The 144,179-nt window shown below is 44.6% G+C and overlaps 2 protein-coding genes across 2 annotated transcripts; both read left to right on the top strand.

The window, feature by feature from the left end:
- Window positions 1-30,033: 30,033 nt before the first annotated feature.
- On the top strand, window positions 30,034-42,383 carry LOC309557646 (uncharacterized protein; the record flags this gene model as incomplete). Its single annotated transcript, XM_082260437.1, has 4 exons — window positions 30,034-30,058; window positions 30,175-30,282; window positions 39,108-39,421; window positions 42,285-42,383. The coding sequence occupies 4 exons, from the start codon at window positions 30,034-30,036 to the stop codon at window positions 42,327-42,329; spliced, it is 492 nt and encodes a 163-aa protein (XP_082116563.1). The 3' UTR covers window positions 42,330-42,383.
- A 14,874-nt stretch (window positions 42,384-57,257) lies between these two features.
- Window positions 57,258-126,239, top strand: LOC309557645 (uncharacterized protein; the record flags this gene model as incomplete). Its single annotated transcript, XM_082260436.1, has 9 exons — window positions 57,258-57,279; window positions 84,237-84,379; window positions 106,518-106,815; window positions 109,857-110,072; window positions 110,436-110,498; window positions 114,013-114,087; window positions 117,523-117,717; window positions 119,815-119,977; window positions 125,912-126,239. The coding sequence occupies 9 exons, from the start codon at window positions 57,258-57,260 to the stop codon at window positions 126,237-126,239; spliced, it is 1,503 nt and encodes a 500-aa protein (XP_082116562.1).
- Between the last annotated feature and the right edge of the window lie 17,940 nt (window positions 126,240-144,179).

Below are 144,179 nucleotides of genomic sequence, written 5' to 3'. Positions count from 1 at the left end.
CATCTAGCCTTTTAGGGGTACAAACAATAGTAATTGGGGCCCAGTGTGGTTGTGTACGTGTGATATACATACACTTTTTTTGGATCATATTTTCTATTCCGCTATTTAATCAAAAACCTTTGGGGATCAGTTAAATTGGGGGATAGTCTGTGTTGGTACGTGTGAGAGAGATCCACCTTTCCAAGTTGTTGGGGTTCATCTCATACTTCTGAAGGTTTGAGGGTGCTGCCTGTTCCATACCCCCCCTACTCCTCATCTAGCCTTTTAGGGGTACAAACAATAGTAATTGGGGCCTAGTGTGGTTGTGTACGTGTGATATACATACACTTTTTTTGGATCATATTTTCTATTCCGCTATTTAATCAAAAACCTTTGGGGATCAGTTAAATTGGGGGATAGTCTGTGTTGGTACGTGTGAGAGAGATCCACCTTTCCAAGTTGTTGGGGTTCATCTCATACTTCTGAAGGTTTGAGGGTGCTGCCTGTTCCATACTCCCCCTACTCCTAGCCTTTTAGGGGTACAAACAATAGTAATTGGGGCCTAGTGTGGTTGTGTACGTGTGATATACATACACTTTTTTTGGATCATATTTTCTATTCCGCTATTTAATCAAAAACCTTTGGGGATCAGTTAAATTGGGGGATAGTCTGTGTTGGTACGTGTGAGAGAGATCCACCTTTCCAAGTTGTTGGGGTTCATCTCATACTTCTGAAGGTTTGAGGGTGCTGCCTGTTCCATACTCCCCCTACTCCTCATCTAGCCTTTTAGGGGTACAAACAATAGTAATTGGGGCCCAGTGTGGTTGTGTACGTGTGATATACATACACTTTTTTTGGATCATATTTTCTATTCCGCTATTTAATCAAAAACCTTTGGGGATCAGTTAAATTGGGGGATAGTCTGTGTTGGTACGTGTGAGAGAGATCCACCTTTCCAAGTTGTTGGGGTTCATCTCATACTTCTGAAGGTTTGAGGGTGCTGCCTGTTCCATACTCCCCCTACTCCTAGCCTTTTACGGGTACAAACAATAGTAATTGGGGCCTAGTGTGGTTGTGTACGTGTGATATACATACACTTTTTTTGGATCATATTTTCTATTCCGCTATTTAATCAAAAACCTTTGGGGATCAGTTAAATTGGGGGATAGTCTGTGTTGGTACGTGTGAGAGAGATCCACCTTTCCAAGTTGTTGGGGTTCATCTCATACTTCTGAAGGTCTGAGGGTGCTGCCTGTTCCATACTCCCCCTACTCCTAGCCTTTTAGGGGTACAAACAATAGTAATTGGGGCCTAGTGTGGTTGTGTACGTGTGATATACATACACTTTTTTTGGATCATATTTTCTATTCCGCTATTTAATCAAAAACCTTTGGGGATCAGTTAAATTGGGGGATAGTCTGTGTTGGTACGTGTGAGAGAGATCCACCTTTCCAAGTTGTTGGGGTTCATCTCATACTTCTGAAGGTTTGAGGGTGCTGCCTGTTCCATACTCCCCCTACTCCTAGCCTTTTAGGGGTACAAACAATAGTAATTGGGGCCTAGTGTGGTTGTGTACGTGTGATATACATACACTTTTTTTGGATCATATTTTCTATTCCGCTATTTAATCAAAAACCTTTGGGGATCAGTTAAATTGGGGGATAGTCTGTGTTGGTACGTGTGAGAGAGATCCACCTTTCCAAGTTGTTGGGGTTCATCTCATACTTCTGAAGGTTTGAGGGTGCTGCCTGTTCCATACTCCCCCTACTCCTCATCTAGCCTTTTAGGGGTACAAACAATAGTAATTGGGGCCCAGTGTGGTTGTGTACGTGTGATATACATACACTTTTTTTGGATCATATTTTCTATTCCGCTATTTAATCAAAAACCTTTGGGGATCAGTTAAATTGGGGGATAGTCTGTGTTGGTACGTGTGAGAGAGATCCACCTTTCCAAGTTGTTGGGGTTCATCTCATACTTCTGAAGGTTTGAGGGTGCTGCCTGTTCCATACCCCCCCTACTCCTCATCTAGCCTTTTAGGGGTACAAACAATAGTAATTGGGGCCTAGTGTGGTTGTGTACGTGTGATATACATACACTTTTTTTGGATCATATTTTCTATTCCGCTATTTAATCAAAAACCTTTGGGGATCAGTTAAATTGGGGGATAGTCTGTGTTGGTACGTGTGAGAGAGATCCACCTTTCCAAGTTGTTGGGGTTCATCTCATACTTCTGAAGGTTTGAGGGTGCTGCCTGTTCCATACCCCCCCTACTCCTCATCTAGCCTTTTAGGGGTACAAACAATAGTAATTGGGGCCTAGTGTGGTTGTGTACGTGTGATATACATACACTTTTTTTGGATCATATTTTCTATTCCGCTATTTAATCAAAAACCTTTGGGGATCAGTTAAATTGGGGGATAGTCTGTGTTGGTACGTGTGAGAGAGATCCACCTTTCCAAGTTGTTGGGGTTCATCTCATACTTCTGAAGGTTTGAGGGTGCTGCCTGTTCCATACTCCCCCTACTCCTAGCCTTTTACGGGTACAAACAATAGTAATTGGGGCCTAGTGTGGTTGTGTACGTGTGATATACATACACTTTTTTTGGATCATATTTTCTATTCCGCTATTTAATCAAAAACCTTTGGGGATCAGTTAAATTGGGGGATAGTCTGTGTTGGTACGTGTGAGAGAGATCCACCTTTCCAAGTTGTTGGGGTTCATCTCATACTTCTGAAGGTTTGAGGGTGCTGCCTGTTCCATACTCCCCCTACTCCTCATCTAGCCTTTTAGGGGTACAAACAATAGTAATTGGGGCCCAGTGTGGTTGTGTACGTGTGATATACATACACTTTTTTTGGATCATATTTTCTATTCCGCTATTTAATCAAAAACCTTTGGGGATCAGTTAAATTGGGGGATAGTCTGTGTTGGTACGTGTGAGAGAGATCCACCTTTCCAAGTTTTTGGGGTTCATCTCATACTACTGAAGATTTGAGGGTGCTGCCTGTTCCATACTCCTCCTCCTACTGCTCAACCATCCTTTTAGGGGTACAAACAATAGTAGTTGGGGCCTAGTGTGGTGGTGTACGTGCGAGATACATACACTTTCTTTTTGATCATATTTTCTATTCCGCTATTCAATTAAAACCTTTGGGGATCAATTCAATTGCGAGATAGTCTGTGTCGGTACGTGTGAGATCCACCTTTCCAAGTTGTTGGGGTTCATCTCATACTTCTGAAGATTTGAGGGTGCTGCCTGTTCCATACTCCTGCTCCTACTGCTCAACCATCCTTTTAGGGGTACAAACAATAGTAATTGGGGCCTAGTGTGGTTGTGTACGTGCGAGATACATACACTTTTTTTGATCATATTTCCTATTCCGCTATTCAATAAAAACCTTTGAGGATCAATTGAATTGCGGGATAGTCTGTGTCGGTACGTGTGAGATCCACCTTTCCAAGTTTTTGGGGTTCATCTCATACTTCTGAAGATTTGAGGGTGCTGCCTGTTCCATACTCCTCCTCCTACTCCTCATCCATCCTTTTAGGGGTACAAACAATAGTAATTGGGGCCTAGTGTGGTTGTGTACGTGCGAGATACATACACTTTTTTTGATCATATTTCCTATTCCGCTATTCAATAAAAACCTTTGAGGATCAATTGAATTGCGGGATAGTCTGTGTCGGTACGTGTGAGATCCACCTTTCCAAGTTTTTGGGGTTCATCTCATACTTCTGAAGATTTGAGGGTGCTGCCTGTTCCATACTCCTCCTACTCCTCATCCATCCTTTTAGGGGTACAAACAAGAGTAATTGGGGCCTAGTGTGGTTGTGTACGTGCGAGATACATACACTTTTTTTGATCATATTTCCTATTCCGCTATTCAATAAAAACCTTTGAGGATCAATTGAATTGCGGGATAGTCTGTGTCGGTACGTGTGAGATCCACCTTTCCAAGTTTTTGGGGTTCATCTCATACTTCTGAAGATTTGAGGGTGCTGTCTGTTCCATACTCCTCCTACTCCTCATCCATCCTTTTAGGGGTAGAAACAATAGTAATTGGGGCCTAGTGTGGTTTTGTACGTGCGAGATACATACACTTTTTTGGATCATATTTCCTATTCCGCTATTCAATAAAAACCTTTCTAGGGCAAGATCTTAAATTACAGAAATATGAGGAGACCGTCAAATAAGGGCCGTGGCCTGGGTCGTGGTGCTGCTGGTAGAGCTCCTGTTGCAAGGAGAGGACGTGGTCGATCTGTGCCAGCTACACGCACAAGTGAAACACCTTCCTCAAGTGTGAGTAGGCGACAGAACCTGCATCAGTATTTGGTAGGGCATCAAACGCCCCTAGAAGTGATGAGGCCAGAACAAGTTGAGGCGATAGTAGATTGGTTTGCTGCTGACAGTGCCTCCAGTTCCTTCACATTGTCTCCCACCCAGTCTACTGCAGAAAGGTCATAGTTGGCACCTGCAGCCAATGTCCAACCGTCTTTCACCTCACCCCCTTGCAAATCAGGCCAGCAGTCTGAGCCCCAAGCCATACAGCAGTCTCTTATTCTTTTTGAGGACTCTGTCAGCAGGGTTTCCCAGGGCCATCCACCTAGCCCTGCCCCAGAAGTGGAAGAGATTGAGTGCAGCGATGCCCAACCACTTATTTCTCAAGATGAGTACATGCAAGGATCATCGCAGCACGTCTCCGATGATGACGAAACGCAGGTGCCAACTGCTGCGGCGTTCAGCATTGTGGAGACCAACAAGGAGGGCAGGGGTGAAGACTGGGTGGAAGATGATGTGGAGGACGATGAGGTCCTCGACCCCACATGGAATGAACGTCATGCAGGTGACCTGAGTAGTTTGGAGGAAGAGGCGGTGGTCGCACAGAGCCACCAGCACAGCAGAAGAGGGAGCAGGGTGCAGAAGCGGAGCGGCCGTGCCCTAGACACTACGCCCGCTACTGCCCAACGCAGCAAGGGAACGAGCGCACCAAAGTCAGCTCAAAGGAGTTCTCTAGCGTGGAAGTTCTTTAGAAAATGTGCTGATGACAGGACACGAGTGGTTTGCACCCTGTGCAATCAGAGCTTGAAGCGAGGCATAAACCTTCTCAACCTGAGCACAACCTGCATGATCAGGCATCTAAGTGCAAAGCACGAGCTGCAGTGGAGTACACACCTTTAAAACCAAGAAACGTCTCTGGCTCATCCTGCTTCCTCTTCTGCTGCAGTCTCGGCCGCTCCAGCCACATCTGTAGTGATACCGGCACCTGCCACCCCGCAAACAGACGATCTGTCAGCAACACCACCACCTGGGTCACCAACAACCATCTCCACAATGTCCCGTGGAAGCGTTCAGCTTTCCATCTCCCAAACACTTGAGAGGAAGAGGAAGTACCCCCCTACCCACCCGCGATCCCTGGCCCTGAATGCCAGCATTTCAAAATTATTGGCCTTTGAAATGCTGTCATTCCGTCTGGTGGAGACGCACAGTTTTAAAAACCTTATGTCGGTGGCTGTCCCACGGTACGTCGTGCCCAGCCGCCACTACTTTTCCAGGCAAGCCATCCCTTCCCTGCACAACCAAGTGGGGGAAAATATCAGGTGTGCACTGCGCAACGCCATCTGTGCCAAGGTCCACCTAACTACGGATACGTGGACCAGTAAGCACGGTCAGGGGCGTTATATCTCCCTAACGGCACACTGGGTAAATGCAGTGGCGGATGGGCCTGAGGCGGATAGCAATTTGGCGCATGTCCTTCCACCACCGAGGATTGCAGGGCGCTTCAGTTTGCCTCCTGTTCCTAACTCCTCCTACTCCGCTTCCTCATCCTCTACCGCCTCCTCATCCGGACAGCGTAACACCTTCACCACCAACTTCAGCACGGCCAGGGGTAAACGACAGCAGGCAGTTTTACAACTTGCCTGTTTGGGGGACAAACCACACACCGCGCAGGAGTTGTGGAGGAGCATGGAACAGCAGACAAATGAGTGGTTGCTGCCAGCGAGCCTCAAGCCCGGCCTGGTGGTGTGCGATAACGGGCGAAATCTCATAGCAGCTCTGGGCCTAGCCGGTTTGACGCACATCCCTTGCCTGGCGCATGTGCTGAATTTGGTGGTGCAGAGGTTCCTTAAAAACTACCCCGATATGTCAGAGCTGCTGCAGAAAGTGCGGGCCGTTTGTGCGCACTTTCGGCGTTCTCACCCTGCTGCTGCTCGCCTGGCAGCGCTGCAGCGTAACTTCGGCCTTCCCGCTCACCGCCTCATATGTGACGTGCCCACAAGGTGGAACTCCACCTTGCACATGCTGGAAAGACTGTGCGAGCAGCAGCAGGCCATAGTGGAGTTTCAGCTGCAGCACGCACGCGTGAGTCGCTCTGCGGAACAGCACCACTTCACCACCAATAACTGGGCCTCCATGCGAGACCTGTGTGCCTTGTTGCGCTGTTTTGAGTACTCCACCAACATGGCCAGTGGCAATGACGCCGTTCTCAGCTTAACTATCCCACTTCTATGCCTCCTTGAAAAAACAATTCGGGCGATGATGGAAGAGGATGTGGCACAGGATAAGGAGGAGGAGGAGGATGAAGAGGTAACATTTCCAAGGCTTTCAGGGCAGTCATTCGCAAGGGGCTCCGAGGGTGGGTTCCTGCACACGCAAACGCCAGGGACGCAATTGTCCAGCAGGGGCACAGTTCTGGAGGATGAGGAGGATGAGGAGGAGGAGGAGCTGGAGGAGGAGATGGAACCATGTTCACAGCAGGGTGGCACCCAGGCCAGCTCATGGCCATCACTGGTGCGTGGCTGGGGGGATACAGAGGACACGGACGATACACCTCCCACAGAGGACAGCCTTTCGTTGCCTCTGGGCAGCCTGGCACACATGAGCGATTACATGCTGCAGTGTCTCCACAACGACCGCCGAGTTGCCCACATTCTAACTTGTGCTGATTACTGGGTGGCCACGCTGCTGGATCCCCGTTACAAGGACAACGTACCGTCCTTAATTCACTCACTGGAGCGCGATCGCAAGATGCGCGAGTACAAGCGCACGCTGGTAGACGCCATGCTGCTGGCATTCCCATCTGACAGCGGGGCCACAGTGGAAGCACAAGGCAGAGGAGGAGGAGGAGGAGGTCGCCAACGCAACCAGGGCACCACCAGCACCTCAGAAGGCAGGGTTAGCATGGCCGAAATGTGGAAAAGCTTTGTCAGCACGCCACAACAAACAGCAGCACCAGCAGCTCAGATGGAACGTCTTAGCAGGAGGCAGCATTTTACCAACATGGTGGAGCAGTATGTGTGCACACGCCTACATGTAGTGAATGACGGGTCTGCCCCCTTCAACTTCTGGGTCTCCAAATTGGGCACATGGCCTGAGCTTGCCCTTTACGCCTTGGAGGTGCTGGCGTGCCCTGCAGCCAGTGTATTATCTGAACGGGTATTTAGCACGGCTGGGGGCGTTATAACAGACAAGCGCAGCCGCCTGTCCAGAGACAATGTGGACAAGCTCACGTTCATTAAAATGAACCAGGCATGGATCCCACGGGACTTTTCCGTACCTTATGCAGAATAGCAATGGATACCGACCTTACCCACCCATTGTTCCATTTTTGCTCTTTCTCACTCTTTTGGGGTGTACCCTCATTTAAAATTTTTGAAAAGAAGCAGTGTTGGCTACCTCGTCCTCCTCCTCAGGGCCAGATTAATGTAGGGGCTATTGGAGCTGCAGCTCCAGGCCCCTACCTTTTATATAGGCCCCGGGTTGGCCATATTCACTGTTACCGCTCTTCTGTCACTTGTAAACACAGAAGTCTGGCTTCTATGCTCGCTTCCCCAGGCAGCACCCTCAGAACCTCCCCACACAGCGTGAAGGCCGGACAAGGAGGGACAGTTGGCGATGCATGGATGTGTTTATGGGCTTCAGAGACAGCATCCCATGTTGAATTAGGCATGCATGGCTGCACCCTTCCTCCTCTGGGTGCATGGCAAGGCACGGCCCTTAAGGCCCTTCAAAATCCTCAGCACCAAGCCCATGATGCTGTTAATCCGGCCCTGGTCCTCCTCCACCGCCGCTTCCACCTACACCGCCCATAGGTGTGCGCAGCCTATTGCATTAAGGTGTGCACCCCAAAGTTGAAATACACATGCATGTGTTTGCCAGCAGGGAGAGTAATGTATCGGGGCCATGTACCTGTAGGCAAGGAGAAATAGAGCAGAGCAGGTCCCAGGGAGATCTTTCCCATCTCCTCACTGGCAATGCTATGTGCCCTAGGTGATTAGGGTGTGCCCAGGCACACCCAGCACACCCTGTGCGCACGCCTATGTCACCGCCACATCCACCACCACCTCAACCTCCCTCCTACTCCATATGGGCCTCGTCCTTCAGAGATGAAGAAGAACATTGTTTTATTTTTCTGTTTTTTTTTGTTGTTTTAAGTTATTTCCCTATCCACATTTGTTTGCAGAGCACTTGCCATGCTCTTAATTACGTTTTGCTGCCATTTGCAGCACTCTAGCCCTTTCCTTTGGTGTTTTAGAGCCATTTTAGTGCCTTAAAGTTCGGGTCCCCATTGACTTCAATGGGGTTCGGTGTCCGGGAAAAGTTCGGTAAAAGTCCGGGACACGGACCCGGACTTTTTTTTAAAGTTCGGCCGAACCCGTCGAACACGGACATCTAGGTGTCCGCTCAACCCTACCTGTAATAGGGGTATAAAAAAATTCTAGTGAGCGGGCTGTGTGCTTGTATGTTGGTGAGGAGGAAACACTCAGGGTCACATTCGGTGTGGAACTGCTGTGGTGTTTTTTGGATTCGCTTGGGATTTTTAAAGGACACTCATAACTAAATTGGTCGTGTTAAATACCTTAAACACATTTCACTGGAGTATGAGCACTTTATGAGTTTGTTTACAATTTTGTGGAAGCGAGAGCTCGGTAAATAACTATATTGTGATTTACAATGTTTCAGGCTGTTTATTAGCTTTTTTAACAAGCTGCTCTCTATGCTATTTTTAAGGTTGTATTTTGTTTGCTTTTGCTTTGTATTTTTGTTTGTTTTTTACTTGGCAATATCACAATTCTTAAGTGCCGGTTCACATTTTTGCGATGCGGGAGCGCTGCAAATATACAGCGTGTTCCCGCATCACACTGCCATATGCGATATGCTGGGGGTGTCAATAGAAGGTTAACGACACCCCCAGATCAGATCGCATATCGCAGTGCGATCCGATTCTGCTGTGGACCAAAAAAAGGGTCCTGTGCGAGTTGGGTGCGATTGCGGTGCGAATTCAGCCATACAAACTGTATGGCTGAATTTGCACCGCACAGACATCGCATGTAATTTTAAGAGCAGTGCGCTTCGAATTACATGCGATCTCTGTGATCGCACAAATGTGAACCGGCACTTACTGTTGCACAGGTTTGTGCGGGTGTTGGATTGCATAAACCTGTTAATTACTTACAAGTAAGAATTGGGCATTAATAATGACTTGATGAGTTGAATTGAAGAATTGCATAGGGGTTGATTTACTAAAACTGGAGAAAGCAAACTTTGGTGCAGCTCTGCATGACAGCCAATCGGCTTCTAACATCAGCTTGTTCAATTAAGCTTTGACAAAAAAAACAAACCTGCAACCTGATTGGTTTCTGGGCAGAGCAGTGCCAGATTTTTCACTCTCTAGTTTTAGTAAATCACCCCATAGTGTTCTTAGCATTAGTAGTTATAGTAATAGCGGTAATAGTAAATTGTTAGATTAATTAAAGTAGAATTCTGGGATATCACTAACTAATCTCAAAACTGCACCCCCACCCCCTTCTAACACCTATACTAACTAACCAGTTGAAGAAAGATTCATATACGTACCTATTCTCAGGACATCATCTGAAGTGGAAGTCACTAGTGTTGAGCGAACACGGACTGTATTATTCGTGTTCGTACCGAATAATTGGATTTTTTTTACCCGAACACGGACACGGACACTTTACTGTATGTTCGGGTAAAAATCCGTGTTCGGTCGTTTTATTTCCGGGTTTTGCATGCTTTGGCGCTCTTTTCATGGCGGGCTTTCAACAGCCAATCAACAATCGTTTAACTGGTGTGCCTTAAGCCATCCCAGCCATGCCTGCAAATGTCTTAGTAGCTGTGATTGGCCGTCTGAAGCATGTGACCAAGTCTTTATAAGTTCGAGGCAGCCGCCGCAGCAGCGTCATTCTGCTGCTTAGCTAAGGGACAGAGCACACATCAATGTGCTGGCTGCTGATTAGGGAAAGATAGGCAGGAAAAAAACATTTGTGTCCGGATAGAATTGAGGGACAGGTCGGAGTGTTTAGGCAGGGCGAGTTGTAGGCATTTTAGGGATAGAGTCTGCTGAATTATAGGGTCAGTGTCTTCTACAAACTACAATCGATATTGCTGTGTGGGGGGTGGGGTGAATCTGCACTCAATCCTGATCTACGATCTCTTCTCAATCCTGTTAGGGACAGAGTCTGCTGAATTTTAGGGAAACTGTGTTCTACAAACTACAATCGATATTGCTGTGTGGTGTGGGATTGGAGATAGGCAGGTGTCAGTGATCCACATCCATTTTTCTTTGTGTGAGCTGCAGTGAACACAATCTTTTTGGGCTGCAGTGAACACAATCTTTTTGGGCTGCAGTGAACACAATCTTTTTGGGGTGCAGTGAACAAAATCTTTTTGGGGTGCAGTGAACACAATCCTTTTTGGTGTGCAGTGAACACAATCTTTGTGGGGTGCAGTGAACAAAATCCTTTGTGGGGTGCAGTGAACACAATCTTTTTGGGGTGCAGTGAACAAAATCCTTTTTGGGGTGCAGTGAACAACATCCTTTTTGGGGTGCAGTGAACACAATCTTTTTGGGGTGCAGTGAACAAAATCCTTTGTGGGGTGCAGTGAACACAATCTTTTTGGGGTGCAGTGAACACAATCTTTTTGGGGTGGAGTGAACAACATCCTTTTTGGGGTGCAGTGAACAAAATCCTTTTTGGGGTGCAGTGAACAAAATCATTTTTGGGGTGCAGTGAACACAATCTTTTTGGGGTGCAGTGAACACAATCTTTGTGGGGTGCAGTGAACACAATCTTTTTGGGGTGGAGTGAACAACATCCTTTTTGGGGTGCAGTGAACAACATCCTTTTTGGGGTGCAGTGAACACAATCTTTTTGGGGTGCAGTGAACACAATCTTTGTGGGGTACAGTGAACAGAATCTTTGTGGGGTGCAGTGAACACAATCTTTGGGGGGTACAGTGAACACAATCTTTTTGGGGTGCAGTGAACACAATCTTTGTGGGGTGCAGTGAACACAATCTTTTTGGGGTGGAGTGAACAAAATCATTTTTGGGGTGCAGTGAACAACATCCTTTTTGGGGTGCAGTGATCAAAATCCTTTTTGGGGTGCAGTGAACACAATCTTTTTGGGGTGCAGTGAACAAAATCCTTTGTGGGGTGCAGTGAACAGAATCTTTGTGGGGTGCAGTGAACACAATCTTTGGGGGGGTACAGTGAACACAATCTTTTTGGGGTGCAGTGAACACAATCTTTGTGGGGTACAGTGAACAGAATCTTTGTGGGGTGCAGTGAACACAATCTTTGGGGGGTACAGTGAACACAATCTTTTTGGGGTGCAGTGAACACAATCTTTGGGGGGTACAGTGAACACAATCTTTTTGGGGTGCAGTGAACACAATCTTTGTGGGGTGCAGTGAACACAATCTTTGGGGGGGTACAGTGAACACAATCTTTTTGGGGTGCAGTGAACAACATCCTTTTAGGGTGCAGTGAACACAATCTTTGTGGGGTGCAGTGAACAACATCCTTTTAGGGTGCAGTGAACACAATCTTTGTGGGGTACAGTGAACAGAATCTTTGTGGGGTGCAGTGAACACAATCTTTGGGGGGTACAGTGAACACAATCTTTGTGAGGTGCAGTGAACACAATCTTTGTGGGGTGCAGTGAACACAATCATTGTGGGGTGCAGTGAACTCAATCTTTGTGGGGTACAGTGAACACAATCTCATACTTCTGAAGATTTGAGGGTGCTGCCTGTTCCATACTCCCCCTACTCCTCATCTAGCCTTTTAGGGGTACAAACAATAGTAATTGGGGCCTAGTGTGGTTGTGTACGTGTGATATACATACACTTTTTTTGGATCATATTTTCTATTCCGCTATTTAATCAAAAACCTTTGGGGATCAGTTAAATTGGGGGATAGTCTGTGTTGGTACGTGTGAGAGAGATCCACCTTTCCAAGTTGTTGGGGTTCATCTCATACTTCTGAAGGTTTGAGGGTGCTGCCTGTTCCATACTCCCCCTACTCCTAGCCTTTTAGGGGTACAAACAATAGTAATTGGGGCCTAGTGTGGTTGTGTACGTGTGATATACATACACTTTTTTTGGATCATATTTTCTATTCCGCTATTTAATCAAAAACCTTTGGGGATCAGTTAAATTGGGGGATAGTCTGTGTTGGTACGTGTGAGAGAGATCCACCTTTCCAAGTTGTTGGGGTTCATCTCATACTTCTGAAGGTTTGAGGGTGCTGCCTGTTCCATACCCCCCCTACTCCTCATCTAGCCTTTTAGGGGTACAAACAATAGTAATTGGGGCCTAGTGTGGTTGTGTACGTGTGATATACATACACTTTTTTTGGATCATATTTTCTATTCCGCTATTTAATCAAAAACCTTTGGGGATCAGTTAAATTGGGGGATAGTCTGTGTTGGTACGTGTGAGAGAGATCCACCTTTCCAAGTTGTTGGGGTTCATCTCATACTTCTGAAGGTTTGAGGGTGCTGCCTGTTCCATACTCCCCCTACTCCTAGCCTTTTAGGGGTACAAACAATAGTAATTGGGGCCTAGTGTGGTTGTGTACGTGTGATATACATACACTTTTTTTGGATCATATTTTCTATTCCGCTATTTAATCAAAAACCTTTGGGGATCAGTTAAATTGGGGGATAGTCTGTGTTGGTACGTGTGAGAGAGATCCACCTTTCCAAGTTGTTGGGGTTCATCTCATACTTCTGAAGGTTTGAGGGTGCTGCCTGTTCCATACTCCCCCTACTCCTCATCTAGCCTTTTAGGGGTACAAACAATAGTAATTGGGGCCTAGTGTGGTTGTGTACGTGTGATATACATACACTTTTTTTGGATCATATTTTCTATTCCGCTATTTAATCAAAAACCTTTGGGGATCAGTTAAATTGGGGGATAGTCTGTGTTGGTACGTGTGAGAGAGATCCACCTTTCCAAGTTGTTGGGGTTCATCTCATACTTCTGAAGGTTTGAGGGTGCTGCCTGTTCCATACTCCCCCTACTCCTAGCCTTTTAGGGGTACAAACAATAGTAATTGGGGCCTAGTGTGGTTGTGTACGTGTGATATACATACACTTTTTTTGGATCATATTTTCTATTCCGCTATTTAATCAAAAACCTTTGGGGATCAGTTATATTGGGGGATAGTCTGTGTTGGTACGTGTGAGAGAGATCCACCTTTCCAAGTTGTTGGGGTTCATCTCATACTTCTGAAGGTTTGAGGGTGCTGCCTGTTCCATACCCCCCCTACTCCTCATCTAGCCTTTTAGGGGTACAAACAATAGTAATTGGGGCCTAGTGTGGTTGTGTACGTGTGATATACATACACTTTTTTTGGATCATATTTTCTATTCCGCTATTTAATCAAAAACCTTTGGGGATCAGTTAAATTGGGGGATAGTCTGTGTTGGTAAGTGTGAGAGAGATCCACCTTTCCAAGTTGTTGGGGTTCATCTCATACTTCTGAAGGTTTGAGGGTGCTGCCTGTTCCATACTCCCCCTACTCCTAGCCTTTTAGGGGTACAAACAATAGTAATTGGGGCCTAGTGTGGTTGTGTACGTGTGATATACATACACTTTTTTTGGATCATATTTTCTATTCCGCTATTTAATCAAAAACCTTTGGGGATCAGTTAAATTGGGGGATAGTCTGTGTTGGTACGTGTGAGAGAGATCCACCTTTCCAAGTTGTTGGGGTTCATCTCATACTTCTGAAGGTTTGAGGGTGCTGCCTGTTCCATACTCCCCCTACTCCTAGCCTTTTAGGGGTACAAACAATAGTAATTGGGGCCTAGTGTGGTTGTGTACGTGTGATATACATACACTTTTTTTGGATCATATTTTCTATTCCGCTATTTAATCAAAAACCTTTGGGGATCAGTTAAATTGGGGGATAGTCTGTGTTGGTACGTGTGAGAGAGATCCACCTTTCCAAGTTGTTGGGGTTCATCTCATACTTCTGAAGGTTTGAGGGTGCTGCCTGTTCCATACTCCCCCTACTCCTCATCTAGCCTTTTAGGGGTACAAACAATAGTAATTGGGGCCCAGTGTGGTTGTGTACGTGTGATATACATACACTTTTTTTGGATCATATTTTCTATTCCGCTATTTAATCAAAAACCTTTGGGGATCAGTTAAATTGGGGGATAGTCTGTGTTGGTACGTGTGAGAGAGATCCACCTTTCCAAGTTGTTGGGGTTCATCTCATACTTCTGAAGGTTTGAGGGTGCTGCCTGTTCCATACTCCCCCTACTCCTAGCCTTTTAGGGGTACAAACAATAGTAATTGGGGCCTAGTGTGGTTGTGTACGTGTGATATACATACACTTTTTTTGGATCATATTTTCTATTCCGCTATTTAATCAAAAACCTTTAGGGATCAGTTAAATTGGGGGATAGTCTGTGTTGGTACGTGTGAGAGAGATCCACCTTTCCAAGTTGTTGGGGTTCATCTCATACTTCTGAAGGTCTGAGGGTGCTGCCTGTTCCATACTCCCCCTACTCCTAGCCTTTTAGGGGTACAAACAATAGTAATTGGGGCCTAGTGTGGTTGTGTACGTGTGATATACATACACTTTTTTTGGATCATATTTTCTATTCCGCTATTTAATCAAAAACCTTTGGGGATCAGTTAAATTGGGGGATAGTCTGTGTTGGTACGTGTGAGAGAGATCCACCTTTCCAAGTTGTTGGGGTTCATCTCATACTTCTGAAGGTTTGAGGGTGCTGCCTGTTCCATACTCCCCCTACTCCTAGCCTTTTAGGGGTACAAACAATAGTAATTGGGGCCTAGTGTGGTTGTGTACGTGTGATATACATACACTTTTTTTGGATCATATTTTCTATTCCGCTATTTAATCAAAAACCTTTGGGGATCAGTTAAATTGGGGGATAGTCTGTGTTGGTACGTGTGAGAGAGATCCACCTTTCCAAGTTGTTGGGGTTCATCTCATACTTCTGAAGGTTTGAGGGTGCTGCCTGTTCCATACTCCCCCTACTCCTCATCTAGCCTTTTAGGGGTACAAACAATAGTAATTGGGGCCCAGTGTGGTTGTGTACGTGTGATATACATACACTTTTTTTGGATCATATTTTCTATTCCGCTATTTAATCAAAAACCTTTGGGGATCAGTTAAATTGGGGGATAGTCTGTGTTGGTACGTGTGAGAGAGATCCACCTTTCCAAGTTGTTGGGGTTCATCTCATACTTCTGAAGGTTTGAGGGTGCTGCCTGTTCCATACTCCCCCTACTCCTAGCCTTTTAGGGGTACAAACAATAGTAATTGGGGCCTAGTGTGGTTGTGTACGTGTGATATACATACACTTTTTTTGGATCATATTTTCTATTCCGCTATTTAATCAAAAACCTTTGGGGATCAGTTAAATTGGGGGATAGTCTGTGTTGGTACGTGTGAGAGAGATCCACCTTTCCAAGTTGTTGGGGTTCATCTCATACTTCTGAAGGTTTGAGGGTGCTGCCTGTTCCATACTCCCCCTACTCCTAGCCTTTTAGGGGTACAAACAATAGTAATTGGGGCCTAGTGTGGTTGTGTACGTGTGATATACATACACTTTTTTTGGATCATATTTTCTATTCCGCTATTTAATCAAAAACCTTTGGGGATCAGTTAAATTGGGGGATAGTCTGTGTTGGTACGTGTGAGAGAGATCCACCTTTCCAAGTTGTTGGGGTTCATCTCATACTTCTGAAGGTTTGAGGGTGCTGCCTGTTCCATACTCCCCCTACTCCTCATCTAGCCTTTTAGGGGTACAAACAATAGTAATTGGGGCCTAGTGTGGTTGTGTACGTGTGATATACATACACTTTTTTTGGATCATATTTTCTATTCCGCTATTTAATCAAAAACCTTTGGGGATCAGTTAAATTGGGGGATAGTCTGTGTTGGTACGTGTGAGAGAGATCCACCTTTCCAAGTTGTTGGGGTTCATCTCATACTTCTGAAGGTTTGAGGGTGCTGCCTGTTCCATACTCCCCCTACTCCTAGCCTTTTAGGGGTACAAACAATAGTAATTGGGGCCTAGTGTGGTTGTGTACGTGTGATATACATACACTTTTTTTGGATCATATTTTCTATTCCGCTATTTAATCAAAAACCTTTGGGGATCAGTTAAATTGGGGGATAGTCTGTGTTGGTACGTGTGAGAGAGATCCACCTTTCCAAGTTGTTGGGGTTCATCTCATACTTCTGAAGGTTTGAGGGTGCTGCCTGTTCCATACTCCCCCTACTCCTCATCTAGCCTTTTAGGGGTACAAACAATAGTAATTGGGGCCCAGTGTGGTTGTGTACGTGTGATATACATACACTTTTTTTGGATCATATTTTCTATTCCGCTATTTAATCAAAAACCTTTGGGGATCAGTTAAATTGGGGGATAGTCTGTGTTGGTACGTGTGAGAGAGATCCACCTTTCCAAGTTGTTGGGGTTCATCTCATACTTCTGAAGGTTTGAGGGTGCTGCCTGTTCCATACTCCCCCTACTCCTCATCTAGCCTTTTAGGGGTACAAACAATAGTAATTGGGGCCCAGTGTGGTTGTGTACGTGTGATATACATACACTTTTTTTGGATCATATTTTCTATTCCGCTATTTAATCAAAAACCTTTGGGGATCAGTTAAATTGGGGGATAGTCTGTGTTGGTACGTGTGAGAGAGATCCACCTTTCCAAGTTTTTGGGGTTCATCTCATACTACTGAAGATTTGAGGGTGCTGCCTGTTCCATACTCCTCCTCCTACTGCTCAACCATCCTTTTAGGGGTACAAACAATAGTAGTTGGGGCCTAGTGTGGTGGTGTACGTGCGAGATACATACACTTTCTTTTTGATCATATTTTCTATTCCGCTATTCAATTAAAACCTTTGGGGATCAATTCAATTGCGAGATAGTCTGTGTCGGTACGTGTGAGATCCACCTTTCCAAGTTGTTGGGGTTCATCTCATACTTCTGAAGATTTGAGGGTGCTGCCTGTTCCATACTCCTGCTCCTACTGCTCAACCATCCTTTTAGGGGTACAAACAATAGTAATTGGGGCCTAGTGTGGTTGTGTACGTGCGAGATACATACACTTTTTTTGATCATATTTCCTATTCCGCTATTCAATAAAAACCTTTGAGGATCATTTGAATTGCGGGATAGTCTGTGTCGGTACGTGTGAGATCCACCTTTCCAAGTTTTTGGGGTTCATCTCATACTTCTGAAGATTTGAGGGTGCTGCCTGTTCCATACTCCTCCTCCTACTCCTCATCCATCCTTTTAGGGGTACAAACAATAGTAATTGGGGCCTAGTGTGGTTGTGTACGTGCGAGATACATACACTTTTTTTGATCATATTTCCTATTCCGCTATTCAATAAAAACCTTTGAGGATCAATTGAATTGCGGGATAGTCTGTGTCGGTACGTGTGAGATCCACCTTTCCAAGTTTTTGGGGTTCATCTCATACTTCTGAAGATTTGAGGGTGCTGCCTGTTCCATACTCCTCCTCCTACTCCTCATCCATCCTTTTAGGGGTACAAACAATAGTAATTGGGGCCTAGTGTGGTTGTGTACGTGCGAGATACATACACTTTTTTTGATCATATTTCCTATTCCGCTATTCAATAAAAACCTTTGAGGATCAATTGAATTGCGGGATAGTCTGTGTCGGTACGTGTGAGATCCACCTTTCCAAGTTTTTGGGGTTCATCTCATACTTCTGAAGATTTGAGGGTGCTGTCTGTTCCATACTCCTCCTACTCCTCATCCATCCTTTTAGGGGTAGAAACAATAGTAATTGGGGCCTAGTGTGGTTTTGTACGTGCGAGATACATACACTTTTTTGGATCATATTTCCTATTCCGCTATTCAATAAAAACCTTTCTAGGGCAAGATCTTAAATTACAGAAATATGAGGAGACCGTCAAATAAGGGCCGTGGCCTGGGTCGTGGTGCTGCTGGTAGAGCTCCTGTTGCAAGGAGAGGACGTGGTCGATCTGTGCCAGCTACACGCACAAGTGAAACACCTTCCTCAAGTGTGAGTAGGCGACAGAACCTGCATCAGTATTTGGTAGGGCATCAAACGCCCCTAGAAGTGATGAGGCCAGAACAAGTTGAGGCGATAGTAGATTGGTTTGCTGCTGACAGTGCCTCCAGTTCCTTCACATTGTCTCCCACCCAGTCTACTGCAGAAAGGTCATAGTTGGCACCTGCAGCCAATGTCCAACCGTCTTTCACCTCACCCCCTTGCAAATCAGGCCAGCAGTCTGAGCCCCAAGCCATACAGCAGTCTCTTATTCTTTTTGAGGACTCTGTCAGCAGGGTTTCCCAGGGCCATCCACCTAGCCCTGCCCCAGAAGTGGAAGAGATTGAGTGCAGCGATGCCCAACCACTTATTTCTCAAGATGAGTACATGCAAGGATCATCGCAGCACGTCTCCGATGATGACGAAACGCAGGTGCCAACTGCTGCGGCGTTCAGCATTGTGGAGACCGACAAGGAGGGCAGGGGTGAAGACTGGGTGGAAGATGATGTGGAGGACGATGAGGTCCTCGACCCCACATGGAATGAACGTCATGCAGGTGACCTGAGTAGTTTGGAGGAAGAGGCGGTGGTCGCACAGAGCCACCAGCACAGCAGAAGAGGGAGCAGGGTGCAGAAGCGGAGCGGCCGTGCCCTAGACACTACGCCCGCTACTGCCCAACGCAGCAAGGGAACGAGCGCACCAAAGTCAGCTCAAAGGAGTTCTCTAGCGTGGAAGTTCTTTAGAAAATGTGCTGATGACAGGACACGAGTGGTTTGCACCCTGTGCAATCAGAGCTTGAAGCGAGGCATAAACCTTCTCAACCTGAGCACAACCTGCATGATCAGGCATCTAAGTGCAAAGCACGAGCTGCAGTGGAGTACACACCTTCAAAACCAAGAAACGTCTCTGGCTCATCCTGCTTCCTCTTCTGCTGCAGTCTCGGCCGCTCCAGCCACATCTGTAGTGATACCGGCACCTGCCACCCCGCAAACAGACGATCTGTCAGCAACACCACCACCTGGGTCACCAACAACCATCTCCACAATGTCCCGTGGAAGCGTTCAGCTTTCCATCTCCCAAACACTTGAGAGGAAGAGGAAGTACCCCCCTACCCACCCGCGATCCCTGGCCCTGAATGCCAGCATTTCAAAATTATTGGCCTTTGAAATGCTGTCATTCCGTCTGGTGGAGACGCACAGTTTTAAAAACCTTATGTCGGTGGCTGTCCCACAGTACGTCGTGCCCAGCCGCCACTACTTTTCCAGGCAAGCCATCCCTTCCCTGCACAACCAAGTGGGGGAAAATATCAGGTGTGCACTGCGCAACGCCATCTGTGCCAAGGTCCACCTAACTACGGATACGTGGACCAGTAAGCACGGTCAGGGGCGTTATATCTCCCTAACGGCACACTGGGTAAATGCAGTGGCGGATGGGCCTGAGGCGGATAGCAATTTGGCGCATGTCCTTCCACCACCGAGGATTGCAGGGCGCTTCAGTTTGCCTCCTGTTCCTAACTCCTCCTACTCCGCTTCCTCATCCTCTACCGCCTCCTCATCCGGACAGCGTAACACCTTCACCACCAACTTCAGCACGGCCAGGGGTAAACGACAGCAGGCAGTTTTACAACTTGCCTGTTTGGGGGACAAACCACACACCGCGCAGGAGTTGTGGAGGAGCATGGAACAGCAGACAAATGAGTGGTTGCTGCCAGCGAGCCTCAAGCCCGGCCTGGTGGTGTGCGATAACGGGCGAAATCTCATAGCAGCTCTGGGCCTAGCCGGTTTGACGCACATCCCTTGCCTGGCGCATGTGCTGAATTTGGTGGTGCAGAGGTTCCTTAAAAACTACCCCGATATGTCAGAGCTGCTGCAGAAAGTGCGGGCCGTTTGTGCGCACTTTCGGCGTTCTCACCCTGCTGCTGCTCGCCTGGCAGCGCTGCAGCGTAACTTCGGCCTTCCCGCTCACCGCCTCATATGTGACGTGCCCACAAGGTGGAACTCCACCTTGCACAAGCTGGAAAGACTGTGCGAGCAGCAGCAGGCCATAGTGGAGTTTCAGCTGCAGCACGCACGCGTGAGTCGCTCTGCGGAACAGCACCACTTCACCACCAATAACTGGGCCTCCATGCGAGACCTGTGTGCCTTGTTGCGCTGTTTTGAGTACTCCACCAACATGGCCAGTGGCAATGACGCCGTTCTCAGCTTAACTATCCCACTTCTATGCCTCCTTGAAAAAACAATTCGGGCGATGATGGAAGAGGATGTGGCACAGGATGAGGAGGAGGAGGAGGATGAAGAGGTAACATTTCCAAGGCTTTCAGGGCAGTCATTCGCAAGGGGCTCCGAGGGTGGGTTCCTGCACACGCAAACGCCAGGGACGCAATTGTCCAGCAGGGGCACAGTTCTGGAGGATGAGGAGGATGAGGAGGAGGAGGAGCTGGAGGAGGAGATGGAACCATGTTCACAGCAGGGTGGCACCCAGGCCAGCTCATGGCCATCACTGGTGCGTGGCTGGGGGGATACAGAGGACACGGACGATACACCTCCCACAGAGGACAGCCTTTCGTTGCCTCTGGGCAGCCTGGCACACATGAGCGATTACATGCTGCAGTGTCTCCACAACGACCGCCGAGTTGCCCACATTCTAACTTGTGCTGATTACTGGGTGGCCACGCTGCTGGATCCCCGTTACAAGGACAACGTACCGTCCTTAATTCACTCACTGGAGCGCGATCGCAAGATGCGCGAGTACAAGCGCACGCTGGTAGACGCCATGCTGCTGGCATTCCCATCTGACAGCGGGGCCACAGTGGAAGCACAAGGCAGAGGAGGAGGAGGAGGAGGTCGCCAACGCAACCAGGGCACCACCAGCACCTCAGAAGGCAGGGTTAGCATGGCCGAAATGTGGAAAAGCTTTGTCAGCACGCCACAACAAACAGCAGCACCAGCAGCTCAGATGGAACGTCTTAGCAGGAGGCAGCATTTTACCAACATGGTGGAGCAGTATGTGTGCACACGCCTACATGTAGTGAATGACGGGTCTGCCCCCTTCAACTTCTGGGTCTCCAAATTGGGCACATGGCCTGAGCTTGCCCTTTACGCCTTGGAGGTGCTGGCGTGCCCTGCAGCCAGTGTATTATCTGAACGGGTATTTAGCACGGCTGGGGGCGTTATAACAGACAAGCGCAGCCGCCTGTCCAGAGACAATGTGGACAAGCTCACGTTCATTAAAATGAACCAGGCATGGATCCCACGGGACTTTTCCGTACCTTATGCAGAATAGCAATGGATACCGACCTTACCCACCCATTGTTCCATTTTTGCTCTTTCTCACTCTTTTGGGGTGTACCCTCATTTAAAATTTTTGAAAAGAAGCAGTGTTGGCTACCTCGTCCTCCTCCTCAGGGCCAGATTAATGTAGGGGCTATTGGAGCTGCAGCTCCAGGCCCCTACCTTTTATATAGGCCCCGGGTTGGCCATATTCACTGTTACCGCTCTTCTGTCACTTGTAAACACAGAAGTCTGGCTTCTATGCTCGCTTCCCCAGGCAGCACCCTCAGAACCTCCCCACACAGCGTGAAGGCCGGACAAGGAGGGACAGTTGGCGATGCATGGATGTGTTTATGGGCTTCAGAGACAGCATCCCATGTTGAATTAGGCATGCATGGCTGCACCCTTCCTCCTCTGGGTGCATGGCAAGGCACGGCCCTTAAGGCCCTTCAAAATCCTCAGCACCAAGCCCATGATGCTGTTAATCCGGCCCTGGTCCTCCTCCACCGCCGCTTCCACCTACACCGCCCATAGGTGTGCGCAGCCTATTGCATTAAGGTGTGCACCCCAAAGTTGAAATACACATGCATGTGTTTGCCAGCAGGGAGAGTAATGTATCGGGGCCATGTACCTGTAGGCAAGGAGAAATAGAGCAGAGCAGGTCCCAGGGAGATCTTTCCCATCTCCTCACTGGCAATGCTATGTGCCCTAGGTGATTAGGGTGTGCCCAGGCACACCCAGCACACCCTGTGCGCACGCCTATGTCACCGCCACATCCACCACCACCTCAACCTCCCTCCTACTCCATATGGGCCTCGTCCTTCAGAGATGAAGAAGAACATTGTTTTATTTTTCTGTTTTTTTTTGTTGTTTTAAGTTATTTCCCTATCCACATTTGTTTGCAGAGCACTTGCCATGCTCTTAATTACGTTTTGCTGCCATTTGCAGCACTCTAGCCCTTTCCTTTGGTGTTTTAGAGCCATTTTAGTGCCTTAAAGTTCGGGTCCCCATTGACTTCAATGGGGTTCGGTGTCCGGGAAAAGTTCGGTAAAAGTCCGGGACACGGACCCGGACTTTTTTTTAAAGTTCGGCCGAACCCGTCGAACACGGACATCTAGGTGTCCGCTCAACCCTAGAAGTCACCCTTCACCTCCTAAATAACGCTGTCTCTGCATTGCTTTGATTCTCAGTCCTATGCTTCATGGAGGACTCACTCCTTTAGAGAATGATTTTATATTTAATATTCCCACTTTCATTTACAATATAAATGTATATGACTTTCATCCGTCATGTAAAAGGTTACATATTTCATTTATCTTTTTAGCTTTCCAAGACCTCAACAACATGGAAACTGAAAAAACTGAGGGTAAGAGAGAATTGGTGAGATATGATGCTGTATTGTAGAAACACACAGTGTTCCTAGCAGTCCTAGTAGGTCGTAGTAATAGTAAATCATTCTATATGTAGTCCTGCCCCCTTGGGGTGGATTGTTGAATGGGCGTTCTCATCACCTATTACACCCTGAACCTGCTCCAACCCATCTGACACTATCAGCTCTGTCGTGGTAAATAATTGAGACCACAAAGGTTGCAGTGAATAAACAATTTACTGCTCTTTTGGATTTTGAAGTAGAATCAACAATATTCAAACAAAAATCAGAAATAACACAATTGTGGCAAAAGAGAAAGGATCCTGAGTTCCCAACCAAGGATTTAGGCCTTTTAGCTCAGCACTCAGGATCAAGAACACCGGCCACACATACATACACAAATAAATGTGTATGTATGCTACCAGGATTGTGTTCTGCAACAGTGAGCTATGCTTTAACTGACAAATGTGGTTAGAGCGTGACCGCAGATAAAGTTATTATAATGACTTAAATGCAAGGTAAACAGTGTAATGCTATAACATCAACTAGCAGAGTGCACTCTGTATGCTAACGGGGCCCCCCTTTAAAATGAATTGCAAGCGTCTCTTGGAGAGTGAGGCCTCACTTATCTTCACCAGCAAGGAATCCCACAATCCAAGGAAAGTATTTGTAATCCAACAAAGGAAGGGAGGTTGAACTATATTCCCCAAAGTAATGGCAGTTGTAATCCACAGAGAGGCAAATGCAGTTTATCCTGTGCGTCACAACAGATTAACAGCCTAGAACTGGATTGAGGGTTTAAGGCCTGATTCACCCACCTCGCACTATGTTTGTATCTGCAGTGTCCAGGGGTTTGACTGAGTGTCAGTATGGCCTTATCAAAGTACACAATCTGTTTGCCCTTCCCAGAATCAGTCCAGGTCTGTATTGTAATAGAGATGTAGATACTGGATGTCTCTCACCCAAACCGGGAGATCCGCTTCCCACTGCGACCAGGCCCAGCTCTAATCAGCGTCTCTGTCTGCCTGTCAGCAACCTTCCGCTGGGCTTCACTCCGGTGTCCGCCACTAGGCCTCGGCCTAATTCCTGAGATCCGCAGCAGCTCTTCCCCTTCTTTCCAGTACGATGTCCTCGAGGCAAGAGAGCAAAGCAAAGTCCCACTTCCCTTTATATAGCCACCCCCAGCAAGCTCCATGCGTCCTTTTGCTTCTTGGGAGAAGGGTCCCTCTGTCTCAGCAGTCTATGATCCTGACTCCTCCCGGACTACATCTCCCATAATGCAAAAGTCACCTTCTTGCAGAACTTTAATAATAATAACAATGTGAACAATACCAGCCGTGCGACCCGGCTACATATAATTTAAGCAATTTGCATGACATCATCCAGTGTGGAAGTCAACCTTCACCACCTAAATAATGCCATCACTGCAGTCCTATGCTTCTCAGTCCTATGCTTCATTGAGGACTCACTTCTTCAGAGAATGCTGTTATACAGTATTTTACTCTCTCTCTCTATCATATTGTATATACAGTAAATATATATAATTTTCTTCCATGCTGTAAAAGGTTACAAATTGCATTTATCTCTTTAGATATCCAATACAGCAAGAACATGGAAACTGAAAAAGTTGAGGGTAAGAGAAAATTGGTGACTGATGACATGAGCTGTATTGTAGAATTACACAGTGTTCTGAGCAGTAAAAGTCATAGTGATCGTAGATACTAGATCTAGATCATTACTAGATACTAAATACTAGATCATTATAATATTTAAGGAACTTGCATGACATCATCCAGTGTAGAAGTCAACTTTCATCTCCTAAATAATGCCGGTCTCTGCAGTCCTATGCTTCTCAGTCCTATGCTTCATGGAGGACTCACTTCTTCAGAGAATTATGTTATATTTTATGCTCTCTCTATTGTATATCAATATATATAATTGTCTTCTGTGTTGTAAAAGGTTACACATTTCATTTATTTTCTCTTCAGATGTCCAATGCAGCACGAACATGGACACCGAAAAAAAAGAGGGTAAGACAGAATTGGTAATTGATGATGACTTGAGCTGTGAATGATGTGTATGATGATGACTTGAGTAGTAGTGGTCATAGGAGGAGATTAACTAAAACTGGAGGATGTAAAATCTGGTGCAGCTGTGCATGGCAGCCAATCAGCTTCTAACTTCAGCTTGTTCAATTAGGCTTTGACAATAAAACCTGGAAGCTGATTGGTTTCTATGCAGAGCTGCACCAGATTTTGTACTCCCCAGTTTTAGTAAATCTCCCCAATAATGGCCATAGTAATAACAGATTAATGGGCCTCATGTATACTACAGCTCATAAACTTGAGTTTTGCTAAAGCATCTAAAATCAACTCCATAAAAAAAATGTGTCCATGTACACATAGGCTTTTACCAGATTGTAGGAACTGCTGCGGTTAGGGGAGCTTCAACCTCCCTTAACAGCCCTCTCCTGAATGCGGAAGAATTGTGTTCAGGATAGGAACGTTTTGACCACTGGCCACAAAACATGGCAAAATCGCAGTAAAATTACAGCATGGTTTTGCATTTTCCTGCAGCCGGAGGTCAATGTAGGCTATGTGTACACAAAGCCTTATATTATTAAAGCCTTTTGCATGACACCATCAAGTGTGGAAGTCAACCTTCACCTCCTAAAAAATGCTGGTATCAGCAGGTTCCAAATATTTACCTTCCCTTGACTTACTTTCCACTCTTTACATCTGTGAGGAGATGACACCATGTTTAAAGTGGACCTAAACTAAAAAATACCCTTCAGTGGTGATTGGGTCTTTTAAGAAGACCTAAAGGAAACCATTAACATATACAGTTATGTTAAATAACAAAATACAAAATCTTGATGAAGGTCTGCTATTGATTTGGAGTTGGACCCCATGAAAACAACGTTTGAGGTCCCCCACATAACCTTCACCAGACCTGTATCCAGGGCATGCAACCTGGCTGACCTGGAAAGGGGGCAGGGAGTGTGTTCCCCCCTCTTTTTGAATGATACCAGGCCACGTGTCCTCAATGTTGGCAAGGTACCTAGCAGGCTGGAAGCAAAGCCAGCTTGCTATAAGACAGCATGTCACATGTCGATGAGGACATGTTCTTCATCCCACCAGACCTAGCCAGGGAAGGGTGGGAGAGAATTATCGGAATCAGAAAGGCCCTTTAAAATAAGGGGCCCCATATATTTGGCTCCCCCTCCCCATAAAAATGTGTGAGGGGTACATAGTACCCCTGGTTACTCATTCGCACAACAAGTAGTAGAAATCTTCTCCTTCCTTGTTGATGACTGTGTGGTAAAAAGCAATGGGCGGAGTCTAGGCTTGTGATGTCATCTTGGTTTTTGCATACTGCAATTTTCCCATTTACCTAATTTAAGTACAATGCCCCAAAACCTAGCACATGAATATGAAATCTCCATAAATTCAAATATATGACTCAAAACAAGTCCATAATTGTGACATATTCACCACAGTGCATAAAAGTAATATATCCTTCCATTTATACAGATGCCTCAGGTGTCAATCGTGCCTCCGCACTAAATGTGAAGAATGGCCGCTCACCTTCAGGATATGACCACTGAATGAACAATAAGGTCAAATGCGCTTGTCCCCTTTAGGATTCAATCCTGAGATTGTACCAGGATCTGCTCTAAGAACAACCTCCGAGCATGGGGGATGCGTTCATAAAAAGCAAAAAAATGAGAGCCACTAGTGTTCTCTGTTTAACAAGATTTAATGCTGCCAATACATACAAAGCCACTTACAGGATCAGGCACTAAATTAGTGCTAACAGAAATGCTTAACACAAGCCGGCACAGGACACCTGGTAATGAAGTGGGATGACGTCATGAATGTGGCTCTGCCCCCTATACATGTTACGTCCTGGGACGGGACTTCCTGTAAGTGGCTTTTTATGTATTGGCAGCATTAAAACCTTTTAAACAGAGAACACTTGCTGCTCTCTTTTTTTGCTTTTTATGAATCCTGGAACCATCTGAGGATTAACCCCTGAAAGGGTGGATTTGCATAATTGAGTACTTCTGATAAAATTAAAGATTGATAAATTTTGAATGGGTCTAAAGATAAACAAATGCATTCATATCAGAAATCACAGAAAGGCTGCTGCTGTGTGTGTTGGGGAAGGAGGGTTGGCGGATGGAAGCAGAGAGGTCCGACAGGGGAAGGGTTACAAGGAAGAAAGATTGGAAACCTGAAAGGGGAAGAGATTCCCGGAAGCAGTGTGATTGGAAATGACACAGGTAGGAGAGGAGCGGTTTAGGTCGGTGTGGGCAATTTTATTATACATAAGTAAGTCCATCTGTCAGCGCTCCTAAAATAACAAGTTGCCATCTTTTTTTACACATGTAAAGGAGGGCCAATTGTGGCTTCAGTATAAGTAGAAACAACTGAGGTCTGGAGCACAGTCAGACACGCTCTGAGCACTAATGCCTCGTACACACGCACCGATAGTTGGCCGTGAATTTTCTGCCAACGTTCGATCGGCCGATTGTCGGCTTGTTAGTATGATGCTTCCGACAACCGACTCGGACTTTTCGGCTGAACAAAATCTGGTGTGCAGGCTATAAAATTTTTGTTGGCCGTCAACACAGCGGCCGATTTTCCATCAGTCAGTACAGATTTTGGCAGACAAAAATCAGATGAGCAAGACTGGGCATGCTCAGAGAAGAAAAAACGCACGGAAAGTAAACCAGCACATGACATCACTTCTGAAGTTGGTTTTTGTTGGCCGAGAAAATTCGTGTGCAGTCTAGAGCACATTCCAACCAACACAACAACACTGGACAAAAGACGGCCGATCGGTCGGCCGATAATCGTTGCGTGTGTACGAGGCATAATTGTGTGCATGCAACCCAAGGGCCACATGTTAGACACCAGAAATCTAATGATTGCCAATGCTGTACAAATCCCCCATAAATGTGTTTTTATTTTAAACAGACCTTAGGGCTATTTTATATATATATATATAAATAATAGTATTGATGAGAGCAAAACAAAGTGGTGATGATAAGAGAAAGATAAAAAAATGAATATTTTTACTCAATTTTCTGCCTAGAAAGAGTCTGCTAAATCGAATCAGTATTTCCCATATGGACCATGATATATCATAGCATTCTCCGGGTCCAGGACTTAGCAGCCCCTTTCCTACCAGGATCCTGATATATAGCAGATTTGTTTAAAATTGAAGCTTGGTATTGCAGAAAACTAACTTGCCATTCCAATTTCTTTCCCCAAAGCTTCTAAATCAAAAGTCATAAAAGTTAAGCAAGATGACAACCAAGTATTCAAGATTGCTTCCATAGTTTTGGTGCCAGCCTGTGATGATGCACCATGTTCTAAACCCCCAGCAAAAAAAAAGAAAAGAGACCAAGAAGGAGATGCTGTGCCAGGACCCTCAAACCATAGAGAAGCAACCACAATTAAAAATGAAGGGCGCAGTCCAGTACATCACCCACCCAAACAAGGTAACTTGTTGATATTGTATAGTGACAATATTTTGATTTAGGTACTTTATTTACACACCGTATACCAATTTGGTGTTGGCACCTATAGCCCTGAGATGGAACCTGCTTGAGTCTAATTTGTTTTCCACACAGGCAAAACAGCCCCCTGTGACCTCCTGTGTAGGGAGGAGGTTCGGCCATTGTCAGATTCAGGGTGATTTCTGCATGTTTGAGCTTCATGGTCCATTTGTATTTATGTGCAGATTCACCCAGGATATTTTTTAAAACCATAATGCACTACATGGCCTTTGAACTATGGTCAGCAGGCTCAGGAAGACCAAGAAGAAGCATCTGCTTAAGTCAGTCCCTTCATTAATAAAGGCCGGGGGGAGGCACGCGGCAACCACAGAGTCCGGGAATTGGAAGCTGTTGCAAGGAAAGCATTGGGAAAACTGTCAAACTGCATTGGATCCACTAGGAAACTGTACTTTATGAAAGAAGGGAGTATATTGTTGGATATGTCAAAATAACCAGGAGACCTCCAATCCTGAGGTACTATATATAAAATTGAATCAGAGGAGCCAGGTTTCGACCCCTAAGGGTAACAAAACACTGGTTCTTCTAGATAAGAAATTGGATTGTTGAGGAGGGCTCCTGATGGGTGAGCGCAATTTCAAATACCAAACAACATGTTGAAAAAAGTATATAAGTTTATTAAGGAAGTAAAAAGAGAAAAGAGAATCATTAAAAGAGAATAATTCTCACAATACATAATATACAGTATCCATCTAGTGTAATCATTGTAGTCTCGGCCAGAAGGGACGGGACTGACGCGTTTCGCCCGAAAGGCTTTTTCAAAGACCACGTAGTATCCCAGGCGGACTATTACAAAGAGGAAGATACATAATTAGTTTACAAATTTACATAACATCTTCATATCTTTATTAAACAACTATTACATGCATATTTACACATAATCCTTTATAAAGTTAGGAAACTGTACTTTAATTCTGACATGAAAAACTCTAAACACACAAAGCACTCTTCTACGCTTCTAGGGGCACGCTGACTACATAGGATTCTCTGCCAAGATCATGTGAAGCACATCAAGCCCTATTCTAGTGGTATGCCATGCACAATAAGTAATGTGCCAGAAACATCTAGAGTGAAAGAGGAGAGAGAAGGGGGCTTTACAAAACCCTCCGGTAGTTGCTTATGTATGAAGGTAAAATACCTTCTGTGTGCGGTAGCGCCCCCAGGGACTTAAAAGCCTTCTATTCAAGCTCCTACTGTCAGTTCCAAAAAGCACTACCCATCACCAGCCCCATTGAGAGTCCTGACTTAACCCCCTTCATGCTAAAAGACTTATTGACCCCCCCTAAGTTTGTATGCACCAAAATAGGTCAGAGTGCTTGTCATGTGAGGCATTGCTGGAGCCAGCTTAGCGTGGTTAGTTGATTGTGACCAGAGTGAGCACTTTTAGCCGCCAACTACATGAGAAGTGTCTGACTTAACGCTCAGTAGGCTTGGGAAAATGGTAAGGGCTTTGGTACCTTTGACAATTTCCTCTTTGGGCAAATGTCCCTCTACTCTTCTTATGGCAGTAAGTCTAGAATTAAGGACTATCTCAGCTTGATACAGAGAGCTGATTTGATGTTCTTTACTCACATTTGGAAACTAGAGTTTATTCACTACACGCCTCTTTTCTGTACCCTGCAGAACCAAAACTACAAATCAGTCTGGAACAAGGCAACATTACAAGCGCCTTTTCCCATACTGCTCCAAACAAGCAACTGGGAGTAGCTCCTTCCCATACATCTTCCAAAGGTAGGTCATGATCTACATTCCTCCACTACAAATCATACCCAGCGGCTGTGCACACATTGATCTTCACTTTCTATTGTGCTCAGGGCAATACACAGTATATTCCAGTAAAGGAAACAATTGTAACTTCCAAACTCAGAAATCTGTTCACTCATCCTACCTAACCACCCTTCTAGGGATAAACTAGGAGAAATGAGCCACCTGCTAGGGATATGATGAGCACAAGTATCACACTCTGTTACGTACAAAGGATCTACTGACAGAACATCCTAAGCTTGGATCGCCATCTACCTGAAGAATATTAACCCTACAGAAAATTCTATCAGGAATATGATAAACAACACATGTCAGAGACATTGTTATCATATGAAAGACCTTGCCATGATCATAATGGTCACAGGGAACTTTTGTGCCAGGAACATCGGGAAGAAAGCTAAACACTCTACTATGAATAATGTGTGCATAGGAAGAATTTTGCTAAACATATGCTGGGCATAAGATACACTGTCATTTTTATTATTTTTAAATATATATAGCATTAGGATACCACATAACAAAAATGCTTTAGCAATAAAGTTGTATTAGGCGTATACTGTACAGTACATGCAATTATACAACAGGTATAAATATCCAAGTACTGTATGTCATATCACATCAGACATAATACAGCTTAGGTATTCGCTCCATTGTTGAATCCAACCAACAAAAATACATGCATGTGTTGTATATAGGTACAGTGTTCAGTGTGTCTATATACATGCATACAGGGCTTTTTTTCAGCGGGAACACGGGGGAACGCAGTTCCGGCACCTCCAGTCTGAATGTATGCAAAGGCAAAGGGGTGCTGGGGTCAGTGGGGTGAGCTGAATGGCCTATTGATGCTGGCTGCCGGGGGATCTATTGTTGCTGGGGTGAATCTATTGTTGCTGGAGGGCATTTTGTTTTTGGGGGGGGGGGTATTGTTGCAGTGGAGGATTTATTGCTGCTTTGGGAACTATTGTTGCTGGGGGGCTATTGTTGTTGGGGGGGGGGCTATTGTTGCAGTGGAGGATTTATTGGTGAGGGGGGCTATTGTTGTTGGGGGTCTATTGTTGCAAGGGATCTATTTTACTGTTTTTTCTATTGTTGCAGGGGAGGATTTATTGGTGAGGGGGGCTATTGTTGTTGGGGGTCTTGATGATTGCAGGGGATCTATTTTACAGTTTTTTCTATTGTTGCAGGGGAAGATTTATTGTTGCTGGGGACCTATTGTTCGGGGGGGGGGGGTCTATTGTTTCTGATTGCAGGGGATCTATTTTACTGTTTTTTCTGTTGTTTCAGGGGAAGATTTATTGTTGCTGGGGGGATCTATTGTTGGGGGGGGGTCTATTGTTGCTAAATGCAGGGGATCTATTTTACATTTTTTTCTACTGTTGCAGGGGAAGATTTATTGTTGCTGGGGGGATCTATTGTTGGGGTGGGGGTCTATTGTTTCTGATTCCAGGGGATCTATTTTACTCCTTTTTTAGTTAACAAATTCATTAACAAATTCTATACAAATTAGCTAGAGCCACAACATGATACTTGGTTCTGTATTCTCTAAAAAGGGGGGGGGGGGGGTACTGGGAGGTAGGTAGAGGGTGGAACCAAAGGACAGCGCTCAGAGGTGGGCAGGGGGCGGGGTCAAGGGGTGACTCAGAAGAGGGGGGTACCTGCACCTATTCTCTGAGAAAAAAAGCCCTGCATGCATGTATTTTTGTTAATACACCATGGAGGGGTTAATCACCCCAAAAATAGTCCATTGTTAGTTGCTAAATGGTGTAGATAATAGTGGTGTGTAGACCTTTATTGCTAATTACACAAGAGGCACTGTGTCAGGGATGTGGTGAACACAGTGAAAACTCTACCATGGATATAATGCACACATTGGAATACCATTTACCATGGAAATGGGAAAACACACGGAGCAGTCTGCCATGTTTCAAATAAAATACATGGGGTTTGCTTCTAGGGACATGTAGCATATGACATTCTCAGCTAGGTCTATGTGGAGCACACAGCCACGGATATGCAAAGTAAAAGAAGTCACACTAAGCATATTGAACTCATGATAATTACAACAGGTTGCCAGGAACAAACTGGGCACAAGGGGAATGATAGACACAATGAAAAGACTGCAAAGGACATGTTTTGAAAACTGCTCTACCTGCCGGGGACATGCTAAGCACACCTATTACCCTGTCAGAGCCGTGCTGAGTACAAGGAACACATTCCTTGGGAAATTCTGAACACACTAATCACTCTACTAGAGAAATGTTGAGCACACTTGGTCCTCTGTCAGGGACATGCTGCAAACACTGAGCAGCTTGCCAGGGTTATGGTAAGCACAGGGACATGTTAGGTGTATTCACATGCACCTTTTTTGTGTTCACTTACGGGTTTTTTCCATTTCAGGATTTTGCACCACTGCGGATAAAAAAAAAAAAAATCAAAACAGGGACATGTTAGGTATAGTGAGCACAGTATAGTTACATATCAAAACTTTGTCTAGGGCACACTTTGAAGATAGATCACTGTAATAGGTGCATTTTGAGCACAAGAAACACTGGCAGGGCTATGTTCAGCACGCTGAGAAGTTGGAACTCTACAACGGACATATTGAGCACATGGAACACCCTGCCAGAGTCATACAGAGGATAAAGAGCTGTAAACGACAACAAACACAAGGGCGCACCGGCCTTGTGCATTATCTCTTAGACAGGTTTATTAAAATGATAGGTTAAAAATACTCACAAACGAGTTTCTTTATAAAAAGCACATCAAATAGATATAAAATCCTCAGCAACAAGATCGGGATTAGATCGTCCCCTGAAGCTGTACAGGCTTACACATTTCGAGGCAGCGCCTCTTCTTTAGAGCCTCTGAAGAAGAGGCACTGCCTCGAAAAGCGTAAGCCTGTACAGCTTCAGGGGACAATCTAATCCCAATCTTGTTGCTGAGGATTTTATATCTATTTGATGTGCTTTTCATAAAGAAACTCGTTTGTGAGTATTTTTAATCTATCATTTTAATAAACCTGTCTAAGAGATAATGCACTAGGCCGGTGCGCCCTTGTGTTTGTTGTCGTTTACAGTGTTTTCCGGACCACCCTGGTTCAGCGAGGGGCTGCAAGGCTGAAGTATTATCAAGTTGCCGTGTCATCTGTTCTCATCTACAAGCCTACAGTCAGGTTGGATAAGAGGATTGCACCACTCAGAGCGCAGGGAATAGGTGCTGCATCGACAGTACATTTGCTTGTTTGTTAGAGGATAAAGAGCACTATGCCAAGGACATGGCAATCACAAAAGACACTTTGCAAAGGACAGGCGAAGCCTGCTAAGTATTCTTCTAGGTACATGCAGAACACTGAGCACATTGTCATAGGCATACCTAACACAAGTGACACTCAGAAAGGGAGATGCAGTGCACAAGCAGCCCACTACCATGGAGGTGTTGAGCACATGACAAGGGTATTGTATAATTTCTGGGGACGCCTGGGCAAACCAAAAATCCACAACCCAACTCTGCCAATTACAAAACCTGACATAACGCCAAGGCTGGATTGGCCAATACAGCGAATTTATGAAATGGAAAGCCATTTAACAATAAAAGCAATACATATAACAAATGGAACTGGACATGGGATCAAGATCTTTAAAGGTTATTTCATAACAAACCAACTAATATCTGCATTCTAGACCTTGGGGAAATTACCATTACAACTGCAGATAGCAAATAAATTTTCACATAAGCCATTGCCACAGGGATGAGATACTTGAGATGGCTCCCCAATCTCAATTGAACGTTAACTGCCGATGCTGTCCTTCAAAGGTCCTAATATCCTGCCTGGCTGCAGTGACAGATTAGAGAGCAAATATTGAACCATATAGTGTAAGGGCAGTAATTATCACTTTAAAAAGAATCAAAAAAATCCAGTAGGGTGGGAAGGCAGGAACATTGCTACAATGCTGCTAACTTCAACTGGAACTGGAATTTTCTCTCTCCTCAGACCCTCCTACAACTCCTGCTCAACCGTCCATCAACCAATCAGGTACGTGGCTACCTCAATTTCATTTTTGTTTGGACAATTGTTTACCTATCACCACCCCTTGTCTCTCCAAACCCATGGCCATACATAGATGTCTCCATCTGCTGCCCCAGGACTGCTTAGAATGTGTTACATATTTCTTCCAAAAAAAAAAAAAAACCTGATTCGATTTTTACTCAACACAGTGCATTGTCTTTTCAGCTGTAATACCCAGATTCTGGTATGAAAGAAAGCACAGGAAATAAACAAAAAACTGCCTTTTTTTCTGCATGGAAAGTGGACCCTTAGAGACTTGGGAGTCCAGGCAATTGCCCAGTTTGCCTGCCCCCCCCCCCCCCAAAAAAAAAAAGTTGTCCCTTCCTGACAAAGCCCAGATAGCCCAGACATCCTTTTATTAAAACCATTGGCAGCACAAAGATCCTTTATTTTAGCACCAGATAGCTTTACATTATATTCATTTTTGTATTTATAATGATTCTTATCACGACTTTACTTTTCTCTCCAATAATATTGGTATGGGAAACCTTTCAAAGTAATTTACAGCAGCAAAGTAAATCAAAAGTGGAGCAACTCCCAATGTCAACCAATCGCTTGTTTTTCCTGAAACAAATAATTGTTCAAGGACAACCGATACAGGAAACAGCACCCCTGAAGTGTTCATAACTTAGTGTTACATTTTGTAAACAAAACCCTTTTAATACATAAAAAATAGGTAACTTATGGCGCTTTTCCACTGCATGGAACCGTACCGGTTCGGCACGCTTTTGTGCTTTTCCACTGCTGGTACCGCATGGTATAGTGTCGGAACGGTTCGGTTCGGTACGGTACGGCGGCGCTTTTCCACTGCATGGAACCGAACGGTACGGTACGGTATGGCTCTGAAAAAACAGTACCTACTCAATTGTGGTTCCAACAGGTACCAAACTGGTACCATATCCCACAATCCTTTGCATGCAGTCACTACTAGCCACTGATTGGTCAGAGAATCCCACCCACCCCGTTGTTATCCCACCCACTTAACTTTAGTACTACTTTAGTGGAAAAGCAAACCATACCGTACCGTACCGAACCGTTCCAACACCGTACCATGCAGTACCAGCAGTGGAAAAGCAAACCGGGCCAAGCAGGGCCGAGTAGAGCCGAGCCGGTACTAGCCGGTACTTGCAGTGGAAAAGTGCCATTATAGACAAAAATAACAGTCCTTGTGTGCAAAAAAAATGCAGGTGCAAAAAATGCAGCAAAAACAGTTCGGTGCATTTAAAGTGCTTAGTGTCCTAAAATAAGTGCTTCCTTATGCCAAGATGGAAAAGGAGGAAAGGGAAAATCCACCACCAGAAGTTCTACACACTTACCAGATGGCCCCTTGGGGTCTAGCATTGGTAAGTGGTGCTCTGTGTGCAGGATCCCAGTAGGATGGGTGCCGGCCTCAGCTTGTGTATGGATCTATCCACTTGAAAAGATTGATAACGCTTCCTCCAATGCCTCTCCTCAGACCACACTCAGACCGATCATATAAAGAAAAAGGACAAGCATGTGCTGCCATGTGCAGGCCTAACCTAAGGTGCACATGCTTGTCTTTTTTCTTTATATGATCGGTCTGAGTGTGGTCTGTGGAGAGGCATTGGAGGAAGCGTTATCAATCTTTTCAAGTGGATAGATCCATACACAAGCTGAGGCCGGCACCCATCCTACTGGGATCCTGCACACAGAGCACCACTTACCAATGCTAGACCCCAAGCAGTGTTGGGGGTAACTAGTTACAAAGTAACTGATTACAGTAACTCCATTACTTTTTTTGGTAACTAAGTAACGTAACTAGTTACAATACTAATATTGGTACCTACACTACTTTACTAGGCTATAGGAGGTAACTACACTACTTTACTAGGCTATAGGAGGTAACTACACTACTTTACTAGGCTATAGGAAGTAACTAAACTACTTTACTAGGCTATAGGAAGTAACTACACTACTTTACTAGGCTATAGGAGGTAACTACACTACTTTACTAGGCTATAGGAGGTAACTACACTACTTTACTAGGCTATAGGAGGTAACTACACTACTTTACTAGGCTATAGGAGGTAACTACACTACTTTACTAGGCTATAGGAAGTAACTACACTACTTTACTAGACTATAGGAACGCGCTTTCCTGCGTTACCCAAGCCGTGCGATACAATTGTTATTTCGAAGAATAGAGAGAGGTGAAGTTTATGACTTTTTGTTGCACTTTATGTTTTATTCTGTTTTTTCAGGTTTTGTTCTCATGTTTCCCAAAGCCTGTGTTTATACAATAAACTCTATGCAGAAAGAGTGTCATGTATCTTCTTCTACACGGTCAATTAAGAAAGAGGAAATAAAGTAATAAGTAGTGAAGTTACTTTTCAAATGCAGTAACTAGTAAAGTAATCTCGTTACAATTTACAGAAGTAACTAGTAACTAGTTACATTTTTTGAGTAACTACCCCAACACTGACCCCAAGGGGCCATCTGGTAAGTGTGTAGAACTTCTGGTGGTGGATTTTCCCTTTCCTCCTTTTCCATCTCGGCATAAGGAAGCACTTATTTTAGGACACTAAGCACTTTAAAGGCACCGAACTGTTTTTGCTGCATTTTTTTGCACACAAGGACTGTTATTTTTGTTTATAAGTTACCTATTGTTTTATGCATTGTCACTTTGTTTGCTTTGCGTTTGCACTGTGCACTGTCACTTTATTTTAATGATATATATATAATTTATGCATTGTCACTTTGGTTGCATTGCAATTTGCACTGTCACTTTATCTAAATTTGATATTTACTTGATATCCTCATATTCACAGAATTTTGATTATTGGTCATTAATCTTGAGCGCTGTCCCCCTTTTTTCTGTTTACATTCACTAAACACATGTTGTTTTTGGACTAGCGGCTCATAAATAAGTATAATAGTTATAATTTAAATATTTATTTGCACTGTATTTATTGCACAATATTTATTTGCATTTATTTTTCCTAGGCGCGGTCACGTGACCTATTGAGTCACTTGCTTTTACCAAAACTCTTTTAATGCAGATTTTTTTTTTCTACTGGTAATAGCCAAATTTATTGTCCAATATTAATTACCATTAAATGATTTGTCTATGCAAATGTATTCATGACATGAGTTGTAGAAGCTCCAGTTCTTAACTCCCCCCACCTTCGGTTGCATATACAGGGCTTTCCATGTTGTGAATGTTTCTTTTATACTACTTATAAGAGAATGTGACATGATGGGTGAGACTCCTTTAGCTGTAGTAGTGAGAATCTGATCAGGAGAATTCATAGAAATGTAGCACTCTCCCCGTAGGGCTTGCTGTTTGATGACTTCTTACGCCTCCCTCTGGTTACCTGCAGACAGTTGCTGGAGGATTTTTTTTCACATATCCCTCCTTACTCCCAGTGGCTCGTTACTCAATAAACAGTCCAGGGTGTTGGGTTTTTTTTATATTTATTGAGGAACTTGGATGGGGAAGGGAATCGTGGGATACTCTAACTGGAACTATTCATAGTAGATAAGGACAACTCTCACTTGGCCCCACCAAGTTATTTGTGGAAGCAGACGCACTGCTTTAACCATACTGCCACTTGTATGGAGGAATTAAGTCCTCTAGCTCTCTTCAGCAGCAGACTTAAAGTATCTACTTTATCTTCAGGACACTCTCTAGCATCCCCTTGACTGACACCCGTCCACTGAATCTTCTACTGATGGGATGGCCCTCACATGACAGGCCCCATGACACAGATCTGTTCCCACTGTAGGCAGAATCAGATCATTTCCAGTGTCACCTGTCCAGTCTATTTCTGGGTTCAGCTCCTATCTGACCTTCAGGCCCTCAGGGTGACCACCTGAGGCTGCGTGGCAACTTCTACAGAGGAGGGGCAGCCACCCCCTCCCTCTGAACAGAAGAGGATGTGTTGGGCGCTTGTGCCAAAAGGTGGGGTCCCCACTTGGATGGGAGAAAAGAGAGGGGGAACAATCAGGATCTTGTGGGTATTTTCTATTGTCTGAGGAAGGAGCTTTGTGCGCATGCTCCGAAACGCATTACGTCATCACTAGTGGACGAGCGGCTTACCACTGTCCTCGCTTGATCCAGCTCCCCCTATTGAACTTCCCCGAGGTTATGTCATCTCCCGGCTGTTGGCTCGGCCGGAGGGCGGAAGCACCACCTATATGGAAGGGACTCAGGAGCCATGAGGATAAGCCATTGCCCTAATGTAAGTTCGTAATGTATGTTATGCAATAAACTTTCACTGCTTCACTCATTTCCAACCGCAGACCCCAAGCACATGTGTCCTTGGAATTTATACATTCTCCCAGCATGCACCGATGCACTTTCCTCTGCCAATCACCAGGGCTGTAACAATGCCTGTGCCCTCATTTGTCAGGTTTCCTCCCACTGTCCAATATGCCTCCCCATTGGACCAATGTAAAAACATTCAGACAAGCTGAGCTTCACCTGAGCACCATGAGCAGACCCTACCAATGGATCCTGCTCTCTGGTAGGCAGAGAGCAATCTAAATTTACCTGGCAATATCTCTGGTAAGCAGAAAGACCCACAAATTATACTTTCTTCTAACACCTACCTAGGAGGGTGCTACAGAAACAAATTTGGGGCATCGGAGACAGAGGGGATTCAGTCTATTAGCATCTACCACATTAAAATAATAATTTTGGTGTGACTGACACTTTTCATGTGCTGTGTTTGTTCAGATTCTTACATCTACGTGTCTATTCCAGAACCTTCACAGTCAGAACAATCTCTGCCCAACATCAATATGGAAAAGGAAATAAGAAAAATAATGGCAACCCATCTGAAAACACTGGGAGAAGACAAAATAGGAAGATTTAAGCTCTTTCTTAGTTTAAAAGAGGCACCTTTTGAAAGAAGCAAAATTCAGACAACACATATTAAAGATAAATCTGTGGAGGAAATGGTTGACCTCATCATTAGCCGCCATACTATGAGACATGCACAAGCAACAGTCGAAAAAGTTCTTGTTCGTATGGGCGAAGCCCAAATAAGGTTGTTAATTGTGAAAGATATCAGTAAGGTGAGTAACACAAATTGCTCCAGTAATCAAACAATTCTGCTTCTCTCTGTCATAATACAAAGACGTATATTTCGGACATGGGTGGGCCCTGGTTGCATTGTGTCAGAGATGCAGATGTTGAAATATTAAAAAGCGTTCATTTGCACGTCGAAGAAGCCAACCGTCATTGTCAAAGACTGCAAATTAAACTTGAAGACAGATGGGTTAATTGTTTGTAGTGTTGTATAGCCAATGTGTATCAGGAGCCTTTATAGTGTCTCCTTCACCAGGGCTGTTTTTTTTGGAACTGGAACGGTTATTCCTGAGGCAAGATAAAGTCATTAAAATCCCATCTTATATAAAAAGAAAGTCTGCATGTTTAGGTAGCAGAATTACAGAAAATAATATTTTATTTTTTTTATTTTATAATCATGATCGCTGGTCATGTACTGTATAATGTGGTTGTAAAATAAAAAACAATGACATAACAAAAAATATTTTAAAATTGCTATGCTATTTTTCATATTATATATATATATATATATATATATATTTTTTTTTTTTTATTGTTATTAAATGGACAATTTGCAAGCATTATAACAATTACAATCCAAAAGGCCATGCAATCGACATTTTAACTAATAAAAAAAAATGACCTATCTAGGTGGCTTTTCTGAAGAAAAAAAGAAACGTCAAGTCTACCTTTTATGTACAAAAAAATGCTTATTATATAACAACCAAAATACTCTTAATCATCCATTTTCTTTGTTTAAAAAAAAAAAAAAAAAAAACAAGGATACAAAGAGAGAAGAAAAAGAAAAGAAAGAGAAAAGAAAAAGGAAAAAAATATTATTATATTTATAATAATTATTATATAATATTATTAATATTATATTTTTTTATTTATTATCTAGGCAACTTAAAAAAAAAAAATAAAAAAAATGTCAAGTCTACCTTTTTATGTACAAAAAAAATGCTTATTATATAACAACCAAAATACTCTTAATCATCCATTTTCTGAAACAAAAAAAAAAACAAGAACAAAAAACCCACAGAGAAAAGAAAAAGAAAAGAAAGAGAAAAGAAAAAAGAAAAATTATTATTATATTAATAATTATTATTATATAATATTATTAATATTATATTTTTTATTTATTTTGTTGTTATTTCTTTTTGCTTACATTTTTTAGACAATGGGAAACAAATTTGAAAAATGTAAACAGATGGTGCAAAAATTGTTTTCCTTTTTTTTAATTAAAAAATCAATAGACTGAGGTGAATGTACTATATATGTAAAGCGCTGCGTAAATTGACAGCGCTATATAAGTACCTGAAATTAATAAAAATAAAATAAAATAAAAAATGTTTTGAACCATCTAATAACCATCCTATGGGTCCTTTCACACGGCCGCTCCGCTGCTTTCTGTGTGTCCGCAAATCGTCCTATTTTTTTGCGGATGATTTGTGGACTTGTAAGTAATGTAAGTCTATGGCACTGCGGATGTCAGAGGAATACCATCCGCTGACATCCGATTTTCCTCCTTTCAGTTCTGTTCTGTTTTTTCGAATGGAACAGAACCCTATTTTTTCATCCGTTCCAAAAACGGAAAGGAAGGAAAATCGGATGTCAGCGGTGTCATCCGCTGACATCCGCAGTGCCATAGACTTACATTATGTCCGCATATCATCCGCAAACGGATGGGATGATATGCGGGCACACGGAGCGGATGACACAAATGTCATCCGCTCCGTGGAAAAAAAAAAAAAAAGTCCCGCAGTGGACTTAAGCAGCGGAGCGGCCGTGTGAAAGGACCCAAAAAAAAATAAGGACAGGAAAACAAAACAAGACAACAAAATCTGTTGCACTGTTTGGTATTGCTTTTTTAATGTTTTTTTTTTTTCTTCTTAGTTTCTAGTTTGCACCTTTTTTCCTCTAATGCTTAAAACTAAATAAATAAATAAATATACATATAAGAAAAATAAAATAAACAACTCAGACCCATTAAAGCACATTGTGACGTTTAGGCTGCATTCACATGTCAGCGTATTGATCGCGGGCAGAATCGCCGCGATTCCGCCCGCGATCCGGAAATCATTGCAAATAGCGGAACGCATGTGCATTGCCCGTGATTTGCAATAGCACCCCAAACGCTGTGCGATGTTGCCGCGATTTCCGCCTGCCGAATCGCGGTAACATCACGCAAAAAAAAAAATCGCGGGACGCATTACGCCCAAAAAAGTACAAGAGCTTCTTTGGAGCGCAATGCGTCCCGCAATTTTTTTTGCGCGATGTTACCGCGATTCGGCAGGCAGAAATCGCCGCAACATCACACAGCGTTTGGGGTGCTATTGCAAATCACGGGCAACGCACAGGTGTCCCGCGATTTGCAAAGATTTCCGGATCGCGGGCGGAATCGCGGCGATTCTGCCCGCGATCAATACGCTGACATGTGAATGCAGCCTTTGTCTTTAGTTATTAGATTAAACAGCTTAACGTATGCCTTTCCTTTTGACTCTAATGCGTTTTGCCAAATTGTGAATTTTTGATAAAATATACATTTTGCCAAAATTTTGGAAAATGCAAAACCAGTCAAATCTGCTCATTCCTAATCACAAACTAAACATAAAAACAACATTCTGACAAACATACAAAAATATTTGTAAAATTTCGGGTCTGTTTATCAATTTTGTTCACCTAGTATTCACATTTTAATATGGGAATACATGAGTGGATTTTTGGGGAAATCATTGATAAATAGACTTTGTGCCAATATTTGATTAATTTTAGAGACTTTGGTTGTATGTGTTGTCCTTTGTCTTTCATATCTTTAGAATGTTTTATGTTACTTTTAAAAATTGTGATCTGCTGAACTTGTTTTACCAGCTACATCAACTAGAAGAAGAAAAGAAGAAAGTCAACGATCAGTAAGGAAAGTCCGGGATGAGTGAAGTTACTTTGAAAAAGTGAGTCTTTAATATGAGCCCTTTAACCTCCCTGGCGGTATGATTCTTTTGGATTTTAGGTGCTGAAAGCGGTACCATTATTTTGCATGTAATTCTTGTGAATGAGCAGCCCAAACCAACTGTATACATTTATTATATATATACACATACATAAAAAGTACAGTAAAACTGCAGGAAAGGGCTTTGGGGGGTAAACTAATATGATTTTTTTTTAATTTTGAATGGTATCAGTGTGGTTGGTGTGTTTTTACATTTGAATTTGCCGCCGGCTCCACCCCCCTGTGAACATCACGTCGCAGGAGACAGAAACCGGGGCATGGAGAGGATCAGGAGGAAGATCCGCCTCGAGACACCGCCGGGACACATCGCTGGATCCCGGTGACAAGCTAAGTAACCCTGCTTACAGGATCCAGCGATGCTTCTGACGGTACCCCAAGTGTGGCTCGGGGTTACCGCTTTTGGCTCTGAAATTTAACCCCGAGCCACACTCGGGAATACCGCTAAGAAGGTTAAAGACTAAACTTTTTTTTTTTTACAATCCAAATTCAGCTAAAGAATTATTATCATAAAGCATTTTATATTCTGATAACTGTTTCAGAGTAATACCTGAAATGATAGTGTTTTAGAGTATATAAATTTCCTACTTAACCACCTGCCGACCGCCCGCTGCGGTTTTACTGTGGCAGGCTGGATCGGCTGCGCAAATCGACGTAAGGGTACGTTGGTTCGCAGGAGCACTCCTGGGGGCGAGCGTGTGCTGCCAGCGGTGTGTTTCCACCCCCCCCCCCCCCAGGCAGCAGGGATGACGATCCACCACAGGATCGGCGGCCACAATCCCGCCAGGCACCCGCGATCGCTTCCCGCTGAGAGAGAACTCCAGTCAGCTGTTGTAAACACAGCTAACCGTTCTTCTCTCTGAAATGATCACACTTTCTATATAGGATCACAGGTCTCTATGATCATTTCACAAGCCCCTCCCCCAAACAGTTAGAAAACACTCCCCTAGGCTCACACTTAACCCTTTGATCACCCCTAGGTTAACGCCTTCACTGCCAGTGTCATTATTACAGTGACAGTGCATATTTTTAGCACTGATTACTTTAGTAATGTCACTGGTACCCCCAAAAGTGTCAAAAATGTCAGTCAGGGGTCCGATCTGTCTGCCGCAATGTCGCAGTCCCGCTAAAAATCGCAGATCGCCGCCATTACTAGTAAAAAATCTTTATTAGAATCATAAATCTTTCCCGTAGTTAGTAGACGTGATAACTTTTGCACAAACCAATCAAAATACACTTATTGCAATTTTTTTTACCAAAAATATGTAGCAGAAGACACATTGATCTAAAAGGATGAAAAATTTTGATTTTTACTTTTTTATTTTTTATTTTTTGGGAATGTTTTATAGCAGAATGTGAAAAATATAGTTTTTTTTTTTTTTTTTCAGAATTGTCGCTCAATTTGGTTTAAAGCACTAAAAATCACACAGGTGATCAAATACCACCAAAAAAAAAGCTCTGTTTGTGCGGGAAAAAAAGACATATTTTTTATTTGGGTACAGTGTCGCACGACCATGCAAATTTCCGTTAAAGTAACGCAGTGCCGAATCGCAAAAAATGGGCTGATCATTAAGGGGGCAAATCCTTCCAGTCCAGAACTGATTCATTTTACATGTCTTTGTTTATAATTTTTTCAACATTTACATAAAGATCGACCTTCTTGAAGAGAATTTTACTTGACCCTTTCCTTTTTCCCTACATAAGACTTACAGTAGAAAAGAACTGCTTGAGTTGGCCGCTCCTTATAACTTACTTCCTTGGCTGAATCCATCTCCTCTATAACTCATCACCACTTCAACAATTACTTTCAGTCTCAAGCCCCGTACACACGCACCGATTGTTGGCCGTAAATTTTCGGCCAACGTCCGATCGGCCGATTGTCGGCTTGTTAGTATGATGCTTCCGACTGCGACTTTTCGGCCGAACAAAATCTGGTGTGCATGCTATAAAATTTTTGTTGGCCGTCACCAGAACAGCCGATTGTTCGTCAGTCAGTACAGATTTCGGCCGACAAAAGTCAGATGAGCAAGACTGGGCATGCTCAGAGAAGAAAAAACACACGGAAAGTAAACCAGCACATGACATCACTTCTGTAGTTGGTTGTTGTTGGCCGACAAAATTCGTGTGCAGTCTAGAGCACATTTCAACCAACACAACAACACTGGACAAAAGACGGCCGATCGTTCGGCCGACAATTGGTGCGTGTGTATGAGGCATTAGCCTTCATCTACACTAGCCCAGTGTTTCTCAAACTTTTTTCAGTCAAGGCACCCTTTAAAATTATGGAAAATCTCGAGGCACCCTCCAAAATTATGGACAGTCTTCCGGCACCCCATTCTAAAATGTAAAAACTATTTTAATAGTTTTACATAACGCAGCAACATCAATTCACGTAAGACACCCAACGTTAGAGGTGATATATTCTTCCAAAGCAAATACACTTTTGCACACTGGTACTGACTAGTATTCCATTGTTTCTCTTCTCTCTCAGTTTTTCCCCATCACTTAGCTAATGAGACCCCAGCGCTGATGGAGAGAGGTAAGGGAGGGTCGCACAAGGATGATATGCAGGCGACTGACATCCTCCATATCAACTGATGATGTCATTAGCCGTTAGGAGGTTGGCAGCTAGAAGGTTTTAATGGTGCGCAATGAAAACCTGTGGCTTTGTGTAACTAAAAGGCAGGTTTTAGCCACCCAGCGGCTTGTACACAATTTTGGGGCAATTTTTAGGCACTTTGCCGAGGCACCCCTGAAAAAACCCCAGGGCACCCTGGATGAAAAAGGCTGAACTAACCTACACTGGCAGCTCCTAAACTTGAGATTAGGAGCTTTTGGCATTTTTTGCCAAGCTCCTAAACTCAACTCCATGGAAATTACCATAGGATCTTACCAGAGTTTAGGACTTGCTGCGGTTAGGGGTTGGTTGAGTTTAGGAGCTCTGGCAAAATAAAACACCAAAAGCTCCAACACTCAAGTTTAGAAGCTGTAGTGTACATGAAGCCTTAGTGACAATAGGACAATTAGAGGGGGGATCTCCCCAGCAGGGACACAGACAGCAATACTAACCTAACAGAGGTTCTAACCCCTCGCTACTACTCTAACCAAGACTAAAACAAAGTGTTGCCTTTCGTTATATTTAAAAGTATACCGTATTTTCCAGCGTATAAGATGACCCCCCTACTTTTCCAGTTAAAACATAGGTTTTGGGCTATACTTGCCGTATAAGACTACCCCCCTTCTGAAGCAAAGCAAGGCAACACCATAAACCATATACATCGAGCATAAAAATCCCAAAGGTAATTAACCACTTTAAGACCAGAAGAATTTGCCCCCTTAATGACCAGGCCCTATTTTGTGATTCGGCACTGCGTCATATTAATGGAAATTGCACAGTTGTGCAACGCTGTACCCAAATAAAATGTATGTCCTTTTTTTCTCACAAACAGAGCTTTTTTTGGGTGGTATTTGATCACCTGTGCGATTTTTATTTTTTGCGCTATAAACAAAAAAAGAGCGACAATTCTGAAAAAAAAAATCTACATTTTTCACATTCTGCTATATGAAATTCTCAAAAAAGAAAATTTGGAAATCAAAATTTTTTAAAATTTTAGGTCAATTTGTTTTATGCTACATATTTTTGGTAAAAAAAAAAAAAAAATCTCAATAAGCGTATTTTGATTGGTTTGCGCAAAAGTTATCGCGTTTACTAACTAAGGGAAAGATTTATGTCATTTTTGTTGTTTTCTTTTTTAACAAGTAATGGTGGCGATCTGCGATTTTTTTGCGGGACTGCGACATTGCGGCAGGCTGACATTTCTGACACTTTTGGGGGTGCCAGTGACATTACTACAGTAATCAGTGCTATACATATGCACTGTTACTGTAAAAATGACACTGGCAGGGAAGGAGTTAACTTTATTTGAGAAGGAGGGGTTAAGTGTGTCCCTAGGGGCGTGCTTCTAACTGTGATTGGATGTGGCTTGTGGTGTAAGAACAGAGATCAACGGTCCTACATAGTAGAACCGTCTGATCTCAATTCTTACACAGGGGAGAATGACAGGCAGCTGTGTTTACATTAGCCGCCTGCCTTTCTCCCGCTGTAACGGACGATCGCTAGTGCCCGGCAGACATTGGGTCCGCTGCTCACACGCTCGGGGGGGGGGTCTGTGAGCGAGCGGGAGCGTGCCTCCGGCGGCGCGCGCTCGCTCCCTAGACCCTCACAGGCTAGCGATGTAGACCTACGTCGCTTTGCCTGTGAGGGGCTGACTGCCGACGTAAATCGGCAAGTGGTTAAGGCAAAACTTTTATTTTTGGTTTTGGATAGAGTGGAGAGGAATTAGAACACTTTATTTTTATTTTATTTATTGCAGTCTGTGCTCCCACTAGGGAGATCGACCCTCTTTATTTGTCTATTGACCCCATTATCTTACCTCCCAACTTTCTGAGATGGGAATGAGGGACACCTATAAGCAAAAGTTTGTAGGCATAGGACACACCCCCTGCCATTCCCACTTAAAGCGGAGTTCCACCCAAAAGTGGAACTTCCGCTTTAGGCAGTTCTAACCCCCTGACATGCCACATTTGGCATGTCATTTTTTTTGGGGGGGTAGCGGGTACCTAGCGCCGCAGCGCCCTGAGTGGAAGTTATCCTCTCCCCCTCCCTCCCTGCAATCTTCTGGGACATGTCAGAGGTCCCAGAAGATTGCCAGCCAATCACGACGCGTAGTACAACTCGCGCATGCGCAGTGCGTACCCGGCTGTGAAGCCGAAAAACTGTCACAGCCGGGTGCCCACACCAGTGATGCCGGCGCCGCAGACAGAGAGGGAGAAGAGCGAGGCTTCGGGTGGCCGCATCGCTGGGCCGTTGGACAGGTGAGTGTGTGTTTAGGCTGGAACTCCGCTTTAAAGCAGTAGTACATTCTGCCAATAAAATTTTACCTACAGCCTATGATAAGGGCTACCTGTAGGTAAAACAAATATCTCCTAAACCTGCACGGTTTAGGAGATATTGGCCCTGCATGCAGCCACTGACACCAGCGGTGCATGCACTCTGAAGGTCCAGCGGACCTTCACTAATGTGAACTTTGCCTTAAGGCAAATCTAAATTTTGACTAGATGACATTTAGTGTGCTGGAACACTGTCTATCATAAACAATTGCCATTTTTTAAAATAAAGAAAACAAATTGTACCTATTTCTTCAGGCTTTGTTGCACTTTAGTGATGCTGATCTCCTATCGCCTCTTTGTTGTCTCGTCCCATCTACACGCACTCCATCAGAGCTGCACATCTTCTTCAGCTAGATACACACAATACAATTGTCTTTAGATTTTTTCCTTTTTATTTACCAAAACCATATAATAGGAAGTCAAACCTAAACCCTTTCAATGTGTATGCAATCAGGCAAGACCTTGCATTACATAGTTGAAGATAAATCTAAAGGAAATTTAGTACTCTGTTCAGTTCTGGTCGCCAGTCCTCAGGAGCGATGTGTTGGAGCTGGAGAGAGTCCAGAGAAGGGCAACTAAACTGATTAGGGGATTGGAGGACCTTAATTATGAGGAGCGTTTACAATCGCTTGATTTATTCTCCCTGGAGAAGAGACGCCTGAGAGGGGACATGATAGCAATTTATAAATATCTCAATGGGGATCTCGGCATAGAAAAACAGCTATTCAGTCGAAGGGATTGCATGAGGACTCGAGGGCATACAATGCGATTGGAGGAGAAGCGTTGTAACCTCAGGCAACGAGGGGGGGGGGGGTTCTTTACTGTTAGGGCTACAAGATTGTGGAATTCTCTACCACAAGAGGTGGTTTCTGCGGGAAGTATGGTGGCTTTCAAAAGATTCTTAGACGTACATCTCAAGGATCAGAACATTCAGGGGTATGAGAGATGATTACAGCCACACACACCTACACAGGGGGGAACTGGATGGACTATTGTCTTTATTCAACCTCACCTACTATGTAACTATGAAATCTAACAACAAAAGTTGTATAGTGTGTATCCAGCTTTAAGCTGGATACACACAATACAATTTTCTTTAGATTTTTTTTCCTTTAGATTTACCAAAACCATATAATATGAGGTCAAATCTATACACTTTCCATTTGTATGCAATCTGGCCCTTTCTCTACATAGTTGAAGGTAAACCTAAAGGAAATCTAGCAGCAAAAGTTGTATAGTGTGTATCCAGCTTTAGGGTGATTTTCCTGATGGGAACAACGATGGACCATATCTGTGCAATGTGTCACAGATATGGACAGTCGCTGGTAGCCTCCATTAAGAAGACATGTGACAGGGTGACCAAGCAGGATAACAATAGTAGGAAGATGGGAACACCCATGTTGTCACTCTATAACAGGAAATACCTGAACAAGGACCTTCATGGCAGGAGTTCAACTCATTATTTAATGAAATCAGTTTAAAAGTGTTATAAAAGTTTTCTTGTAATGACACATAAAATCTCAAAGGCTAATTCCACCTTTCGCATAATAAAAAAATATATGAAATACACCCATACTGCAAAAAGCATAAGTGTGCATTTAGTATTTTTTTTGCACCGCAGCCTGCAAAGCATTGTAACTGTGGTCAGTGGATTAAGGGTGCAATGCTCTGTCTCCTGCAGACATAGGCGTGCGCACAGGGTGTGCCGGGTGTGCCTGGGCACACCCTAATCACCTAGGGCACATTAGCATTATCGCTCTGTTTGCCAGTGAGGAGATGGGAAAGATCTCCCTCTGACCTGCTCTGCCATAAGAGAAGTGCCTACGCACTTCTATTTCACTTTGCCAGCAGGGAGAGTAATGTACCGGGGCCATATACATGTAGGCACACACATGCATGTGTATTGAAACTTTAGGGTGCACACCCTAATGCAATAGGCTGCGCACACCTATGCCGGCAGACATTTCCTCCAGTTCATACCCAGTTACCAGACTTTAGTTAGAGGGATGGTGGAAGTATCAATGGACTACAAGTGAGGTGATTGCTGCATATGTGCTCCATTGAGATCACAAATCTCTGTGAATGAATGGTGTAGATGTGCAGACAGAACCACACACAGTCAGGTCATATTGAAATAGGACAAGAGCCGTTGGGGAGCAGAACCCCGTGATTCTGTAGGAAGGGGTGGTTTGAGAGTTGGGGCCGTTGATTCTGACCACATTTCATGTTACTCTCCAAATATGGTCAGAAAGATGGACTTGGCTTTAAAATGTGAGATTTTAGTGATTGGCTTTAAATATAATTTAACCACTTGCCGACCGCTCACTCAAGCTCTACTGCGGCAAAGTGGTTAGTTCCCGTCCAGCGACGTAGACCTACGTCGCTGGACTCCTCCCCTTGTGGGCGGCGCACGCGCGCCGCCTGAGGCTCCCTCCCGCTGTATTCAGTCACAGCGGGAGTCGGGCCAGGGGAGGAGCGGCGGCGATCGCCGCCGCTCTTCCCCGATCATTGGGGAATCTAGTTTGGAGATCCGCCCGCCTGTGTAAACAAAGCGGGCGGATCTCCTAATCAGTGGTCCTCAACTCCGGTCCTCAGGGCCCACTAACAGGCCAGATTTTAAGTATTACCTTGGGGAGATGCAGACTAGAGTACTGCAATCACCGAGCAGCAATTTATATCACCTGGGATGTATCTCAGTTATCTTGTAAACCTGGCCTGTTAGTGGGCCCTGAGGACCAGGGTTGAGGACCAGGTTCCTAAGTGACAAACAGTGACAGATTGCAGGGTTCAGCATAGCTGAACATGCGATCTGTCCCTGTGTCACTCAGTCACCTCCCCCCCCACACGTCAGTAAGCACCAGGCATACATTAACCCCTCCCTCTCCAATAAAATTAACCCCTTCCCTGCCAGTGTCATTTTTACAGTAACAGTGCATATGTATAGCACTGATTACTGCAGTAATGTCACTGGTACCCCCAAAAGTGTCAAAAATGTCAGTCAAGGGTCGATCTGTCCGCCGCAATGTCGCAGTCCTGCAAAAAAAAAATCGCAGATCGCCGCCATTACTCGTTAAAAAAGAAACACCAAAAATGACAGAAATCTTTCCCTTAGTTAGTAAACGCAATAACTTTTGCGCAAACCAATCAAAATACGCAAAAAATTAAAAAACATTTTGATTTTTACATTTTTGGGGGGGGAATTTCGTATAAAAAATTTTGAAAAATATTGTTATTTTTTCACAATTGTCGCTCTTTTTTTGTTTATAGCTCAAGAAAGTAAAAATCGCACAGGTGATCAAATACCATCAAAAGAAAGCTCTGTTTGTGGGAAAAAAAGGATGTAAATTTCATTTGGGTACGGCGTCGCACGACCGCGCAATTGTCAGTTAAAGTCGCACAGCGCCGAATCGCAAAAAGTGGCCCGGACGTAAGACAGCAAAATCCTCTGGTGGTAAAGTGGTTAACTTAAAAATTATTTGCTTTTCAAAAATGTAAAATTTATTGTAGAATGTATTGCAGTTCATTTATATACAGTAATTATTATTTTGGGAGCAATAAAAAAATTTAATATATATATATATATATATATAAATAAATGTCCATTTTGCAGTTTTCGAAACACTGATTTGTTGTAATAAAGTTACTATAGTTTTGATTCTTTCATGTTGATAAATTATTCTATATATTCACAGTCTTTATTTAAACTTTTTTTTTTTTTTAATTTTAGGACATGACCCCTATAGTCTCTATGGATAAAAACATCTTCTGCAGTCCAGTCTCTGAAACATTTTGAACCATGACCTGGAACAATATAAGATGTGTATGTATGTGAGTTAGGGACCTTAGATTGTAAGCTCCTTGAGGGCAGGGACTGATGTGAATGTACAATGTATATGTAAAGCGCTGCGTACATTGACAGCGCTATATAAGTACCTGAAATAAATAAAATAAATAAAAACTGTATATTGTGTCATTGATTTTAAATCTTAATCTTTTATACAATTTTCTAATAAAGTGATTTATCCTATTCCATTCTTGTTGAGTCAGTTTTACCTCCAGGCGCCTATGTTGCTCTATTTCAAGCAATTGTCTGGGGTGAAATGTTAGAATTTTGAAAACAATGCTATTTGTTCTTATAGATTGGTAGGCTGTCATCAGGGATCAGTGAAACTGGGTCTTTGTCCCTCATAAATTTCATCAAACAATCATGAGATTTTGGAAAAATACATTAGAACTGATGGGGAAGGTGAAGTGAAAGTGCAGCTTGTACTAAAAAAAGGAAAAACATGATTTTCCTATTTTTTTTATGGAAAAATAAGGGAGATTTTTAAGTGTAAAAAAAAAAAAACAAAAGAAAAAAGAAAAAAGAAAGCCCGTAGAGAAGAAAAGAAGTTGAAATACTTATCTCACCCCAGGTTCAACCTACCCCTCTGAGGAAATGGTGACATCATCATCCTCCTTCTGGAAAGATCCTGGGTCACGGGCGTAACTACAGGGGTTGCAATTGCAATGGGGCTCCATACTCCAGGGGGCCTGTGCGGCTCCCCTGTACACCTGGAAAGGAGGGGGGGGGGCAGCATGTAGAGAAGTCACTGTCCTCTTTTTTCCACCTGTAGCTGCAGGAGGAAAATGGAGGAGATTGGTTCCTCTGTGTGCTGCCCCCGCCACTCCTCCTATCCAGTTCACTTGTGTTCTGCTGTCTCTGGGCCCCTGTGTGCTCCCCTGGTGTCCCCCCCCTACTGTCTTACCCCCCCCCCCCCCACTGTGTTCCCTCCCCTCTCCTGCCGGCTGCTGCAGGGGATGTGTCACAATAGAGAACCAGGAAAGTTTAGTAAATATGTAATTTACCAGCTCCTTCCTTTTCTGGATGGACAGAGTCATAGTCATTTACATTGTAAAAAATTAAAACAAAATGATAAAAAATAATACAATTAAAATAGCAAAAAATAAAAGCTACTGACACCAGTGGGTGAACTTCCAGTCACGCTTGCGACCGGGTCCTGGTATTCCACCACCGTGGGGAGACCCCAAGATGGCAGGAAGGGGGCACTGCAGAACTTGTGAAAGGGTTGAAGGGAAGGGCCAGGGGTCCAGGGGGCCCCTCATGGTTTCTTGCACTGGGGCCCTGAAGGTTCTAGTTATGCCTCTGTCCTGGGGACTACTGAGTATGGGACATCTCAGAAGAAGAAGCTCCTGCCCTGTGGCAAGTCTTCCTGAGATTTCAGGTATACAGCCTTCCCTAGGATCCTATCAGAGATAAGGTGGCATAATGGCTGTAATATGAAAGAGTATATTTAATAACTTATTCCCACATGCTTTGATTTATCTAACAAACTAAAGTGATTTGGCGTGTGAGGGAAATATAAATGACCACTATTTAATTATATGGGATTTTGTTTATTGAGAGTTTTGGAGCTTTGAGCTTCAAACTACAAAACTCTACAATGTAAATGGGACTTTAATGATTCCCCGGTAGATTTAACCACTTCCCGCCCGCCTTATAGCAGATTGACGGCGGGAATGTGGTTGTATTATCCTGACCGGACGTCATATAATGGCGGCAGGATAATACAGCTCTGCGCGCCCCCCGGGGGCCCGCAGAGCGGCGATCGGTGATGCGAGGTGTTAGCCTGACACCCTGCATCTCCGATCTCGGTAAAGAGCCTACTGGCGTAGCTCTTTACCATGTGACCAGCCGTGTCCAATCACGGCTGGTCACATAGTAAACAGGAACAGCCGCTGATCGGCTTTCCTTAGTTCGTGCCTGACAGGCACGAGTAAAGGAGCGCCGATCGGCGGCTCCCCTGACGGGGGGGGGGGGTCGGCACTGGTAATAAGATCATTGATTACCAGTGCAGATCCTCGGGGGGGTGCCACTAGAATCACCAGGGATGCCCACCCATGACCCCAGGGATGCCCACCTATGACCCCAGGGATGCCCACTATGGCCACCAGGGATGGCAATCAGGGCTCAGGAGCCCCCCATTGCCCTCCCCATCAGTGCTGCCCGCCAGTGCCCTCCCTATCAGTGCTGCCCACCAGTGCCCATCATTGCCATCTTTCAGTGTTGCCCATTATTGCCCACTAGTGCCGCCTATCAGTGCCCATTAGTGCCCATCAGTGCCGTACGTCAGTGCTGATCAGTGCCGCCCATCAGTGCCCACCAGTGCCGCCTATCAGTGCCCATTAGTGCCCATCAGTGCCACCTATCAGTGCCCATCAGTGCCACCTATCAGTGCCCATCAATGCCGCCTATCAGTGCCTAGCAGTGCCGCCTATCAGTGCCCACCAATGCTGCATATCTGTGCTACCTATCAGTGCCGCCTATCAGTGTCACCCCATCAGTGCCTCCTCATCAGTGCCTGTCAGTGCAGTCTCATCAGTGCTCATCAGTGCAGGAAAAAACGTATTTATTTACAAAATTGTATAACATAAACAAAAAAACCTTTTTTTTTTTTCAAACTTTTCGGTCTTTTTTTATTTGTTTAGCAAAAAGGAAAAAACCTTGCGGTGATCAAATACCACCAAAAGAAAGCTCTATTTGTGGGGGGGAAATGACATAAATTTGGTTTAGGTACAGTGTTGCATGACTGCGCAATTGTCATTCAAAATGCAACAGTGCTAAAAGGTGAAAATTGGCCTGGGCAGGAAGGGAGGAAATGCCCTGTATTGAAGTGGTTAAAGACACAAAGACACATAGAGATGGATTTTTGGGTTCTCCTCTAAACATTCGGTCAAACTACAACCTTGGACTGAAACTATTGACACTACAGAATACAAAGTAAGACTGCTTAAAAAAAAACTCTGATTGGGCTGCAATACTCCTCTCTGTGGTGTTGTTTACTATGCAGCCTCTTTAGCAAATGGAGGACATTTAAATACTTATCAGAATACAGAAAGTTGGGGTTCTACTGGAAGATTCGCCACTATCTTTTCTGATAGTGAAAATCCTCTAAATTAGTGGAAATATTTATAAATCATGATAGTTTTGAATTAATTTAACAGAGATCATTTATCATCCAAGAAGTATTAAGATTTATCACTCAAGAGTGGAAGCTTGAAAATCTCGTTGCCCAGATGATCCAAGACTTTTTTTTTCAACTGTCTCTCCCTTCTGGAGTATGAAGTCCACTACTTTGTCCAATCTCCCTCTAGGTTCCTGAATCTTGTACAGATCTTCATACTCCTGAAGGGTGATGGGACTGAGATACTGCAGTTCCTGTAACAAGCTGCCCACATTTTCTTCCTCAAACACCTCCTTAGTTTTCATCTCAGATGTTTAATGGTGTGTGAAGCCTCCATGCTGAACGCCCATTCATATGGATATTTCAGTCTTAAAAAAAATTTTTGGGGCATATTTAGTAATAGAATCACAAATTCACCAGTGGAATGCTAGATGGCAAATGCATAAATTGCATCTATACCACATTTATGAAGTGGTGGATGACAGGTGCAAAAGCACCAAGACAGTTAAATGTAGTAATGGTAAATTTATAAGAGTTGTTCTGACTGTGCAATGGGCTATGCGGTGGTGGTGGAACACGTTAGGCCTTTGTGCGCAAAACACTAACTTCTTAAATACAAAACAGAGAGTTGTTTAGTAATTGAGGGAGAGTTGTTTAGTAATTAAGGTAGCATATGGTGAACAAGTGCAAATGTAAGTACTTATTGACCAGAATAGAAGAACAAAGCCTAACCACTTGCCGACCGCCCACAGTATATTTACTGCGGCGATCAGCCCTCCTGGGCAAAGCGACATAGTACTACGTTGCTCGCCCAGGAGCCTGCAGGGGACAAACGCGCGCCGTCGGAGGCACGTTCCTGCCCCCGCTCGTTCATGGCCATCCCTGCGCGCGTGACCGGCGGCTCCGATGTCCGTCGGTCACTCGCGATCTCCCGCTGGAGAGGGAGAAAGGTGTAAACAAAGCCGCCTGTCACTCTCCCTGATGTAACTGCAGAGACCATACGATCCTGCTATGTAGGATCATATGTCTCTGTGGTTACATCACAAGCCATGCCCCTTTACAGTTAGAACTACGCCCCTAGGGACACACTTAACCCCTTGATCACTAATAAAGTTAACCCCTTCCCTGCCAGTGTAATTTTTACAGTAACAGTGCATATGTATAGCACTGATTACTGTAGTAATGTCAATGGTACCCCCAAAAGTGTCAAAAATGTCAGTCAAGGGTCCGATCTGTCCGCCGCAATGTCGCAGTCCCGCAAAAAAAAAAACCGCAGATCGCCGCCATTACTAGTTTAAAAAAAACAATAAAAATTACATAAATCTTTCACTTAGTTAGTAAACGTAATAATTTTTGCGCAAACCAATCAAAATATGCTTATTGCGATTTTTTTTTTTACCAAAAATATGTGGCAGAAAACAAATTGGCCTAAAATGTTAAAAAATTTTGATTTTTACTTTTTTTTTTTGGGGAATTTCATATAAAAAAATTTGAAAAATATTGTTATTTTTTTTGAATTGACACATTTTTGTTTATAGCGCAAAAAAATAAAAAGCGCACAGGTGATCAAATGCCACCAAAAGAAAGCTCTGTTTGTGGGAAAAAGAGGACGTCAATTTCATTTGGGTACAGCGTCACACGACCGTGCAATTGTCCGTTAAAGTCACACAGTGCCGAATCGCAAAATAGGCCCTGGTCTTTGAGCAGGAAAATCCTCCGGGGCTAAAGTGGTTAAATAGGCTGCTGGTCAAAAGGCAGATGAAACCATGGCTATGTATGCATCGCAGTTTGTGAGTGATCCTTCTTTAGCTTTTGGTAGCCTATGCCATAATGCCTGAATATAATGGTAAATCTCCGCCATATCACCAGTGTGAAATGAACATAAAATGTCTCCAAAGCCAATCAAGGCAGCCAAAGACTCAGGCACATAGATGTAGTCGGCACCCGCTTCCGAGACACATGTAATACTTTATTTCTCAAAAAGGATACAACATGTAGTCCTCCACGCTCATACTTTTCAACCTTCAGTGGGCCTTAATCATTCCACTGATGATAATTAAAGCGGAGTTCCACCCGAAATTTATACTTACCTCCATCTTCTCGCTCCCGGTCACCTGAAAAACAAATGGATAATCGCAATTTTTTTTTTTTTTCACTTACCTTTTAGAGAAAATATACTCACCTTACTTCCTTCTTCCTCCCCTCGGCGGCCACGGCGATTCGTCACTTCCTGGCTTTTGCAATGATTCCTGGGAGCTGAACGTCATCGCTCCCAGGAATCATTGCGCCTGCACCGGCCCCGACGTCAGTTCCGGGGCGCGCGCGTCATTCCCTTCTAAACAGCTTCTGGGCATGCCCAGAAGCTGTGGAGGGATGACGCGCGTGACCCGGAAGTGACGTCGGGGCCGGTGCAGTGCATCGTGGGACCGAAGAAGGAGGAAGAGGACCGAAGAGGACGCGGAAGAGGATCGCGCTGGCTTCAAGCTGCCCACACCTGAGATGGCAGCGCTGGAGAAGACAATTTCAAGGTAAGTATTTCTCCTGAAAGGTAAGTGCAACCCGGGACAGATCAGAGGCTAGCCATTGTGGAATGTGCTAGCCCTGACTGTCCCGGGGGTATTTTTGTAAAAAAATGTAAAACTAGGGTGGAACTCCGCTTTAAGGCCTGCTGAGGGCTGAATTGTGTGAGTGTAGAGGACAACATGTGTATTCCTTTTTGTGAAATAAAGTATTGCATGTGTCTTTAAAGCGGATGACGACTACATCTAATTGTATGGAAGAGTTGGAAGCTGAGAGGAGCTTTCCGCTGCACTGCATCTTACACGAACGGTTACCCACAACAGGTGAGCAGCAGCTGGATATTTATTTGAGCCAAAGACTCAGGACCTTCATGAATATCTAAAGAACGAGGAGGCGCCGGTAATGGAGGACGGCACTTCACAAGGTAAGTCTACTGTAATGTGCAAGTATGCTATACATTCTTATACATTATGGCAAAAGCACCTGGGGGCCCCAAATTTGAATTCCCCTTTAAACACTTTACCACCGGAGGATTTTCCTGCTTTACGTCCAGGTCACTTTTTGTGTTTCTGCACTGTGCGACTTTAACTGACAATTGCGCGGTCGTGCAACACCGTACCCAAACAAAATTTACGTCCTTTTTTTCCCACAAACAGAGCTTTCTTTTGGTGGTATTTGATCACCTTTGCGCTTTTCATTTTTTGCGATATTAATAAAAAAAAAGCGACAATTTTGAAAAAATAACAATATTTTTCTACTTAAATATCCAATATATTCAATTTTTATCATATATTTAGGCCAAAATATATTTAGCTACATGTCTTTCACAAAAAAATTCTCAATGAGCGTATTTTTAACCGCTTTAAGAATGGAAGATTTTACCCCCTTCCTGACCAGGCCATATTTTGCTACTCGGCACTGCGTTACTTTAATGGACAATTGCACGGTCGTGCGACACTGTACCCAAATTAAATTTATGTCATTTTTTTCCCCACAAATAGAGCTTTCTTTTGGTGGTATTTGATCACCTGTGCGGTTTTTACTTTTTGCGCTATAAACAAAAAAAGAGCGTCAATTTTGAAAAAATAACAATATTTTTCACATTTTTTTTATATGAAATTCCCCCCAAAAAAATGTAAAAATCTAAATTTTTTAACATTTTAGGCCAATTTGTTTTCTGCTACATATGTTTGGTAAAAAAATCGCAATAAGCGTATTTTGATTGGTTTGCGCAAAAGTTATCGCAGCTACTAACTACGGGAAATTTATGTCATTTTTATTGTTTTTTTTTTTTAACGAATAATGGCGGCGATCCGCAATTTTTTTTGCGGGACTGCGACATTGCGGCGGACAGATCGGACCCCTAACTGACGTTTTTGACACTTTTGGGGGTACCAGTTACATTACTACAGTAATCAGTGCTAAAAATACTCACTGTTACTGTAAAAATGACACTGGCAGGGAAGGGGTTAACTTTTATTGGTGATCAAGGGGTTAATGTATGCCTGGTGCTTACTGATGTGTGTGGGGGAAGGGGAATGTGTGACACAGGCACAAATCGCAGCTTCAGCTATGCTGAATCCTGTGATCTGTCCCTGCCTGTCACAGAGGAGATCCGCCCGCTTTGTTTACAGAAGCGGGCGGATCTCCTCACTCGATCCCCGATGATTGGGGAAGAGCGGCGGCGATCACCGCCGCTCCTCCCCTGGCCCGACTCCCGCTGTGTCTGAATACAGTGGGAGCGAGCCTCCGGCGGCGCGCACGTGCCGCCCACAAGGGGAGGAGTCCAGTGACGTAGACCTACGTCGCTGGACGATAACGAACCACTTTGCCGCAGTATGCTTCATGTGAGCGGTCGGCAAGTGGTTAAAGAGACCCTATCTTTATGCTATGCCTAAACTCACATAACATACCCTATATTGTCAAAAGTATTGGGACGCCTGCCTTTACACGCACATGAACTTTAATGCTTTCCGAGTCTTAGTCCGTAGGGTTCAATATTGAGTTGGCCCACCCTTTGCAGCTATAACAGCTTCAACTCTTCTGGGAAGGCTGTCCACAAGGTTTAGGAGTGTGTCTATGGGAATCCATAGAAGTGCATTTGTTAGGTCAGGCACTGATGTGTGGAGGAGAAGGCCTGGCTCTCAGGCTCTGCTCTAATTCATACCAAAGATGTTCTATATACTCTATGAGCTTTGCAGTGACCCCCCCAACACATGAATACATTGAGTCCCCCTCTTCCCAGCTCTGGAGACAGCTCACATTGTTTGCATGTGTAGCCAACACCATAGAAATGAATGACACTTTGTGGCTGAGCTGTACAGTGTCATGCATTTCTATGGTGAAGGCAGTCTGGCCCCAGCACCATGGAAATGCATGATGCCTTGCAGTTTGTTCTAATGCATCCTAGCTACCAATGACGCTGGAACACTGGGTGCTAGATCCAGCTGTCACTGCCAGATCTATAGCCTTATGGCACTCAGGCTGGGGATAAACCTTTAACAATAGAGACACATCTATGGGAACTTTTTATAGGGGCAGCTTCCTGAAATGGGGGGCTTTCCCCAGAAATCAAGGACGTCTGGTCATCCTATAATCAGCGGATATTCCCCCATACAATAATAGACATGGCCCACTTTTGTTACCAACTGTAACAATGTTTGTGGAAAAAAGGTGGAAACAAGTGCGTCTTTTTCTTAAAACAATTGTATTTGAATCACAGTGCATTAACAAACTAAGTGTCATTTCCCTAGGTTTTACTTCTACTTTAATATTAACAGTGCCACATATTGTAATACATGGAAGCTTCAAACTCATTTGACTGAATACATGTGACAACATCTTCATAATTTGTATCCATCTGTACTCGTTTGACTGCATTACAGCAGACCGTTGATTTCCTGAGGGGTGAGTAGGAAATCGAAACTATCAACAGAATATTTAAGAACACAGTTTATATAACTCTGGGGTAAGTTAAACTAGTGGTATCAGAAGACATTTCCTGCTCTCCGAGGAAGGTGAGTACACAATTTATTTTCATATCTAGAATTTGAAATGTATTAAGTGTTTGTAAAGCCAAAATTTTTGTTGTCGATTTGGACTGAGTGTAGAAGGGCTGAAGCCCCTGCCAGGTGTCCTCATTGGGGAGATACTGCGGATTCAAGATGGTGACACCTAGCACCAGCCTCAGAACTTTTGGATGTCTACAAATAGGAATGATGTAACATGCTTAAAATACGCTAAAGAATAGGTTTATCTATAGGGAAAAATAATATGCATGTATTATTTGTGCCCACAGGTGCCTGCAAAGTATTGCACCTGCAATAGGTGGATGACGGTTGCAATGTCAGGCTCCTGCAGACACATCCTCCAGGTTTCTGTCCATATCTTCATAGGGCTTTCTGTTAGAAAGCTGCAGGAAAGTAGACTACAAGTGTGATGATCAAAGCACTCATAGTCCCATGAGAACTACCATCATAGTACCATGAGAAGTCCATCTGCTGCAGTCGTAGACGGGACTTGTAGTTTATTAATTTGCCGATCCCTGTGAATGAATGACATGGCTGTGGGGGTGGAGGTGGAGATCCACACAGCAGTGCTTATTTTGAATGTGAGAGCAGCTGCAGGGGAGAATAACCTGTCACAGGGAGGGGAATGGGAAAATGCGAAAAGATCTAACATGTTACACCATAAATATACAATATCTCACAAAAGTGAGTACACCCCTTACGTTTTCGTAAATATTTTATTATACCTTTTCATGTGACAATACTGAAGAAATTACACTTTGCTACAATGTAAAGTAGTGAGTGTACAGCTTGTATAACAGTGTAAATTTGCTGTCCCCTCAAAATAACTCAACACACAGCCATTAATGTCTAAACCACTGGCAACAAAAGTGAGTACACCCCTAAGTGACAATGTCCAAATTGGACCCAAAGTGTTAATATTTTGTGTGGCCACCATTATTTTCTAGCACTGCCTTAACCTTCTTGGGCATGGAGTTCAGAGCTTCACAGGTTGTCACTGGAGTCCTCTTCCCCTCCTCCATGACGACATCACAGAGCTGGTGGATGTTAGAGACCTTGCGCTTCTCCTCCTTCCGTTTGAGAATTCCAAACAGATGCTCTATAGGGTTTAGGTCTGGAGACATGCTTGGCCAGTCTATCACCTTTACCCTCAGCTTCTTTAGCAAGGCAGTGGTCGTCTTGGAGGTGTGTTTGGGGTTGTTATCATGTTGGAATACTGCCCTGCGGCCCAGTCTCTGAAGAGAGGAGATCATGCTCTGCTTCAGTATGTCACAGTACATGTTGGCATTCATGGTTCCCTCAATGAACTGTAGCTCCCCAGTGCCGGCAACACTCATGCAGCCCCAGACCATGACACTCCCACCACCATGCTTGAAAGTAGGCAAGACACACTTGTCTTTGTACTCCTCACCTGGTTGCCGCCACACACGCTTATTACCATCTGAACCAAATAAGTTTATCTGGGTCTCATCGAACAACAGGACATGGTTCCCGTAATCCATGTCCTTAGTCTGCTTCTCTTCAGCAAACTGTTTGCAGGCTTTCTTGTGCATCATCTTTAGAAGAGGCTTCCTTCTGGGACCAATTTGATGCAGTATGTGGCGTGTAGTCTGAGCACTGACAGGCTGACCCCCCACCCCTTCCACCTCTGCAGCAATGCTGGCAGCACTCATACATCTATTTCCCAAAGACAACCTCTGAATATGACACTGAGCACGTGCACTCAACTTCCTTGATCGACCAGGGCAAGGCCTGTTCTGAGTGGAACCTGCCCTGTTAAACTGCTGTATGGTCTTGGCAACCATGCTGCAGCTAAGTTTCAGGGTCTTGGCAATCTTCTTATAGCCTAGGTCATCTTTATGTAGAGCAACAATTCTTTTTTTCAGATCATCAGAGAGTTCTTTGCCATGAGGTGCCATGTTGAACTTCCAATGACCAGTATGAGAGAGTGAGAACGGTAACACTAAATTTAACACATCTGCTCCCCATTCACACCGGAGACCTTGTAACACTAACGAGTCACATGACACAGGGTAGGGAAAATGGCTAATTGGGTCTAATTTGGACATTTTCACTTAGGGGTGTACTCACTTTTCTTGCCAGCGGTTTAGACATTAATGACTGTCTGTTGAGTTATTTTGAGGGGACAGCAAATTTACACTGTTATACAAGTTGTACGCTCACTACTTTACATTGTAGCAAAGGGAAATTTCTTCAGTGTTGTCACATGAAAAGATAGAATAAAATATTTACAAAAATGTGAGGGGTGTACTCACTTATGTGAGATACTGTATGTGATTGTGTCTGCATGTGCTGCCCAGCCGCAGTATATGTACTGTGGTGGAACGGCAAGTGGTTAATATGGTACATTTGGTTAGTTACTGATTGTTAGTGGTTAGTTACTGATCTTCCATCCAGTTGGGCGTGGCTGATGATGTGTGCAATTCTAGTTCTAAATCAGAGCTGCCCATTACATTACAAAACTGGGGTATAGTGCTTCCACTTGGTTGGTTTTTAGTGATTCTTCTGGGAGCGATGTCCCCTGGGATTATAAGAACATGTGAGTTTGTAACATCTTCACTCAGGGCACCGCTGAGGATATGGGCAATTCTAGTTATGAATTAGAATCACCCTTTACATTACAAACCCGGGGGGTCCACTTGGGGTAAAGTACTTGCACTTGGTTAGTTATTGATGGTTCTCCAAGGAGCTAGATCCCCTGGGGAAAAAGTAAGAACATGTCTCCTGGTTGGTTGGGGTGCAGCTGAGGACAAGGGCAGTTTCTATTTATAGACTGTGATGTGATGGGAATCACTTTGGGTGGGAGATTCATGCAACCTACTGAGAATTTTTTTGGATTACTTTGCATGGGACAGTAATATTTATCAACAATATCCCTCAATAAATCTATGAAACATTAATTCCACTGTATCCGAATGATGAAACTTTGTATGAGCTTTGCCTCATAGACTATTGTAGGTAGGAGCCAGACAGTCTGCTACTGGGGTCTCCTGCTATTGTCTGAAGGTGTTCTGTGTTTATATCATAATGTAGAATGTAGTTTGTTTTAGCCTTGTTGCCGGCAGTCTGATCACCCAGGCTGGTTTAAGTTCTGAGTTAATTAGCATGATATTTATATCATTGTCAGCTAGTAGTTTCTAGAGGGGGGAGATCGCTGTTTGTGCTAATTAACTCATCTATTGTCTGCTAGGGGATGTGTTTTTATACTTAATAATAATAATTATGTATATTGTACTTGGGAGCTCGATGCCAGCAAGTCTGACCTGAATTGGGGATATCTGATTAATCACAACATTGTCCAGATGGCTAGCTAATTAGCTCAGAGTAATTATGCTTCTGGTTACAGTTTGTATTGTTAGGGTAATATGATCAGGAGGGGACTGTCCTCCTGTGGGATATATATTCTGTGTGAGTTTGTTCAATAAAGTGTTCCAGTTTTATACAAGCTATTGTCGGCTAGTCTTGTATATTGCGGCTATAATATCTGATATCTATGTTCAGACTTGAGGAAGCGATGTACTGACGGAACCACTCAAGCCGAATGTGGCTCGGTCCTGTGACACTGTGCCTTTGGGGGCACCCGAGACCCTCTCCTGTTTGCATTGTCAAAATTGTTTGTTGGTTACGTTAATTTTCAGTTATTTATTTTGTTGTTTTATTTTGTAAATAACACGGCTATTGTGTCTATTCAAACCCATATTACCAATGTCCTCAGTAGAAGGACCTAGGTTGAAAAATCCTTTGGTCATATAATTTATTCTGCCAGTAACACACTTCCTGTTCTTGGGTGACAACACTCCCTCATTGTTATTACAACAGAAATCCACCGCGTTCTAGAAACAACAAAAAATGGTGAACCAATAATAAAACAAATGTCGCTACTTAAAATATTAAATATCAAAATAAGTGAAATACAAAACGTATAAAATAATCTCATATATGTGAATCCACAGTAGTTCAATAGTATCAAATCAAATCAGTGATCTGTAGGTGAATAATAGTAAAAAAAATGTATATAGTGAAAAAAAAAAGAAGAAGCCCCATAACGGTCCTCTTGAAAAATGAATCCAAACAGAAAAGATATATCCCAGTGATATCCGATTAGGATAGATCACCAAAAATTTCCACCACTGCTTTGTGTAATTTCCAACCCTCTCTCATCAGATGGCAACTCACCAAATAAAATTTCCCCCCATTCTCATGGCTGGGCAAACAGGCTGCTAGACAAATCGACAGATGGAAAATTCCTTAGTATCCAAACCACTTCCCCACCTATCTTGCAGTAGAGATATACATCTGTGGGTATATATAAAAGAGAAAGGCTCCACTAGTGTAATATTGTCAAGACTCAATCTTTTATTAAAAACAATATCCAATCCACAAATCTTGTATCAAACGTTGTAATGCTCATAACATAATAGGGTGATCCCTATTAGTCCCACCACCTCCATGCTGGCTAACGACCATCCGGGGGGGCCGCCACTCGCTCTCACAATGGTAATGCCATGATTCCGGCTGCCATACAGTCACGCCCCTAATTGTACTGTCTATGGAAGAGCAGGGTTGTCACCTTAGAAAAGAACACCGACCCTCTCTCCTCCTCCATAGCATACTGTAGGGGGCAGATTTCACAGAGAAACGCAGAAAATGTAGAACTGATAAGAGTGTAATACAGGCAGAGAGCACAGGAGGTTATCAGCTCACTTGGATTCTGGCAGGATCAACAAGTGTTCTGTGCACTAATAAAACAGATATAACAAGACATGTAACAGTATATTTAACAAAACAAAATAGAAGCAACTAAGAGAAGCTCATTGTTAGGATCTAAATACACTTTAAATAATAAAGTCACTTTCTATATTTTTATGTACATTTGATCAAACTGATGTTATAATTAGGCAAATATTAGATGTGGGGTATGTAAGGCAAGAGAACAGACTCCTATGTAGGGAAAAAAGATAAACATTGTTTTGTGATGCATGCTTTCCGAACGAAGGAGAAACAAACTGGTTTTTCCTCATTCATTTAATTTTGCATTTCTTGTTATTTCACACTGACACCAATAAGATTCAAAAGTTCAAATTTCATCTGTTATTTACCAGTCAGGGCTGCATTTGATTGGTGGTTGTAAGTAAATGGCATTTTTTAATACTGACACCTGCTGCCGTATTTAAAGAAGGTTATTAACTCCTAACTGTTGCACTGCTAGTTTTTTTTTTTTTTTTTTTTGCGCACACATGCTGAAATTCAAATTTTGGCCATGAAAACACACAAAAAATCTCAAAATATTTTATATTTGCTGAAAGCAGAGAACACAAAAAAAAAAAATCAGGTGCAGTTTTTTTTTTTTATATCACACAATATTAGCACAACTGTTTCTCCAATCCATATTTTTAGTAAAAATACACTCAAATTAATTCTACGAACACAATTCAATCTCAACATTTCTATACAATAAAAATATAAAAGATAAGAGGAGTTAAGTAAGCAGATACCACCTATTTTCCCCCTATCCTCCCTCGTTCCTTCTGATATTTTGATTTACTGTCTTTATTTAATTTGTTATTTACTTATTTTTTTGTTACTGTCCATTTTCTTTGTTCTTTTCTTTTTTTTTTTTGGAATGTTTTAAAACTTGCAGAAAATTAGAAAATGCCTTTATTTCATTTATTAAAAACGCCACTGTACATGGTATCAGACACAAGATTTTAGTGGCAAAATTAGAATAAAAACAGGATGAAATTAGCATTTTTGAGAAGCTGCCTTAGTTCCCACATTTATATATATAAAAAAAAAAAAAAAAAAAAATCTTGGTTATTATATAGTAGACACCTGTCTCTGTTTCCCAATATTCATTACTAAATCACAAAGGTTCAAAGAGTGCAGATGTCCCTTTAGACCCCATGAACAAAAAGAAGGAGCGGCTGTTATTTCTGTGATGACCTGACCACTGAATGATCCATCTCAGCTCAGGAAGGGATGTGCACATTGTCATCTTCACCTTGGGTGCCTAAGGACCTTGTTCTTTGCACTCCATAAATGGAACACTGGAAGACTGTTGTCACCAAGAAATTGTAAGTCACACAGTGGGGGGAGATTTACTAATACAGGTGCAATCAAAATCTGGTGCAGCCCAGGGCCGCTGATAGGGGGGGACCACCAGTCCTCCTGTAGGGGGTCTGGGCACACAGGGTGGCCCCAACAGCATGAGGAATTGGTGCGGCCGGGCAGAGGGGCAATTACAGAAGGAAGCCCTGTGCAGCAGCAGAGCCAATTTTTCCCCCTCCTGCCAGCTTTCAGCTGCTGCAGGGAGAGACACAGACACAGGGCATTGTTCCTGTAATTGCTTCTCCGACACCGATCTCTCTCCCTGTTCTGCCTGCTTTGTATCCCCCCCCCCCACTTGTATGCCCCCTTTTCACTGTGATGCCCCCCGGAGTGCTGCAGGCTTCCCTGTCCTGTAAAAAAAAAAAAATGTAAAAAAAAAATAATCATTAAACATTGTAATAAATCATTTAAAATAAATTGTAAAATGAAGTACTCGTGAAACTTGTTAACATTTAAAAAAAAATTATACATTTTTTTTTTCTTTAAATGTAAAAAACAATTAAAAATGGGCTAATTCACACGGGTTCTCTGTTTGTGTCTGCTAATAATGATTTTAGTGTATTTTTAGTGAAAATATTATCTTGATAAATTCGGGGGGGGGGGGGGGGCCCTCCAGGTAGGCTGTACGGGGCGCCATGATTTCTAACAGCAGCCCTGTGGTAGCCAATCAGCTTCTAAAATTGTTTGTTGGTTGCGTTAATTTTCAGTTATTTATTTTCTTGTTTTATTTTTGTAAATAACACGCCTATCGTGTCTATTCAAACCCATATTACCCATGTCCTCAGTAGAAGGACCTAGGTTGAAAAATAATTTGGTCATATAATTTATTCTGCCAGTAACACACTTCCTGTTCTAGGGTGACAACACTCCCTCATTGTTATTACAACAGAAATCCACCGCGTTCTAGAAACAGTCAAAAAATTGTGAACCAATAATAAAACAACTGTCGCTACTTAAAATAATAAATATCAAAATAAGTAAAATACAAAACATATAAAATAATCTCATATATGTGAATCCACAGTAGTTCAATAGTATCAAATCAAATCAGTGATCTGTAGGTAATTAATAGTAAAAAAAATGTATATAATCGAAAAAAAAAAAAGAAGAAGTCCCATAACAGTCCTCTTGAAAAATGAATCCAAACAGAAAAGATATATCCCAGTGATATCCGATTAGGATAGATCACCAAAAATTTCCACCACCGCTTTGTGTCATTTCCACCCCCCTCTCATCAGATGGCAACTCACCAAATAAAATTTCCCCCCATTCTCATGGCTGGGCAAACAGGCGAGACAAGTCGACTGATGGAAAATTCCTTAGTATCCAAACCACTTCCCCACCCCTCTTGCAGTAGAGGTATACATCTGTGGGTATACATAAAAGAGAAAGGCTCCACTAGTGTAATATTGTCAAAACTCAATCTTTTATTAAGAACAATATCCAATCCACAAATCTTGTATCAAACATTGTAATGCTTATAACATAATAGGGTGATCCCTATGAGTCCCACCACCTCCATGCTGGCTAACGACCATTCGGGGAGACGCCACTCGCTCTCACAATGTTAATGCCATGATTCCGGCTGCCATACAGTCACGACCCTAATTGTACTGTCTATGGAAGAGCAGGGTTGTCACCTTAGAAAAGAACACCGACCCCTCTCTCCTTCACCATAGCATACTGTATTTTATTTCTGATCACATGATGGCTGTGTCCAATCACAGCCGCCATGTAATGTCAACAAAGCCGTTGTAACGGCAATCGGCTCATCCTGTCAGTGAGGCGAAGGAAAGCGGATCTGTACTGCCAGCCGGTGATCAGTGAGTTTTGAGCTGTTTTACTGATTTTTACTCACTTGTCACCCAGATAGTGTCCCCAACACAGTGCCCCAACACAGTGAAAACACCTGTCACACATCTGTCCCAATAAAATAATCTGTTAAAGTGAAAATCTGACACATCTGTTTGTGATCATCTGGCACATCTGTCCGTGATCATCTGGCACATCTATCTGTGATAATCTGCCACATCTGTCCATGATAATCTGCCACGTCTGTCCGTGATCTTGCACATCTGTCTGTGATCATCTGGTGCACATCATCTGCCACATCTGCCGGTGATCATCTGCCACACCTGTCTGTAATCATCTGCCACATCTGTTCCTCCTGATCCTCATTCCTCATGTCTGCATTAAGGGGAATGAGGATCAGGAGGAACAGTGAGGTATACTAGACACAGGAAGTCACAGCATCCATCCAGAGTCTAGCGATTCCTGGCAGGATCACCTCACATCACCATTCCAGGCTCTCTTTTTTGGCCTTGTCCGGTAAGAGTCCAGGGATCACGAGTGTGCTAGAGTGTCACCTGAGTGTCTGGGAATCCCTTCACAAGCTGCATGACCCCCGGAGCAGTATTATTCATATATGCCCTTAATTTCCAGTCTTTGGTAAGAGGATAAGCTGGTGGCGGGACCCTGAACCTTCTTAACACAAGTTTTGCACCTTCCAGAGTTTTTGTGTTCACAGCACAGCATTTGCATCTTCACTTTTTGGACTGTTTGATTTAATGTCATGGACGTTCAATATCGTTGTTCACTGGTGATTCACTAGTTTGAATTTTGGATTTGCATTTTGTTTTTCACCATTTTGGATTTGCTTTTCAGATACCTTTCTTTGTTATTGGTGATTTATTTACACATCACTTTGTATGTTGTACCACATCATTTGGGCTAGCGCACCTGTTTTTTTTCATACACATGTAGCAGAATACATTCTGGCCTAAATGTATGACAAAATTTGATTTTATTGGATTTCTTTTTAAACAGACAGTAGAAACTTGTTTTTTTCAAAATGGTCGCTCTATTTATGTGTACAAAATTATACAAATTTCATTTGGGTACAGTGTAGCATGAGTGAGTAATTGTCATTCAAAGTGCTAGAGCACTGAAAGCTGAAAATTGGTCTGGGAAGGAAGGGCGTGAAAGTGCCCAGTATTGAGGTGGTTAAAGAAATATCAGATGATCTCAATAAAATATAAGATGGTTTTAATGAAATATAAGATCATTTTAATGAAATATAGAATGATTTGAATTAAGTATACAATGAATATACTGTACAAATTGTGACAGGAAGTCAGCTAAATCTGGGAATGTAGTCACAGGAAGGAGATACATTCCCACCTGCTTTGAAAGTTCACTGATACTATAGGGTGTTGGCTGCAGAGAGAGCCAGCAGGAAGTTGAAAACCATTCAGCTGTTCAGAATGAGGAGATCAAGGACTCTATAATTTGTCCAGAGAAAATCTATTTTGCTGCCTCCAGAAGCTGTGTCCTGAAGCCATGTGGGCTGGGAGCAGGAGGACAGTCAGCGTGTGCCTCCCGACAGGATGTGTGGGCCTGGGAGAAGACCCCCCCGGAGTGATGTGTGCCCGGGACGGTAACCAAGGGTGAATACGTCTCAAAGGTGAGAAGACGAACTGTTGATGTGAAAGAAACAAAGGACTGTGTTGCCCTGTGAAGCTATTATAAAAGGACTATTGAGTGTCCGCTGTAGGACAAGGAAGTCTGCCCGACGGTAGGTTGGAGACAGACACTTAGGCAGGTTCCAGTTGTGAGAAGGTAGCCGCCCACAGAGGCAAGGATTTATTTTCTGTTTTATTTTATTTTGGATGTTTTGCTGCATACAGCCTGGTGAAGAAAACACCATTTAATAAACCACACTGTTTGTTTGCAAGCACTGGTCGGCTACCTCTCTGGGATAACGCACCCCCCAAGGGGTCATCCACACCCGCCACCGAGCTAATCCCTTACATATGGTGGAGGTATGCAGTGGGCAGAAGAAGCGAAGATCCCTGCAAGGAAGTGCAAATGTTTGATGAACTTTATCTGGTGCATGAGATTGCACAATCTATGTGTGCAGGAGAGAAGATCCTGACAGAAAAAAATAAAAAGTGTTTTAAAGAGACAGCGGTCTCAAAATTATTTGATGAACTTTGTTGTGTCTGGTGCAAGTGACTGCACAAACTGTGTGCGCAGGAAAAGAGATCTTGCAAGAGAGAGAACAACTACATGTGTTAAAGAGACAGTGGTCTGAAAATTTTTTGCTGGACTGTGAAAAATTTGTTTGTGGAGTTATTGAAGATGGGGCGATCCAAACGCCTGAAAAATGCAAAGATAGATGAAATGAGAGACCGGATTCTATGGATGGAGGGGATGTTGCCGTCTGAACCAGCCCCATCCATGCCTAAAGAGAGTCTACTAAAGAGGAAGGTTGTTGTCCCTAGCAACACTGATGAAACCGCTATGGAGACGCAGTGTGCTCAGATGAAAAGTAAACTCAAAATGGAGGAGATGTTGAAACATCTGATTATATCAAATGCAGCTCAACAGCAAGCAAATGCAGCTCAACAGCAGGCAAATGCGGATTTTCAGCGGAGCTTTGCAGCTCAACAAAAGGCTCATCAAGAGAGCATGGCAGGCTGGAAACAGAGACGCCAGCAGCCAATGGAGGCCATCGGTTTGGAGGAAACCGAGTATGTGTGCAGGGCTGAGTTGGATGCCTTGCAACGGAAAATGGAAGAAAAGGAACAAGCCTTGGAATTGCTTAAAATGGAGCATAGAAACTTGCAGGAAACAAATGAACTACTCAAGTCTCATGTGTCACAGTGGGAAGAATCCACTGCTCTTCTTTTGGTCGAGTTGCAAAAACGCAGAGAGACTATAATGGAGAAAGATACCATCCTCATGGAAAAGGAAAGTGAAATTCAGACTTTGCAGAAGCAAAGTATGGCTGATATGTTGGAGTTGCGTAATCAGCTGGAAAAAAGTCTTCAGTCTTTGGGAGCTACAAAAATAGACCTGCAGGAGTCGCAGGAACAGAATGTTGCTCTGAAAGCGACATTGTCTCTCAGCGACAAAGAGAAAAGTGAAAGAGAGGCTAAATTACTGAGTACTGTGTATGAGCTCACTACTTTGAGCAATGTGGTAGATGAATGGCGTGCGGACTGTGAAAGTTGGAAAGGGGAAGCCCAACGTGTCCAGCAGCAGTTAAAGGAGAAAGAAGCCTGTGTGGCAGAATTACATTCTTATTCCCAGATGCTAGCCAATGAGGTGAAGGCTCTTATGCAGGGAAAAGGAGATTGTGAACATAAGAGGGAAAAAGTAGAGGCACAGCTTCTGGAATCGCAAGTCAAGGTGTCAGAAGGTGACCGATTGTGTGCTAAGCTGTCAGAGAAGGCAAACCGACTGCAGGTTGAGTTGGACAATGTTACAAATCAGCTTTCTCAAGCAGACAGCAAATCTAGAGAAATTGCGGAAGATTTTTTTATCTTGGAATCGCAGCTGCAAGACACGCAGGAACTCTTACAGGAAGAGAGGTGTCAAAGGCTGAGTTTTAGCACAAAGCTCAAACAAATGGAAGATGAGAAAAATGGCTTCCTGGAACAATTAAAAGAGGAGGCGGAAGCAAAGAAAAACCTATCAGAGCAAGTCGCAACATTGCAAGCTCAGATAGCGGATATGAAAAAACGCATGGAAGAAAGCGTTGGTTCATTACAGTGTGTTGAAGATGTGAAAAAGAAGTTTGATCAGATGCTTGGTGAAGAGAAGACTGTGTCTGCAAAATATGCAGAAGAACGCGCACGTGCAGAAACGGAGGTGCGTGATAACGAGAGCAAAGCCCTGTTCTTGGCTCGCTCTTTGGAGGAAGCTCTAGAGTGTAAGGCTGAACTAGAAAGTGTTAAACAGCTGCGTACAGAAATGGAAGAATTGGTCAGCTCCAAGGATGATGTTGTGAAAAGCGTTCAGGAGCTAGAAAAGTCTAAGCGAGCCTTAGAACAGCAACTAGAAGAGATGAAGATTCCGTTGCAGGAACTGGAAGAGGAATTCCAGGCAACAGAGGATCTGTCCCAAAGAGGGGATAGTGTGCCTGATGCAGTTTTTAAAAGGATCAGTGTTTTGGGGTCTGTCCTGAGTGAGCCTCAGAAATGTGACGACATGTGGCTTGAATCACCCCTTTGGAATAAACCGTTCCTTCAAAAACTTCAAGCATTGGAAAATGGATCATTAGAACTTCAGCAAACAAAGGAGCTGAGTAAGAAATGTGGTGATTTCTCAGTTCAGGCTGAAAACCTAGTGGAGAAAACTAAGGCTGTTGGTGAAAACGTGAAGCAAATGAATAAGTGCCTTTCAGGGAGTGTTTCCAAAATGGAACTGGTGAAAGACGGGTGGCAGAAGTTTGATCGTGATCTTGAGATGCATTCCATGTGGAATTCAGATAGAGAAAAAGAACTAGGTGACCTTGAGCGGTCAAATAGTTCAGCAGAAAGTGCATTGAAGAAACCTGTAAAAGAATGTGTTGCAGTTCCATGCTTCTTCACTGATGCAGAGAGGAGGTCTATAATGGATACCACCCAGATCGCTGGGTTCAACTGTGTTGTTGCCTTTGACCCCTATGTTGGTGGAAGGAAAGTTGATGATGTTCTGGTTGGCTTCTTCTGTGAAGAGTTTGGCAAGAAATATAAACTGAATATCAAATCAAATAGTAGGCCTTTACTGCGACTCGCTCAAGAGGGCGAAAAGTTTAAGAAGTTGATGAGTGCAAATGCTTCAGATCTGCCTATGAATATGAAATGTTTGGTGAATGATATTGATATCTCTGGGAAAAGGAACAGGGGTCACTTTGAAGAAATGTGTGACAGCCTGTTGTCTCAATTGGAAAATCCTCTGCACAGCATCTTAGAGCAAGCAAAGCTCAAGAAGGAAGATCATTCCCTTTTACAACAAAAAGTCAATGATTGTGTACAGATGTATGGAGAGGCAACTCAAGTCACAGAGGGATGTCAAGAGTCCCTACTTGGAACAAAGCTTAGTGAAGCAAAGGTTCTCAAAGTTTTGTGGAAAACATTTATGGATTGCAGAGAGAGGCGTCTTAAGAATGTTGAAGACATTAAGACTAGCCCAATTGAGTTGCCTATGGATCACGGTCCTCCATGGTGGATTGGACAGACGGTTATGAGGGACAAGCTGTCTGACATTTATGAGAAAGCTGTCAATGAAGATGACAGAAACGAGAAGGAGCAAAATGATGCCAAAAATGCAGTTGAAGAATGTGTATATGAGATGAGAGACAAACTGTGTGGCATTTATGAGAAATCCGTCAATGAAGATGACAAAACAGTTTCATCCGGAAGCTTGAGGATAATAGGAGGCTTATCAGTGAGTCAGCAGTGCCTGACACATGCGTGCCTGGAAATATGTGTCCCAACCCTAGGGTTGAAACAAGAGGGGGGGGTATGTGACAGGAAGTCAGCTAAATCTGGGAATGTAGTCACAGGAAGGAGATACATTCCCACCTGCTTTGAAAGTTCACTGATACTATAGGGTGTTGGCTGCAGAGAGAGCCAGCAGGAAGTTGAAAACCATTCAGCTGTTCAGAATGAGGAGATCAAGGACTCTATAATTTGTCCAGAGAAAATCTATTTTGCTGCCTCCAGAAGCTGTGTCCTGAAGCCATGTGGGCTGGGAGCAGGAGGACAGTCAGCGTGTGCCTCCCGACAGGATGTGTGGGCCTGGGAGAAGACCCCCCGGAGTGATGTGTGCCCGGGACGGTAACCAAGGGTGAATACGTCTCAAAGGTGAGAAGACGAACTGTTGATGTGAAAGAAACAAAGGACTGTGTTGCCCTGTGAAGCTATTATAAAAGGACTATTGAGTGTCCGCTGTAGGACAAGGAAGTCTGCCCGACGGTAGGTTGGAGACAGACACTTAGGCAGGTTCCAGTTGTGAGAAGGTAGCCGCCCACAGAGGCAAGGATTTATTTTCTGTTTTATTTTATTTTGGATGTTTTGCTGCATACAGCCTGGTGAAGAAAACACCATTTAATAAACCACACTGTTTGTTTGCAAGCACTGGTCGGCTACCTCTCTGGGATAACGCACCCCCCAAGGGGTCATCCACACCCGCCACCGAGCTAATCCCTTACAAAATATTATATACAATGATTTTAAAGAAATTTGTAATGATTTTATTGAAATATAGGATGATTTTAATGAAATATGCAATGATTTTAATGAAATATAAGATAATTTTAATGAAATATATAATGATTTTAATGAAATACAGTATAGGGGGATTTTAATGAAATATAAGATTATTTTAATGAAATGTATAAAGATTTTAATGAAACATATTATGATTTTAATGAAATCTAAAATTTTTTTATTGAGACATAAGATGATTTTAATGCATATCTTATCATGGATTTAAAATTGTTTTAAAAACTGTTTTTATAACATTTACTAATAAAATTGTATACCTTATTCCATTCTTGTTGAGTCACTTTTACATCCAAGCAGCAATGTAGCCCAATTTCAAAAAATAGAGTTGACTTTTTAAAACATGCTACAATCCAAAGATTATGAAAGTTGCTCTTTTGCTTCTCAATGTTGTTCAAATAAAGTCTTTCTTCAACATGTGGATATCTCTAATAGCAACCAAAGTGTAGAAGTACTCTGGAATTCACACTAAGGATATCTGTTATTGTCAGTTTTGAAGTCCGACGAGGTTCTGTTTTCATTCTTCACAAAATCGTGAAAAGTTCTTTCCTGACACAAGCAAGACATCATACATGTATGGGTATAGGCTCTGCCCCTCACCAAATCAGGACTGGGTATACTATATAAATGAGTCGCCTCCCCTAAGGCGGCATTATCTTTTTGTTCCTCAAATGCTCAACTGGTTATAACTAGGGAAAGAAGATTTTTATTTTTGCCCTCACCTTGCCGGATTCATGTGGCCAGCTGCACAGGTTCAGCCTCTCCTGCGACAAAGCTCCCTCTGTTCGGGTGTAAACCGCCTATACCAGGGAGGCCTCCCCCAGGTCCAGGTACTGGGGTGCAGAATACTGGTCTCTAGATGCAGGTAAAACAGTTCTAACTTGTTGTTCGTTGGGACTGATCCAGTCTCTCCTCCCTGGTGAGTTGTGGCCCCACACACTATCTGGTTAGTCTGGCGGTCTGTGTATGTTTTGTTTCCCTTGCAAAATGCTGGCATTGTTGTTAGGGTGGCTGCCCCCTTCCAAGATTGCTACTTGTCTACTTCCTGTAGCTGTACTGTGGGCTGCCCTTTCTAGAAGGATGTGTCTATGGGGATGGCGCCCGGCAGACTTCCGGTTGACAGGGAGCAGCAAGATGCTGTTGGGATGACTTCCGGCTCGTGGTAGTAGCAACCGGGAACCCCTGAGCGGCTGTCTGTGGGTGTATTGGTGGCCACCTATTCAGGAATCGAGCCTCTCTCATCACCTTAGAGCCAGACAGGGATATGTGCCACACAGGTGGGTAAGCTAAACCATATGCTGTCATGGTTTGTCATGATCATTATGTGGCTAAGTGTTAGGCTGCCTAAGTAAATACATATTCGACAGCACAGCTAAGGCTGCCAAAGAAGGTTAATTTGCTGTTTATAGTTCTGGTCGTTTCATCGATGCCTCACAGGTTTTGTCTGCAGTACTGCTAATGCATGGCCTGATATACAGGTGTTGCTGTGCAAAGTTGAGTCTCTCCTGTTAACTCAGTAATGCCCGGCTCTGCAGATTCAGGTTACTGTTTAATGCTCTTTTTAACCTTTGCAGACCAGTGGCCTAGTGTAGGTTATCCTGCCAGGGCTATTGAGGTATATTAACCCTTCCTTGTGCTGCCTATGCTATAGTATTGCTTCAGTATGGCTGCACATGGTTGCTATACGTTAATGTATAACGTTGATGGTTGCTATACGTTAAGGGCTGCTATGTGTTTAATGATTGCTATGCATTAACATGCTATGTGAAGTTCAGTTCTCTGCTTAAGTTTACAGTGTGCCTTAAGTAATTTGTCTATTACACATCTATTGGTAATTGCTTTTTCTGAGGGGTTAATCCTAGCTCACAATAGCATATAGGTCCATTTGCTGCTTCAATGTCTGCAGATGGATATGTGGATGGCCCCTGAGAGTATAATAATGCTAATGTCCTAGCCAGCACTTCCAGGTATTATGACCACAAACCTGTAGCTTATAACCTTGAGGTATGAGTTTACCCAGACAAAAAATTTGGGGGAGCATACCCATGTATTTCCAAAGCTGCTGCAGCTATGAACCAAAAGACATGTATATTAAAAAAGAATAGCGCGCAAATGCAAAAGAAATTACTACCAAATCTGAAGAGAGTCCATAAATAAAAATGGGGGTTTGGTCCCACCATATGGCCATATCGTGCTCAAGCCCACTACTGCGTCAAAGTACCCCATTATCAGTGGGTCCTACACTATCCATGAAAAAGAGATGAATCCAGCCTTTCTAACCCATGGAGATAATACTCCTTGCTGGGAAAAATGTGCAAATGCACTACAGGGGACTCCTCCTATATCCAATTGATGGTGGACACTGATTGAGTACAGGTGTGTGTGGGGGGTGGGGAGGGCTGCTCAACCTCGATAGTCTGGTCAGACCGAATACATAATAAACAGGCAAAAAAATTTTTGAGTTTACCCAGAGACCAGCCATGATCATTAAGATGAGGGTCAGGTACCATCCGAAAAAAAAAAAAATAAAATAAATAATCCTAAAACATACCATCCTAAAAAGAAAAAAAAAAAACAGAGTGTGCGGGCAGTATGTATTGTAAAACTTTCCAGCCCTAATACCAGCACCACTCCCCAAAGGAAAAGAGGCAACTTGTTCCTCCAGCAGTGACAAGTTCTCTTTGGCTCTGAAGAAAACCGCTATACATTCAAGGTGCTTGCAGGAGGGGCAGACTAAAGGAAATCACAATAAGGGCCATCCTAGGCATTATGGGGAGTGTGGTTAGCTGACGTGCCCGCCGAGATGCTATGCCAAGTTGGATATCAGGAGGCAGTAAACAAAAAAAGCAGCTGTTTTAACTCTGTTCAAACGGACTGGGTGGATCTTTAGTCGCTAATGTTCAGGTAACAAGTTAAATAAACAGCTAAGTTTGTTTAAAGTGTACCTCTGCAGCGGGCCAAGGAGCTTTCATCAGATTGACCAGATGTGTCTTCATGCTATCAGGGGATGCTATATTCTTTCTGTAAAGCTTAGCTTTACTTCAGAGGCAGTTAGTCGATGAATCTTCATCAGACTAGCCAGAAGTGCCAGTCTGCCATACATTTTCCTATTCTTTCTTCATTTTCTAAAACAAATGAGAGCTGCAAAATACTCATCATGCCCAGGGGAGGACTGGGCCAGGGGGCAGGGGGGCTACTGCCCCCTGGGCCACTCTGATGCTCCATAAAAAGGCTTCGGCCATAGACTTGCCTAAGGTAATTCCTGGGGAAGAGAAATAAAAAGTCCCCACTGCTGACCTACTAAGTGCGGGAGGAAGACAAGGACAGAGCACAGACCCCCCCCCCCCCAACATTGATGGTGTAACCCAGGGACCCTCAAGCTATGGCCCTCCAGCTGTTGCGGAACTACACATCCCATGTGGCATTGTAAAACTCTGGCATTCACAGGCATGACTAGGCATGATGGGAATTGTAGTTCCCGAACAACAGGAGGGCCATAGTGTAAACTGTGTCTGAGCAGAGGCTGGTTCCATGCCCCACTGAAGACTCTCCTCCCCCATGCAGCCCCAATCAAGCTATCCTAGCTCCCCCAAACTGCTCCCTGCTAACCAGGTCGGGAACCCAGATTCGGTCGGTGAGTAGAGAGTATCTGGAGCAGAGCTTCAGCCTAGAATGGGGGTCAGGAGGAGTGCGGGAAGAGGGAAAGTGGGAGGGGGGCTGAGTCACTGCACCATGGGCCTCTGGTTTGTACTTACCACCATAGCCAAAAGTTGCCAGTCTGCTCCTGACCATGCCTTTAAGCAAATACCTTGGGGTGTCTACTTTCCGAAAAGGGGTTATTTAGGTTCTTTTTTTGCTATCTTGGCATTTCATGGCCTCCGAAACTGTGATAGGTAGTGAGTAGTGAAATCAACAATTTAAGCCCTTAGAAAGCCTGAAGGCGGTGATTGGTTTCGCGGTCCTGTACATGGCTAGACTGCCAAAATCTCACACATGGGGTATCCCCATACTCAGGAGAAGAAGCAGAATGTATTTTGGGGTGTAATTCCACATGTACCAATAGCTAGTTTGAGCAATAAATCATTTAGTGACAACTTTGTGTAAAAAAAAGTTGTAATTTTTTCTGAAACTTGTGGCAAAATATAAAATATTTCATGGACTCAACATGCCTCTCAGCAAATAGCTTGGGGTATCTACTTTCTAAAAAGTGGTCATTTGGGGGGTGTTTGAACTGTCCTGGTATTTTATGCCCAATATTAGAAGCTTATGCCACACATCGCCCACTCTTCTAACCACTTGAAGACCAAGCCTTTTCTGGCACATTTTGTTTACATAAAAAATAATTATTTTTTTTAACTAGAAAATTACTTTGAACTCCCAAACATTATATTTTTTTTAAAGCAGAGACCCTACAGAACAAAATGGTTGGTGTTGCAATTTTTTTTTTGTCACACGGTATTTGCTCAGAGATTTTCCAAACGCAATTTTTTTGGGAAAAAAAACACTATATATTTCCCAATTGTTTAGTAAAATTAAAAGATGATCTTATGCCAAGTACATAGATACCAAACATGACATTCTTTAAAATTGTGCAAGACCGTGCAGTGGCAACAAACTACGTACATTTTTAAAAGCCTTTACAGGTTACCACTTTAGATTTACAGACGTCTACTGCAACAATTATTGCCCTCAATATGACGTTAACGGCGATGCCTCACATGCATGGTGCAATTGCTGTTGTCTACATATGACACCAGACCGTTGCTTGCGACTGATGCTTGCGCTCGCCTTTGCACGCAAATGTGGGGAGACAGGGGTGCTTGAATTTCTTTTTATTATTTATTTTGCTTTTTTATTTTATTTTGACACCTTACCTTTTATCAACTTTAATATCCACCATAATAGTGACAGGTACTCTTTTTTCAAAAAATTGGGGTGTATTGGACTCTAGAACTCCTCTGCCCTTAAAGCCTCTGACCACACCAAGATTGGTGTGATAAGATGCTTTCCCAATTTCCCAATGGCGCTGTTTTCATCTGGCGAAACTGAAGTCATAAAATGCTCATAGCTTCCGGTATCTTAGGCTATAGAGATGATTGGAGCCATTCTGTCTCCAATCAGCTCTATGGTCAGCCTACGAAAACCACTGACTGCAGTCTCGGGTTAACCGGTGGGACAGGAGAGTCCGAGAAAACCGTGGAAGGCGGCGGAGGGGGGGGTGCCCCCTCCCATCTGCTTGTAAAAGCAGTCTAGCGGCTAATTAACTGCTAGGTAGGGTTGAGCGAACACGGACTGTATTATTCGGGTCCGTACCGGATAATTGGATTTTTGTTACCCGGACACGGACCCGAAAACTTTACTGTATATTCGGGTTTAAAATCCGTGTTCGGTAATTTTATTTCCTGTTTTGTATGTAATGGCGCGGTTTTAATGGCGCGGTTTCAACAGCCAATCAACAAGCATTTAACTGGTGTGCCATAGAACCCATCACAGCCATGCCTACTAATGGCATGGCTGTGATTGGCCAGCTGAAGCATGTGACCCAGGTCTTTATAAGCTAGAGACACAGCGCGGTGCGCGTCAGTCTGTTCTAGTGTAGGGAGAGAGCACACACAACGGTGCTGGCTGCTGCTGATTAGGGACAGAGACAGTAAAAAAAAAAATTGTGGCTGTTAGAAAAGAATGTAGGGACAGGTCGGAGTGTAGGCAGGGAAAGATAGAAAAGCATTTTAGGGACAGGCTGGAGAGAGTAGGCAGGGAGAGAATTTAGGAGACACAGGACAGAACAATCGTCCGTTAGCGATCTACATCGATTTTGCTGTGTGGGGGGTGGTGCAGTGAACAATCTTTTTGCCCTCACATGAGCCCACTGAGGAGGAGGAGGAGGGAGAAAAAAATATTTTTATCAGTCTGTTGTGTGCAACGTTCAGCTATATTTTAGTACACAGTGCTGTTCTAATCTGCTATTTAAAAATTACACATTTAAAGGGGAATTTTCTTTTTTTAAGAGCACTTGCCATGCTCTTAACTACATTTTGCTGCCATTTTCAGCACTCTAGCCCTTTCCATTGGTTTTTTAGAGCCATTTTAGTGCCTGAAAGTTCGGGTCCCCATTGATTTCAATGGGGTCCGGTGTCCTGGTCAAGTTCGGAAAAAGGCCGGGTCACGGACCCGGACTTTTTTTTTTCAAGTTCGGCCGAACCCACCGAACACGGACATCCAGGTGTCCGCTCAACTCTACTGCTAGGTTGCTTTTACATAAAAGCTGACAGCAGGCTGTAAAAAACTATACTAGAAAGTTTGTGGTATTCCCACCATTAGACCTCCCACCATCCACCCGCTTCTAATGATGGGCATACATGCAATGTTATTTTTTTTTATTCAGCCCATGGGCTGAAGGAAAAAAAGAACATAGCAGATTCCTCCATTTGCATCAATCAATGTGGATGAAGAAATCTCTGCCAAGAAAAATGTAAAAAAAATATGACGAAACATAGGAGAGATCTGCCCTCGGTGTCCACACCATCCCCTATGCTTCGCCATATATGCCCTTATTTTACTGCAGTGGTAAAATCACCTCCTACAGTGCTACAATCATTGATTACGTATATGGTGAGAACAAACGCTATTGCTGTCAGAATAAACAAATCAGTGCTGCAGCTGATGGGTGTACCTGCAAAGCAAACAATGGTTAACAATAAAACACATTAACAATAAGACATTACAGTATAACAGTATATTATAAAGTAAAGTAAAAGTAGAAAGAGTAGAAAAGTAGAGTAAGAATAGAAAATTAACTCAATAAAATGACAACTGTTTTTGGCTTTTTAATTTTTTTTTGTAACTTCTTTGTAATTCTAAAAAAACTGTTTCACGCTAGGGTCTCTCAAAATGCGATAGCTAACATCTTTTGAGACCCTGTGTGAAAAAGTGTGCCCTAGACTGTGCCGTGCTGTACCTTATACTAATACTCTACTAGTGTGTGGTAGCAACGGAAACAGTCCCCAATGCAGAGACCAGGTTGGCCAGGACAGGAGGGACAAAAATAGCGGGTGTCACGCCCTAAATCTGTGTTTTCTGCAGACATGGCATCGTCTTTGGGGTGCTTTTTGGGTAGGGGTACTAGAGAGGACATACGAAAAATGCCTCTCATGCAGCCGGCTTACTGCATCTGGATTGTGAATTTGGGCCACAGCCCCTCCTGGATACAGAAATGCTGTGATGAACTCTTCCTGGAATTTTAGGAAGGATCCACTTCTTCCTGATGCTTTGTATAGTACATAAGAGGTTGGCAGAGCCAATTGAAATAAGTATACAGACACTTTTTTGTACCAGCGTCTGGCCCTAGGGGCAACTAAGTATGGCGCCATCATCTGGTCGTTGAAGTCCACCCCTCCCATGTTAAGGTTGTATTCCTGGACACAGAGGGGCTTCTGAACAACACCAGTCACTGTTGCAATTTGGGCTGTCGTATCTGCGTGAATGGAGGACAGAACGAAAACATTCCGTGTGTCCCTCCACTTCACTGCAAACAATTTATCAGACTTCAGGCAGGCTCTCTCCCCCATCTAAGTTGGGTATCTACAAGCTGTTGGGGGAAGCCCTGGCAATTAGGTCGCACGGTGCCACATGCGCCAATTGCAACATCAAAAAGGTGTCTAAAAAGTGACACGCTTGTTTAGGAGTTGTCCACGTATAAATGGTACCCCTTTCCGAATAAGGGTGAGACCAAGTCCCAAACAATCTTGCCACTGCTCCCCATGTAGTCTGGGCAGTTGGGGGGCTCCACATTGCTATCTTTTCCCTCGTAAATCCGGAAACTACATGTATAGCCTGTTGCCCTGTCACAGAGCTTATACATCTTGACCCCATATCTGGCACGCTTGCGGGGGAGAAACTGGTTGAAAGCAAGGCGGCCAGCTAACTTAATCAGGGACTCCTCCACGCAGACAGCTTGTTGGGGCGTATACAAGGCTGCAAACTTCTGGTTGAAGTGGTTTACGAGGGGCCAAATTTTGTATAGCCGGTCATATCCAGGGTCACCCTGAGGTCGACAGAGTTCATTGTTACTGAAGTGCACAAACCCCAAGATTTGCTCACATTTGGCCATGGCAGCAGAGAACATAGTGAATTGGGTCAGTGGACCAATATGACCGCAACTCACTCCTTTTAGTAATGCCCATGAGGAGGGATAGATCCAGAAATGTTTTAAATTCGGAAACCGTGATACGTTTTCATGCAAATTCTCTGTCAAGGGACACATTTGGATTTGCGGCGATGACCTGATCGGCATATAAATTGATTTGATCCACAATAGATCTGTTCAGATCTTCCATGAAAAACAGCTCATAAAAATCAAGGGATCAAGGGAAGTAAAATTGTCTGTTTCCACCTGAATTCCAGGTTGGCCAGTTAATGGGGGAGATACGGGCGCTCCCAATCAGGATTTGCAAGTGCATGAGGAAGGACACTATGGCCTCGACGGGCCTGTCTTTGAATTCTTGGTGGCTGCGGGACACTACTTGTGCTAGCCACCGCATTAGCTTGAGCTGCACTTATGGGACTCGCCACGTCACCAACTAATACTGTAGTGCAGGTTTGTCTATGACCAGGATGTACTAGGCCGCTGGTGCTTGCCAGTTCACCAAAAGGTTGAGTGGCACTAGTACCAACACTCTGCTGCATACGAAGAACCCTGCCATTGCTGCACCTCAGCAACAGAAGAACAGGGTCGGATACGCTTGACCTTAGCAGGGACCACTACTCCATCGTCAGAGCTATCTGTCAGGGTGCCGCTGCTGTCTACAGGTTTGAATACTTAACCATGATTCTGACTGTGAGGCTTCCCCCTCGCTCTCATCTGTCATGCTCAGCATCGTGTAGGCCTCTTCACTAGTGAACCTCTGTTTGGACATTTTGGCCAATAAATTTACAGGTACCTAGTGCGAGTCACAGGTAAAAAAGCACCTGGTTGTCAAGGACTGTTTGAACCGCTACCAAAAAATGTAACTACTAGTGCTAGCAGAGATCAGGCCTGACTCTGCTAACGCTGCGGTTTAGTGTGCTGTGTATTGGAAGTGACAGTAATCTGCTGGTTCTGCACTTCTTGGGGGGGGGGGGGGTTAGTGGGTCTAAAGGCAGGTGCTGGCAGGTGTCGGGGCTGATCCTGCTAACGCTGCATTTTGGGAACACTAAACTATGGGGGACGCTAGTATAGTTTGGATCGGATCAAAGATATTGATCCGTTCAGACACTATACTGGTAATGGAGGTGTTTAGTGTGTGTGTGTCACTGGCAATCAAAGGGTTAAAATGTATTACTAAATATGCAGCGGGCAATTTGACGATGTCCTGGATTTACGCTAACTAACTGATGTCACCTGTGACACTAATACAGTGAGCAGAAAAATATCTGTACACTATAATAGTGACAAAGGACAATGAAGAGGTTAATGGGGGGGGGGGGGTGATCAGGGTGTTAACCATTTGCATATTGGGGCATAGCCGAATGATGGCTATAATTCTGGACCTATGAATTCTGCCCATGAGCATGCCACCCGTCTGGTAAAGTGGGCTCTGCACTAGATTGAGGGCTCTACACTAGATTGAGGGACGGCTACAGCACACTTCAGGGTCAAGTGTATCCAAATTCAGCCAAGTTTGATCTAGCAGCTGGGAGACCAAGTATGAAAGGTTCATCTAGGGGTCTAAACTTTCAGTATTTGAAACCCTGTGGAAGCCAGGGCAGCTGCTACAAACTTCAGGTATACTAGAACTTGGGAAATCTCGCAGAATTTAACCATGGAATACTCTGCTCCCGACTGTAAAGATTAAGATGTCTGCAAGTAAGCCAAGATAAGGGATTAAGTGGTAATCAAGTCTTGGTCAGGTCCTCACTTCCTGAGATCCAGTGACAGTGGCACATCTTGGTTAACCAATTCCGAAAGGCCTTTCCCCTTAGAACTTGGCAGTGCAACTAGTGTTGGGAAGGTTGTCCCACTCCTCCATTCTTCTGAGCAAGAATTCCTCAATATATTCTGTGACACTGAAGCAGTATTTCCTAAGGTTATCACGTCTGGGGAAAAAATTTCCAATATCCGAGCGTCAAGCGGTAAACTACCTTATTGCTACCATTATCAAACAAAATAGCTCTAGTTTCTTCTTCTCCAGCACCATACAATAGTCTGCATCCATGCAACTGGAACAGAACATTGCCCTTCCAGCATGTCCAAACTGAAATGTCTAAGTCACCACAAGCTTGGGTGGTAGACTGGATGTGGAAGAATTACATGGAAGTGGCCCTTCTCTATAAGGTCAGACAGTGACCTCTTCAGGCCTGGCGGTATCAGAAGAAGACTTTCACTGTCCACTAGGACGATGGCATCATCTCAGGTCCAAGTAGCCTAGGGGGCTTATAGGGCAAAGATAAATCCCTCAATCTAGTGCAGAGCCCACTTTACCAGACGGGTGATGTGCTCATGGGCAGAATTCACAGGTCCAGAATTAAAATTGCATAATGCAGTCAGGCGGGAGTAACCTGAGCGTTTAGTATGTAAAGCCTAAGGCTAGGTATTAAGGTGCCTCATCCCAAAATGTTAGGAAAATGTTGAAATGATTCAGGCAAGGACTTTCACAGCACAACAATAGTTTTATAAAATAAACAATTTATTCATGAACATGTTAAAAACCATACATAATGGTACATAAACCCCCAGAGGAGCAGAAGGAAGGGGATAAAACAAAAGAGGGGGGGAGGCCGAAACAGCGTCCAACTAGTAGTGCAATATACATATGTTAAATATTACTGTATAAAATTGTTGTCATACTACATCAAAAAAAAGAGTGGGTCTCATGAGGGGTGACAGGGAAGGATCTGCCGTCCATCAGGATCCCATGATGTCATACATAGAGCATAATACTACATGCTCGACATGTTTCGCTAGTTAACTAGCTTCATCAGGAGCTTATAATGTAACTCTGTATAATGTTATGATTCAGTAGAGCAGGTGAATGCCAGAAGCATAGAGCTAACGAGGAAGGTGTAGAGTCTGTAGGCAGCATCAAAGTAAGAAACAAATATATAGATGGTTATCTGGTGGAGATTTGTATTGGAAACAGATTGGATATAGATACCACCATCTTAAGGCCATATTAGATTCCTGTATAGTTTAAAATAGAAGTAAGAGGCAGTAATATGCAGGGCAACTGCGGTACCGAATCCAAGCAACAGTCAGAGGACTACACGGGTAATAGATGCTGCAACGGACATACGCCCTCCCCGGATGGGGAACCACCATACACTGATTAAAAAAATTAGATTTTTAAAATTTTTTTATTGGGAATGTTTTATAGCAGAAAGTAAAAAATGTGGCTGAAGTGGTTAATATTATTATCAGTGCCACATACAGTAATACATGCAAGCTTAGGACCCCCTTTACTGAATACATTTGTAGCACCCTCCTAGGTAGGTGCTAGGTTTAAAGCATCTTATGCTCCTTCTGCTTATCAGGGGAGCTGATCTGTTAGGTTGCCTGTTGCATGTTCCCAGGTGTGATTCAGTGGGTCTGAGGGAGTGTCCCCACTGTATCCAATAGGGGAGCATGTTGGACAGTGGAGGAAACCCAGCCAGTGACACATTGGCTTTTATGGGAGTCCCAGTTGGAGAACACTCTTGCAGTGCATCCTAGAATTGCTCATAAAAGCCAGGGGGACATGTGACAGGGCGTCTTTGGCGGGTAGCAGAGTCCCAGGAGGAGGCAGACAGCTACCTCTCCTCCTGTTGTATGAGGAAAGTGGTCATAGGCGGTCGGTCTAGTGAACCAGGTGTGGAGCTGAGCTGCAAAAGATCCAGTGAAGCTGACGGTGGAGCTGCTGGCAGAGTCTTCTGGGAAAAACAGTGTCCATGCGTACCAGGGGACTTGCCAAAGGGTCTGCCCAGGAAGGGGGACCACTCCAGTGAAGTCAGAGGATAAAGCGTCAGCTCACACAGTGTGTTAGAGTAAAGGGGGTGCTGTGTAGAGAACCCTGAATAGTAGGGACAAAAGGGGGTGCTGTGTAGAGAACCCTTAAGAGTAGGGACAAAAGGGGTGCCATGTAGAGAACCCGGAAGAGTAGGGACAAAAGGGGTGCCGTGTAGAGAACCCCGAAGAGTAGGGACAAAAGGGGGTGCCGTGTAGAAAACCCTGAATAGTAGGGACAAAAGGGGGTGCTGTGTAGAGAACCCTGACGAGTAGGGACAAAAGGGTTGCCGTGTAGAGAACCCTGAAGAGTAGGGACAAAAGGGGTGCCATGTAGAGAACCCTGAAGCGTAAGGAAAGAAGGGATGCCAAGTAGGACACTGGAGAGTGAATCACAGTACAGTACAGGTCGCTTAATTGTACTTCACTATAGTGGCAAGGTGAAGCAGTGGCCTTGCTGCATACAGCTATACATAGAAGTCCCAGCAATTGTGCATAGTTTATTCAGTTGGAGTATCCCACTCATCCCTTCTCCTATCCCAGTTCTCAAATAAAACCACAAAAAAAACAAAACCCCTGGAGCACTTAGAATATGCTGCATTGTCAAGTTGTTGCTATGGGTAACAGAACTGCTGTTAGAAATCATGGGGCCCCATACAGCCTACCTGGCAGGGCCCCCCCCCCCCCCCCAAAAAAAAGACAGTATTTCCACTAAAAATACACTAAGATAATTATTAATGGACACAAACATAACAGAAACCTGTGTGAATTAGCCATTAAAAATGTTTATAATTATTTTATTTTACAATTTTTCAAAAGAATATTTATTACAATTTTTAATTATTATTATTTGTTTATTTATTTTTTGCTATTTTTTTTTTTTTTTTAAAGGACAGCCTGCGGGGGGGGGGGGGGTCACAGTGAAAGGGGAGTACACAGGGAGTGAGGGGGAATCAGAATCAGGCAGAACAGGGAGGGGGGATCGGTGTCAGTGAAGCAATTACAGGAATGATGCCCTATGTCTGTGTCTCTCCCTGCAGCAGCTGAAAGCTGGCAGGAGGGGAAGAAACTCACTTTCAGCTGCTTCAGAGAGCCGTACAGGGATTCCTTCTGTAATTGCCCCTCTGCCCAACAACAATGATTCCTTGTGCTGTTGGGCCCCCCTGTGTGCCTGGGCCCCCTACAGGAGGACTGGTGATCCCCCCCTATAAGCGGCCCTGATGGGTAACCAAGGGGAATCCGTAACCAGCAGCTCCTATGGGAGTAGTGCTACATATTTAATAACACCTCTATAACTCATTCCCTTCTCTCCTTATCTTGGCTGCATTACAACAGATCTTTGTTTTTCTGACATGTGACCGAGAAATCGAAACTATCAGCAGGACAATGACAAGTTGCTGTGATTATAGCTCCGAGGAATTGATAGTATCAGGACAGAAGCCGCGCCCGCTCTCACAGGAAGGTGAGTACACACTTTGCTTTTTACAAATACAATTTTAAAAGGTATATAAACCCATTTTTTTTTTTAGTAGATTATGGAAGGACTGAAACCCCTGTAAGGTTTTTATTGCTACTGTGCCCCCCACTGGGGAGATTCACCTTCTCCATTTCTCCTGGTGACCATTGTGGGTGAGATACGTTTTTGAGTTGTCTCCAAAAGAAAAAAAAGGAAAAATGTTCCAATAAGCAAACATGGTCTGGTGACAACAGTCCAAGAGGAGATATTCCATTGCTTTGGAGAGACCTTCTCTTACCACCTGTTGTGCCTCCAGGAGAGGAAATCTGTGTCTTAACCACTTTATCCTCGGAAGGATTTGCCCCTTAACCACTTTAATACAGGGCACTTCCCTCCCTTCCTCCCCAGGCCAATTTTCCCCTTTTAGCGCTGTTGCATTTTGAATGACAATTGCGCGGTCATACAACACTGTACTTACACCAAATTTATGTCATTTTCCCCCCACAAATAGAGATTTCTTTTGGTGGTATTTGATCACCTGTGCGATTTTTACTTTTTGCTAAACAAATAAAAAAAGACCGAAAAGTTTGAAAAAAAAAAAAAAAAAGTTTTTTCCTGCACTGATGAGCACTGATGAGGAGGCACTGATGGGGTGGCACTGATAGGCAGCACTGATAGGCGGCACTGATATGCGGCACTGATAGGCACTGATATGTGGCACTGATAAGTAGCACAGATATGCAGCATTGGTGGGCACTGATAGGCGGCACTGCTGGGCACTAATAGGCGGCATTGATGGACACTGATAGGTGGCACTGATGGGCACTGATAGGTGGCACTGACGGGCACTAATGGGCACTGATAGGCAGCACTGGTGGGCACTGATGGGCACTGATGGGCGGCACTGATCGGCACTGACGGGCGGCACTGATGGGCACTAATGGGCACTGATAGGCGGCACTGGTGGGCAATAATGGGCACTGGTGGGCGACACTAAAGGATGGCAATGATGGGCACTTGTGGGCAGCACTGATAGGGAGGACACTGGCGGGCAGCACTGATAGGGAGGGCAATGGGGGGCTCCCTGAGCCCTGATTGCCATCCCTGGTGGCCATAGTGGGCATCCCTGGGGTCATAGTGGGCATCCCTGGGGTCATAGTGGGCATCCCTGGTGGATCTAGTGGCATCCCCCCCCCCGAGGGTCTGCACTGGTAATCAATGATCTGATTACCAGTGCCGACCCCCCCCCCCCCCCCTGTCAGGGGAGCCGCCGATCGGCACTCCTTTACTCGTGCCTGTCAGGCACGAACTAAGGAAAGCCGATCAACGGCTGTTCCTGTTTACGATGTGACCAGCCGTGATTGGACACGGCTGATCACATGGTAAAGAGCTACGTCGGTAGTCTCTTTACCGAGATCGGAGGTGCAGGGTGTCAGACTGACACCTCGCATCACCGATCGCCGCTCTGCGTGCCCCCGGGGGGCGCCCAGAGCTGTGTTATCCTGCCGCCGTCATATGACGTCCGGTCAGGATAATACAACCACATTCCCGCCGTCATTTTGTAATAGGGCGGGAAGTGGTTAATGACCAGGCCCTATTTTGCGATTCGGCACTGCGTGATTTTAACGGACAATTGCGCGGTCGTGCGACGCTGTACCCAAATAAAATTTATGTCCTTTTTTTCCCACAAACAGAGCTTTCTTTTGGTGGTATTTGATCACCTGTGCGATTTTTATTTTTTGCGCTATAAACAAAAAAAGAACGACAATTTTGAAAAAAAAAAAAACAATATTTTTCACATTCTGTTATAGGACATTCCCCCCAAAAAATGTAAAAATCTAAATTTTTTAACATTTTAGGCCAATTTGTTTTCTGCTACATATTTTCGGTAAAAAAATCGCAATAAGCGTATTTTGATTGGTTTGCGCAAAAGTTATTGCGTTTACTAACTAAGGGAAAGATTTATGTCATTTTTATTTATATATTTCTTTTTTTTACTAGTAATGGCGGTCGTACGACTCTGTACCCAAACTAAATTGATTTCCTTTTTTTCCCACAAACAGAGCTTTCCTTTGGTGGTATTTGATCACCTGTGCGATTTTTATTTTTTGCGCTATAAACAAAAAAAAAAAACAGCAACAATTTTGAAAAAATAACATTTTTCAAAATTTTTTGTATGAAATTCTCAAAAAAAAAAATGTAAAAATCTAAATTTTTTAACATTTTCGGCCAATTTGTTTTCTGCTACATATGTTAGGTAAAAAAAAACGCAATAAGCCTTTTTGATTGGTTTGCGCAAAAGTTGTTGCGTTTACTAACTACGGGAAAGATTTACGTCATTTTTATTGTTTTTTTTTCTAACTAGTACTGGCAGCGATCTGCGATTTTTTTTGCGGGACTGCGACATTGCGGCGGACAGATCGGACCCCTGACTGACATTTTTGGCACAGGTGGCTGAGCGAGCGACATAGGGATACGTCGCTTTGCCCAGCAGCGGCTGAGTGCCGCAGTATATGGAGGTAAAGTGGTTAAGGATGCAGCGTTTACAGTGTGTGTCAGCCATGTGCCGCAGGGGGTGCGGGCAGCATGATCACAGGAAGACGTCGATGGATGTCCTCCCAGCAAAGCTGAAACACAGCGACAGCATGGGCGGGAACAGGTTAATGTACACAGGGAAGAAAATCTGTTATAAGGGTGTTAACTATTCCCAACGCTAAACAAAACTAAAAAAATATATATATATATTTTCTTTAAAAAGATCTTATTACCAACTTAAAAACATTGAAGATAAAAGTTTTTAAAAATGACATACTGAAAATATTTGCTGTGCCTTTTTCTTTTCACAAACAATTTTTTATTCACTTGCAATGTGCCTTTAAATTTGCAAGCACTTTTGAAGGGTGATTTCCCATATATATATATATATACACACAGTATCTTACAAAAGTGAGTACACCCCTCACATTTTTGTAAATATTTTATTCTATCTTTTCATGTGACAACACTGAAGAAATGACACTTTGCTACAATGTAAAGTAGTGAGTGTACAGCTTGTATAACAGTGTAAATTTGCTGTCCCCTCAAAATAACTCAAGACACAGCCATTAATGTCTAAACCACTGGCAACAAAAGTGAGTACACCCCTAAGTGACAATGTTCAAATTGGGTCCAATTAGCCATTTTCCCTCCCTGGTGTCATGTGACTCGTTAGTGTTATAAGGTCTCAGGTGTGAATGGGGAGCAGGTTTGTTAAATTTGGTGTTATTGCTCTCACTCTCTCATACTGGTCACTGGAAGTTCAACATGGCACCTCATGGCAAAGAACTCTCTGAGGATCTGAAAAAAGAATTGTTGCTCTACTTAAAGATGGCCTAGGCTATAAGAAGATTGCCAAGACCCTGAAACTGAGCTGCAGCACGGTGGCCAAGACCATACAGCGTCGCCATGGTTGACCAAAGAAATTGAGTGCACATGCTCAGTGTCATATTCAGAGGTTGTCTTTGGGAAATAGACATATGAGTGCTACCAGCATTGCTGCAGAGGTTGAAGGGGTTGGGGGGGGGGGGCTCAGACCATACACCACACACTGCATCAAATTGGTCTGCATGGCTGCCGTCCCAGAAGGAAGCCTCTTCTAAAGATGATGCACAAGAAAAAAGACAAGCAGACTAAGGACATGGATTACTGGAACCATGTCCTGTGGTCTGACGAGACCAAGATAAACTTATTTTGTTCAGATGGTGTGTCTTTTCTACAGTCAAGCATGGTGGTGGGAGTGTCATGATCTGGGGTTGCATGTTTGCTGCTGGCACTGGGGAGCTACATTTCATTGAGGGAACCATGAATGCCAACATGTACTGTGACATACTGAAGCAGAGCATGTTCCCCTCCCTTCAGAGACTGGGCCGCAGGGCAATATTCCAACATGATAACGACCCCAAACACTCCTCCAAGATGACCACTGCCTTGCTAAAGAAGATGAGGGTAAAGCTGATGGACTGGCCAAGCATTTCTCCAGACCTAAACCCTATTGAGCATCTGTGGGACATCCTCAAACAGAAGTGGAGGAGAGCAAGGTCTCTTATATCCACCAGCTCTGTGATGTCATCATGGAGGAGGGGAAGAGGACTCCAGTGGCAACCTGTGAAGCTCTGGTGAACTCCATGCCCAAGAGGGTTAAGGCAGTGCTGGAAAATAATGGTGGCCACAAAAAATATTGACAGTTTGGGCCCAATTTTAACATTTTCACTTAGGGGTGTACAATTAGGGGTGTACCCTGTTGCCAGTGGTTTAGACATTGGCTGTGTGATGAGTTATTTTGAGGGGACAGCAAATTTACACTGTTATACAAGCTGTACGCTCACTGCTTTACATTGTAGCAAAGTGTCATTTCTTCAGTGTTGTCACATGAAAAGATGGAATAAAATATTTACAAAAATGTGAGGGGTGTACTCACTTTTGTGAGATACTGTATACGTGTATATTTTCCTCAGATTATACATGCAGTGTATGTGGTATATGTTTATAGAGTGATTGTATGATATATATATATTTCTCACATTTTGTCCATCAGATAAAAAAAAAAAAAAAAAAAAAAGATTCATATATTTTTGTGGGATATGACTACTAAATGTTAAGACGTTAAGATAGAGAACATACAGAATGCAGGGCTAAGCTGTGTGTTACCTACAGAATGCAGGGCTAAGCTGTGCGTTACCTACAGAATGCAGGGCTAAGCTGTGCGTTACCTACAGAATGCAGGGCTAAGCTGTGCGTTACCTACAGAATGCAGGGCTAAGCTGTGTGTTACCTACAGAATGCAGGGCTCAGCTGTGTGTTACCTACAGAATGCAGGGCTAAGCTGTGCGTTACCTACAGAATGCAGGGCTAAGCTGTGCGTTACCTACAGAATGCAGGGCTAAGCTGTGTGTTACCTACAGAATGCAGGGCTCAGCTGTGCGTTACCTACAGAATGCAGGGCTCAGCCGTGCAGGTTCTGTGCCTCACAGAATATCACTCCGCCGCTCCAAGAGACTGTGTAGCCGGAACTAGAAGAAGAGTATTGGCTTCTGTGGCTGTATCCCTGCACATCAAGTCCCAGCACAGTCACATTGCTTGCAAAGTTTGCATAGAGCCAGGTTGGATTGATGCATATTTGCTAAGCCGTGTGTGTGTGTGCATTTATGGGGGGTGCTGGAGAGAAATTTGGAGGTGCTTCAGCCGGAGACAAAACTGGGGACAGACTTGGTCCGGGGACATCTGGTCACCCTACCCACCTCTGAGCACCATCCCTTTGTTCCACTGCCCACTTACCTCCCAGTACCGCCCCTTTTAGAGAACCAAGTATCATTTTGTAGTGCTAAGGAATTTGTTTGGCATTTGCTAATGATAACAAGAAAGGCAGTAAAACAGACCCCCTGCAGCCAGAAGCATTAAATCCCCCAGCAACAATAGTTTCCCCTGCCAACAATAGATCTCCCTCAGCAACAATAGACCCCCCCTAGCAACAATAGTTCTCCCTTTAGCAGCAATAGATCTCCTCCAGCAACAATAGTTCTCCCCCTCAGCAACAATGGACCCCCCAGCGACAATAAATCTGCCAGCAACCAGCATCAGTAGACCCCTCCCTCAACAGAAGATTCCTCCCAGCAACAATGGCATACCTCCCAACAGTCCCAGATTGGGCAGGATTTTCCCACATTCAGACCTGTGTCCCGCTGTCCCGCTGTACAGGCTGTTGTCCCGCATTAATCCTGTTGATTATAACTTTTACCTCAATAGGACCTGCAGGCAGCAGTGTAAACGGTCAGCATAGGGTGAGATTGGTGGACAAGCCAGCGAGGTGTGCGCTGTGCAGCCACGATAACAGACTTCAGCTGTCAAATCCAAGCTGTGATGTCAGGTATGGGCGGGACTGCTACCCAGACCGGCCCCCTTTTTCAAGCAAGCAGTGGATAAGAAAAGAGCGCTGGGACAAAGTTGCAAAGGGTCAGGATCAGTTGTCTATTTCCCTCCTCAGGGGTTTTTTTTAGCATCAGTTAGCCTTGCACTTCACTAGTTGAAAATGAAAGTAACATCTCTCTCATGGTTCTTTCATCAGCTTACCTGCTCTGCACTAGAGTCAGGACAAGTGCTGGACTGGCTGACTGCAGCATGTTCGAAGGGAAGGAGGGTGGTGAGCTGCACCCTAATCCTTATCTCCTACCTGCTGGAGGAATTCAGGAGCCAAGAATGAGTGTGTACTTAGTGCACTGAAAGGGTAAAGAAAGCTGTGACTGCAGTGGATAGAAGAGTCAGTTACAGAAAGGTGATGAGAGCAGAGGAGAGAGGGCTGTGTGTAGGGGGTGGGGGGGGGGGAGGGGGTGCAGAAATTATAGCTGAGGTGTGCCTAGTACTCTGCACATACCAGAACCCTATACTCTGTACATAGCGCATCGTCCAGTGGCGGCCGGTGCGTTGGGGGCGCAGGGGCGCCGCCCCCCCTATCCATGCGTTCGGCCCCCTAATCTACATGCGGGACGCCGGATGCATGGAGTTCAATGGGGTTTTTTTTTCTGAATCACCTGATTAGAGCCAGAGGCTGGTCATTCTGCATTGGTCAGTCAGCATTGAAAGCGGGCACACTGTGGTCAGTCTGCATTGAAAGGGGGCATGCTGTGGTCAGTCTGCATTGAAAGGGGGCACGCTGTGGTCACTCTGCATTGAAAGGGGGCACGCTGTGATCAGTCTGCATTGAAAGGGGGCATGCTGTGGTCAGTCTGCATTGAAAGGGGGCACGCTGTGGTCACTCTGCATTGAAAGCGGGCACGCTGTGGTCAGTCTGCATTGAAAGGGGGCACGCTGTGGTCACTCTGCATTGAAAGGGGGCACGCTGTGGTCAGTCTGCCATGAAAGGGGGCACGCTGTGGTCAGTCTGCATTGAAACGGGGCACGCTGTGGTCAGTCTGCATTGAAACGGGGCACGCTGTGGTCACTCTGCATTGAAAGCGGGCACGCTGTGGTCAGTCTGCATTGAAAGGGGGCACGCTGTGGTCAGTCTGCATTGAAAGGGGGCACGCTGTGGTCAGTCTGCATTGAAAGGGGGCACGCTGTGGTCAGTCTGCATTGAAAGGGGGCAGGCTGTGGTCACTCTGCATTGAAGGGGGCATGCTGTGGTCACTCTGCATTGAAAGTGGGCACGCTGTGGTCACTCTGCATTGAAGGGGGCACGCTGTGGTCAGTCTGCATTGAAAGGGGGCATGCTGTGGTCACTCTGCATTGAAGGGGGCACGCTGTGGTCAGTCTGCATTGAAAGGGGGCATGCTGTGGTCACTCTGCATTGAAAGTGGGCATGCTGTGGTCACTCTGCATTGAAGGGGGCACGCTGTGGTCAGTCTGTATTGAAAGGGGGCACACTGTGGTCACTCTGCATTGAAAGGGGGCACGCTGTGGTCAGTCTGCATTGAAAGGGGGCACGCTGTGGTCAGTCTGCATTGAAAGGGGGCACGCTGTGGTCAGTCTGCATTGAAAGGGGGCACGCTGTGGTCAGTCTGCATTGAAAGGGGGCACGCTGTGGTCACTCTGCATTGAAGGGGGCACGCTGTAGTCAGTCTGCATTGAAAGGGGGCACACTGTGGACTTTCTGCATTGAAAGGGGACACGCTGTGGTCAGTCTGCATTGAAAGGGAGCACGCTGTGGTCAGTCTGCATTGAAAGGGGGCACGCTGTGGTCAGTCTGCATTGAAATTGGGCACGCTGTGGTCACTCTGCATCGAAAGGGGGCACGCTGTGGTCACTCTGCATTGAGGGGGGCACGCTGTAGTCAGTCTGCATTGAAAGGGGGCACGCTGTGGACTTTCTGCATTGAAAGGGGGCATGCTGTGGTCAGTCTGCATTGAAAGGGGGCACGCTGTGGTCAGTCTGCATTGAACGGGGGCACGCTGTGGTCACTCTGCATTGAAGGGGGCACGCTGTGGTCACTCTGCATTGAAGGGGGCACGCTGTGGTCACTCTGCATTGAAAGGGGTCACGCTGTGGTCAGTCTGCATTGAAGGGAGCACACTGTGGTCAGTCTGCATTGAAAGGGGGCACGCTGTGGTCACTCTGCATTGAAGGGGGCACGCTGTGGGCACTGTGCATTGAAAGGGAGCACGCAGTGGTCAGTCTGCATTGAAAGGGGGCACGCTGTGGTCAGTCTGCATTGAAAGGGGGCACGCTGTGGTCACTCTGCATTGAAAGGGGGCACGCTGTGGTCACTCTGCATTGAAAGGGGGCATGCTGGTCACTCTGCATTGAAGTGGGCACACTATACCTTGATTAATGAAGGCCCCTTTCACACTTTTGTGACCTCAAAGTCACGCAATTTTTTACAGCGTTGTTTGCCGCAAAGCAATGCCTATTACATTTTTCTGTTTGCGCCCCCCCCCCCCCCCAAAAAGCAATTTGAGCACCAGCCGCCACTGGCATCATCGGTCACTTTCTCCCTCAAGTGTCCCTCATTCTGAAGTTCAAAAGTTGGGAGGTATGACAATCGAACCCCCCCCCCCTGCAACAATAGATCTCCCCTGGGGACAATAGATCCCCCAGCAGCCAGCATCAATAGACCCTCCGGCACACCCCACCATCTATTGCTATTACATACATTCAGTGCTGGAGGTGCCGGACTTGCGTTTCCCCCCCCCCCCCCACTCCTGCTCAAAAAAAGCTATATATATTTTTATATATATATATACATATATATATATTTATATATAGTAGTGGCAGTTAGGGGTTCTTTATGTGCACCTTTAGCAATTTATGTGGATAAAATCATTAGTGGCAAAAGGGAAATCTTATTTTAGAGGCCCCAATGATTTTCTGAATAAGCTGAGTGAAGTGACATTACCTCAACAATGTGTTCTGGTTATATAAGGCGGAAGCATACTTACAGTGCCTTGCGAAAGTATTCGGCCCCCTTGAACTTTGCGACCTTTTGCCACATTTCAGGCTTCAAACATAAAGATATAAAACTGTAATTTTTTTTGTGAAGAATCAACAACAAGTGGGACACAATCATGAAGTGGAACGAAATTTATTGGATATTTCAAACTTTTTTAACAAATAAAAAACTGAAAAATTGGGCGTGCAAAATTATTCAGCCCCCTTAAGTTAATACTTTGTAGCGCCACCTTTTGCTGTGATTGCAGCTGTGAGTCGCTTGGGGTATGTCTCTATCAGTTTTGCACATCGAGAGACTGAAATTTTTGCCCATTCCTCCTTGCAAAACAGCTCGAGCTCAGTGAGGTTGGATGGAGAGTGTTTGTGAACAGCAGTTTTCAGTTCTTTCCACAGATTCTCGATTGGATTCAGGTCTGGACTTTGACTTGGCCATTCTAACACCTGGATATGTTTATTTGTGAACCATTCCATTGTAGATTTTGCTTTATGTTTTGGATCATTGTCTTGTTGGAAGACAAATCTCCGTCCCAGTCTCAGGTCTTTTGCAGTCTCCATCAGGTTTTCTTTCAGAATGGTCCTGTATTTGGCTCCATCCATCTTCCCATCAATTTTAACCATCTTCCCTGTCCCTGCTAAAGAAAAGCAGGCCCAAACCATGATGCTGCCACCACCATGTGTGACAGTGGGGATGGTGTGTTCAGGGTGATGAGCTGTGTTGCTTTTACGCCAAACATAACGTTTTGCATTGTTGCCAAAAAGTTCGTTTTTGGTTTCATCTGACCAGAGCACCTTCTTCCACATGTTTGGTGTGTCTCCCAGGTGGCTTGTGGCAAACTTTAAACTACACTTTTTATGGATATCTTTAAGAAATGGCTTTCTTCTTGCCACTCTTCCATAAAGGCCAGATTTGTGCAGTATACGACTGATTGTTGTCCTATGGACAGAGTCTCCCACCTCAGCTGTAGATCTCTGCAGTTCATCCAGAGTGATCATGGGCCTCTTGCCTGCATCTCTGATCAGTCTTCTCCTTGTATGAGCTGAAAGTTTAGAGGGACGGCCAGGTCTTCGTAGATTTGCAGTGGTCTGATACTCCTTCCATTTCAATATTATCGCTTGCACAGTGCTCCTTCAGATGTTTAAAGCTTGGGAAATCTTTTTGTATCCAAATCCGGCTTTAAACTTCTCTACAACAGTATCTCGGACCTGCATGGTATGTTCCTTGTTCTTCGTGATGCTCTCTGCGCTTTAAACGGACCTCTGAGACTATCACAGTGCAGGTGCATTTATACGGAGACTTGATTACACACAGGTGGATTCTATTTATCATCATTAGTCATTTAGGTCAACATTGGATCATTCAGAGATCCTCACTGAACTTCTGGAGAGAGTTTACTGCACTGAAAGTAAAGGGGCTGAATAATTTTGCACGCCCAATTTTTCAGTTTTTTATTTGTTAACAAAGTTTGAAATATCCAATAAATTTCCCACTTGTTGTTGATTCTTCACAAAAAAATATAGTTTTATATCTTTATGTTTGAAGCCTGAAATGTGGCAAAAGGTTGAAAAGTTCAAGGGGGCCGAATACTTTTGCAAGGCACTGTATACACATCTATAGAGCATGAGATGGGTGTGTGTGCTGCAGAGAAACATTTACATTCTTGCGGACTGAATAGCAAGGAACAGATATGGTTCTTTGTTACATTGCTTAAGATTATTCTTGAAAATAACTTTTTTATGTTTGACAATGAGTTCTACTTGCAATTAAAAGAGAAGTTTGGGTTTCTTTTTTTTTTTTAATTTATACTTACCTAGGTGGATGCAGCATATCCCCCAGGGCCTCTACACTGATAACCGAGCGATCAAACACTGCCGATCACTCGGTTCTGAAAGCTCCCTGAGCAGAGAGCTGCTGACTGGAGGGAGCAGACTGGCTGGCTCGGGCTCTCAGCAGCTTACTGAGAGGTTGAGCTGGGTGTCGGTCCAGGCACCTGGCAGATCCCGACTTCCATTGTTGTGATGACGCAGTGCCTGGACTGACATCTGTGATGTCAGCAGAGAATGGACTTCAACCCGCTCTCTGCTGAAAACAGGTCAGGAGTGCAGAACAAACTGCACTCCTGTGATCCATAGGAGATGTACAGCCAAACCAGCTTTGGCTGTACATCTCCTATAACCTCCCTAGCGGTATGCCCAAGTGTGGCTTGGGGGTTAATTCTCAGTACCAAAAGCGGTAACCCCGAGCCACACTAAGGATTACCCCAGAATCACACTCACCTTCCCTGCTATCCCCCACCGTCCTCCCCCCGCCGTCCTCCCCCACCATCCTCCCCCGCTATACTCCAGCCGTCCTTCCCTGCTGTCCTCCCGCTGTGTGCTCGGCCGATGCTGGCACTTGCCTTCCGTTGCAACGCAGGGGGATGGAACAATTCAAAAGTGTAAATACACCAAATGAGATGATACAAAGCTGTGATCGGATTACACTGTATCATCCCATTTCACCACAGGATTTCACCTGGTGACTTTTCCAGTGCCCTGCCTGTGCTTTTCCAGTTCTTTTGGCATGGAAAATAGAGAACGACCACGGCGTCCAAAAAGCATTCTTTTTGCGCAAAAACGCTTTTAGACTAACTGAAAAACAGCGACAGCAAAACGGAGTTACTTGAAGAACTGAGCGATAGCGATTTTTGGGAAAATTCGTCATCAGGTACGGAAAGTGAGGACAGCGACGATTCTGATGTCTCTTTCTGGCACATCGCTCCGTTGGAAATTCTGAAGAATCATTTGATATACTTCCCAAATTCCACAAGCGATGTGCCAGAAAGAGACATCAGAATCGTCGCTGTCCTCACTTTCCGTACCTGATGATGAATTTTCCCGTAAATCGCTATCATTCAGTTCTTCAAGTAACTCCGTTTCGCCGGTTGCTGTTTTCCAGTTTGTCTAAAAGCGTTTTTTGGACGCCATGGTCGTTCTCTATTTTCCAGGCACAAACAACTGGAAAAGCACAGGCAGGGCACTGGAAAAGTCACCAGGTGAAATCCTGTGGTGAAATGGGATGATACAGTGTAATCCGTTAGGATCACAGCTTTCTATCATCTCATTTGGTATATTTACATTTTTAAAATTGCCGCCGGTTCCACCCCCCTGCGTCGCAACGCTCGCAGGGAAGGGAACCGGAAGACAGGTGCCGGCATCTGCCGAGCACAGAGCAGGAGGACAGTGGAAGGACGGCGAGGGAGGACAGCGGGGGAGGACGGCAGGGAAGGAAGGCGGGGGAGGACGGCAGGGGAGGAAGGCGGGGGAGGACGGCAGGGAAGGAAGGCGGGGGAGGACGGCAGGGAAGGAAGGCGGGGGAGGACGGCAGGGAAGGAAGGCGGGGGAGGACGGCAGGGAAGGAAGGCGGAGGAGGATGGCAGGGAAGGAAGGCAGGGGAGGACGGCGGGGGATCGCAGGGGAAGGTGAGTTTTAAAATATAAAACAACGGATTTCCATGCAAAACAATGTACCGCTTTTAGCACAGAAATCCTGACATAATCAGACCGCCAGGGAGGTTAATGCTTATTACTCTCTGTCTTTGTGACTAATATTTAATCATATTATTAAGGATGTTGTTTTTATTGTACAAGAAGAAGAAGTGTTCTCTTTTATATTTTGGAAAGGAAGATGAGTCCCACACAAGGGTGGTCTTGGGCAGAGATGCAGTGCAGTTGGTTTAATTAAATTGGATGAAAGACCCCACATCATCGGAGTGCGGCTGTTTGGTTTCTATGAGCTTTTAAATGAGTTAAGGTGCTGAAGAAATTTGGTTCACCATTGAAAGTTATTATTGTTGTCCTAAATATGTGCAAAAGAATGTTTAGGTGGAAGCAGTGTTAGGAAAGAGATTGGGAGGATGTGGTTTTGAGCAATGTGGGTTTAAGAAACTCTTCCCGTTTTCTATATATTTTTTCCTTTTCTATTATAATATTATATTGTGTACACTGGTGGAGTGAGTGAGTGGCTTCAGTACAGGGATATTACATAGATCACCTTCCAAGCTGGAATTTCATCTTCATGTCTACTTTTCCTTGTTCCCATGACAGTGAGAATTCCAAGATACTGCTGGGAAAGCGGGGAAATTTGAAGAGAAAACAAAAATTACCAGCTCAGGACAAGTCACACCCTCAGTACAGCAGACGAATGAATTCCCTCATCTCAATGGAGGCAAGTACTAATCTTACCTATTTATTTTCTGTAAACTACACCCCCTCCCCCCAGCCCCCATATAATTGAGATATAGAGAACAGGTTGTGTTTGTAGTCCTAATTAAGAGCAAGGAGCCTAGGGTGACAACGCTTCTTCTTCATTAATACTGGGGATCAACCGATTATCGCAAAGCCGATATATCGGGGGCCGATATGCACTTTCCCCGATATATCGGAATCGGCCTGAGGTTACCGATATTACCGGAAAGTGCTTGTACCGGAGTGATGTCTGCAGCTAGAGGCATCACCCTGGTACCGGCGTCCATAGCCAACGGTCGGCTGTCTTGTAATGACAACCGGTGCGGCTGAGAAGCCACTCGGCTGTCATTACATGGAGTGGGAGGGGACGTCTCCCCCCTCCCGCCGCCTTCCGCAGCTCGCCTGGGTCTTCCGTCCCACCGGTAGACCCGGGCAACCAGCCTGCACGGCCGAAGAGAAGACCCGATCAAAGCCACTTTCAGATCTGATCGGGTCTCCATGTAAAAACCCGGAAGTGATGTCATGACATCACTTCCGGGGACTCGGCGCCAAATTAAAAAAAAAATTACAGCATTCAAAACAGCCAAACTTGGCATTTTTTAATGCTTTTAAGTGAAGAGGAGGGGTTTGGGGTCTTTTAGACCCGCCAGATCCCTCCACAAGAGTACCTGTCAAGAAAAAAAAAAAAAAAATTTTTTAAATGTCTGAAAATATCGGCCAATATCGGCCGATACCGATATTCAATGGTTAAAATATCGGTATTGGGAAAAAAAAAACGATATCAGTCGATCACTAATTAATACAATACAGTGAGTGAGCGTTGTTGTCACCCTAGGAAGAGAAAAGTGTTACTAGCTTAATTATCAGGTGTAACTAAAGGGAAAGCACCCCAAAAAAACAATACAGAGATATGCACATTTATGGCTCATTTATGTACCTTTAGGAGGTATTTTTTCACAGACTAACTTTTGAACATGACTCTGTGAAAAGACTTGTTTTGCTTCTGGTCAGACGAATATTAGAATACACCATGGACTGCAGATGGGTTGACAAAAGAAATGACCATAGAGGAAGAAACAAAAGAAGTTTGGATCCCAGGCTCTCCCACTCTTTCTGGGAACCCAGGACCAAATCTACCAGCTTCAGTGGGCCAAGTGGGAGGAGACCAATGAACATCCATTCCTCGATCTCCTCTGCACTGAATGAAACCAGAAGCAACAATGATTTTGTGATTTCTGGTTTTAGAGTCATCCTTCCCTTGCTAATATTGCCAGTCAAGCATGTAATTGAGCAGATGTGTGCTTGGTTAGATGCTTTGGTGGGCTGGGAGACATTTGGATCTATTAGACCTCCAATGTCTCTTAAAATGATGCAAAGGGTTTTTTTTATAATAAACATGTCATACTTACTTACCCTGTGCAATGGTTTTGCATAGAGCAGTCCTTATTCTCCTCTTCTTGGGTCCCCTGATGGAGCTCCTGGCTCCTCTCCCCTACCTAGTGCTCTCATAGCAAGCTGCTTGCTATGGGGGCACTCATGCCTGTTAATTTTCGAGCCAGCTCTGTGTGTCCTTTGACACACATAGCGTTGCTCAGCCCCACCCCCGTACCTTCTTCACTCGCTGTGATTTAAAGCAGCAAGACCAAATGGCTTCCGCTGCTATCTCTGAATCAATGAGGAGGTGGAGAGCAGAGAGAGCCACTGCTCTTGGTCACAGTGTTGGATCGCAAATAGGCAAGTATATTGGGGGGCTGGGAGGGAGCTGCATAGGTAAAAAACCTTCAGCCTTTTGAACTACTTTAAATAGTATCTCTCACCTGCCTAATGCTATCACATGGGGGGAGGGGGGGGGATAGCAATAAAGCTATTTAAACCGGGATCATACCACACATGTGAGGTATCACCACAAACATTAGATTAAAAGCGATAACACTAGTGCCATAGCTCTTATAGCTCTTAGTTAACTCTAAACTGATGAGTAGTAGGGATGGGCGAATGGTTCAGCCCGAGCATGAGCTTGAGCCAAACGTTTGCCTGTAACACCTGAATTTGCAGGGTGTTCGTCCTGCCGAAACCATGCAAAACACTGCGCCCTGCACAGTGCATTCTGCGCCCAAAGCTTTGCCCAATCAGGGTGCAGTACAAGCTGGTTGTTTAGGAGTGCGGCTGGGAAGCAAGCAGCAGCATCCTTAATAACTGATGAGTCATGAGTCATCAGTTGTTAATGAGTTTCCTCGTTGACAGCTGACAGCTGAAATAAAAATAAAAAAAAGGGGCGGTAAAAAAAAAAAAAAAAAACTGTGGATCCCCCCCCCCCCCCCTCAGTCCATACCGGGCCCTTGGGGTCTAGTATGGGTTTTAAGGGGAACCTCACATAATAAAATAATAATAAAAAAAAAACTTTGGACCCCCCAAAATCCATACAAGACCCTTATCTGGGCACGCAGCCTGGCGGGTCAGGAAAGAGGGGATGAGCAAGTGCCCCCCCCCCTCCTTAACCATACCAGATCACATGCCCTCAACATGTTGATGGGGACAAGGGTCTTTTCCCGACAACCCTTGCTGATGGTCGGGGTCTGCAGGCAGGGAGCTTATCGGAATCTGGAACCCCCTTTAACAAGGGGGCCCCAGATTTAACAAGGGGGCCCCAGATTCTGCCCCCCCATGTGAATGGGTATCGGGTACATGGTACCCCTACCCATTCACCAAAAAGTGTACAAAAAAAATAAAAACACACACACAGTTTTTAACAAATCCTTTATTTAAAAATAAAAATGGAAAATCAGTGCCCCTCCCCCCATGTAAGTCAATTGTCTATCACGCCGGCCGCAAACCCAAAAAAATAAAAAAAGAGAGCTCTGCTCCCAAACACGACCACCCGCCGAATAACTCCTTCGCTGTTTGATAGGTCTTATATAGGTAAGGGGCAGGGCCACCAGCTGTCGGCAGGTGGCCCCCGCGACTGACCTATGTAAGAACTGTCAAACAGTGAAGGAAGCATTCGGCAGGCGGCTGTGCTCGGGAGCAGAGCAATTTTTTTTCCGGGTCCAGCAGTATGTCCAAAGCACCCCCCCATGTTGAGGGCATGTGGCCTGGTATGGTTCAGGAGGGGGGAGGGTGCTCACTTGTGCCTCCCCTTTCCTGCCCCCCCCCCCACTGTGATTAGACACAGCAGGAGCCAGACCACGAGGGCTCGATCACCGCCGGCCTCCCGCGATCTTCGGGGAAACTAACAGAAGAGCCACTGGCCTATGTAAACAAAGCAGGCGGCTCTTCTGTCAGACAGGCACACAGAGATCGTGTGTTTTAGCTAAGCTGTATGCCTTTCACAGAGCCCCCCCCCACAGTTAGCTAGCACATTTAGGAGCACACTTAACCCCACAGTGTTAACCCCTTCCCTGACAGTGCCATTTATACAGTAACATGTACAGTGCATATTATTTATCACTGATTACAGTAGTAATGTCACTGGTCCCCAAAAAGTGTCAGTTAGGGGTCCGATCTGTCCGCCGCAATGTCGCAGTCCCGCTAAAAATTGCTGATTGCCGCCATTAATAATGAAAAAAATAAATAAATAAAAAGTCCAAAAATCTATCCCATAGTTTGTAAAAGTTATAACTTTTGCGCAAACCAATTAAAATACGCTTTTTGGGATTTTCTTTTACCAAAAATATGTAGCAGAATACAAATTGGCCTAAACTGATAAAAAAATTAGATTTTTAAAAAAAAAATTTTATTGGGAATGTTTTATAGCAGAAAGTGAAAAATATGGCGTTTTTTTTTTTCAAAATTGTCGCTCTTTTTTTCTTTATAGCGCAAAATTTATAAACTGCAGAGGTGATCAAATACCACCAAAAGAAAGCTCTATTTGTGGGGAAAAAAGGACATTATTTGTATTTGGGTATAGCGTCGCACGATCGTGCAATTGTTAGTTAAATTAACGCAGTGCCGAATTGCAAACTTGCACTTTTTTCCATCTACAAAAACACTTGCCCGCTTGCCTGGAATATCCTAGCTAACAAGCCCCTTCTCCACCTGCATTTCTCTTGAAATGCTTGTCTCATGTGAATGCTTGGAGATGGAGAAAAACGCTGTCTGTGAAAGTAGCTGCTAGCTGCATTGTTGGGATGACAATGGAGGGAATAAGGTGCTCCCTGTCCAATCTTACAGATAGTCTTAGACAACACCGAGGAAGATGGGAAAAGGCTGCTGCTACTGTTAATGAGCCCTAGGAACCTGTTTTAAAATCAGTATTATGTTGTTGATGTAGCACCCTCCTAGGTAGGTGCTAGGTTAAAAGCATTGATTGGTCCCATCTGCCTATCAGGGGAGCCTAAACTATTAGGTTTCCTTTTGCATGTTCCCATGTGTGATTCACTAGGTCTGAGGGAGTGTCCCCACTGTATCCAATAGGGGAGTCTGTTGGACAGTGGAGGAAACCCAGCCAGTGGCACATAGGCTTTTGTGACAATCCCAGTGGGAGGGCACCACCGCAGTGCATCCTGGGATTGCTCAAAAATGCCAAGAGGACAGGGGACATGTGACAGGGCATCTTTGGCGGGAAGCAGAGTCCCAGGAGCAAGTTAACGGCTGTCTCTCCTCCTGCAAGTGAGAGGAAGGTGGTCACAGGCAGTCGGTCTAGTGAACCAGGTGTGGAGCTGAGCCTGAGGGATCCTGTAAAGCTAACGGTGGAGCTGCTGGCAGAGTCACCTGGGAAAAACAGTGTCCGTGAGAACCAGGGGGCTTGTCAAGGGGTCTGCCCAGGAAGGGGGACCACTCCAAGCAGGACTGCTGTTAGAAATCGCGGGGGCCCCGTACAGACTACCTGGCAGGGCCCCCCCCCCCAAGAAAATATTAAAGATAAATTTAGCTAAAATTACAACAAAATCACTATTATCAGACACAAATATAACATAAATCGCATAATTCCTGCTAAATCTAAAAAAAAACTATGTTAAATAAAAAAGAAGATGAGATGAGAAAATATACAGGCTGGGCAGTTGGAGCTTAGTGATCAGAGAGACAGAGAGAGAGAAACAAAGTTACAAATAAACTCCTGAGCAGAGATAAGTGCTGGGAGGGGGGCCCACACAAGGGAGGGGGATTAGTGAGGGATGACTGTCTCTTTCTCAACAGATATAAGCTGATAGCAGGGAGAGGGACAGATCAGATTCAGGTGCTGGAGGAAGATTTCTGTATTTGCTGTCCATCACTAATCCCCCTCTCTGTGTGGGCCCCCTGTGTGCTTGGGCCCCCTACAAGAGGGCTGGTGGTCCCCCCCTATCAGCGGCCCTGACTCCAAGGAAGTCAGAGGATAGAAGGTCAGCTCACACAGTATGCAAGAGTAAAGGGGGTGCCAAGTAGAACCCTTAAGAGTAGGGGGTAAAGGGGGTGCCAAGCGGGGCCCTGAAGAGTAGGGGGTAAAGGGGTTGCCAAGCGGGGCCCTGAAGAGTAGGGGGTAAAGGGGGTGCCAAGCGGGGTCCCAAAGAGTGATTCACTATACAGTTTGCTTATTAACTACTTTACTACAGTTGCAAGGTGAAGCAGTGGCCTTGCCGCATTCAACTACAGTTAGAAGTCCTGAAATTGTGCATAGTTTATCAAGTTGGAGTATCCCACTCATCCCTTCTCCTATTGCAGTTCTCAATAAAAACAACAAAAACCAAATCCCCTGGACTGTTTTCTGACTGAGCCAAACACTTAAAGTGCCTTGAATTACTAAGTTGTTGCTATGGGTAACCCAGAGGAATCCGCACTCAGCAGCTCCCACGGGAGTAGTGCTACAATATTAGGAAGAACATTCCTCTAATGTTAATGCTTTTTAAGGTGATAATTCTATGCTATTTATACAAAATAAAAAATCTTTAATTTTAATTTTATTATATTTTTTTACTTTTAGACGAGTTCAACACCTAACAGTCTAAGTATGCGAAAGCAAACCATAATAGCAGGACACCTTAAAAAGCTTTCAGAGGAAAATCTGGACAAGTTTAAGAAGATTCTTTGCGGCATGAAACCTTCAAGTAAAGTTGAAGGCATTAAGATGAGAAATCTTAAAGATAAATCCATGGAGTGCATTGTTGAGTTAATTTTCAGGTGTTACACTGAAAGACGTGGACCAGGAACCATTGCGAAGATTCTTAAAGAGCTAAAAGAAAATCAGATTAGGATATCTATCCAGAGAGAACTTATGGAAGGTGGGCAACATACAGTACATTTCTACAGAGGGGGGGTGGTACAGTATACAGAGTACAGAGTGATCACAAAGGGCTCCATCGCAGCCATGATTCCAATTCAGTGGATAGCAAAAACTGAAAAGATTAAATATTAAGCCTCGTACACACGCACAGATTGTTGGCCGTAAATTGTTGGCCAACGTCCGATCTGCCGATTGTAGGCTTGTTAAGGCCCGTACACACGTGCAGATTGTCGGCCGTAAAGATTCGGCCGACGACCGATCGGCCGATTGTAGGCTTGTTAGTATGATGCTTCCGAAAACCAACTGCGAATTTTCGGCCGAAAAAAATCAGATGAGCAAGACTGGGCATGCTCAGAGAGGAAAAAACACACGGAAAGTAAACCAGAACATGACATCACTTCTGAAGTTGGTTTTTGTTGGCCAACAAAAGTCCAGTGCAAGTCTAGAGCACATTTCAACCAACAAACAACCCTGGACAAAAGTTGGCCGATCAGTTGGCCAACAATCTGTGCGTGTGTACGGGGCTTTACTAAATAAAGGTTGCGCTCAACTAAAAAACACTTGTGCAAGATGAATGCCTTAAATAAAGGCAAAAGTGCATAATATAGTGCAACAATAAATAGATAAATAAATATTCAACAGACAGAATAAAAAAGTGGATAATCATGTGCAATCATAAGTCCTTAATGAAATGGACATAAAGTGCAAAATGGATCAATGATTAAATAAGTCCATAAAAATAGCAATGAATGTCCAAATAGATATATTAATCTTGATGGTGACAGAAGTAGCTGCACTTGATTCATGTAAAAGGAGAAATATGTTTTTTGCCTCTTGTTTATACCTTAACCACTTAAGCCCCGGAGGATTTGGCTGCTGAATGACCAGGGGGTATTTTGCGATTCGGCACTGCGTGACTTTAACGGACAATTGCGCGGTCGTGCGACGCTGTACCTAAACGAATTTGACGTCCTTTTTTTCCCCACAAACAGAGCTTTCTTTTGGTGGTATTTGATAACCTGTGCGATTTTTACTTTTTGCGCTATAAACAAAAAAACAGCGTCAATTTTGCAAAAATAACAATATTTTTCAAATTTTTTTATATGAAATTCCCCCCCAAAAAAATGTAAAAAATCAAAATTTTTTAACATTTTTGGCCAATTTGTTTTATGCTACCTATGTTTGGTTAAAAAAAATCGCAAAAAGTGTATTTTGATTGGTTTGCACAAAAGTTATCGCGTTTACTAACTAAGGGAAAGATTTTTGTCATTTTTGTTGTTTTTTTTTTTAACGCGTAATGGCGGCGATCTGCATTTTTTTTTGCGGTACTGTGACATTGCGGCGGACAGATCAGACCCTTGACTGACATTTTTGACACTTTTGGGGTTACCAGTGACATTTCTACAGTAATCAGTGCTATATATATGCACTGTTACTGCAAAATGACACTGGTAGTGAAGGGGTTAACTTTATTTGAGAGGGAGGGGCTGTGTGTGTCCCTAGGGGCGTGATTCTCACTGTGATTGGCTGTGGCTAGAGCTGTAGGACCAATGATCAACGGTCCTACATAGTAGAACCGTATGATCATTGTTTCTACACAGGGGAGAATGACAGGCAGCTTGTTAAAGGCCCGTACACACGTGCAGATTGTCGGCCGAAAAGCTTCGGCCGACGACCGATCGGCGGATTGTAGGCTTGTTAGTATGATGCTTCCGACAGCCGACAGCAGACTTTCGGCCGAACAGAATCTATCGTGCAAGCATTAAAATTTTTGTATGCCGACACCAGAGCGGCCGATTGTTCGCCAGTCAATACAGAATTCGGCCGACAGACAGCAGATTTGCAAGACTGGGCATGCTCAGAAAAGAAAAAACACAGGGAAAGTTGACCATCACATGACATCACTTCTGCAGTCGGCTGTAGTCGGCGGACAAAATTCTTGTGCAGTCTTTTGCACTTTTCAACAGACACGACAGCCCGGGGACAAAAGACGGCCGATCGTTCTGCCGACGATCTGCATGTGTGTACGGGGCATTACACTAGCCGCCTGCCTCTCTCCCTCTCCCCCGACGATCGCTGAGTGAGCGGCGGACATCCGGTCCGCCGGTCACACGCGCGGGGGGGTCCGTGACCACGCGGGAGTGTGCCTCCGGCGGCGCGCGCTCGCTCCCCAGAGCCTCACAGGCTAGTGACGTACCGGTACGTCACTTTGCCTGTGAGGGGCTGACCGCCGCGGTATATGTACGTGCGAGTACTTACAAGTGGTTAAGAAAATTGCTAATCCCACATAGTTGTAGCCATTTGCACTGAAAATGGTCATTTTGGCTAACTTTTTTTAACTGTCAGTAAAAAATTAGCTCTGTCAGTACATTTTTCATGTTGTGTCAGTAAATTTCACTTCGGGAGGTGGGCAACCCTGCCAGTGATGGACATGTGACAGCGGACTTTGATGAGTAACAAAAGGGTTCATGCTTGCAAATCGGGCCACGTGTGACTACATGAGGGATTTGCAGCAGGGGTTCCTGGTGATTAGCTGTGGGAGGAAGCCCCTTTGATGCAATGGGAGGCTGACAGATCCCACAGCTAATCACAAATGCTCACATGTAATCGATTGATTACCCGTGAATGATTGGCCCTGGACACAGACAGTCTGCATCCAGGGCCAATGGTTCACAGGTAATCGCTGTTTGAGGGCAAAGTCATCATGATTTTAGCCAATCAGAGCTCTGTGCCCTGATTGTGTAAAGCCTTCATCCAATTAGGGCCCTAGAATGCACTGTGCAACACGCAGTGCATTGTGGGGCATTTGGCGGGACGAGCGCCCCACCAAACCCCCCGCAAATTAGAATGTTCACCGAATAGGTGATGTTTGGGCCAAAATAGCTTGGCTCGAACTGTTCGCCCAACTCTAATTGGTAAGCTGCATTTTATTTTATTTTTTTTCGGGGGGGGGGGGTAATACCACTTTAATACATTAGATACATTTTAATCCAGGTGTTGATGAAAAGTCATTTGACATTCTAATGTGTCTTTTTAAAGTTTCTAAAGGCTTGAAAGATATGAAAGATATGAAAGTGTGCAGCATGGATTCTACAGATAGAAAACAGAATGATGATACTGTATCCAGCTCTGAACCCCCAAAAAAGAAAATTAAAACACAACAAGACAGAGATGTTCCAGGACAATCACAAAATATAATAAAACATGGGAATAAAATGGAAGGACCCAAACCAACCCAGGGAAAATTTAAACAAGGTAACAGATAAATGCTGGTATTAGATGATGATGTAACATTGATCTGTATATTTGTCTTGATGCCATCAGTAAGCCTCGGTTCACACTAGGGCGACCTGTGAGGCGACCTGGTCGCCTCACAGGTCGCCTCCCATAGGGAAGCTGCGGACCCGTTCTAATAGGAGCGACAAGGGTCCGGAGCTTCTTTGGGGCGACCAGGAGGCGACCGCCATAGACTTCAATGTTATGAAGTCCGTGGCCGCCGCTCCGAGGTCGCGGCGCGCTGCTCGCACCGCGACCTCGGAGGTTCGCCACCCGAAGTGGCGTCGTGGTAGTGTGAACCGGCGCTAACTCTGCTTGATTCTCACTCTCTTTATGTTCCAGGATTTCCACGTAAAATTCAACAAATGATGATTAAAAGACTAGCCGAAAAACAACTAAAAAAAGGTAACATAGATACATTTGGGTGATTTTATGATGAAAAAAAAATGACATTCATCTGTGTATTTTCTAGTCGTACAGTACAGACGCAAGCTCTGTAACCAGGTCTGGACCGGAAGGATTTGCCCCTTCAACCACTTTACCACCGGAGGATTTTGCTGTCTTATGTCCAGGCCACTTTTTGCGATTCGGCGCTGTGTGACTTTAACTGACAATTGCGCGGTCGTACCCAAACGAAATTTACGTCCTTTTTTTCCCACAAACAGAGCTTTCTTTTGGTGGTATTTGATCACCTGTGCGATTTTTACTTTTTGCGCTATAAACAAAAAAAAGAGCATTTATTTTGAAAAAATAACTATTTTTAACATTTTTTTATATGAAATTCTTCCCAAAAAATATGTAAAAATCTAATTTTTTTAAAATTTTTGGACAATTTGTTTTCTGCTACCTATGTTTGGTAAAAAAAATCACAATAAGCGTATTTTGATTGGTTTGCGCAAAAGTTATTGCGTTTACTAAGTAAGGGAAAGATTTTTGTCATTTTTGGTGTTTTTTTTTTTTTTAACGAGTAATGGCGGTGATCTGCGTTTTTTTTTTGCGGGACTGCGACATTGCGGCGGACAGATCGGACCCTTGACTGACATTTTTGACACTTTTGGGGGTACCAGTGACATTACTGCAGTAATCAGTGCTATACATATGCACTGTTACTGTAATAATGACACTGGCAGGGAAGGGGTTCATTTTATTGGAGAGGGAGGGGTTAATGTATGCCTGGTGCTTACTAACGTGTGTGGGGGGAGGGGACTGAGTGACAGAAGGACAGATCACATGTTCAGCTATGCTGAACCCTGCAATCTGTCACTCTCTGTCACTTAGGAGATCCGCCCGTTCTGTTTACACAAGCGGGCGGATCTCCACACTCGATTCCCCGACGATCGGGGAAGAGCGGCTCCTCCCCTGGCCCGACTCCCGCTGTGAATGAAAACAGCGGGAGCGCGCCTCCGGCGGCACGCGAGCGCCGCCTACAGGGGGAGGAGTCCAGCGACGTATGTCTACGTCGCTGGACGATAACGAGCCACTGTGCCGCAGTAGCAGCACAGTGGCCAGAGGTAAAGTGGTTAATGACCAGGCCATTTTTTGCGATTCACCACTGTGTTACTTTAACTGACAATTTTGCGGTCGTGCAACACTACCGAAAAAAAATTGATGTCCTTTTTTTCCCACAAATAGAGCTGGTGATATTTGATCATTGGTGCAATTTTTATTTATTGCACTTTAAACAAAAAAAAGAGCGACATTTGTGAAAAAAAACTATATTTTTCACATTCTGCTATATAACATCCCCAAAAAAATTTAAAAATTACTTTTTTTTAATCATTTTAGGCCAAGAAAGGCAAGTGTTGCGTTTTTTATGTGTTTTTACATGCGTTTTGCAAACTGTGAATAGCTGGTTGTTAAGGAAGGGGCCAGTAAGCCGGTCGTTGTGTCCTTAACAACGAATGAGTCATTAGCTAGCTGTCAGCGGGGTTTCCCACTGACGGCTGAATGTAAAAACAAGAATTGCCAGCAATAAAAAAATTGGGGGAAAAAAAGGCAAATCCACACCAGACCGTTATCCGAGCATACAGTCCGGCAGGTCAGGAAAAGAAGGGGATGAGTGAGTGGCCCCCGCCCCCCCCCCCCAAATCATACCAGGCCACATGCACTCAACATGGGGGGGTGCTTTGGGGCAGATGGGCTCTGCCCCCCCAAAGCACCTTGTCCCCATGTTGACGGGGACAAGGGCCTCTTCCCCACAGCCCTGTGGTTGTGGGGGGTCTTTGGGTGGGGGGCTTATCAGAATCTCGAAGCCCCCTTTACCAAGGGGGCCCCCAGATCCTGGTCCCTCCCCATGTAAATGAGTATGGGGTACGAATCCATGCTGGCTGAAAAACAGCCTGGTGGCTCAGATGCCGATGCCGCCAGCTGGACAATCTCACTGCTGATCCTGCTGCTATTCAGTGGAGGAGAGGCAGAGCCAAAAATTGTCCTCTGTGCATAGCAAATCTCTGAACCCCGCACTCTATGCCTAACACCCTCCTGTATATTATGTAGTCCTGTGCCCAGCGCTCTGTGTATTATGCAGTCCTGTGCCCAGAGCTCTATATATTATGCAGTCCTGTGCCCAGCGCTCTGTGTAATATGCAGTCCTGTGCCCAGTGATCTGTGTATTATGCAGTCCTGTGCCCAGTGCTCTGTATATTATGCAGACCTGTGACAAGCGCTCTGTGTATTATGTGGTCCTGAGCCAAGCGCTCTTCGTATTATGCAGTCCTGTGCCCAGCGCTCTGTATATTATGCAGTCCTGTGCCCAGTGTTCAGTGTACTATGTAGTCCTGTGCCCAGCGCTCTGTGTATTATGCAGTCCTGTACCCAGCACTCTGTGTATTATGCAGTCCTGTGCCCAGTGCTCTGTGTATCATGCAGTTCTGTACCTTGCGCTCTGTGTATTATGCAGTCCTGTACCCAGCCCTCTGTGTATTATGTAGTCCTGTACCCAGCACTCTGTGTATTATGCAGTCCTGTGCCCAGCGCTCTGTGTATTATGCAGTCCTGTGCCCAGCGCTCTGTGTATTATGCAGTCCTGTACCCAGCGCTCTGTGTATTATGCAGTCCTGTACCCAGCCCTCTGTGTATTATGTAGTCCTGTACCCAGCACTCTGTGTATTATTCAGTCCTGTACCCAGCACTCTGTGTATTATGCAGTCCTGTACCCAGCGCTCTGTGTAATATGCAGTCCTGTACCCATCACTTTCTGTATTATGTAGTCCTGTGCCCAGCGCTCTTTGTAATATGTAGTCCTGTACCCAGTGCTCTGTGTATTATGCAGTCCTGTACCTAGCCCTCTGTGTATTATGCAGTCCTGTACCCAGCGCTCTGTGTATTATGTAGTCCTGTACCCAGCACTCTGTGTATTATGCAGTCCTGTACCCAGCGCTCTGTGTATTATGTAGCCCTGTGCCCAGCGCTCTGTGTAATATGCAGTCCTGTACCCATTGCTTTGTGTATTATGCAGTCCTGTGTCCAGCACTCTTTGTATTATGCAGTCCTGTGCCAAGCGCTCTGTATATTATGCAGTCCTGTACCCAGCGCTCTGTGTATTATGTAGTCCTGTGCCCAGCGCTCTGTGTATTATGTAGTCCTGTACCCAGCGCTCTGTGTATTATGCAGTCCTGTGCCCAGTGCTCTGTGTATTATGCAGTCCCATGCCATTTGCTAATAAAAAAAAATATGTCCCCGGATTTCATTTTAGAAATCTGGCCACCTTATCCCTAATGCTTGCTACAAAACTGAGGTTAGCCGAAAGTAGGAGGGGTTTATAAGCGATGTCCCTGCAGCTTTTGTTTTGCCAGTGTCCAATCACCTGAAGGTAGCTTCACATAACCCAATTATAATGTATGATTTATTTGGTTAGTCAATCCTAATGTTATAATGTGATCTGTAACCCAGCTTGAGTCTCACATTTTTCATGTTGCAGGGCTTTCACATAACAGTAAACTAATTGCACATAAAAAGGGAGAACTTAGACCCAGGCAAAGACAACCAAAACAAGGTAACATAGATACATATTATTATTACATGGAGAGGAAATTATTTTTTCTGTGTATCTTTCTTAAATCTGTAAACTTGCATGCAGTGCCGGGACAAGGTCATCCAGCGCCCAGGGCAAGGATGCCAAACTATGCACCCCCCCTTCCCTTAGGTTTAGTGTCAAGGCGCCCCCCCATCCCTGCAATAAACCATTGTGCCCAGGGCAACCGTCCCTCCTGCCCGCCCCTTGTCCCTGCCCTGCCTGCATGTATCACTTCTTGACCTCCTGTGTTTGCCAGCACACACATGCAGTGATTGCCAATCCATGAGCTCTCAGATTAGAGCTGCAGAATCTTATGTGTTTAATACTGCAATAGCAAATTACATTTTTTTATTTCAGATAATTGCACCTATTTTGCAGAGACATACACAGATAGAAAGGAGTAAATGGTGCTGCTAGTTTTCCTCACTTACATAGTTACATAGTAGGTGAGGTTAAATAAAGACAATACTGCATCCCATTCAACCTGTGTAGGAGTGTGTGTGTGTCAGTGTCTATAATTATTTCCCGTATCCCTGTATATTGTGTTCTTTAACCCCTTCATGCCTAAAGCCTCGTACACACGCAACGAATTTCCGCCGACCGGTCGTCCGTCTTTTGTCCAGAGTGGTGTCTGTTGGTTGGAATGTGCTCTAGACTGCACACAAATTTTCCCGCACGACAGAATTCTACTTCAGAAGTGATGTCATGTGTTGGATTGCTTTCTTTGTGTTCTTTCATCTCTGAGCATGCCTAGTCTTGCTCATAAGATTTTTCCCCGTCGAAATCTGTACTAATGAGACGAAAATCGGACGTGTTTTGACGGAGGACAACAATTTTATAGCCTGCACACCAGAATTTTTTTCGACCGAAAAGTCGGAGTCGGTTGTCGGAAGCATCATACTAACAATCCGAAAATCGACAGATCGGTCGTCGGACGAAATTTTCCGGCCGAATTTCTTATCGTGTATACGGGGCTTAAGCCTTTTCCTGACATTTGTTGCCTACAAGCTACAATCTGTATTTTTTTCTAGAAATTTACGTAGAACCCCCAAACATATATATATATATATATATATATATATATATATATATATATATATATATACACAATATCTATCTCAAATATTCATCAAAGTGAAAAATAAATTCATAAATATGTGCTCCACATAAAATATTGTGCAAATTCCCCTAAGAAAATGTCCAAAACAAATTTTCATTTCAAAGTCCAAAGCCTTGAGTGCAAAATAAACGTGCAAAAAACTTGTTGCTGGATAAAATTCAAACGTTGCTCCCGTGTTGATGTGACAATTCAATATCCCACCACTAGTGTTGAGCGAACACGGACTGTATTATTCGTGTTCGTACCGGATAATTGGATTTTTGCTACCCGGACACGGACCCGAAAACTTTACTGTATGTTCGGGTTTAAAATCTGTGTTCGGTAATTTTATTTCCTGTTTTGTATGTAATGGCGCGCTTTTAATGGCGGGCTTTCAACAGCCAATCAACAAGCGTTTAACTGGTGTGTCATAGAAACCATCACAGCCATGCCTACTAATGGCATGGCTGTGATTGGCCAGCTGAAGCATGTGACCCAGGTCTTTATAAGCTAGAGACACAGCGCGCTGTGCGTCAGTCTGTTCTAGTGTAGGGAGAGAGCACACACAACGGTGCTGGCTGCTGCTGATTAGGGACAGACAGGGAAAAACAACATTGTGCCCGAAAAGAATGCAGGGACAGGTCGGAGTGTAGGCAGGGAAAGATATTTGAGCATTTTAGGGACAGGCTGGAGAGATTAGGCAGGGAGAGATTAGGAGACACAGGACAGAACAATCGTCCGTTAGCAATCTACATCGATTTTGCTGTGTGGGGGGTGGTGCAGTGAACGATCTTTTTGCCCTCACTTGAGCCCACTGAGGAGGAGGAGGGAGAAAAAAATATATTTTTATCAGTCTGTTGTGTGCAGCGTTCAACTATATTTTACTACAGATTGCTGTTCTAATCTGCTATTTAAAAATTACAAAGTTAAAGGGGAATTTTTTTTTTTTTTTTAAGACCACTTGCCATGCTCTTAACTACGTTTTGCTGCCATTTGCAGCACTCTAGCCCTTTCCATTGGTTTTTTAGAGCCATTTTAGTGCCTGAAAGTTCGGGTCCCCATTGACTTCAATGGGGTTCGGTGTCCGGGTAAAGTCACGGACCCGGACTTTTTTTTCAAGTTCGGCCGAACCCGCCGAACATGGACATCCAGGTGTCCGCTCAACTCTACTCACCACCTAGCAAGTTGGCTTCTTACCAGCAGATTTCATGTAAGGGTGAAAAGGCAGCCACCTCCAGAGAATAGACCCCTCCTGATAGGAAAAATATATACTCTCTTCCCACACCTCTCAAAAAAAGCATGAATGGGCTTCTTACCAGATGCTGAAAATTCTATAGCATATTATAATTTTCTTATTGGTATTTCTTCCTCCCATCACTCCTGATCCCCTCTGGGGTAGATATGCTGCGAATCTCTTATGGTCTCACACTCCATCCGGTCCCAAAATACTCTCACTCCTCTCCTGCCTTGCTGGGAATTTGCACAATATTTTATGTGGAGCACATATTTATGAATTTATTTTTCACTTTGATGAATATTTGATAGATATTTTTGTATAATGCCATCTTATTTATTTTTGTCACTAAGTTTTTTCACTTGGGAATGACACCTAGTATTTAGCGCACCAGACTTATTTTCACGATTAATTTATTCCAGTACATTTGGATCTTTGGTTGAAGCTCATTTATACATTTATCAGCGCACCTTTACACATTCATATATATATATATATATATATATATATAATTTATTTCTTTTTTTCAGCCACTTCTGGACCGGAAGGATTTGCCCCCTTAATGACCAGGCCATATTTTGCGATTCGGCACTGCGTTACTTCAATGGACAATTGGGTGATCAAGGGGTTAAATGTGAGCCTAGGGGAGTGATTCTAACTGTGGGGGGCGTGGCTTGTGAAATGGCCATAGAGACATGTGATGCTATATAGAAGGATCACAGGCGCTCTGTGATCATTTCAGGGAGGACGGTCGGCTGTGTTTACAACATCTGACCGTTCTTCTCTCTCAGCGGGGAGCGATCGCGGGTGTCAGGCCCCTTAGCTCCCTACACGTGACTGACTTATACCTACGGCGGTTTGCACAGGAGCGGCTGCCTGCCGGCGGGTGGTCCTAAAGTGGCAGAGACCCTAGAGAATAAAATGGCAATTGTTGCAATATTTTATGTCATACAGTATTAGCGCAGCAGTCTTTCAAACGCATTTTTTTTCGTGAAAAATACACTTTCATGAATGAAAAAAAATAAATGATACAGGGGGTTACTACTGCATTGATAATCCAAAATACTGGTTGTTTATACAGAGATTGCAGCTTTGTCAGGAATTTTACGGAATCCTGCTGGGTTCTTTAAGGAGGTTGAGGCCCGTCCTGCTTTATATAACCGAAATCATCCACATAATTGTGACAAGGAAGTGAAGAAGAATTTATGGAAAGAGGTGGCAAGTAAGCTGATCAAAGACTGGGAACAACTGGATTCCAAAAACAAAGAGGAAATAAGTAAGTAACATTTACTTTATAAAACAACCCATTCAGTTTAAGATGGGGAAATATTTGTGTATATATACTGTATACGTATGAAAAAACATCATGAATACTTTTTTTTTTTTTAGAAGTGATCACATGACCTCTGTTTCAGCAGCATAAGGAGCTTAGAGAGTGGGAGTGGTGCTTGCAGGGGGTGAACAGGGGACAGAAAAACAACAGTTCACTGATCTTCCCAATTTAGAGCTGTGCAGGGGGTCAGCAAAAGTCCTAGTAATTGAAGAATAGGCAAGCTGTGTTTCCAGCACAGCCAGAAATCTGACCACACTAAAATGGATGAGCTGTCCTGCCTAGTGTGGTCAGTTTGAAATAGGAAAGCAGAGGGAACACCAGGTATTTCACACAAAGGAAGCAATACAAAGAGAACAGGATACTTTCTCAACAAGTAAAGGGTACAGCAGCGGCATATCAGGAATGATATTCAGGACCCCTTGATAACGTCCTATTGGACGAAACACGTTGGGGAGGAGATTCTAGTCCTGACGTCATGCCCCTGTCTGATCCTGGGTCGGCAGTGGCACTAAATGCTAAACTTTTACATTTTACTATGGTTTTTATTTTACAACAACTTTATTAACTACTACACTATGAAGACTATTTGGATCTTGGCGAGCTCCATTTACCCTAGTTGAATCCTAATGAGGGGCGTCGCTGGATAACTGGATGTCGGATATTTACTGAATGTGTGTTTGCTGCTGTAACAGCAGCCATCCTTTCTGGTGAGTGTCCATTTCACAGGGGTGCGGTGGAAGGCCTTGGAGCACTTCATTGGACTACCTTAAGCCCCGTACACACGTACTGATCGTCGGCCGAACGATCGGCCGTCTTTTGTCCAGGGCTGTCGTGTCTGTTGAAAACTGCAAAAGACTGCACACGAATTTTGTCGGCCAACAACAGCCGACTGCAGAAGTGATGTCATGTGATGGTTAACTTTCCTGGTCTTTTTTCTTTTCTGAGCATTAGTCTTGCTAATCTGCTGTCTGTCGGCCGAAATCTGTACTGACTGGCGAACAATCGGCCGTTCTGGTGTTGGCCAACAAAAGTTTTAATGCCTGCACGACAAATTCTGTTCGGCCGAAAATACGCTGTCGGCTGTCGGAAGCATCATACTAACAAGCCTACAATCGGCCGATCGGTCGTCGGCCGAATATTTACGGCCGACAATCGGTACGTGTGTACGGGGCATACCTCTACCTTCAGTGTGCTTTTGAACAGTATTACACTGGACTTTTTCTACTTTTCACTACTTTCTACTGTTTTTCACTTACTTCGTCCTGGTATGGGACTTATAGCACTGAGAGGATTTTACTATATATAAGTTTGCACATAATATTTTTTTTATTGCATCGTTTGTCACTTTTTTTACATTTTTTTGGCGCTTCACACTTTTTTTGATTGTTTTTAAGTTAGATATATTACTTATTTGCGGCCATCTCACGACAGTGCAGAGATATATTTTGCTTTGCAGGAATATCAAATGTTGGAGTAACATACTCTTTTGGCGCTTTTCCACTGCATGGAACCGAACGGTTCGGCTCGCTTTCGTGCTTTTCCACTGCATGGTACCGCATGGTACGGTGTAGGAACGGTTCGGTACAGTACGGTGGCGCTTTTCCACTGCATGGAACCAAACAGTACAGCTCTCAAAAACAGTACCACCTCGATTGTGGTTCCAAGAGGTACCATACCCGGTACCATATCCCACAATCCTTTGCATGCAGTCACTACTAGCCACTGATTGGTCAGAGAATCCCACCCACCCCGTTGTTATCCCCCCCACTTAACTTTAGTACTACTTTAGTGGAAAAGCAAACCATACCGTACCGTAACGAACCGTTCCAACACCGTACCATGCGGTACCAGCAGTGGAAAAGCAAACCGGGCCAAGCAGGGCCGAGTAGAGCCGAGCCGGTACTTGCAGTTGAAAAGTGCCATTTGATACTAATATGATATTAATATAATCATAATAAGCAATTTTAGCATCGTATACTGTTTTTTTTTTTTTTTTTTTTTCTTCAATTAACTGATAAAATTGCTTTTTTTTTTTTTCAGTAATTGCACTGCCCAAAAAATGGAGAAACTTTGCAGATTCTTTCCAAAGAGAATATAAAAAACAAAACAATGAAAGCCAGAGTGATCCAGGGCCATCCGAAAGGACAAAGTACCGTTACTATGATCATCTTCTTTTCTTGCTACCTACAATGGATCAAAGAGAGTAAGTGAATAACGTCATTGACTATTAAACTGGTTTGAGAACGTCACATGACCACCATCAAATGGAACTGTAGTTGGGCGTCCCCATCCCCAGTGTTCCTCCTGGGATTGGTGGCACTGACAGCGGTACTGGTGTTGTCAGATCAGCATTGTATGTCCAACAATCCACAAATATGGATTTAGCCCGACCCCATCTGCTGGCCCAATGTGATGTCATTTAGGGGTATTTTAGCAGGTGAATATGAGCCTTTCCACCACTGGAAGTGCTTTTGTTATCACTTGGCGCTGGCATTTGTTCTGACATCAGTTTGAGATGTTTCAGTGATCATTCAGAATTTATGGACAGGTGCACCTGACCTCCATCTGACCTGCATTTACCTGTGCCTAATGTAGATTTTGCATTCCAATAGACTTGCATAGATATGGAAAACTTACTTGAAGCAAGCAAAAGCCTCTCAGCACAGCTTAGGGTCCATTCACAGCAGGGGCTGTGTTGGTGAAGCTTAACCGCTTCCCCACCAGGCCTATTTCGGACACTTTTTGTTTACAAGTTAAAATCAGTATTTTTTCCTAGAAAACTACTTAGAACCCCCAAACATTATATATATTTTTTTAGCAAAGACTCTGGAGAATAAAATGGCGGTCATTGCAATATTTTTTGTCACGCGGTATTTGCTCAGCGGTCTTTAAAACGCCATTTTTTTGGGAAAAAATTTGAAAAATCACATTTCACTGCATTTAAAAAATACTAAACAGTAAAGTTAGCCAATTTTTTGTATATTGTGAAAGATGATGTCACGCCGAGTAAATAGATACCCAACATGTTACGGTTTAAAATTGCGCCCCCCCCCCCCCCCCCCGTGGAATGGCGACAAACTACGGTCAATAGAGATCTCAATAGGCGACACTTTAAATTTATTTAACGGTTACCAGTTTAGAGTTAGAGAGTAGCTCTTTTTTAAAAATTATTTCTCACGCTCTGGCGATCGCGGCGATACCTCACATGTGTGGTTTGAACAGCGATTTAATTTGCGGCTCGACTTCCATATACGTTTTTTTTTTGTGCGCGAGCTAACGGTGACGGGGGCGGCTAAATTTTTTTTCCCATTTATTTTATTTATTTTTTTAACTTTATTACAGTTTTTAAAAAAAATAAAAAATCTGATCACTTTTATTGCGGTCACAAGCAATGTAAACATCCCTTGTGACAGCAATATCTAGTGACAGGTACACTTTATGGAGGGATCGGGGGTCTAAAAGACCCCAAACCCCTCCACTACACTTCCCTGTATGCAAAACGCCGAAAAATGCGTTTTTGCATACAGCCATTTTCAAATTTGCCGCCTTTTGCAGCACACTAACCCGGAAGTGACGTCATGGACGCCGCCTCCGGGTTACGTCATCGGAGACCCGATCGAAGCCGTTTCCGACATTGATCGGAACTCCATCCAGCCGGCGCACGCGCCGGCTGGGTGCTCGGGGCTCCCGGTGGGACGGGAGCCCCGGTAAAAGCCGCGGTAGGCGGCGGGAGGGGGGGACGTCCCCTCCCGCCCCCCGGGTAACGATCAAGCGGCTCCCGAGCCGCATCGGTCGGTACCGATGGAAAGCCGACCGTCGGCTTTAAACCACGGTACCGGGAAGGCATCATCCCGATATACCCCCGCAAAGTTTACGGACGTCATATGACGTCCATCCAGGGAGAAGGAGTTAAAGAGGAAGGGAATGGTGTTTGCAGATGATGGGGGGGGGGTCTTAAACTGGAAGGGGTGTGGTCTTGACAGGAAAGGCTGGGTCATATTTAAATTAGCATAGGTGTATTCAGGCCTAGGGCAGCACAAAACCTAAATGCACCACTACCCCTAACACAGAGGCACCATTTCACCACAGATGTTACAGGATTTCTTATTCCCATCGACCCATGGCTGTGATTAGTTAATGCATGAATGTCGTTTTTTTGGACTTTTTCCACTGACCCTGACTTAACCACTTGCCTACCGGGCACTTTCACCCCCTTCCTGCCCAGGCCAATTTTCAACTTTCAGCGCTGTCACACTTTGAATGACAATTGCGCGGTCATACAACACTGTAATCGAATTACATTTTTATCATTTTTTTTTCCACATAAATGGAGCTTTAGTTAGTGGCATTTAATAACCACTGGGTTTTCTATATTTTACTAGAAATAAAAAGAAAAAAGACTGAAAATTTTGAAAAAAAAAAAAGGTTTTCTTAGTTTCTGACAGTAAATTTTGTAAATAAGTAATTTTTCCCCGTCACTAATGTATGCTGATGAGGCAGCACTGATAAGCTGCGCTGATGGGCACTGATTAGGTGGCACTGATGGGCACTAATAAGGAGGCACTAATATGTCACACTGATGGGCACTGATAGGTGGCACTGATATGTGGCACTGATGAGCACTGATAGGCAGCACAGGTGGGCAGCACTGATGGGCACTGATATGCGGCACTGATGGGAAGCACAGATGAGCAGGCACTGATGGGCACTGATTGGGGTCACTGATGGGCACTGATTGGTGTCACTGATGGGCACTGATTGGGGTCACTGGTGGGCACTGATTGGTGTCACTGATGGGAACTGCTGGGCCTTTACTGTAATTAGGGCACTGATGATCAATGCCCTGATTACATGTCCTGGTCACCCCTTCGAGAAGGAGCCAGTGATCAGCTCTCCTCGCCACACGCTCTGACAGTGTGAAGCAAAGAGCACCGATAAAGGCCACTTCCTCATTTACATGTGACCGGCTGTGATTGAACACAGCCGATCACAAGGGTAAAAAGGCACGTCATTGGCTTTCTACCAAGATCGGGGTTGCACAAGCGGCCATTTTGGGGTGCCATCATATGACATTGTCCCAGAACGAGAGCCGCACTGCTCCGCCGTCAGTTGACAGTGGACGGGCGACAAGTGGTTAAGCAGCCCATAGATTATGCAATTTTCTTTCCTTCCACCACAGGTGGAAGGAAAGAAAATTGCTTGATTCCCCCATCAACACAGTCAGTATTGAAGGAAAAATCCCTCCCATAGTGCTAGTGTGTACACAATTATTAGTGTTGCCAGCTATAGCTGCAGCACTATTAGTTCAGGAAAAACCTGGCAAGCTGGTTGTACACAATTAATTTAATAGACTTCTGTACAACCTCGGTGCCCATGCATCAATCCAAATTCTGCTGAACCAGCCAAGCTTTGACTCATGTATGGTCGTCTTTAGGATCATTTTTATTGCTTCAACTAATCACAGATTTAGGGGCATATTTTGTGACCACTAACCTCTGCAAATTTTACTGTGTTTGTTTTTTCTTCCATCCATTACCCAATTTTTTTTCATTAGTATGTATATGTATATATATATATATATATATATATATATGTATATATATATATATCAGTGGCGGCCGGTGCGTTGGGGGCGCAGGTGTGCCGCCCCCCCATCCATGCGTCCGGCCCCCTAATCTCCATGTGGGGCGCCGGATGTATGGAGTTCAATGGGGGGGGGCTTGGCACACTGTTCACTCTGCATTGAAAGAGGGCACGCTGGCATCTCTGCATTGAAAGGGGGCACGATGGCATCTCTGCATTGAAAGGGGGCACAATGGCATCTCTGCATTGAAAGGGGGCACGCTGGTATCTCTGCATTGAAAGGGGGCACGCTGGCATCTCTTCATTGAAAGGGGGCACGCTGGCATCTCTGCATTGAAAGGGGGCACGCTGGTATCTCTACATTGAAAGGGGTCACGCTGGCATCTCTGCATTGAAGGGGGCACGCTGGCATCTCTGCATTGAAGGGGGCACGCTGGTCTCTGTGCATTGAAAGGGGGCACGCTGGTCTCTGTGCATTGAAAGGGGGCACGCTGGCATCTCTGCATTGAAAGGGGGCACGATGATCTCTGCATTGAAGGGGGGACGATGATCTCTGCATTGAAGGGGGCATGCTGGTATCTCTGCATTGAAAGGGGGTACGCTGGCATCTCTGCATTGAAAGGGGGCATGCTGGCATCTCTGCATTGAAGGGGGCACGCTGGTCTCTGTGCATTGAAAGGGGGCACGCTGGTCTCTGTGCATTGAAAGGGGGCATGATGATCTCTGCATTGAAGGGAGCACGATGATCTCTGCATTGAAGGGGGCATGCTGGTATCTCTGCATTGAAAGGGGGCACGCTGGTATCTCTGCATTGAAAGGGGGCACACTGGCATCTCTGCATTGAATAGGGGCACGCTGATCTCTGCATTGAAAAGGGGCACGCTGGCATCTCTGCATTGAAAAGGGTCACGCTGGCATCTCTGCATTGAAGGGGGCACGCTGGCATCTCTGCATTGAAGGGGGCACGCTGGCATCTCTGCATTGAAGGGGGCACGCTGGTCTCTGTGCATTGAAAGGGGGCACGCTGGTCTCTGTGCATTGAAAGGGGGCATGATGATCTCTGCATTGAAGGGAGCACGATGATCTCTGCATTGAAGGGGGCATGCTGGTATCTCTGCATTGAAAGGGGGCACGCTGGTATCTCTGCATTGAAAGGGGGCACACTGGCATCTCTGCATTGAATAGGGGCACGCTGATCTCTGCATTGAAAAGGGGCACGCTGGCATCTCTGCATTGAAAAGGGTCACGCTGGCATCTCTGCATTGAAGGGGGCACGCTGGCATCTCTGCATTGAAGGGGGCACGCTGGTCTCTGTGCATTGAAAGGGGGCACGCTGGTCTCTGTGCATTGAAAGGGGGCACGCTGGCATCTCTGCATTGAAAGGGGGCACGATGATCTCTGCATTGAAGGGGGGACGATGATCTCTGCATTGAAGGGGGCATGCTGGTATCTCTGCATTGAAAGGGGGTACGCTGGCATCTCTGCATTGAAAGGGGGCATGCTGGCATCTCTGCATTGAAGGGGGCACGCTGGTCTCTGTGCATTGAAAGGGGGCACGCTGGTCTCTGTGCATTGAAAGGGGGCATGATGATCTCTGCATTGAAGGGAGCACGATGATCTCTGCATTGAAGGGGGCATGCTGGTATCTCTGCATTGAAAGGGGGCACGCTGGTATCTCTGCATTGAAAGGGGGCACACTGGCATCTCTGCATTGAATAGGGGCACGCTGATCTCTGCATTGAAAAGGGGCACGCTGGCATCTCTGCATTGAAAAGGGGCACGCTGGCATCTCTGCATTGAAAGAGGGCACGCTGATCTCTGTGCATTGAAAGGGGGCACGCTGATCTCTGTGCATTGAAAGGGGGCACACTGGTCTCTGTGCATTGAAAGGGGGCACGCTGGTCCCTGTGCATTGAAAGGGGGCATGCAGGTCCCTGTGCATTGAAAGGGGGCACGCAGGTCCCTGCGCATTGAAAGGGGGCACGCAGGTCCCTGCGCATTGAAAGGGGGCACGCAGGTCTCTGCGCATTGAAAGGGGGCACGCAGGTCTCTGTGCATTGAAAGGGGGCACGCTGGTCTCTGTGCATTGAAAGGGGGCACGCAGGTCCCTGTGCATTGAAAGGGGGCACGCTGGTCCCTGTGCATTGAAAAGGGGCACGCTGGTCCCTGTGCATTGAAAGGGGGCACGCTGGTCCCTGTGCATTGAAAAGGGGCACACTGGTCACTGTGCATTGAAAAGGGGCACACTGGTCACTGTGCATTGAAAGGGGGCACGCTGGTCTCTGTGCATTGAAAGGGGGCACGCTGATCTCTGTGCATTGAAAGGGGGCACGCTATGCCTTAATTACTGAAGACCCCTTTCACACTTTTGTGACCTCAAAGTCACGCAATTTTTTACAGCGTTTTTTTGCCGCAAAGCAATGGCTATTACATTTTTCTGTTTGCGCCCCCCCCCCCCAAATTTTGAGCACCAGCTGCCACTGATATATATATATATCTATATAAAAGGCTTTTATAATGTCTTACAAACTATAACTGTTTTTGATTTTGATAGAACAACTTCCAATGTGGATTCTGAAAATCATGATGAACGCAGACCGAATAATAAACAAGCTGCAGCACACAAGACTGAGACATCTAAGCAAGGTCTTCAAGCTGTATCCGAAAGTTTTTCACAGGATAACATGTCAACTGAAATGGATGATGATAAATTGTTCCTTTTATCATTCTTGAAAAAGATTAGGGAAATTCCATTAGAAAACAAACCTAAATTGAAAATCGAAATGATTAACATTTTTGAGAAGTATTCAAAGCCAGTTGTGCCATCACTTAATTCCAATGTTATCCCTGTGCCCAGGGCACATTATCCAGCATGGCAGTAATCTAATAATTCCAAGCTCAAGCCAATCTTCTCCATGCATGAGTTCCCATTATTCTTTTTAGAATTCTGCATGTGATACTGGGAGCTACAGTAGTTTTAAGTCCCATTAAAATGTTTTTCTTTTTGCTTACAATATCTTATATTAGACCATGCAGATTTTCTATTTGAATGGCAATGCTTAAAATAGAATTTCAGGTATATTTTGACTTTATAACCTATAAAAAGAGCTTTTTAACCTACGTCGCTAGACTCCTCCCCCTGTATGCGGCGCTCGCGTGCCGCCGGAGGCTCTCTCCCGCTGTTTTCAGTCACATCGGGAGTTGGGCCAGGGGAGGAGCGGCGGCGATCGCCGCTGCTCTGCCCCGATCGTCGGGGAATCCAGTTTGTAGATCCGCCCGCCTGTGTAAACAGAGCGGGCGGATCTCCTAAGTGACAGGGAGTGACAGATCGGAGTGTTCAGCATAGCTCAACATCTGATCTGTCCCTGTGTCACTCAGTCACCTCCCCCCACACACGTCAGTAAGCACCAGGCATACATTAACCCCTCCCTCTCCAATAAAATTAACCCCTTCCCTGCCAGTGTCATTTTTACAGTAACAGTGCATATTTATAGCACTGATTACTGCAGTAATGTCACTGGTACCCCCAAAAGTGTCAAAAATGTCAGTCAAGGGTCTGATCTGTCCGCTGAAATGTCGCAGTCCCGCAAAAAAAAATCGCAGATCGCCGCCATTACTCGTTAAAAAAAAAACACCAAAAATGACAGAAATCTTTCCCTTAGTTAGTAAACGCAATAACTTTTGCGCAAACCAATCAAAATACGCTTATTGCGATTTTTTTTTTACCAAACATGGGTAGCAGAAAACAAATTGGCCAAAAATTAAAAAAAAAAATTGGTTTTTACATCTTTTTTGGGGGGAATTTCATATAAAAAAAATGTTAAAAATATTGTTATTTTTTCAAAATAAACGCTCTTTTTTTGTTTATAGCGCAAAAAGTAAAAATCGCACAGGTGATCAAATACCACCAAAAGAAAGCTCTGTTTGTGGGAAAAAAAGGATGTAAATTTCATTTGGGTACGGCGTCGCATGACCGCGCAATTGTCAGTTAAAGTCGCACAGCGCCGAATCGCAAAAAGTGGCCCAGACGTAAGACAGCAAAATGCTCTAGTGGTAAAGTGGTTAAAGGCTAGACTCTCTTCGATTAACCAAATGGAAAAAATTTCCATGTAATTTATAATTCAACAAAATTCTATGATAACAAATGGGAACCTTGGTTTGATCACTCTAACATTCTATTTCCATCGATGGGTTCCTAATCACAAATATATCTTTACGACGTGATTGTGAAAGATGTAGTTGGTAATTTGTAGTCATTTTGTACTTAACGATATGTTCTCTATATACTCTTGAATGTTTACTGCTTTATGCAGTATTATGGAAATTGTCATAGGTCCGCTACTCGGTACCACTCATACGAAGTCTTATTTTTTCTTGATCCTATTGTTTAATTATATCTGACATAAGAACTTATACATACTTTCTATAACAATGACTATTGTTTATTGTTGTTTACCTCACTGTTAATATACGCTTTTGTACCACAATTTTTTCACCCTAATAAAAAAGTTTGTATACAAAAAAAAAAAATAATACTTTGCCTTTAAATACTTAATTTGGGACAACAGACCAATTTTCAGCTTTCAGTGCTCTCACATTTTGAATGACAATTACTCAGTCATGCAACACTGTACTCATACAACATTTTTGCCCTTTTTTCACACAAATAGAGCTTTGTTGTTGTGGCATTTAATCACCACTGGGTTTTTCATTTGTTGCGCTATAAATGAAAAAATACCTAAAATTTGGTTTAAAAAATGCATTTTTCTTCATTTCTGTTATAAAAAATTGCAAATGAGTAAGTTTTCTTCAATATTTTTGGCCAAAATTTATACTGCTACATATCTTTGGTAAAAATGACCAAAATTAGTGTATATTATTTTGTCTTTGTGAAAGTTATAGAGTATACAAGCTATGGTTCTAATTACTGAAAATTAATAACACTTGATGTACTGACTGATCTCATTTCTTGAGACACTAATGGCGCTTTTCCACTGCATGGAACCGAACGGTTCGGCACGCTTTTGTGCTTTTCCACTGCTGGTACCGCATGGTATAGGGTCGGAACGGTTCGGTACGGCGGTGCTTTTCCACTGCATGGAACCGAACGGTACGGTACGGCTCTGAAAAAACAGTACCTACTCCATTGTGGTTCCAACAGGTACCAAACTGGTACCATATCCCACAATCCTTTGCATGCAGCCACTACTAGCCACTGATTGGTCAGAGAATCCCACCCACCCCGTTGTTATCCCACCCACTTAACTTTAGTACTACTTTAGTGGAAAAGCAAACCATACCGTACCGTACCGAACCGTTCCAACACCGTACCATGCGGTACCAGCAGTGGAAAAGCAAACCGGGCTAAGCAGGGCCGAGTAGAGCATTCCAATGTATTTAGTAAGAGGCATGGTGAGTTTTTTGAAGTTGTAATTTTTTCCCAAAATTCTTCTAAAAATGAAGATTTTATTTTTCTCTTTTTCACAAAATGGTCATAGTAACAGGTTATTTCTCTCACATGCCATATGCATACTTGCAACTACACCCTAAAACACATTCTGCTACTCCTCCTGAGTATGGCAACACCACATGTGTAAGACCTTTTCACAGCCTGGCCACATACAGAGGCCCAAGAAATTACCCCATTTTGGAAAGCAAACACCCCAACACAATATCTGGGAGGCATAATGAGTCTTTTGAACATGTCATTTTTTTCCACAAGTTTTTGGAAAATGTAGAAAGCAAAAGAGCATGCATTTTTTTTTTTACACAAAGTTCTCAATTTAGAAAGTTCCGGACCGCCCGCCCTAGTTTTACTGCGGAAGGCAGCCCCTCCTGTGTGAACCGACGTGGTACTACGTTGGTCAAGTGCCTGGTGCTAGCAGGCCGGTGGTGCACTCCCACCCCCAATCGGCAGCGGGGATGCCGATGCACGGGGTCGGCGGCCGCGATTGCCGCCGGCCACCGCAATCGCTCCCCTCTGAGAGAGAAGAACGGGCAGCTGTTGTAAACACATCTGACCGTTCTTCTCTCTGGAATGATCACAGAGCGCCTTTGATCCTTCTATATAGGATCACAGGTCTCTGTGGTCATTTCAAAAGCCCAACTCCCCACTAGGTTAACCCTTTCCTGACAATGTCATTATTACAGTAACAGTGCATATTTTTAGCACTGATTACTGTAGTAATGTCACTGGTCCCCCCAAAAGTTTAAAAAACGTAATTTAATGATCCAATCTGTCCGCCCCAATGTCGCAGTCCCATTAAAAATCACAGATCACCGCCATTTCTAGTGGAAAAAAAAAACAATAAAAATTACATAAATCTTTCCCCTAGTTTGTAGATGCGATAACTTTTGCGCAACCCAATCAAAATACTCTTATTGCGATTTTTTTTTTTACCACAAATATGTAGCAGAATACAAATTGGCCGAAATGGATGAAAAAATTTGAATTTTTAAATTTTTTTTTTTGGGAATGTTATATAGCAGAAAGTGAATAATATTGTTTTTTTCTTCAGAATTATCGCTCTCTTTTTATTTATAGTGCAAAAAATAAAAATCGCAGAGGTGATCAAATACCACCAAAAGAAAGCTCTATTTGTGGAAAAAAAAAGGACGTCAATTTTATTTGGGTACAGCGTCCGCACGACTGCGCAATTTTCCATTAAAGTAACGCAGTGCCGAATCGCAAAAAATGGCCTGGTCATTAAGGGGGCAAATCCTTCCGATCCAGAACTGGTTAAAAGATATTTCTAACACATATCATGTAAATAGCAAAACTTACATCCCAAAATACATTCTGCTACTCCTCTTGAAAATGGGGATACCACATGTGTGAGACTGTTGCACAGCCTGGCCGCATACAGAGGTCCAACATGCAGGGAGCATTTTTAGGTGTTCTAGGGACATACATTACACATCTAATTTCCTGACTACATATTACATTATTGTGAGTCACTGTAGTGGCACTGATGAGCACTGTAGTGGCACTGATGGGCACTGTAGTGCCACTGATTTTGCACAGATGAGCATGGATATGGCACAGATGAGCACTGATGTGGCATGGATGAGGCATGGATGAGCACTGATGTGGCATGGATGGGCACGGATGAGGCACGGATGACTACTGATGTGGCATGCATGAGGTATGGATGGGCAGGGATGATACATGGATGTGGCACGGATGAGCACTGATGAGGCACGGATGGGCACTGATGTGGCATGGATGAGGCATGAATGGGCACAGATGACCACTGATGTGGCATGGATGGGCACAGATTAGGCATGGGTGGGAATGGAGGAGGCATAGATGGGTGCGAACGAGGCATGGGTGATGCATGGATGGGCACTGATGAGGCATGGATTAGCACGGATGAACATAAATGAAGCATGGATGAGCATGAATGAGGCATGGATAAGTCATGAATGGGCACAGATCAGCGCTGTGGGAACTTCAGATCCAGCCCACAAGCACTGCTGCACAAGCTCCCTCCTCTCCTCATACACGGTACCAATCGATGAGAGGAGAGGGGAGGAGCTGAACCGGACATGCCCCAGTTTGTTGACAAGTGATCGCTCCATCAATGGACAGAGTGATCACGTGGTGAAGGGCCGATGTCATTGGCCCTTTACCCCAATCCGTGAGCACAAGCACTTCCGGGTGCGCCCCCCTAGGGGGCGCGCGGGAAGCACAAATTGGGAGGACATCATAGTATGCCCTCCCAGAACTAACTGACCAAGATGTAGCCGTCATTCGGCTATGGCCCGGTCAGCAAGTGGTTAAAGAATACAAGGCTTTCTCTGATTGGTTGAGGTTGGGAGGCAGGAGAATGATGTCTCCATTTCAACCTTAACCAATCAGAGGAAGCCATGTATTCATTGATAAAGATTCAAGACTTCTCCTGAATGGCAGAGTAGCTTTCAGGGCGACACAATTTAGTTTAATTTTGGTTTTGCAGCAGATGATAAGTCACCCGTTCTGCTGCCTACTGTATGTAGCTGATACTACTGCAGTATATTACAGTGCACACCATGGCTGCATTGGTTAGTATTGGAGATCGTTTTTATTTGGACCATCTTGACCCAAAATAACTATTTAAAATCAAGGTGATCTCAATCAAATCATTTCCTGTAAAATGTCAAATAAATCTGCAGAGGGGCATACAAAAATAATGAAAAGTACAATGACAATCAACACAACCCCAAGTGACTGGTTATGGCACGCAGCTTCCCTATCCATTCTTGACTAAATCACTTTATAAATTCTATATAAATGTTAAAGTGGTTCTAAAGGCTGAAGGTTTTTTTAACTTTATGCATTGCATGCCCCTCTAATGTGAATAAATTATTTAATCAGCGCTAAATTCCATAAAATGTATCACCAATAGATGTATACAGTATATTAAATATGTCCATCAAGTGTAAAATCAATAAATAGCGTAAATTATGCCAAATAAAATATCATAAAATATACATCTATAAGGTGCTGGTGGATGTAATAAATAGATCCGTGTAACAATATATGTGCAAAATCAGCAAAAGAAATCTATATAGCAATATATGTGCAAAAGTGCAAATCAGCAAAAATATACTGTATATATAATGAGCTATATGCAATAAATAAATCTCTAAAGTGCTCATAAGTATAATAATCTGTGTTCCAATAAATGCACAAAAGGTGCAGAAATAGCAGCAAATAAACAGTGATAATATAAATAAAATTCCATCTTCAAAATTTTGTGCAAAACGATGCAAAAGACAGCAGCATGTGACAGTAATGTGAGTGACGTGATGTGCACTCAATTCCAATGATATCACCGATGTGACAGATATCCACAGTGAATTCGAACACTGTATAAAATGGCCGCTCACCTTAAAGTGAATGGTATGAAGCGTGGTATGGAGACTGGATCTCTTGAAAAGCCTCAATCTGGTAGCCAAGGGGAAACAAATGGTGTAGATTGGCCCGGAATGGATTACCAGAGGCCTAACTTCCCTTAAAGCTTTATCTATCAACAATACCTTTTGCTCATTCGAACAGCTTCGCACTATAAACAAGCTCCCTAACTCAGAAGCAGGTAATTACGCTGTCATTAAAAAATTCTTTAGTTCACAGGGTTCCCTGAATCTCCACCCTCCTCATACTCCATTTGAAGTTATCTGCTACACCTCCCCCAGGGGTAGGGGTTTGATCTCAACTTTGTACCACCACTTTAATGAATCTCCTCTCCCTGAGAAGCATAAATATATGTTAAATTGGGAACGTGACCTTAATTGTACTTTTGCGGTTCTAGATTGGCAGGGTTTGCTGCGTAACCTGCGCAAATGCACTTGCTCCAGCACGAGCAGAGAGACACCCCTTAAGCTTTTCATTAGATGGTACATGACCCCTTCTTTGGTTCATTCCTTCTACCATTCTGTATCCCCATTTTGTTTTAGAGGTTGTTCAGAGGAGGGTACTCTTCTACACCTATTCTGGAGCTGTGGTCAACTGCAGGTAATTTGGGAACAGGTCAAGCTCAAAATGTCTCAACTATCTGGTAGAAATATTACCATTACACCTAAAATCTGCCTCCTTTTCGCTCATATACCTGGTGTCCCCTCTTCCTAGTCTAGGTTATTGCACACTTTAATGGGCGCCATCCAGTGGATGATTGCCTTTAATTGGAGATCATCGACTCTACTTTGGCCTCAGGTCATGTCAAGGATGGAAGTCCTCAAACTCTCGGAATGAGTTTTTCATTCTTTGCATGGTTCTATGTCAACCTTCCATGATAAATGGGATATCTGGGATGACTGTTCTTCAGTAGTGCCTTAGTCCTCTATATGATCTCATGTTCTCAATAACGCTGTAGGCTCACTATATTTGACAATGGCTTCTATGTAATGCATGTACAGTGCTTTGCTTACAAAAGTTTTTATTAGAAAGTCAAAAAATAAACCATACAGTACAATACTGAAATACAAATAAGTGTAAAAAAGATGGGTATTGGAAATACAATCATGATATACAGTGCCTTGCGAGAGTATTCGGCCCCCTTGAACTTTGCGACCTTTTGCCACATTTCAGGCTTCAAACATAAAGATATAAAACTTTAATTTTTTGTGAAGAATCAACAAGTGGGACACAATCATGAAGTGGAACGAAATTTATTGGATATTTCAAACTTTTTTAACAAATAAAAAACTGAAAAATTGGGCGTGCAAAATTATTCAGCCCCTTTACTTTCAGTGCAGCAAACTCTCTCCAGAAGTTCAGTGACGATCTCTGTATGATCCAATGTTGACCTAAATGACTAATGATGATAAATAGAATCCACCTGTGTGTAATCAAGTCTCCGTATAAATGCACCTGCACTGTGATAGTCTCAGAGGTCCGTTTAAAGCGTAGAGAGCATCATGAAGAACAAGGAACACACCAGGCAGGTCCGAGATACTGTTGTGGAGAAGTTTAAAGCCGGATTTGGATACAAAAAGATTTCCCAAGCTTTAAACATCCCGAGGAGCACTGTGCAAGCGATAATATTGAAATGGAAGGAGTATCAGACCACTGCAAATTTACAAAGACCTGGCCATCCCTCTAAACTTTCAGCTCATACAAGGAGAAGACTGATCAGAGATGCAGCCAAGAGTCCCATGATCGCTCTGGATGAACTGCAGAGATCTATAGCTGAGGTCAGGGCTGGCCCAAGACATTGTGCTGCCTGGGTCCGAGAATGAAATGCTGCCCCCCCAAAAAAAAAATTCACGCCCTCCAAGAGGCCCCCACATTCTATAGAACTATGAAAGAGCAGGACAGAGCAGTTGACACTGGGCAGATGAGCGCACCAGGCTTTCTACTGTCTATAGTGCCACAGTGCCCTGCAGGGCTGCGGGCATGGTACAGGAGAATGCAGGGCTGCGGGAATGGTACAGGAGAATGCAGGGCCTAGGACATGGTACAGGAGAATGCAGGGCCGAGGGCATGGTACAGGAGAATGCAGGGCTGAGGACATGGTACAGGAGAATGCAGGGCTGCGGGAATGGTACAGGAGAATGCAGGGCTGAGGGCATGGTACAGGAGAATGCAGTGCTGCGGGCATGGTACAGGAGAATGCAGTGCTGCGGGCATGGTACAGGAGAATGCAGGGCTGAGGGCATGGTACAGGAGAATGCAGGGCTACGGGCATGGTACAGGAGAATGCAGTGCTGCGGGCATAATACAGAAGAATGCAGGGCTGTAGGCATGGTACAGGAGAAAACAGGGCTGTGGGCATGGTACAGGAGAATGCAAGGCTGCGGGCATGGTACAGAAGAACGCGGGGCGGCGGACATGGTACAGGAGAATGCGGGGCTGCGGGCATGGTACAGGAGAATGCGGGGCTGTGGGCATGGTTCAGGAGAATGCGGGGCTGCGGGCATGGTACAGGAGAATGCGGGGCTGCGGGCATGGTACAGGAGAATGCGGGGCTGCGGGCATGGTACAGGAGAATGCGGGGCTGCGGGCATGGTGCAGGAGAATGCGGAACTGCGGGCATGGTGCAGGAGAATGTGGGGCTGCGGGCATGGTGCAGGAGAATGCAGGGTGCGGGCATGGTGCAGGAGAATGCAGGGTGTGGGCATGGTGCAGGAGAATGCGGGTCTGCGGGCATACTACAGGAGATGCAGTGCTGTGGGCATGTACCATGCCCGCAGCACTGCATCTTCTGTAGTATGCATGTAGCCCCGCATAATGGCAGGTAGTGTGGCTGTGTATGGAGCAGTCTCACTTACCTGTTCCTAAAGGGCGCCTTAGGATTTAAAAATGGCTGGGGAGGCGGAGCTGGAGTGCAGAAGGCTGAAGGAAGCTGGAGGGGCGGAATCCATGTGTGCTGGGGAGGCGGAGCTGGAGTTCAGAAGGCTGGTGGAAGCTGGAGGGGCGGAATCCATGTGTGCTGGGGAGGCGGAGTTCCGATCAGAGCCGAGTGCCTGGGGAAACGAACATCGGCACAAGGTCCGCGGCCAGCCTGACATGCACACTGCGCATGTGCCGCCCGCCGCCGCCGCTCGGTAAAGTCCGTACATGTTCGGCTATTCCCGGAAATAGCCGAACGTTTACGGGCTTTTCCGAGCAGCGGCGGCCGGCGGCACATGCGCAGTGTGCATGTCAGGCCAGCCGCGGACCTTTTTTTTTTTTTTTTCTTTTAGCAATAGCCGAAGAGAAGAGGCGGCCGGGGGCCGCCCCTTTCTAAGTGCCGCCTGGGTCCCATGGTCCCACCGGGACCCATGGTAGGGCCGGCCCTGGCTGAGGTGGGAGACTCTATCCATAGGACAACAATCAGTCGTATACTGCACAAATCTGGCCTTTATGGAAGAGTGGCAAGAAGAAAGCCATTTCTTAAAGATATCCATAAAAAGTGTAGTTTAAAGTTTGCCACAAGCCACCTGGGAGACACACCAAACATGTGGAAGAAGGTGCTCTGGTCAGATGAAACCAAAATTGAACTTTTTGGTAACAATGCAAAATCTTATGTTTGGCGTAAAAGCAACACAGCTCATCACCCTGAACACACCATCCCCACTGTCAAACATGGTGGTGGCAGCATCGTGGTTTGGGCCTGCTTTTCTTCAGCAGGGACAGGGAAGATGGTTAAAATTGATGGGAAGATGGATGGAGCCAAATACAGGACCATTCTGGAAGAAAACCGGATAGAGTCTGCAAAAGACCTGAGACTGGGACGGAGATTTGTCTTCCAACAAGACAATGATCCAAAACATAAAGCAAAATCTACAATGGAATGGTTCACAAATAAACATATCCAGGTGTTAGAATGGCCAAGTCAAAGTCCAGACCTAAATCCAATCGAGAATCTGTGGAAAGAACTGAAAACTGCTGTTCACAAACGCTCTTCATCCAACCTCACTGAGCTCGAGCTGTTTTGCAAGGAGGAATGGGCAAACATTTCAGTCTCTCGATGTGCAAAACTGATAGAGACATACCCCAAGCGACTTACAGCTGTAATCGCAGCAAAAGGTGGCGCTACAAAGTATTAACTTAAGGGGGCTGAATAATTTTGCACGCCCAATTTTTCAGTTTTTTATTTGTTAAAAAAGTTTGAAATATCCAATAAATTTCGTTCCACTTCAGGATTGTGTCCCACTTGTTGTTGATTCTTCACAAAAAGTTACAGTTTTATATCTTTATGTTTGAAGCCTGAAATGTGGCAAAAGGTCGCAAAGTTCAAGGGGGCCGAATACTCTCGCAAGGCACTGTATATCATGATTGTATTTCCAATACCCATCTTTTTTACACTTATTTGTATTTCAGTATTGTACTGTATGGTTTATTTTTTGACTTTCTAATAAAAACTTTTGTAAACAAAAAAAGAAAGAAACACCAACCCAACTCAAAAATAGAGGGGCGGGTACTGCATCCGTCAATAAACTTAAGAGAAAAGGATTTTATGGTAAGTCAAAAATCCAGTTTTCTCTATCGTTCATTGACGGATGCAGTTCTCTCTGATTCATATCAGTAGGGACGTCCCAAAGCAGTGCCATAAAATGAGGGGTGGGAACAGCAGAAAGGAGCAAGTCCCCAAGGCTAAACATAGCCAACCAGGCAACATAGGACTCATCAGAACAAAAGATAAGGCCCACCTGAAACAAACAGTAAACACCCTTAAGGAAGGCCAAAAGCATCTGCAGATGCCAGCACATCCACCTTATAAAACGAAGTAAAAGTGTGAACAAACGACCAGGTAGTCATCTTGCAACCCGAAGCACAGATGCCTGTATGGCGAAAGGCCCAGGAAGCAGAACGCGCCGAAACAGGGAAAGGTAGGACCTGACCCTTAATCTAAGAAGCACACACCCCCGACTGTCCGATCCTTTTGGAAATAGTCGCAGCAGACGCAGGCAGCCCTGTTCTTAGGCCATCCGTGAGCACAGAGAGCGAACCTGACTTATGGAAAGACTCAGTAGTCGCCAAGTACACCCTGAGTGCCCGAACTCTATCCAGAGCATGCAGCGCACATTCCGTAAGACGAGGGGGCTTATGACACAAGATGGTAATACAATGTCCTCTTGCAAGTGAATACTAGAAACCACCTCCGGTAGGGAAGGACGGATCCGGACAAACTACCACTTGGCCCCATGAACCAACATATAGGGAGAATGACAGGACAATGTCTCCAGTGCCGACCCCCTGCATGCAGAGTGAAAGCAACCAAGAAGGCCACCTTCTGCAATAAGGTAGGCAGGAGATACCCTCGCTACTCACAAAAGGAGGGTCTTGAAGAACAGACTGCACTGAACCAAGGTCCCCAGTTGGTGACAGAGGTCGCACCGGAAGAACCAAGTGTCGCACTCCCTGGTAGAAGTTAAGCACCAGGAAACGGGCGGCCAACGACCTTTGGAAGAAAATTGCCAAAGCCAAAACCCGACCCTTGACAGTACTCAAGGACAACTTTTAATCAACTCCCATTGAAGAAAGCTAAGGTTCGACCACTGAGTAAGAGCGAGGGGGAGCCCAAGGAGACACACACACCACACAAAACACGACTGTCTCATATGATGAAAAAATGATCCTAGAAGATGCTTCCCACGCTTTAGGCAGGGTGGGAATCACTGACAGACAATCCTCTGTCTTTCAACACCTGGCTTTCAACAGCCAAGTCGGCAAGCCAGCGACCATAAAGCTAGACGGGAGATTGGCCCTGGAGACAATAATCCCTCTGTGAGAGGAATTCTCCAAGGAGCGTCAGTGGCAAGCCTGACCAGGTCGGTGTACCAAGCCCGAAGAGGCCGGTCCGGAACCACGATAAAGACCGAAATCCCTTCCCCCACAATCCTGCGAAGCATCCTTGCAGCAACTTGAGAGGAGGAAGGCAGACAGCAGCTGATACTGACCTTGGCCCATCCGTGAGCCCTCTCACACGACCATGCCGGCAAACAGCCGTGCGCAGACGACCATGCCAAACTTCTCAGCATCGTTCATTTTGAACCTAGCGAATGGTTTTGCCTATGACAAAACCCATGGTGCCACCACTGCACCAGCCAGAGGGTCTCAGGAAGCGGGCCACGACCTCTGCACTATCCTGTAGATGCTACGCCAACAGGACCCTGTCTGGAGTGCCCCCAATGAAGGCACAACTGCTGGAACACCTCCAGATGAAGGGACCATTCCCTTGCATCCAAGGCCTCTCGACTGAGGCAATCTGCCTGTCAATTTTTCCACACCCAGAAAGGGAACAGCAGAGAAAGCCGGAACAATGTGCTCTGCCAAAAGAATAATGGTCACTCCCAAGGCCGCAAGGACACCCTTGGTGCCCCCTTGGTGAAGACATAAGCCACAGTCAAGGCGTAGTCGATTGAACGTGCACCGGACAGCTACAGGTACCCGATCCACTGAACTAGGCAAAGCCGGATCGCTCTCAGCTCCAGGACAGTAATCAGTAATCTGGATCCTCCAGGGACCATACTCCCAAAGCAGAGAACCCGCCAAGGACACCACCCCATCCAGACACAGACTTGCATCCACGGTGACAATTGTCCACTAAAAGGGGGGGGGGAGATTCCAGAACAAGACTCCCTGGTCAGCCGGATCCGTAAATCCAGAGATTCTAGTCCCATTCAAGAAGGATTGCCGTCTGGGGAAACCCCGGGAGGGATTGAGTGCAAATGACCATCTTGAAAGATGACACCAGCAGTCCCAGAACTCGCATGCAGGCCCGAAGGGATGACCATATGCGGGACAGCAACAGCCGAATCTGAAGTTCCAAGAGGTTCTTCCCCCGAGGGAGAAACACCCTGACTGAGGACGAGTCCAAGGTCAGGCCCAGACAGTCCAGTCCCATGGAAGGGTCCAGGGATGATTTCAGAAGGATCAGAACCCACCTGAACTCCTAAAGAGTTCTCATGGTGACTTCCAACTCTGTTGTCCGCACCGTAGGGGACACTAAACGGAGAAGCAGATCGGCCAGGAAACCAAGACCGATATGCCCCGTTGCCACAACAGCGCCAGGACTGGAGCCAACACCTCTGTAAAGACCTTAGTATCCTTCCCCGTGGCAAAAGAAAATGGAGAACCCGTAGGTGTCACATAATGGGATGTGAAGGTAGGCATCCTTGATGTCTATGGAGGCCAGGAATCCCCCTGATGTAGGGAAGCCACCATCATGAAAACCGATACCAACTTGAATTTTTGATCCACACGGAACCATCCAAAGGGCCATTAGGTCCAGCTGGTTGAACCAGAGCCTGAACTACCCCACAGAGGGCCTCCAAGCGATCCGGGGACAGCTGTACATTTTTTAAGGGAAAACCTCACCGGAAAAAAATGGATTGAAACTCGATCTTGCAACTGGACCGCATGACCTCCTGAACCCAGCTGCCTGGGATCCGGGCCAGCCGCAGATCCTAGAATCGGCAAGGACTCCCCCCACCCCCTAGATGGGTGAGGGCGCACCTTCAGGCCGAGTAGACCTTGTCCGCAGGTCCAGAAAAACACTGATCTCTTGTTCGCCAGACCAGGGTCGTTTGGAGCCACCCGAGGAAGTCTTGAAGGACTTCGCAAAATCGAGGGACGAGAAACTGTTTGTGAGCTGAAAGGGAGGAACCCCATCTACGACGCAGGCCCTTACCCTTGTTAGCCTGTGGAAGAAAAGCACTCCCCCCCCCCCCCCGTGAGACCCTTATATAACGTCATCCAGGGCAGCGCAAGACAGGCGATCCCCCTGAAAAGGGAGATTCATTAAGGCCTTCTTAGAAGTGTGATCCGCAGACCAGCACTTCGGACAATTATACGCCAGACAACCACCGCCAAAACCAACAGGTGACCCATACAAAGGAGCATCATCCAGCGCGGCATCGCAAACGCCCCTGCACCAGCTGGTCCAACAGCTCCCCCAGGGCAAGAGGGACTTGTCCCACACCAAGTCACAGCGTTAAACTCCGCCCATCAGGCAGAGTCTGCGTGCAAGGGCAATCATGAACATGTTCCCAGTGCAGACTACGCCAGGGAGTACAAATCGCGGGCTACAGCCTGCACCATCCTATCCTATCCCCACAGTCCTAAGAGGACGGGGATTCCTCCACCGTAGTCCTGGACAGCAAGAGACCGTTCGTCCACCAAAGGCGGAACAGTCCTCTGTACCAGAGACTCCCCAAAAGGGTAACGTCTAGCAGCCACTTAGACACCCCAGGGGAAAGTCTCAGATGGTCCCATCCTACATGAGCATGCTAGCAAAAATAAGCTGCTCTGGATGGCATGTGAGTGCCAGATGCTACCTGCGCCCCAGGCACAGCCCGCACCTCCCACCTCTACCCGGGCCCAAATGCTTCCCAAATTGCCAAAAAGGCAATCACATACAGTGGAGATCCGGAAGGCCCTGCGGCCTCCGTGAGGGGGTCAGGTGGGAACAAATGACCTGCAGGGTCCATACTGAACCTGAGGAACCCGCCAGCAAAATTTAAAAAAAATGACAAAAGTCAAAAGTGACATTTGTTTTTTTAAAAGAAGCGACCCCGCAGTGCTACAGCGCCCCTCGGAGGTCAGGCGAACCCCCACATAGAGGGAGAGACTACCCTTATGACTCAACTGTCGCCAGTATAACACTCAGATTAGGAGGGTCTCAGTGGTGGCCCAAAGAAAGTCAGTGAGCCAGGGAACTGCTGGGTGAAGGGAGGGGCTACTCCCAACAAAAGAACACCTCCAGGCACTCCCACCGGCCTTCACAGCAAAAAATCTACTGCAAAATGGCCGAAAACAGGTGCACCAAGATGGCCACCGTCATAGAAGCAGACAGAGGCTACATCAAAATGGCGGCCCCGCGCAGGAATCGGGACCCACAGGGGGGACCCCACCAAGCCTCCCCCCCATGATTGTTTGAGCGCTGTGGACGGCGCACTCCCCCAGGCCCCCCATGCGGCCTGAACACTATGCCCCAGCCTCAGGTAGGCCCAAAAAGTCCCGCATGTGGGATGTGGAGAGGAGGGGGGGTTCACAACAGGACAGAGGGAAACCCAGGAGTGTGAGGATCCAACCATCCTAGGGTTAGGGCCCATTTCCACCTTAAAATCCGCCAGGGAAAGAGGGGGACTTTTACTCACCATACCAGGAACACAGGCGGGTGCCATCTCTTGACAGGACCCCACGAAACCGAAGTAGGGGGTCTATCGGGCCAAATAGGAACGCTGCGACATAAGCCTAGACCCTGTCGTGTGCGTCCTGGCGAGACATTTAACTCGTGGTACCAGTACCCGTCCAGTGGGACTATGTCGCGGCCGACCCAGCATGGAGCTAAGGCCTGGGCGCGCTCGCTGGCCAGACTGGGGTGACCACTGGATATAGGGATCCAGCCTGTCACCCAGCCTAGCATAATTGCTTAAAGATCCCGGAGAAAAAAGGCTAGCTAAAAAAAAAAATTCTACATAAAAAATACTTTTATGCCAGGACCAAAGATCCCAGCAAGGAACTAAGTCCTTACTCCTGACTAGGCAGATTAAAACTGACATCCTATGCAGGAAGAGAGAGGGTGTACCCATAGGCGTAGCCAGAACTTTTTTCTGCCTAGTGTCCTACTCCTGTAGGGGGCAGTATAACCCTACTGATATGAATCAGAGAGAACTGCGTCCATCAATGACCGATAGAAAAATCTTTTTGGCCATGTGTGACATGTTTGCAAGTGAGGCAAAGTGCTTTCCAGCATTGTAACATACCTTTGATATTAAAGAAGGTGTGGGGGCCACTGGCTGTCTGGCTCTAAGTACCTTCCGGCAGTGTAGGTGGCTCTGCGTCTTTCTCGGTTGCAGGGAGATCAGTGGACGGCACTCCTGTGCCCCACAGTGAATGCATGCAGGGTAAGCAGGGATCTGCAAAAGCCCAGAGGTGGCGGAATGGAGTTCCACGACGTTCCAGCTGAAAAAAAAAAGCCCTGGTTGCGAGGGCCACATGAAATGGCCCGGTGGGCCGAATTCGGCCCAGGGGCCTTGTGTTTGACACCTGTGATCTAGAGTATGGCAGTATGTAATAACTCCTTGTTAATAACAAAGATGTTCATGTTTAATTATTGGTGAAATATAATTTTTTTTTCGCCTACAGTTTGTGTTGTGTGTTTCATTGCTGACCTACCCCTAAAAGAACAGTGAGGAGTGGGAGTAGGTTATTAAGATTGATATTATGTATTAATGTCCATATTATTATTTGTTTATTACCCCTGTTTTCTTATATATTTGGCGAGCCAGGTAGGAGGGGCTTGACGTGGCTGATATACATAGTCATAACTGTGGAGCATTGTATCTTAGAATTTTCTGTATAGTTTTACTTGCTGATAAGTGTTTATTGAATTGCTTTTTTTTGTGTAGTTGTTGTGAACCTCAGTGGATAGTGTGGTATGGAATTAATTTACTGTCATTAATTTGAAAGTTGGATGCATATCTGTGGCTTCCATATATTGTTTGCTTATGAATTGTTCTTTGGATTGTTGTTGCTTTGTTGCAGTGTAAAAGTATTTTTCTCTATAGCTTGGTGGTAAAGTTTATCGTGCAACAAGCAGCAACATTTGGTGTTGTTGTTACCTTTGCATTGCTGACTTTGGGGTTGAGTGAGTGTATCTGTGTTTTTTTGATTAATTGATTGATATAGGTAGCACAGCACCGAGGCTCTGAGGCTAAAGTTCAAGTTGTGCAGGGATCTATTCCATAGCGGCAGGCACAAAAATGGGTGAATGAAATGATTTGTGGCAAAAAGTTAAAGCGGTTGTAAACTCAATAAAAAAAAAATAAAAAAAAAAAAACCTGCAAGACAAAGGCATAATGAGCTAGTATGCATCGCATACTAGCTCATTATGTGTAACTTACCTTAAAACGAAGCCCTGACACGGACCCCCGGACATCGCTGCGGGCGCTGCCATGGTCCCTCGTCGTCTTTTCCGTGTTCGGCGGCTCCGGCGCGCTGATTGGCCGGAAGAGACGGCTCCGGCGCGATGATTGGCCGGAGCCGCGATGACGTCACTCCCGCGCGTGCGCGCGGGAGTGATTTTTCCGGCAAGCTCCCGGCAACTTAATTGAAGGTCCCCCAGAGCGCATGCGCTGCTCGCGCGAGCGGCTGCATGGACTGTAAATATCTCCTAAGCACGGCTTACCTGTAGGTAAAAGTGTCAAAAAGCGGGATACTACCGCTTTAAATAAGCATAAGGCAGAGTGAATACTTATTTCTGCTGCTGGCTGGATAGCTGAACAAAATTGAGATGTTTCTTAGGCAGAAAGAGAAATTAGGAGAGGTGGGGATTTTAAAATCTGAAGTTAGAAACTAGGAATCCTTAGTGAACAGATTGTAAACAGGTTGCATTATTTTAACTGACAATTGTGCGGTCGTGCGACACTGTACCCAAATAAAATAATGTCATTTTTTCCCAACAAATAGAGCTTTCTTTTGCTGGTATTTGATCACCTGTGCGATTTTAATTTTTTGCGCTCTAAACAAAAAAAGAGCGACAATTCTAAAAAAAAAAAAAAAAAAAAAAATCAAATTTTTTTATCATTTTAGGTCAATATGTTTTCTGCTACATATTTTTGGTAAAAAAAAAAAAATCACAATACGTGCATATTGTTTGGTTTGTGCAAAAGTTATCACGTCTACAAACTAGGGGAAAGATTTGTGTAATTTTTATTTATTATATTAAAATAAAAAAGTGCACTGTTACTGTACTAATGACACTGGCACAGAAGGAGCTAACACCAGGGACGATCAAAGGGTTAAATGTGTCCCTAGGGGGTGATTTCTAACTTTGTGGGGGTGGGCTTGCTGAATGAACACAGACACCTGTGTTCAAAAATAGGTTCCTAAATAGGAGGAACACAGGATC

Source organism: Pelophylax lessonae (assembly GCF_965119305.1).
Source record: "Pelophylax lessonae genome assembly, chromosome: 6".
Lineage (NCBI taxonomy): Eukaryota > Metazoa > Chordata > Amphibia > Anura > Ranidae > Pelophylax > Pelophylax lessonae.
This window is presented reverse-complemented; position numbering and strand designations above follow the sequence as displayed.